The sequence below is a fragment of the Scomber japonicus genome, chromosome 2, assembly GCF_027409825.1.
Source record: "Scomber japonicus isolate fScoJap1 chromosome 2, fScoJap1.pri, whole genome shotgun sequence".
Taxonomy (NCBI): Eukaryota; Metazoa; Chordata; class Actinopteri; order Scombriformes; family Scombridae; genus Scomber; species Scomber japonicus.
In genome coordinates this window covers 1,482,394-1,626,572 of record NC_070579.1, presented here as the reverse complement: position 1 = coordinate 1,626,572, position 144,179 = coordinate 1,482,394, and the positions used below count along the sequence as shown (strand labels likewise).

The window sequence follows — 144,179 nt, the reverse complement described above, 5'->3', positions numbered from 1 at the left end:
CATACCATCACACCATCTCACCATCATACTATCTGACCATCATACCATCTGACCACCATACTATCTGACCATCATACCATCTGACCATCATACCATCATACTATCATACCATCATACCATCTGACCATCATACCATCGTACCATCATACCATCATACCATTTGACCATCATACCATCTGACCATCTTACTATCATACCATCTGACCATCATACCATCATACCACCATACCATCACACCATCATACCATCTGACCATCACACCATCATACCATCACACCATCTGACCATCATACTATCATACCATCTGACCATCACCCCATCTGACCATCATACCATCTGACCATCATACCATTATACCATCATACCATTTGACCATCATACCATCATACCACTGTCATTGCCAGAAACCTCAATCAGACCACATCGCAAGAACCTGTTATATTTGATCTAAACATCAACAAACAGGTAAGCTATATTGCCAGGTCCAACTTCTTCCAACTCAGAACCTCTGACCTAGAAAGACTCATCCATTAATTCACTGATATCATCCAGACTGGACTACTGGGACTCGCTCTACCTCGGCATTTCTCAATCTACCATTTCCTGTCTACAACTGATCCAGAACTCTGCTTCCCGGTTATTAATAAGGTCAAATAAATGAGACTACATCACTTCCATCCTCCTTACACTGGCTCCCCGTTCTGTCTGTCTATCTATCCATCCATCCATCCATCCATCCACCCACCCATCCACCCACCCACCTATCTACCTATCTATCTGACTGACTTTGTGAGGCACTTAGGCACAAAGTTTGTTTGCTAATTGAAGTGTTATATAAATAAAATAAACTTGAAAACTTGACTCCACACAAACAATCTTGTTTTTTGTGGTTATCGTTTCTCTGGTTTTGTTTTTAATGTTTTTAGATCTGTTTTGATTGTTACAGTTAAAAAGAAAAAGGTGAAGGACTAGAAAAGTTTACCTTCCACCCTTTTAGAACAATGAATGGTTATTTTATAGTTTGCTGTCATTTCTATTTTGTTTGTTTTGAGCTTATATGTTTATTCTGTTATTTTGACATGTTTGAAATAAACTGAAATAAACTGAACAGACTGTGGAGGTCAGACAGAAGCTACGCTCATCTTTAGTTTCTCCACAGTTTCACACTCGTGTTTTCAGCCTGAAGAACGTCGACCTTCATGTGTCCGCCGACATCAACACAAACACATCTGCTGTCACTGTCAGCGGACACGTGTGAACTCTGCTGCAGTAATGAAGGCGACATTTCATCTACAGCAGCAGATCACAAACAAGTTCCTTAAAGGGACCCTGTTTTACCACCGGGTAAACAGGCTGGTATTTTTAGGAGCTTGTAAAACAATTCTGTTTATTATTATTGTTAATTATTATAAGGGTCAATGAGGTTTTTTAGTTTAAATTTAAGGTTGAAATGTGAAAATAAACGTATGAATAACTTCACACATTCTTTTTTTGTGGACCCAGCATCAAATTTCTGCTTTTAATCCATTTAGAGAGAATATATTAGAGGATTATGGTAAAAATGTCTAAGTGGTGTAACCATAAAAACTTTGTACCAAATAATTCAACTTGCTTAAAAACAGTAAATAGTCAATAAAACACCATCCTTCCTTCCTTCCTTCCTTCCTTCCTTCCTAACACCATATCAACTAGTTAGGCATGATCTTACATTATAACTTTTATATTAAATAAAGCTAATGGAATACTATTGTTCTAAATATTACATTTCATCTGGTTACCATGGAGACCAGGAAACATTTACATGTTTTAAATGAAGTCATTATTAGTATAAGTCCACTTAAACACACTGTAGCTGATCACATATTTAATATCTATCATTCTTTTGTGGTTACACCATTTGACATGTTCAGGAGCATTCAGTCTTTTGGTATAAAATGGGTCAAATGTCATTTCAAATCTCTCTTATTGATCTTTTTTTAATATATTGATTATATTGAACTGGGCGTAACCTCCATGATGTCTTGCTGCGGAGTTCAGTCTGAATTTATCTAGAAAACCAACAAAAATACTAAATGTACATTTTAACAAACCTGATGCTGCCTGAACTGATTTATGAACTCACCTTAATCATTTACACCATACATGAAGCCCACACACTCCCAGCATCAGTTTGACAGTGGGAGTGAAGACTTTTAGTAGAATTTGGGGTTTTTCAGGAATATCAGGAGCCATTTTTATATGTTGGGGTGAGCGTGATGACAAACAGGACACACAACTAGTTAATTGTCTGTCAGACTGATTATAAAGAAAACTGATATTTACTGCTTTAGTTTCAGACTGTTGCCCTGCGATAGATTTAAAAATAGAAATCCATAATAATAAAAGTCCACCGACCTCGTCCACATTCTCGAAGGCGTTGATGACGTCGTAAGGCAGACAGGACAGCAGGTCGATGACGAACCAGGTCTTCACGTAGTTCATGCGGATGAGTTTGGGGTCGGAGATGACCTCGCCCGCCGGCCCGACGAAGGTGGTGTGGAAGTTGAGGACGATGTCGACGAGGAAGATGACGTCCACGATGCTGTCCACCACCAGCCAGGTGACGTTGTTCTGCTTGGTCTTGAAGGAGACGTTGTACGGCACCATGATGGCGGTGTAGAAGGTGAGGATGAGGATCACCCAGTCCCACGTCGTCTTGAAGAGGCAGTAGTGAAGGATGATGTGCGGAGGCGTTTTCGGAGTTTCCTGTTTGTACTGAGGCAGGATGTCCGAGCCCAGCTGGAGAACCTGAGACACGAAATAATATAAGAATATAAAGTCCACAATATAAACTTCTTACATGTTATATACTTCCTTTGGTAATTTTATCTACAGCATTTCTATTTATATTATACTGATGTCTACTATATTTATTATTACGTTCCCATAATTAAATTAAAAAATATGAATGATGGAAGCATCTAAAAAAAACTAACTGTTAACCCTCCTGTTGTGCTCCCGGGTCAAATTGACCCTATCTCTTTTGACTGTTCCTTCCTTCCTTCCTTCTCTCCTTCCTTCCTTCCTTCCACATTCCTTCTTTCCTCTCCTTACTTCCTTCCTCTTTTCCTCCTTCCTTCCTTCCTTCGTTACTTCCTTCCTCCCTCATTTCCTTCCTTCCTTCCTTCCTACCTTCCTCCCTCTTTTTCTCCCTTCCTTCCTTCCTTCTTTCCTCCTTTTCTCACTCCCTTCTTTCCTTCTTTCTTTCCTCCTTTCATCCCTCCCTTCCTTCCTTCTTTCCTCCTTTCCTCCCTTCCTTCGCTCCTTCCTCATTTTGTTTGTTTGTTCGTTTCTTCCTTCCTTCCTTCCTTCCACATTCCTTCTTTCTTCTCCTTACTTCCTTCATCTTTTCCGCCTTCCTTCCTTCGTTACTTCCTTCCTCTTTTCCTCCTTCCTTCTGTCCTTCGTTACTTCCTTCCTCCCTCATTTCCTTCCTTCCTACCTTCCTTCCTTCCTCCCTCTTTTTCTCCCTTCCTTCCTCCCTCCTTTTCTCCCTCCTTCCCTTCCTTCTTTCCTCCTTTCCTCCCTTCCTTCCTTCCTTCTTTCCTCCCTTTCCTCCCTTCCTTCGCTCCTTCCTCATTTTGTTCGTTCCTTCCTTCCTTCCTTCCTTCCTTCCTTCCTTCCTTCCTTCCTTGACCTGAGCACAACAGGAGGGTTAAATTAACGGACAGCTGATACACAAAGAAAATCACTTCCCCTTAAATTCAATCTCAGCTTTATAAATAACTCTGCATGGCGTTGGGTATAAAATCAGTAATATAATAATGTGACCAGAGAACATGAGACAACGTAACGCCCCCCCGTGATGTGACCGAATAATGGATTAACTAATTAGTGGCAGCAGTAATTATTTCTCTGCAGCTGAGGGAAAGATTTGTCACAGTTGCTTAAGAAGCAACGTGAAGCCTGCCGGATGATGTTTGAGGTAAACTCATAAATCACATTTATGAAAAACAGTGACAATCTTTCTATTTCAATCGAATCAACTTGCCTGTTTTAGTCTGACCAACAGTTAAACATTCAATGATCGTTTTATTCAATATTCAGTTTATTGGCATCAGAAAAAACACCAAATCATCACATTTTAAAAGCTGCTTGAAGAATTAACAATCAGTTATCAGAAAAGTTGATTAGTTTTCTGTTGGTTGAGTAATTGTTGCAGCTTTAGTTGAATCTGAGTTTTTAAAGTCTGAAAGCAGCCTGTCAGGAAACAACAACAACAACAACAGGAAGTCCGTCCATCTCTCTGAACACTGAGACAGCAGCTGTCAGACGGACTTCAGGCTGTCGGCTTCATTTCACATCCATTAATAGAAGTTCTAACAGAAGTTTTATCCTCATCTCACAACAGAAAGAAAAATATTATCTGCAGTTAATTCTTTATGATTACTGATTGGACCATTACTGCTGAACGTGAAGAGGAAGAGATTCATTTATTATACATCAGGCCTGAGAGAGTCTCCTGTTGTTGAGTCTGAAAGAAATGGAAAACTTTTCTGATGGCTGCCAAATGTTAATCATATATTTATATATCTGTATGATCACTGCAAGTAGAACTGCAAGTAGAGCATCGAGAGGGAACTTCACAGCAAATGTAATAAGTGAAATGATGCTAACTGATAACTGACGATGACTCGGCTGGTTTCCGCTTGCAGTGCTTGGTTGGGGGTTTGGAGTTTTGGGGGTTATACGGTTCTGTAGGGTAACTTAAGGTAAAGTGTTAAAAACAGGCTGGTTCATGTGAAGTCATTTTGTGTGAGGAAAGATGGTTGTCGTGGTCGTCTGATATGTGTATAAATATGAGATGTTACGATGGATTTGTTGCAATAAACTACTTTGGTGGCTGTGGCTCAGGAGGTAGAGCGGTCGTCCTCCAATTGGAAGATTGGCGGTACGATTCCCGGCTCCTCCAGTCCACATGTCGATGTGTCTTTGGGCAAGACACTTAAACCTGTTGCTGTGCCAACGGTGTATGAATGAGAATGAATGGTTAACTTCCACCTGAGGAGCAGGTTGGCTTTGCGAGTGGTCGCAAAGACTAGAAAGGTGCTATATAAGTACATTTACTTCAATGCTACAAGTTGCTGCGTGAGTTTGATTTTTAACCCTCTGAGATACGACGAGGTGCAATAACTGACACAGGTGAGTCTGAGCTGATGGACTCTCTTCACTCTGAGCATCATTGACTCTTTCTGTATCTCATTACAGACAAAGATCAGACTTAATCTCCACCAGGTGAGACAGGCGAGAGGAAGAAGACAGGACAACAATCATCACGGTAAGATTATCTGTTTGTGTAACAAGAACCAAACATTAAACACGGTAACGTACAAATGTCCTGTGTACAGAGTAGCTGAAGCTGATTAGATTCAATCAACACACAAATGAATCAATACACAGAATCAAGGTACTTGTATCATATGGTGCCTTCCAGTTATACTCAGAAGTCGGAAAGTTGGAAGAACTTAAACTAAAATCCAAGGTAGCTTCCCCACGTAGATGTAGTAATAGGAGGCTCTGATGAAACCAGCGGGTGATGTCACATCTCGCTACGTCCATCTAAACTCCGCTCAGTGACAGCAGACCTCTCTCTCCACCTTTGAGCGTGACAGAACAACTAGAAGCTCTTTAGTTTTCCGACCTGATCAGACATGTTGTACGAGTTACGATCGAAGGTAAACCGACCGTTAGGACAGCGCTGCTTTGAGCTAAAAGCTGCTGTGTGATGGTCAAGTATAAAGCCCAATTTCCACCGGGTCCGTCAGCGGTGCGTTACAGCTGCGCTGCGGTCACCAGAGCTGATAGGTACCACTATAACCAATGAGAGTGTTTCCACCGTTAGCGTCTCAGCAGCTATCAATAGCTGCTGAGACGCTAACGGTGGAAACATTTCTATTTTTGACGGAGTCGTTTCTAACTCACGACAAGCTCATCAGAGCAGATTGCACCAGACAGGAAGTCAGACACTGAATCGGCATAATAATAAAACTTCTGTCTTTCAAAATAAAACAACCCGTGTAGCCTCCTGATCGTATTTCAGCAACAAACAGGAATAAACCAGACAGATAAAGACTCCATCTAGCTACGTAGCTACTGACACATGACATCAGCACTAACATCAAAGAAAATTACCAATTGAGCCTTTTAGTTGTGCTGCTACTACAGTAATTACAGTAGACTAGCTACTACAGTAATTACGGTAGACTAGCTACTACAGTAATTACAGTAGACTAGCTACTAAAGTAATTATGGTAGACTAGCTATTACAGTAATTACAGTAGACTAGCTACTACAGTAATTACAGTAGACTAGCTACTACAGTAATTACGGTAGACTAGCTACTACAGTAATTACGGTAGACTAGCTACTACAGTAATTACAGTAGACTAGCTACTACAGTAATTACGGTAGACTAGCTACTACAGTAATTACGGTAGACTAGCTACTACAGTAATTACAGTAGACTAAAGGCTCTTGTTTGGATTTCATTGGGCTGCCGTAATTACTGTACTAACAGTGCAACTTCATTTTAAAAGGCAGCTTTCTCTCCCAGAGCATGCTCTGGTCCGCTGCTGTAACGCTCCCGGTGTGAGTTGACACCGAGCAGAGGACGGAGCTAAACCGTAGCGCAGCCGTTCCACGCCGCTGACGGACCCGGTGGAAATCCCCAGTAATACGGAGAAAGGACTTTACTTCCTGTACTGTTGGGTTTAAGGTGGACGGATCTTACCTCTGCCAGGCGCGAGTGCTTGTGGACGTTTTCTCCTTTTTGCACAGCTGGAGCGAGCTGCTGCAGAACTCCTCGACTGCTGGTTAACGCTCGAGTCAGGCGGGCAAATTTACCCCAACCTGGAAGTGAGACAGAACAACAGACAGAATCACATGACATGAAATCTGGGGAAGGAAGAGAGGAGGGAGGAAAGAAGGAAGGAAATCTGGCCAACAGTGTTTAATATTTATGGGTGTCGTATTATGAACAGAACTCTACTGAAGTTTTTAGTCATTTTAGATTCTTATTCATAATGAAACAGGGAGGGAGTAAGGAAGGAAGGAAGGAAAGCGAGAAGGAGGGAGGAAGGAAAGAAGGAAGGAAGGAAGGACAGACGGAAGGGAGGAAGGAAGGAAGGAGGGAGGGAGGGAGGGAGGACGGGAGGAAAGAGAGAAGGAAGGACAGACAGAAGGGAGGAAGGGAGGAAAGAGAGAAGGAAGGAGGAAGGAAAGAAGGAAGGAAGGAAAGCGAGAAGGAGGGAGGAAGGAAAGAAGGAAGGACGGAAGGAAGGACAGACGGAAGGGAGGAAGGAAGGAAGGAGGGAGGGAGGGAGGACGGGAAGGAGGAATGAAGGGAGGAAGAAGGAAGGAAAGGAGGGAGGGAGGGCTGGAGGAAGGAAGGAAAGGAGGGAGGAAGGACAGATGGAAGGGAGGAATGAAGGAAGGAGGGAGGGAGGGAGGACGGGAGGAAAGAGAGAAGGAAGGACAGACGGAAGGGAGGAAGGAAGGAAGGAGGGAGGGAGGGAGGGAGGGAGGAAAGAGAGAAGGAAATCTGGCCAACAGTGTTCATTATTTATGGGTGTCGTATTATAAACAGAAATCTGCAGAAGTTTTTAGTCACGTTAGATTCTTATTCATAATGAAACAGCATGGAGGAGTCCTGCAGCAGATGGTTCTGAGTCAGTCTGGGATTAACAGGAAGAGACAGAAGCAGCTGAAACACCCAAAACCCACAAGAGACCAACACCAACCGAGCCGCCGAGCACCTGAAGCACCGAGCGCAGGCGCCCCGAGGACACAAAGCTGCTCACTGATATACTGGTTTACTTTCTGCTGTTTAACCCTCCTGCTGTCCTCCAGTCAAGGAAGGAAGGGAGGAAGAGAGGGAGGTAGGAAGGGAGGAAGGGAGGAAAGAATTCTTTCCTTCCTCCCTCCCTCCTTCCTTCCTTCCTCCCTCCCTCCCCTCCCTCCCTCCTTCTTTCCTTGCGCCCTCCTTCCTTCCTTGCTTCCTTTCTTCTGTCCTTCCTCCCTTCCCTATTTCCTCCCTCCCTCTTCCCTTCCTCCCTCCTTTCTTCCCTCCCTTCCTTCTTTCCTCCCTCCTCTCCTTCTTCCCTCCTTCCCTTCCTTCCTCCCTCCTTCCTTCCTTCCTTCCTCCCTCCCTCCTTTCCTTCCTTCCTTTCCTTCCTCCCTCCTTCTTCCCTCCCTCCTTTCCTTCCTTCCTACCTGTCAGGCTTTCCAGGAGACATAAAGTAGAATCAGCTGATCGATGCCAAATAGGGCGATCTTACTTTCATAAATCATAAATGCATAAATGGGGTGGGGGGGTTGTCTCACCTTTTGAAGAGTCGTCCTCGATTGGCTGCTTGAAGGCGGTGATGTCACTGAAGGTGCAGAGAAACAGGACGACTTTGTCCTGCTCGTTCCTGATCGGAGCGATCTTCACGAAAAACCACACGGGCATCCCTGCAGTGAAACAGAGGGGGGGGGGGGGGGGGGGGCACAATAAAAATACAGACCATATATGATGATGATGAAATGATATCGATCATATTAGGAGGTAAAGTTAAATCAGAGCTCCTCGTTTGGTTGGTTAGAATAGGGAGGAAGGAAGGAAAGGAGGAAGGAAGGAGGGAAGTAAAGGAGGGAGGAAGGAAAGGAGGGAGGAAGGAAAGGAGGGAGGAAGGAAAGGAGGGAGGAAAGAAAGAGAGAAGGAGGGAAGGAAAGGAGGGAGGAAAGAAAGAGGGAGGGAAGGAAGGAAGGAAGGAGGGAAGGGTTAATAAAATAATTTGAATGTTTAAAGTTGATTTAATCAGGTAGAGTGGCATTGTGGGTAATGTAGGCAAGTCATCTGTCGTAAGCACCGGAGGTTTGGACACCCAGAACGTAACATGAAGCTTAACAACATGAAACTCAGCTGCTTCGTGAGGTTAAACGGGTCTAAATCTGAGTTTCAACCACAGAAACTTTCCCCAGAGACGTTTTGAGGAACCACCTGCGTTTCAACCTGAGGAACCAGGGTCTAAGTTTAGTTCCCCAAAAAGCCCCGACTGGTGGAGGAGTCTGCAAGGATGACTGGTCCTTACTCAGAGAGAGAGAGAGAGACAGAGAGACAAAGAGAGAGAGAGAGAGAGAGAGAGAGGAGAGAGAGATAGACAGAGAGAGAGAGGGAGAGAGAGAGAGAGAGAGAGAGAGAGAGCACACACAGAGAGAGAGAGAGAGAGAGAGACAGCGAGAGAGAGAGAGAGAGACAGAGAGAGAGAGAGAGAGAGACAGAGAGAGAGAGAGAGAGAGAGAGACATAGAGAGAGAGAGAGAGAGAGAGGACATAGAGAGAGACACAGAGGAGAGAGAGAGAGAGAGAGAGAGAGAGAGAGAGAGAGAGAGAGAGAGAGAGAGAGAGAGAGAGAGGAGAGAGAGAGACATGGAGAGGGAGAGACACAGAGAGAGAGAGACAGAGAGAGAGACAGAGAGAGAGAGAGAGAGAGAGAGAGAGAGAGAGACAGAGAGAGAGAGAGAGAGAGAGAGAGACAAAGAGAGAGAGAGAGACAGAGAGAGAGACAGAGAGAGAGAGAGAGAGAGAGAGAGAGAGAGACAGAGAGAGAGAGAGAGAGACAGAGAGACAAAGAGAGAGAGAGAGAGAGAGACAAAGAGAGAGAGAGACAGAGAGAGAGACACACAGAGACAGAGAGAGACAGAGACAGAGACAGAGAGAGAGAGAGAGAGAGAGAGAGAGAGAGAGAGACAGAGACAGAGACAGAGACAGAGAGACAGAGAGAGAGAGAGAGAGAGAGACAGAGACAGAGAGACAGAGAGACAAAGAGAGAGAGAGACAAAGAGAGAGAGAGACAGAGAGAGAGACACACAGAGACAGAGAGAGACAGAGACAGAGAGAGAGAGAGAGAGAGAGAGAGAGACAGAGACAGAGACAGAGACAGAGAGGCAGAGAGAGAGACAGAGAGAGAGATAAACAGTCGGATGTATTTCTGCTTTTCATTCATAGAAACAACCACAGCTCAGATCTGTGCTGCTACTTCCTGTTTCCAGAGTGAAACCAGAATGATGCTTTTGACTAGAGGATCAGACTGAGAGTTCACCACCATCGTCTCTCACTGCTCTCGTTACCTCTTTGTTATAAATAAATAAAGTTAATGTTGTCCTCGAGTCAAGGAAGGAAGGGAGGAAGGAAAGATGGAGGAAGGAAGGGAGGGAAGAAGGAAGGAAGGGAGGAAGCAAAGATGGAGGAAGGAAGAAGGAAGGAAAGGAGGGAGTAAGGAGGGAGGAAGGTAGGAAAGAAGGACAGAGGAAATAAAGAGAGGAGGATTGAGGGAGGAAAGAAGTAAGGGAGGAAGGAAGAAGGAAGGAAAGGAGGAAGGAAGGAGGGAGGGAAGGAAGGAAGGGAGGAAAGGAAAGAAGGACGAAAGAAGGAAAGGATGGGGGAAGGAGGGAAGGAAAGAAGGAGGGAAGGAAAGAAGGAACTCACGGTTGTTCTTGTACATCAGAATCTCAAACGAGTTCATCTCGTAGTTCTCGAAGGTCAGACGAACTTTCTCCGTCATCTCTTTGTCCGTCAGCTCTCCGTACATGAAGCTGTGGGAGGAAACAGGAAACAGGAAACAGCTGATCTATCATCGGCCTTCACAGCAGCAGCAGCAGTGTGATGATGATGATGATGATGATGATTAGGAAAGAAGGACAGAATGAAATAAAGAGAGGAGGAGGGAGGGAGGAAAGAAGGAAGGGAGGAAGGAAGAAGGAAGGAAAGGAAGGAATGAAGAAAATGAGGGAGGGGAGGAGGGAGGGAAGGAAAGGAGGGAGGAAAGGAAAGAAGGAAGAAAGGACAGAGGAAAGAAGGAAGGGAGGAAGGTAGAAAAGGAGGACAGAGGGAAAAAAGAGAGATTGAAGGAGTGAGGAAAGGAAAGAAGGAAGAAGGAAGGAAAGGAGGAAGGAAGGAGGGAGGGAAGGAAGGAGGGAGGAAAGGAAAGAAGAAAGGAAGGACAATGGAAAGAAGGAAGGAGGAAGGAGGAAACAGGAAACAGCATCTATTATCGGCCTTCACAGCAGCAGCAGCAGCAGTGTGATGATGATGATGATGATTAGGAAAGAAGGACAGAAGGAAATAAAGAGAGGAGGAGGGAGGGAGGAAAGGAGGGAATGAAGGAAAGGAGGGAGGGAGGAGGGAGGGAAGGAAGGAGGGAGGAAAGGAAAGAAGGAAGGAAGGACAGAGGAAAGAAGGAAGGGAGGAACGTAGGAAAGGAGGACAGAGGAAAAAAAGTGAGATTGAAGGAGGGAGGAAAGGAAGAAGAGAAGGAAGGAAGGGAGGAAAGGAAAGGAAAGAAGGAAGAAGGAAGGAAAAGAAGGAAGGAAGGAGGGAGGAAAGGAAAGAAGAAAGGAAGGACAGAGGAAAGAAGGAAGGGAGGAAGGAGGAAACAGGAAACAGCTGATCTATCATCGGCCTTCACAGCAGCAGCAGCAGTGTGACGATGATGATGATGATGATGATGATGATGATTAGGAAAGAAGGACAGAAGGAAATAAAGAGAGGAGGAGGGAGGGAGGAAAGGAGGGAATGAAGGAAAGGAGGGAGGGAGGAGGGAGGGAAGAAAATGAGGGAGGGGAGGAGGGAGGGAAGGAAAGGAGGGAGGAAAGGAAAGAAGGAAGGAAGGACAGAGGAAAGAAGGAAGGGAGGAAGGTAGGAAAGGAGGACAGAGGGAAAAAAAGAGAGATTGAAGGAGTGAGGAAAGGAAGAAGGAAGGAAGGGAGGAAAGGAAAGAAGGAAGAAGGAAGGAAAGGAGGATGGAGGGAGGGAGGGAAGAAAGGAAGGACAGAGGAAAGAAGGAAGGGAGGAACGTAGGAACGTAGGAAAGGAGGACAGAGGAAAAAAAGTGAGATTGAAGGAGGGAGGAAAGGAAGAAGGAAGGAAGGGAGGAAAGGAAAGAAGGAAGAAGGAAGGAAAGGAAGATGGAGGGAGGGAGGGAAGGAAGGAGGGGGAAGGAAGGAGGGAGGAAAGGAAAGAAGGAAGGAAGGACAGAGGAAAGAAGGAAGGGAGGAAGGTAGGAAAGGAGGACAGAGGAAAAAAAGAGAGATTGAAGGAGGGAGGAAAGGAAGAAGGAAGGAAGGGAGGAAAGGAAAGAAGGAAGAAGGAAGGAAAGGAGGAAGGAAGGAGGGAGGGAAGGAAGGAGGGAGGAAAGGAAAGAAGAAAGGAAGGACAGAGGAAAGAAGGAAGGGAGGAAGGAGGAAACAGGAAACAGCTGATCTATCATCGGGCCTTCACAGCAGCAGCAGCAGTGTGATGATGATGATGATGATGATGATGATGATGATGATGATGATGATGATGATGATGATGATGATGATGATGATGATGATGATTAGGCATGGGCCGGTTACCGTTTTCAAGGTTTACCACGGTATGGAAAAGTCACCGTTCCTGCGGTATAAGCGTTTTTTTTTATTGTGACGTCAGGTCGTGTGCAGCTGCAGCGTGAAGTACAACCCCTCCCGTATTCCGGTTGCTGATACAAGCAGGTAGCTCTGCAGGCTGTTGCAGCGTGAAGTACAACCCCTCCCGTACTCCGGTTGCTGTTACAAGCAGGTGGCTCTGCAGGCTGTATGATGGCTGAAGGAGGCGAGACCCCCGAACTCCTTTCCTTTCTCCCTTCCTTCTTTCCTTCCTCTTTTCCTCCCTCCCTCCTACCGTCCTCCATCCTTCCTTTGCTTCCTCCCTCCTTCTTTCCTTTCCTCCGTCCTTCCTTTCCTTTCTCCCTCCCTTCCTTCCTTCCTTCTTTCTCCCTCCCTTCCTCCTTCCTATCTTCCTTCCTTATTTCCTCCCTCCTTTCCTTCCTGCCATCCTTCCCTCCTTCCAGTCTTCTTTCCTCCCTTCCTTCTTTCCTTTCTGCCTCCTTTCCTTCCTTCCTTCCTTATTTCCTTTCACATTTTATAGCCGTAATCATAAAACCGTGAAACCGTGATATTTTTACCCAAGGTTATCATACCGTCAGAATCTTATACCGGCCCATGCCTAATGATGATGATGATGATAGTGATGATGGTGATGATGAAGGTGATGATGAAGGTGATGATGATGATGGTGAAGGTGATGAAGGAGTTACCTGCAGGTGCTGCTCTTCTGCATGACCTCGGCTCGATGGTAACCGGACAGTTTGCAGAAGCCGTCGTTGCTGTAGACGATGGGCCAGTCCACGATCTGAGCGTTCCCCAGCACGAAGTTCGTATCTGACCACAGGAAGTAGATCGTTACAACAGGAAGTAGATCGTTACTGTCCGCTCTGTGTCACAGTGTGTCACACTGTTTATACTGATTACAGCTGCAGGACTAACGCTTTAATAAACACAGTCACAGTTCTGACCCCTGATGAGCTGCAGCTGGGTAAGGGTTGCTACAGTTGGAGGTTTGATCTCCGTTTCCTCTCAGGTCAGTTTGATTTTAACCTCCTGCGACCTTTGACCTGTCGACCTCGTTCCTAAACCAAATTGAACCCGTCTGTTTCGACTGTTCTTTCTTTCCTCCCTTCTGTCCTTCCTTCCTTTCCTGCTTCCTTCCTCCCTCCCTTCTTTCCTCCTTTTCTTTCCTTCCTTCCTTCTTCCTCTCTACCTTCCTCCCTCCTTTCCTTCCTTCCTTCTTCCTCCCTTCCATCCTCCCTCCCTCCTTCCTTTCCTCTCTACCTTCCTCTTTTCCTCCCTTCCATCCTTCCTACTCCCTCCTTTCCTTCCTTCCTCCCTTCCCTCCTTCCTCCCTTCCTTGACTGGAGGACAATAGGAGGGTTAAATAACATAATAATATAAAGGAAGTTTGTGTCAGGAGGTTAAAGCTCATCAGCAGGAAAACTTTAAACTTCATCAGTTCAGCTTGAGGATGTTTATCTTCCATCACATAAAGCTTCAGAATAATAAAGTTCCTTCTTCCTTCCTTCCTTCCTTCTTTTCCTGCCTTCCTTCCACCTTTCCTTTCCTCCCTTCCTTCCTCCCTCCTTTCCTCCCTCCCTAATAAAGTTCTCTATGTGATTATTTATTTGTGTTTAAGCCGTAATCATGCAGCCGTAACACAGAAACAGGTCATGTGATCATCGTTCTTCTCTACCTGCAAACAACAAACAGCCAATCACAGACACGCCAGTTTATCACAGGGAGGGTGTGTGTGTGTGTGTGTGTGTGTGTGTGTGTGTGTGTGTGTGTGTGTGTGTGTGTGTGTGTGTGTTGGCTTATAACAGCTAAACTGATAATAGTGTTAAAAACTATAAAACTACTATAAACTTTTATTATTTCTCTGCTGATTTTTATTTATCATGTTTAAATTCTTCTAAAATAATAAATAAATAATTATAATAATATATAATATTATATTAAATCATTATATTAATATTATAATAATTAAATCATCAGCTGAACTTCAGGCTCCGATTTTAAAAGGATGAAAAGTTTTTAATATTAACCCTCCTGTTGTCCTCGAGTCAAGGAAGGAAGGGAGGAAGAAGGAAGGAAGGAAGGAAAGGAGGGAGGAAGGAAGGAAGGAAGGGAGGGAGGAAGGAAGGAGGGAGGGAGAAAGGAAAAAAGGAAGGTAATGGAGAGGAAAGAAAGAGAGAAGGAAGGAGGGAAGGAAAGGAGGGAGGAAGGAAGGAATGAGGGAGAGAGAAAGGAAGGAAGGAGGGAGGGAGAAAGGAAAAGAGGAAGGGAGGAAGGAAGGAAGGAAGGAAGGACCCTGGAGGACGACAGGAAGGTTAAAGTGTGTCGTCTTTTCGTTTCCTGACACGAGAGGAAAAGCAAAATGAATTTGTTCTCTGATTTATTTAATTCATGACTCATTTATAGTCTCTGAGCTCTGAGTTTAATCATCCACTTAATAATTCATGTTTCATTTCAATGTTTTGCCAGCTGGACGTTTGAACCGACTGATCCAGAGTCAGGAAGAGAGAGGAAGGGAGGAAGGAAAGAAGGAAGGAAGGAAGGAGGAAAGAAAGAAGGGAGAAAGGAAAGGTGGAAGGAAAGAGGGAGGGAGGAGGAGGGAGCAAAGAAAGAGGGAGGAAGGAAGGAAAGAAGAGATGGGGTCAATTTGACCCGGAAGGACAACACGAAGGTTAAATACACTGCTTTTAATCCATTTAGAGAGAATATATTAGAGGATTATGGTAAAAATGTCTAAGTGGTGTAACCATAAAAACTTTGGAAGGAAGAATGGAAGTGAGGCAAGAAAGAAGGGAGGAAGGTAGGAAGGAAGGGAGGGAGGGAGGGAGGAAGGTAGGAAGGAAGGAAGGAAGAAGGTAAGGAAGGAAGGAAGGAAGAAGGTAAGGAAGGAAGGAGGAAGAAGTTAAGGAAGGAAGGAAGGAAGGAAGTAAGTGAGTAAGTAAGTAAGTAAGTAAGTAAGTAAGTAAGTAAGGAAGGAAGGAAGGAAGGATCAATATCAGTATAAGTCCACTTAAATACACTGTAGCTGATACAATATGTAATATCTATCATTCTTTTGTGGTTACACCATTTGACATTTTGTGGTTACACCATTTGACATTTTGTGGTTACACCATTTGACATGTTCAGGAGCATTCAGTCTTTTGGTATAAAATGGGTCAAATGTCATTTCAAATCTCTCTTATTGATCTTTTTTTAATATATTGATTATATTGAACTGGGCGTAACCTCCATGATGTCTTGCTGCCGCTGAGTTCAGTCTGAATTTATCTAGAAAACCAACAAAAATACTAAATGTACATTTTAACAACCCTGATGCTGCTTTTAAATCTAGTTTAACTGATTTATGGATTCATCATTTTACCAACATTTATTATCTCTGAACCTTTAACCCTCGTGTTTGTTTTGACTGTACCTTCGTTCTTTCCTTTCTCCCTTCCTTCTGTCATTCTTTCCTCCCATCCAGCCTTCCTTATGTCCTTCCTTCATCCTTTCCTTTCTCCCTTCCTTGTGTCCTTCATTCCTTCCTCCTTCCTTCCATCCTTCCTTCCTTCCTTCCTCCTTTCCCTTCCTTCCTTCCTTCCTTCCTTCCTCCTTTTCTCCCTCCCTCCCTCCCTCCCTCCCTCCCTCCTTTCCCTCCTTCCTTCATCCTTTCCTTTCTCCCTTCCTTCTGTCCTTCATTCCTTCCTCCTTCCTTCCTTCCATCCTCCTTTCCACCCTCCCTTCCTCCCTCCCTCCTTCCCTCCAGGACAACAGGAGGGTCTTTATATCAGTGGTTATTTTAATGTCTCCTACATTTGAAGCTGCCAGAATGAATTTAAACCTGCAGACAGTCAAACATCAAATATCACCTTTGAACATTTCTCTGTATTTTAAACTGAATCCTGCGTCGAGTCCAAAATAAATAAATAATAAATAAATAAAACTACATAGCTGTGATGTAAAACAGATGTTATGTGATGGATGGATGATGTGAACACACTGTGTGTCTGTTAATATTTATCATTAAATCTGGATTTTCTGGTTATTATAGGTTTGAAATGTTCATTAGTTTTTATTAGGGCTGTCAAACGATTAATTTTTTTAATCGAGATTAATCGCATAATTTCCATAGTCAATCACGATTAATGGCGTTTTGAATTGCATGTTTAAAATCCTGTTATTTTACATTTCAAGGCAGTTTTAAGCCCATAATATAAAGCATAAACGTCACATTCAGCCCACTGGACCATTTTTATATATATAAAAATATATATATATATTCCAGGTTTAATATATAAACCTGGAATAATAGAAAAAAATATTTTTAAACTTCCTGTCGTCCTCCCGCGTCAAATTGACCAGTCTGTCCTCCCTTCCTTTCTCTCTCCTTTCCTTCCTTCCTTCTTCCTCCCTTCCTTCCTTCTTTCCTTTCCTCATATAAACTTTGTGTTGTTCTCCCGGGTCAAATTGACCCTGTCTGTTTTGACTGTTCCTTCCTTCCTTCCTTCCTGTCTTCCTTCTGTCCTTCCTCCCTCCTTCTCTCTTTCTTTCCTCTCGTGGCGCTGAGATTAAAAATGACAAACATGAGGAAGAGGAAGAGGAAGAGGAAGAGGAAGACGACTCCTCATCATTTCCTTCCCGTCGGGACAGACGATGACCTAATTGTGCGGTGCGATGCACTCTGCAGCCTCTAGGGGTCGCCGGCGGGTTTGCAGGATTTACGGTTGGATTCATTGTTTAATTAAATGAGTGAATGTGGTCCAGTCGGCTGAATGTGATGTTTATAAATTTATCATCCAGATTAAATCATCATTTCATATTTTATTTATTAGCACAGAACTCGTTAACTGCTGATGTGAAAATGATCTGGTCTGTTAAAACCAGGCGGGGAGTTCTGGTCCTCTGAAATGAGGCCAACCAGGAAGTAACTTAGAGCTGCATTCTATCAAAAGGCCACCAGGGGGCGACCGTCTCTATACAAGTCAATGGAGAAGTAACTTAGAGCTGCATTCTATCAAAAGGCCACCAGGGGGTGACCGTCTCTATACAAGTCAATGGAGAATTCACCAACTTCTCACTTGATTTCTAACCTCAGTAAACGTTTTCAAAATGTGTTTATGGTCTCAATTGCTAGTTTAAAGCCTTCTTCAATGCAGTATGATGTTCATTTGGGACATTTTGGCCTCCCTGATTTTATATGTGACGATAAAGCAGGGTATGCATTAGGGCGTGGCTACGTCCTGATTGACAGGTTGATTGACCAATGTCCTCGAGATCCAGCCCTCGTAACCATAGCAACCTCCCAGCCCCGCCCATGGCCCCGCCTCATGCCCATATAAGTAGAACCTGTGTTTTTATTTTTCCCAGCATGCACCTGAAATTTTCAAGATGGCGCTGCCCAGATCCGAAACTATTGGCTTCCGAGCAGACTTCAGACAATTTACTCTCTTGCTGTTATCTCTTTTATTTGTCTTTGTCCCTTCTCTCTCTCTTTTCTCTCACTGGTCTCTTTTCTTTCTCTACTTTCTCTTTCCTATCAGCCATGTCTTATCTCAGTTGTCTCTCTCTCTTCTCTCTGTCTTTTATCTTGCTGTTCTCTCTCTTTTGTTGTTTTCTCTCTTTTATTTCGCTTTCTCTGTTTTCTGTCTTTTCTCAGTCCCTTCTCTCTCTCTCTTTTATTTCGCTTTTCTCTCTCTTCTCGACCTTTTCTCTCACTGTTCTCTCTCTTCTCTCTGTTTTCTCTCTCTCTTCTCGACCTTTTCTCTCTCTTTTATTAGTTTTCTCTCTCTTTCCTCTCAGCTGTGTCATATCAACGTATGTGTAGACTGATACGTAATACAGAGTTTGACCACCAGAGAGCGCCGACAAATTAACTTTTATAGCGTCATACATCTTAAACGTCTCGTATCGTTGTCACAAGTGCTTAAAAATCACATTTAAATATCCACGTGTTATACATTTATTAAAATGTTTAGGTGTAAATAATAAATATCGGCTGATTTATCATTTTGGAGGTTTTTTTAACGCTTATTCTTCAACTTTATGGTCATTTTAAGGCGTTTGTAGAGTTGTTTAATGGTATTATCTTTGCAATAACACTTCTTTTTTGCAATATAAAAGGAAATTGTGCAATAATTTAGTTTTAGCACTAAATATTTATTTTTTATAGTTATGTTATCTTGTATAAGCACTATTTAAACATATAAGGATTGCTCTCAATTTCGTCGTACATGTAAAATGACAATAAAGACTTCTCTACTCTAGTTCAGAGATTCATGAAGCCCTACAGACGGCCAAAAGCCAGAAAATGTACCAATACATACAGAATTTAACAGGAAGTCGAGTCAGATCTGGTGTGTATGAGTGTATATATGTATTATAACACAGGTCAATGGATAAATGGGAGGGGTGGGATGGGGTATGGGGGTATGGAATGGGGGGGAGGGGGGTAAATACATGTACACAACATAATGTGGAAACACTGGTCTGTACCTGTCTGTCTATGTGATAATGTCCAAACTGAAAAAGTTGAAAAGAAAAGTGGTTAAAGGAGCAGAAACAGTTTGAAGCAGTGAGAAACAAGAGCTGAAGGAAATATGTGACGTTTCAGTCTCACAAACACACACACACACACACACACCCCTACCCTAACCCCACAGCTTATTATCGCATTTGTTTCATTGTTTTATAGTAAAGCACTTTGTAATTATTATTATTGTAAGTCTGACTCTGCTTGGTGTTTTACTTTTTACAGTAATATTTCCTTCTTTTATTTTTTACAGTGTAATATTTAAATGCACGTTGCAGGAAAAGGTTTATTTTTTACCTCTGACTGCTTCTGCTTCATTGTTTCACTTCCTTATTCCCCATTTATCTATAATACCACAAATGTACAGCTGTGATTAAGACTCATCTTTAGATTAAAACCCAGCAGACACTAAATGTTCCTTTAACGTTCCTTTAACGTTCCCTTAACGTTCCTCTGAGGTTCTTTTAACTCCTAGGACATTTTAGTTTTATTGGTTGGTTATAAGAATGTTTCCTTTGAGTCTAGTTGATGTAAATGTTTAATACTGAATTATGTTTAAAACACTAATACAGACAAGGAAGGTTTAAAGGGTTGCAGCAAACTTTACCTTCTTAACCTATTGATTAACCATTTCATTTTTAAAATAACAGAAAATACTTTAATTTTGTACAAAAATCCAACTTTTTTTTTTGCAGAGTCCAGGTGATGCTTTTAAACGTCTTAAAAACAAAACTGTATTAAAGTCTCATTTAAACAGAGCAGAGTAAAAGCAGCACACGCTCACACTGGACAATGAAACAGGTCCACTAAAACTCTATTTATTTATTTATGTGATAAATGACTTGAAGGATTATTGATGATTAACTTTCTCTATGTTGTTATTGATTTAAATTTACCCTCAGATGTAAGGAAGGGAATTCACAGCCTATAAAATGATGGAAATAATAGCTTTAATAAAATAATAATAATAAAGTAGAGCCACTTCTATCAGGATTAACAGTTAAATCTAATATGTGCTGGTTAACTTTCTGATGACCAATGATTTAAATCAAGTGAAACGTAGAGTGAGGATATTCATATCTTATAATCAGACAGAAATAGTGGTTAAATGAAAGTAGAGCTACTTTAAATCCTGAATATATTAACTTCTTTTTTAATTTGACTTTAAGAGCACAGCTTGATTAACTAACATTAGGAGGCTGAATAGTAAACAGGACGTTAAGGATCTCATCACTTTCTTTTCAATTAGAATATGTATTTTTTATATCTGAATGCAAACGTTGCCTGTACAGACTATAAGAAGCTGAATAGAGCAGAAGGGATTTAGCTTAAATTCATCTAAATATGCTCCACAGCTTTAAAATTAACATATTTTATGTTTATTGTAATGTTTCATTTGGAGGGGAACGTCCTGCTGTAAACACTGAGGTATGACCGTTACCGTTACCGAGACGCTCCTCACCAAACACACAGCCCCGTTAAATCCGTTAAACACCGTATTTTACATTCACGCGGACAAACCGAGCGGCACCGGACCGGATCCTACCGTTGGACCGGCGCACGATGTTCTCCAGGAACGTGTTCTGAGGGGCCACGAGACCCCGCCGTCCTCCCGCCATCCTGCCGTCCTCCTGCAGCGCGAGGCAGAGCCGCTCACATATCTGATGCTGCACGAGACCTGCGCTCGGTGGAGTAGGGGCTCTCGCTCTCTCTCTCCCTTTCTCTCTCTCCCACGCGCGCTCTCTCTCTCTCCCACGCGCTCTATCCCTTTCTCTCTCCACCTCTCTGTCTCTCGCTCTCTCCACGTCTCTCTGGCTCTCTCTCTTTCTCTCTCTCTCTCCCTCGCGCTCTCCACGTCTCTCTCTCTCTCTCTCTGGCTCTCTCTCTCTCTCTCTCTTTCTCTCACCCCCCTCCCTTCTTCTCTCTCAGCAGGCTCCTTATTGGCAGATGGTTGCAGCACGCGCTCCGGCAGCAGCTACGGTGAAGCTGAGAGGTAGCGCGAGCTCAGGTGAGAGAGGACGGGAGAGAGACACCTACAGACACCGCGTGAGATCATTACATCACTTATTATTGTAATTAAATGATTCAGTTCACACACACACACACACACACACACACACACACACACACACACACACACACACACACAGACACACACACACATTAAACAAGAGAAACTCGAAGTGGTTTACAGAACTGCAAGGATCAGCTGGTTAATCGATTAAATTAATCAGAAAATACTGTGATAATCAATTAAACTAACAGAGCAGGCTTTCATTTGTCTGTGCGAAAAGAAAAGAAAGAAATAAAAGAAAGAAAGAAAGAATGAACAAAATGATTAGAACAAAGAGAGGAAAAGGAGATAGATAGATTCAGACAGTGAGATAGAAAGAAAGAAAGAAAGAAAGAAAGAAAGAACAAAATGATTAGAACAAAGGGAGGAAAGGGTAATAGATAGATAGATAGATAGAAAGATAGGTTGATAGATACAGACAGCGAGAAAGAAAGAAAGAAAGATAGAAGAGGTATGGACTTCTTGACAGCCGCTCCGTTAATCCTCCTCTTGGCCTCCAGCAGAGTGATCTGTTAACCGGAGGTAAGTTTGTTCTGTTCCCTCCTGACACGGCCGGCTGTTCCAGGACCGATCTGTCACATTTCCAAAACTCTTCCAACACTCTTCCAACACTTCCAACAAGCTTCCAACACTCTTCCAACACTTCCAACACTTCCAACACTCTTCCAACACTTCCAACAAGCTTCCAACACTTCCAACAAGCTTCCAACACTCTTTCAACACGCATTCAATACTCTTCCAATATGCTTCCGACACTCTTCCAACAAGCTTCCAACACTCTTCCAACACGCTTCCAACACTTCCAACACGATTCCAACACTTCCAACAAGCTTCCAACACTCTTCCAACACTCTTCCAACACGCTTCCAACACTTCCAACATGCTTTCAACACTCTTCCAACACTCTTCCAACAAGCTTCCAACACTCTTCCAACACTCTTCCAACACGCTTCCAACACTCTTCCAACAAGCTTCCAACACTCTTCCAACACTCTTCCAACAAGCTTCCAACACTCTTCCAACACTCTTCCAACACTCTTCCAACACTCTTCCAACAAGCTTCCAACACTCTTCCAACAAGCTTCCAACACTCTTCCAACACTCTTCCAACAAGCTTCCAACACTTCCAACACGCTTCCAACACTTCCAACATGCTTTCAACACTCTTCCAACAAGCTTCCAACACTCTTCCCACACTCTTCCAACAAGCTTCCAACACTCTTCCAACACTCTTCCAACAAGCTTCCAACACTCTTCCAACAAGCTTCCAACACTTCCGACAAGCTTCCAACACACTTCCAACACTCTTCCAACACTTCCAACAAGCTTCCAACACTCTTCCAACAAGCTTCCAACACACTTCCAACACTCTTCCAACACTTCCGACAAGCTTCCAACACTCTTCCAACACTCTTCCAACAAGCCTCCAACACTCTTCCAACAAGCCTCCAAAACTCTTCCAACAAGCTTCCAACACTCTTCCAACACTTCCAACACACTTCCAACACTCTTCCAACACTTCCGACACTCTTCCAACAAGCTTCCAACACTCTTCCAACACTTCCATCACTCTTCCAACACTTCCAACACTTCCAACACTCTTCCAACACTCTTCCAACACTTCCAACAAGCTTCCAACACTCTTCCAACACGCTTCCAACACTTCCGACAAGCTTCCAAAACTTTTCCAACAAGCTTCCAACAAGCTTCCAACACTCTTCCAACAAGCTTCCAACACTCTTCCAACACTTCCATCACTCTTCCAACACTCTTCCAACACGCTTCCAACACTTCCGACAAGCTTCCAACACACTTCCAACAAGTTTCCAACACTCTTCCAACTGGCTTCCAACACTCTTCCAACACTTCCAACAAGCTTACAACACTTCCAACACGTTTACAACACTCTTCCGACACGCCTTCAACACGCTTCCAACACTTCCGACAAGCTTCCAACACTCTTCCAACACGCTTTCAACACGCGTTCAACACTCTTCCAACAAGCTTCCAACACTCTTCCAACAAGCTTCCAACACTTCCAACACTCTTCCAAAAAGTTTCCATCACTCTTCCAACACTCTTCCAAAACGCTTCCAACACTCTTCCAACAAGTTTCCAACACTCTTCCATCACGCTTTCATCACGCTTCCATCACTCTTCCAACACTCTTCCAACACTCTTTCAACACGCTTCCAACAAGCTTTCAACAAGCTTTCAACACTCTTCCAACCCACATAGGGAAAGCTGAAGGTGGTTAGTTAGCTCCTCCTTGTCTGTGGTCTTGGTTGCAGGTCTGGAGGTGACGTGTCTTCGGTTTAGATATAAAGGTTTTCTCTCAGACGCTGTATGACATCCTCAGGTGGGTCCAGGTGTGAGCTGAAGCTAAGAAGCAGCTTCACCATGTGCTTCACTTTGGGGGAGCACAAGAAGACCAGAACCAGCTGGAGCCTTCAGGCTGGAAGAGAATATTCAGAGATTTGTCGATAAGCAGGAACACTTCAGTGATTTATGAACTGCTGTAATATATTTCAGTGTTCAGTCTTTGTTTGGACTCTGGCAGCAGAGTTCTGGATCAACTGGATCCCTCCGACTATAGAAACCAGACTGAACTCTTTCATTTAATTTAAAGAGACCCAACTGGAGTAAAGCTTCACTAATTGTCCTCATTCACCTTCCACTGGGTGGCAGACCTGCTGAGAGGTTTTATCATCTTTAACTTACATTTGACCCTTTATACATTTAGTTTAATTTACCTTTTCTTGTCTCCGTTTTCTTTCAGACTTTGAGACCCCATGTGTCTCCAGTTACTGCTGCACCAACACAACCCTGATTATTGACATAAATCTTGAGTGAAGTGAAGTTTCATGGCTTTTCTTTTCCACACATCCTGACTGATGCCTGTGATTATGATTGACCTTTTCTGAACCTCCTACTGTACACCAACATTCACCCATGAGCAGCACTTAGCTAAAAAGCTCCACTTTAATGGGAAAAAACCTCAATGTGGGTGACCATCGGCCTTGACTGGTTGGGTTAAGAGAGAAAGAAGAGAGAGAGAGGGGGGGAGCACAATAATAACAACTATAATAATAATAGAAATATGACCAAAAATGTTCGTAGCAGTTGATCCGCAGCTGAAAGACGAATAAGCACAAAAACTCTGGAGAAAAATAAAGTTAAATGCATTAATGTGATATGAATGAGTTCAGATGGAGAGAGGGAACAGGAGGAGGAGGCGAGCTCAGTGCATCATGTAAAGTCCTCCGGCAGAAAAGTCCATCACAGCAGTTCAGAGACAAACGTATGAACCACTTTATGTCGTTTTTACATGAAATCTCTGATTCCTGTTGTTACTAACCTGGTTAGAAATATGGAGATATATTTTTATGTGTCACTGAAAATGTTCCATATTAGAGCTATAAGATACCCGAGGTTCATAAATCATAAACAAATAAGAAATAATATTAAAAAATGTGCAATAAAATAGAATAAAATATGAAATAAAAAAATAAAAATAGAATAAAATGAAATTTAATGTAAAATAGAAAAATAAAAAATAAATCAAATAAAAAAGTAAATAAAAAATAAAAGTAATCATGTTTTCCATACTTAAATTTTTATTATTTTTTTAAACCTGATCACAAAAACCTGACATGAGTGTTATGTGTGAAAGGTTGTATAATATCCGCTGAGTTGTAAGAAATGTTTGTTTTTTTATGGTGGAGAAAAAGAAAAGTTGATCTTTCTATAAATAATTTGCCTGTTGACTCATGATGACTCACACGCCTCCCTGTGTGCTGTTCATCTCTCAGGAGTGTTTTTCTACCACAGGTGGAAAAGGATTGTTCTCAGTGAACAGAGACGTTACTGTTTAATATTGTTTATGTAATTTTAAATATTTTGAACATGATTACTCTGATTCAGGGGTGAATATGATCTCAAGTGGGCCAGACCAGTAAAACCATTGCATAATAACCTATAAATAATGTATAATTTATATGATAACTTGATCATAATAAACCATCTCGAGGTACCTTGGTAAGAAATACTGATAAAATGTGAGAATAGCGACGTATTTTATTGAAAAACTCTAATTACTTTTCTTCAAATTTCATACATACTCATCCAGTGGACCGGATTGGACCTCTTGAGGGGCCAGTTCTGGTCCACGGGCCGTATGTTTGACAACTCTCCTATAATTGTATGTCAGTGACCCTAATCATACCTGCATGACTCGATACGACCCGAGATACTTTATAAGATCCTTTTAATCAGTGCGGTAATCTATCTCAGTACATTCAGTGAAGTACTTCTGTTCAGTTTTGAAGTACTTGTACTTAACTTGAGTATTTCCTCTTTAAAGTGCTTTATACTTCAGTCTTAGAGGGAAATGTTTATGTATCTTTATCGTCTGTCAGCTTTAGTCACAAGTTTTCAGATCAATATTTTATATTTAATAGCATCAGTTAATTACACTATTTTTAGCTCTAAACCTTCTATTCAACACCAAGTAATTAATATGTATTAATTTTCCAATAATAAATGTATAAAATATATAAGATAAGCATAACATTACTCTAAATGGGGATACATATCACTTTTGATGCATTTAGTACGATTTGCTGCAAATATTTGTAAATTTTTACTTTTCAAATGCAGGACTCTATCATTGTGGTAAAAGATCTCAGTTCTTGTTCCATTGCTGCAATAAATACTTTAGTTTTACCATCTGCTGTCAAATTTAATACAATAAATTCTCTGTTTTTCCATCATGTCTACTTTAATAACTTTGTCTTTATGTTAAACACAAGCAAGAGACGTTTACAGTTGAATTTGATCTGAATTAATTCATTAGAACAGAAACAGACAGACTCACATTTGGTTGTTTTTTCTCTCAGATTGTAAAACTGGATTTTCTGAGTGAAGTTTGTTTTACTGTCAGGAGTCAGATTGTTGGGCGGTGTCTCCCTCTGCTGGTCTTCAACAGTCAGCGCAGGAAGGGTGACGATAAACAGGAGAAAAACAAAATACTACACGACAGTTATTAACAATATTTAATCCATTTTAGTCCATATAATGTTATAATGTGCTCATATTTAACATTTAATAGCCCGTGACATGTATTTAATTGAAATTATGATGTTTAAAATGAGATTTATTTACGACATTTAACATTTTTATAACATTTTAGACTCAGTTTTGGTTTTATGTTTGTTTAATATTTGTTATTTTTGCTTTTAAAACTCAGTTTAATATTTATTTAAATGTTTATTTTTTATTATTTTTATTAGTTTCTGTCGGCGGAAGGATCTACTGCCACAGGCTCCGCAGCAGCAGGAGTCGCACTACTACCTGACGGTGCGTAAAAAGCCTTCCGCCACGTTGGGTAGACCCCACTCAGTCGGTGCTTACAAGCCACAAAAACTTCTTTAACAGGAAACATTTAACATATTATAAGAAAGTAAAATACAGAAGAGACTCAGAGGTTATTATGTGTGCTGTGTTTACGTCTGCAGGGAGCCGTGCACAGCGCCACGGTAGCAAAATGGCCAGAAAGGGAACTGCAGTAGAGAAACCTCCAGGCTCCTGCTGACATCTTCTATCCGACACAGAGGCTTCAAACGGCGGATCAGAGCGCGGAGATGCCGGGGATGATGGACAAAGGCTCGGAGTATTTAGGTAAAGGTCGATCAAACGGCACCAAGAGTCCGTCCAACGCTTCTAACGGACATTTCTCTGATGAGAGCGGCAGCGACGACGAGCACGGTGAGTATAGCCTCGAACAGCCTGTTATATCGCTCCGCCAGGACTGATTAACGTTAACGTGAAAATATTAAAAGCATCTCCTCGGTTTGTTTTACGTGTTTTCCAGATGTGGGGATGCGGGTTGGAGCGGATTACCAGGCCAACATTCCCGACTTCGAGCCCGGTGAGTTGATTTTACCGGTTTCGGTGGTTTATTACCGGACTGACGGACGGTGGTAGCCTCGAACACACACACAGACTCAGGCTCCATGTCTGAGACTCTTAACTGTCAGTCCAGAGTCAGAGCAGCGGTGTAAACACTTCACTCTGCTGGTAACAACTCAAATAACCAACATTTATAATAATATAAAGATTAAACCTGCAGGAAAAAACATGAACTCAACTTCTCACCTGAAACTGGTGACTTTAATTAGATTAAATTATAATTAATGAAGATAAATGGAGTCGTTTTGTTGTCACTGGTGTTCTTTATTTTACCTCCATAATAATTTGTAATAATCCCGGTGTTATAATGCAGGGAATCAGCTGCTGTGAGCAATAAATGTATAAAATAATAACTTTTCATGAGGTAATAACTAGTTTACAACACTTTAATACTCTTAAATGTTAATTATTTGTCCTGTTTTTGTTTTGCATGGAGAACACATAGTTTGATGGATTGTCTAAGTGTAACAGCAACACGTGAATACTTTAATACTTAAATAATTGTAGTTACATGAAATTATGAGATTCTTTGGTCACATTTAAGATTTTCTGATATTTTAGATTCAGTTTGGGTTTTATGTTTGTTTCATATTTGTTGTTTTTGCTGTTAAATATTAGTTTTCTTAATCTATTACTATTTTTAGTCTTTCAAACAATTACAAGCAGCATCTGTGATGTTTGGGACGTTTCACAGTATGTAAATAAACTCATCAGCGCCCTCTGCTGGACTGTGCAGCAGGGAGACACACCAGATACTAAGGTGACAAAACATTAATTGATTGATATAATTAAACTGAATCAAAGAAGTAACTTAGAGGATGAAGTTTGGCTGAGCATGTTTTAACCCTTAAAAAGGCAGGAGTGGAAATGGAGAATAAAATCCTAGTTATCTCATGTGCACTTAAACATTTAAATAAATACATTTTGGGTTTTTGTCAGTTGCATCTCCTCCAAGATACGTTGTCCCTATTAAAGGGATAAAAATGATCATAATGGTAAAAACAATTGAATGTTTTATTTGATAAAGAGAAGTGATACGTTCTTGCTTTCCCTGATCATTAATATCACACATACTAGTTTCTAAACTCATTTTTATCATTTCTATAAAAGTATAAATCTACCACAAGCTTCAGTTCTACCAATCTAGTTCAATTCAAGGCTCATACAACCAATCATGGTCCTAGCAGAGTGTTAATGAAACCCTGAAACTGTAAAACCTTTAAACAGTGAGTCCACATCTGTGCAGGTTAACGATCCTCCAAAATCCAACGAATGACTCCTCGATCTCTTCGTCACTGGCTACGCGGCAAGCGTCTCCATGGTGACACATCTGACTCACTGGATCCACTTCAGCTACATCCTGCATCGAGACCATAACAGAATAAAATTGGGCTCCTTTATGAGCTTCATTAGTTGTTTTATGGTTTAAAGAATTATCAGTGATAGTCCTGAGATCATTGGGTGTTTCCTGAATAGCCTCTACGCCTGACCTCAATGGGCTTTACCAGTTCTTGGTACTTGGGCCGCTTCCTTTGGGTTGCCTCTTCACTGCGGTCCTGCCAGGTGACAATCAGTGAAATGTCCTGGAAAATGGTGTCTCCTCCCTCTGCTTCTCTCGGCCTTTTGAGTGAATGCAAATGTTTTAGCAGCTTTGCACATGCTCAGTCTGATCTCACGCTGTATTCAATCTGCAACACTGAGGCACTGAGGCTTCTCTGACTCTAGGCAAGGCAGCGGCCGGTTCATTTCTAAGCACATACAAGATAATTTCATAGATAAGTTGTAGCCATATCCTGCACATCTATGGCTATAACATCAACAGGAACAAACAAAGAACCAATCTGGGTAAATGTACTTCATGTTTTAGTGTTTGGCGTGATAACTTGTCTGTCATACTGTAGCAGCTGAAAATGTCCTGGTAAAGTCTTAGAAGATGATTTCAATAAAAGAGAACCGTGTATTAGGAGTACCTGCTTAGAAGAGGCAGATGTTAGCATATCTGTCCTCCAGGAGGTTGCTGTGCTGTGGTCTGCCTGCCCAGAGCTACTCACAGCTCCAAGTCTGAGCAGGCAGCTGCTGATGAAGACTGTGACTTGGGAAAAATTGTGACATCATCCTTTAAACGGTTGAATCTGGACTGAAGTTGTGTTTTTTGTCCTGGTTCAGGTTCCACTAAGTACACCGATAAAGACAGCGGAGGGATGCTGGTTTGGTCTCCGTACCACAACATCGTCGACTCAAAACGTGAGTGAAATTCAGTCATCTGTAAGGCTGCAGTCCTCAATCAGGTCCTCAGATCAGGTCAGACTGACCGTGTGTTTCCCTCCACAGTGGACGAGTACATCGCCATCGCCAAAGAGAAGCACGGATACAACGTGGAGCAGGTGAGACTCTTTATATCTGCTGTTAATGATCGACTGGAGCGTCTGCAGGCTGTTAACACTGTGTCTGTGTGTCTGTGTGTGTGTGTGTGTCTGTGTGTGTGTGTGTGTGTGTGTGTGTGTGTGTGTATTCAGGCTCTCGGCATGCTCTTCTGGCACAAACACAACATCGAGAAGTCTCTGGCCGACCTGCCGAACTTCACCCCGTTTCCAGACGAGTGGACGGTGGAGGACAAGGTGCTGTTCGAGCAGGCCTTCAGCTTCCACGGGAAGAGCTTCCACCGCATCCAGCAGATGGTAAAACACACCGAGAGAGAGAGGAATGATGTCACTGAGTCATTCATCAGCTGATTTATTGATTAGTCGACTGAGAGAGAATTAAACCGTTTTGAAAATAGCAAATAGTAACTGGTTGCAGCTTCTCAAATGTGATGATTTCATGACAGTAAATCAAATATTTTCAACTACTCTTCACAACAAGCTTAAAAATTACAAATCATCATCTGTTACTTAAACCATTTTTACTCCATTAGCAGTTTTGTCTTATTAAGATTCACAAAATGTTAACCAAAGCTCTCCAGCAGCTGAATTATGTGTTTTTGTTTGTTTTAAACACTGAGAAAGATTTAAATCTGATCTACAACAAGTCCAAACTCATTGAGCGGTGAAAACACAAGAGAGGAGGAGCAGCTGTGACTTAAACCATAACACAGAACAGTCAGAGTAACTTTAGTACAGAGTTACTGTTGTTTGCCAAAAACTAGAATAGTGACTGACTCGCATTAATTTTATGTAATCTCATTAAAACATTGGTTCCTGTGTGTGTGTCAGTTTGATAAGACTTTCCTCCTGTTCAGTATCATATCCGTGTGTATTACAGCAGTGTTTGTGGCTGGTTTGACTTTTTATCAGTTATTTACTAAGTGTGTGTGTGTGTGTTTGATAAGGTGAAAATTGGCTTTCATCAACACACACACCAGTTGACTGGAGACAAAAACCACCGTCGCAAAAAAGATTTCATTTAATCATGTTCAATGTGATCCGAAATGATCCGAAAGTCTTAAAATATTCATAGTCCCCAAAAGTGACTTTGTTCATCTTCCACCCCCCCCTACCCTGTGTATAACTGTGTGTTGTGTGTGTGTGTGTGTGTGTGTGTGTGTGTGTGTGTGTGTGTGTGTGTGTGTGTGTGTGTGTGTGTGTGTGTGTGTGTGTGTGTTTTCAGTTACCAGATAAGTCCATCTCCAGTCTGGTGAAGTATTATTACTCATGGAAGAAAACTCGCTCCAGAACGAGTCTGATGGACCGACAGGCCCGAAAACTGGCCAACAGGAGTAACCAGGGCGACAGGTACGTCACCTGACACACACTCTGACCAATCAGGCGACAGGCACGTCACCTGACACACACTCTGACCAAATCAGTAGCTGGGTTCAAAGGTCACGACTGAATTTTGGCTTGTCGTTGCCGTAGTGACGAGGAGATGGAGGAGGCCAATCCGATCGAAGCCAACGACAGCGACTACGACCCCAACAAGGAAGCAAAGAAAGAGGTACGAGACCCCGTTACCATGACGACAACACACCCGAGGCCTCGTTAAGACGGTGAAACCTTAACGAGGCTTTGACAAGTTTTTACTTTAAAGGTTTTTCTCACTTTCTCCTCCATGTTCTCCATGTTCTCCTGTGTTCTCCTCTGTGTTCCTCTCTGTGTTCTCCTCTGTGTTCTCCTCCATGTTCTCCTCCGTGTTCTCCTCTGTGTTCTCCATCGTGTTCTCCTGTCTTCTCCTTCATATTCTCCATGTTCTCTGTGTTCTCCTCTGTTTTTCTCTTCCCTGTTTTCCTTCATGTTCTCCACCGTGTTCTCGTCTGTCTTCTCCTTCATGTATTCCTCCATGTTCTCTGTCTCCTCCTTCATGTTCTCCGTGTTCTCATATGTCTTCTCCTCCGTGTGCTCCTGCAGAACCAGGTGGAGCCGGTTCTCCCGGGTTCTAAGGTGGCTCTGGGTCGTAGGGAGCACCAGACTCTGCAGCACCGGCACCACCAGCGTTCCCGATGCCGGCCTCCTAAAGGAATGTATCTGACCCAGGAAGACGTGGTGGCCGTTTCCTGCAGCGCCTCCGCAGCCAACAGCCTCCTCCGCCAGCTCGACATGGAGCTGGTGTCCCTCAAGAGACAGGTAGGAGGCGCTGTGCTGCTCCTCTTCCTCGTGATCCTCCTTCTTTCTGCTTCTCCTCCTCCTCTTCTTCTTCTTCTTCATCCCACTCCTCTTCTTCTGAACCTGATTGCTTCTTCCTGTTTAAAGACTGTGGTACTCCTCTTCTTCTTCTTGCTTCTCCTCTTCCTCCCTCTGCTTCTCCTCCTCTTCTTCCTCTTGCTTCTTCTCTTCTTCCTGCCTCTCCTCCTCTTCTTTCCTCTGCTTCTCCCCCGTCCTCTTCCTCCTACTTCTCCTCCTCTTCTTCCTACTTCTCCTCTTCTTCTTCTTCCTCCTGCTTCTCCTCCTCTTCCCATAAAGATGAGAGTTAACTCAGAGATGAAATGAAGTCATATTTTATAGATTCTTTAAAGGAGGATATAACAGTGAAGATGAACTCATCTCAATAACTGATCTCGTCTTCAGGTCCAAAACGCCAAACAGATGAACAGCGGCCTGAAACACATGTTGGACGCTGGGATCGAAGATTTCAAGCTGCCGGAGGTAAAACACTGATCTAAACTCACCACTTAACACCTAGAAGATCATCAGTTTCCTTCAGCTTAAACTTTGAGAACAGAAGTTGACTAGTTTTCTACTCTGCAGTAGGACAGCAGCTACCAACCCTGCTCCTGTTCTCCTGCCCAGCATGTTTTAGGTATCTCTCCACTCTAACACATCAGGTGTGTAATGGGGCTTTTCCATTATACAGTTCTAGCAGTACTTGGCTCACCTCGACTCTACTCGGTTTTGGTACCAGGCAGGGTTATTATAGTTAACTAGAACTAAAACTAGCAATGAAAAAATAATTGAGTTAACTGAAATTAAAATAAAAACTACAATTAAAATGAAAACTAAATAAAAACTACAATGAACAATGTAAAACTATTTAAAACTAAACTGAATTGCAGATAAATTCAGCTTCGTTTTCTCCCTCGATTACTTCCTGTCCTGCAGCAGCCGCGGTTAAAGAATGAAATTAAAAAGGACTTGATGATAAAACAGCAGCTTCTACAAGTCAAGACTTCCTCTTAATACCTGAAAGACTAAAACTAAATAAACTGAAACTACTAAATCACTTGTTGAACTAACTAAAACTAAACTGAAATAAAAAAGCAAACTGAAAAACTAAAGAAAAATAAAAACTAAAGAAAATTTCAAAACTATAACAACCTTGGTACCAGGTGGTTTTTCCATTACTTCGTAGAACCTCCTCAACATGAGCGGAGCTGTGCGAAACTGCCTTGACTTCGTTTTATACGCGACTCAAACACATAACCAAGGAAGGCGATGGAGGTGATGGTGTACTTGTTGCTGTATGTGTCTTTCTGTCACAAACAAAGCAAGAGAAGAGAGTCAGAGGAGATTGCAGGCCGCAAGACGGTATTTAAAAATGCCGGGTTTGATTCGAGCTCATGACTCCAGCGACGACATTCTCTGACCAGTCAACGGCCGGCAGTCTGTTGATGTCATGTTTTATTATCGGCTCTGGTCGCTTTGAACCTCGTCAGAGCAGATACTAAACAAGCAGCAGGTACCAGGTGCTATCCCTGATGGGAAAAAAACAAACAGAGTAGAGTCGAGCTACAACTGTATAATGGAAACGTCCCATTAGAGTGGAGAGATGCCCTAAAACATGCAGGGCAGTAGCTCTCCAGGAGCAGGGTTGGTGATGAGCCACCACCAGAGGGCGACGCAGCATGTTATACAGACACAGACCGTCACTTTCTACCTGTCAGCAGTTTTATTTCTCCGTTTGTGTTTCAGAGCAACCAGAAGGTGAACGCTCGCTGGACCACAGACGAGCAGCTGCTGGCTGTTCAAGGTGAGTTGGCAGTGGTAACCATGGTAACCAGCTAATGTTAAAGTATGTACTGTATGTGTCTGTATTATGAAGAGCTTCAACACTGTAGATGGCTCAGAAGGGTCTGCAAGATGAGCAATTCAGAAATATGTTAAAATTGATTAATCCTAAATTGACGTGGAAGTTGTTCCTGTCTGTTGTCATGGAGATCGTCTCAAAGCGCGGACACGCTGCCTTCTTGGTGATCAGTTATTGATTAGACGCTGCAGCTGATCGGATTGATCTGATATATCATCACAACTTCACTGTAGTTTCATACCTGAGTGCAGACAGATGTGTATGAGTTTTACATTTTATCTGTTTTTTGATTCATAATCTAGTTAAACTGTAGATCTGATCCATAAAAGATCCATAAAGAAAGATTTTCTGTCACGCCCCCCCCTCCTTTAACTTTTATTACTGATTAAAATAAAGTCAGGGAAACGCTGAGTCTGACTTTGATACAACTTAAACATTTGACTAAATAACTAATTTCTAGTGTTTATAAGATGACCTCAACATAATCTGGTTATTAAGTCACAAAAGTACAACCAGAATATCAATAAATGCAGATATAAATATAAACTCATTCATGTCTGCAAGTCGCTGAAGCTGTTAATACTGAGCTCACTTCAGAGGAAAGGACGTCTAGTTTCTCTAAAAACATATTCCCCTGTTTTATTTGAGTTTTATTTGAGGTATTTGTGAGATCGTCACATCTCAAGTGAGGGAAACATGAACGAACCTGCAGGTTTAAACTTGAAGCTGCAGTTCCTTTAATTGGCCACCAGAGGCTGCTGCAACACAATTCACATTCAGAGAGAGAGTCAAATGTTCTGCATCATACTGGACTGTATGTCACTCAGGCACCAAAGAGTTTCTTTTGAGTTTGAAGGAGTCCAAATATATTCTATATAGTACATGTATATGTTTAAATACATCAATTCTTTTGTTGTGATATTGATTTGTGATATTTAACAAGAACAAAGTTAACTTGATGATCACTTTGAAGGTTGAGATGACCAAAGAGTCATGTTTAAAGGCAGGAAATCAGAATAGATGTAAGATTAATTAAACATAATATTTCTGTGTGTAGCTTTAGAGCTAAAATAATACATACATACAGTTAATAAAATGCATAACTTTAATAATAAAAGTAAAACGTGCAGGACTGTCTCTGCGATAGTGAAGTTTTTGAGGCTTTTCCTGGAGCATCAGTTCCTTTAATTGGCCACCAGAGGCTGCTGCAACACAATTCACATTCAGAGAGAGAGTCAAATGTTCTGCAACATACTCATGCTTATAGGCAGGAAATCAGAATAGATGTAAGATGAATTAAATGTAATATTGCTGTGTAGCTTTAGAGCCAAAATAACATAAATATATTACATACAGTAAATATAATTATGTAAAACATAAATAAAAGTAGTGCAGGACTCTGAGACTATTAAGTTTTTGAGGCTTTTTCTGGAGCAACATGTGAGAAATGTATTCATTAGTAAATATTTCAGAGATAAAGTTAAAATCCGCTCTGATAAGACGCTTTATTTCTTCTTCTGTGTGTATCAGAGCCACCTCCAGAAACACTGACCTCACTTTAAACCCTCTGCGATGTTCTGCAGGTGTCCGGAAATACGGGAAAGACTTCCAGGCCATCGCCGACGTCATCGGGAACAAGACGGTGGGCCAGGTGAAGAACTTCTTCGTGAACTACCGGCGGCGGTTCAACCTGGAGGAAGTGCTGCAGGAGTGGGAGGCCGAGCAGGGAACCCGAGCTCCCAGCGGAGACAGCGCCACCTCTGGAGAGGAGGGGAAGAACAGCTCCACCACTCCGTCAGGGAAGAGCACCGACGAAGAGGACGAAGAGGTGAGACGTTTAAGTGCTGCACATTTAAGCATGTATGTTTAATCTGTGGCTCAGTGATAAACAAGTGTTGGTAAGATGATGAATTCATAAATCAGTTAAACTAGATTTAAAAGCAGCATCCGGTTTGTTAAAATGTACATTTAGTATTTTTGTTGGTTTTCTAGATAAATTCAGACTGAACTCCGCAGCAAGACATCATGGAGGTTACGCCCAGTTCAATATAATCAATATATTAAAAAAAGATCAATAAGAGAGATTTGAAATGACATTTGACACATTTTATACCAAAAGACTGAATGCTCCTGAAAATGTCAAATGGTGTAACCACAAAAGAATGATAGATATTAAATATGTGATCAGCTACAGTGTGTTTAAGTGGACTTATACTAATAATGACTTCATTTAAAACATGTAAATGTTTCCTGGTCTCCATGGTAACCAGATGAAATGTAATATTTAGAACAATAGTATTCCATTAGCTTTATTTAATATAAAAGTTATAATGTAAGATCATGCCACACTAGTTGATATGGTGTTAGGTAGGAAGGAAGGAAGGAAGGAAGGAAGGAAGGAAGGAAGGAAGGATGTAAGATCATGCCACACTAGTTGATATGGTGTTAGGTAGGAAGGAAGGAAGGAAGGAAGGAAGGAAGGAAGGAAGGAAGGAAGGAAGGAAGGAAGGTGTTTTATTGACTATTTACTGTTTTTAAGCAACGTTCAATTATTTGGTACAAAGTTTTTATGGTTACACCACTTAGACATTTTTACCATAATCCTCTAATATATTCTCTCTAAATGGATTAAAAGCAGAAATTTGATGCTGGGTCTACAAAAAAAGAATGTGTGAAGTTATTCATACGTTTATGTTCATGCTTACTTCACAAATCATCAGTTTTAGATCGGTATCCTTCCAGGCAGCTGTTGGTTTGAGATCCAGAGAGATAATCCATCACAGTCAACATTTAGTTTACTTGGTTTGTTAAGATTTAGTGATAATGAACCAGCAGCTACACAGACATCATACGACAAATTATTACAAGTATGAACAATAAACTGCTTAAACTGATCAGACTCGAGTTTCATATGACGTCAACCAGAAACACAGACTGAGAGTTTAGGTGACGGAAAATGATGAAGATTGGTCAGAACTCCTTGAAGAAAGTCATAAAGTACATTTGTATTTGGAAGTTACAGATCTAAAACATTTTATATTCAACAGTTGGGTCATTTTAAGGCTGTGGTGGGCAAACGTTTTGGCATGTGACTCATTAAAGAGAACAATGTCTTCCAAGGTGAATCCTGAAGATGCTAACCTGAACTCAGAACTCAAAACCACAAAGTAAAGATCAGTTAAATGTTCCTATCTTGTTTGGAGTCACCGCTTTAAATGTTAGACAGACTGAGAGTTTTAGTATTTCTTACCGTCAGGCTGGTTTGAATATTAACTTTGGCCCCTCCCTCTCCTCTCTGCAGGGTCAGGTGATCTCCTCAGGTGCGTCTCCTGCTGCCTCCTCCTCCTCCACAGCTCAGACTCCGGTGACGTCCAGCACCGCCTCCTCCGCCTCCTCTTCCTCCCTCCACCAGCCCCCTCCCCTCCTGCGGCCCTCCCTTCCCGCCACGCCTTCCCTGCACCGCCAGCCGCCTCCCCTCCAACAGCAGGCTCGTTTCCTGCAGCCTCGCCCCACCTTGCAGCAGCCCCCACCTCTCATCCGCCCTTCCAACCCCCTGCCCCCGCGCCTCAACCCCCGCCCTCCTTCTGCCATGACCCTCGGAGGCAACCCCGGAGGTTCAGGCCCGAGCTCCTCCCAGCAACCGTCTGGCCTCGCCGTCCACCAACCAGAGGCGGCCTCGTCTTCCTCCCTCCACTAACGAACGTCACACTGAGCGTCCGCCGCGTTGTGTTCAGGTCCTGTGGGAAAATCTGAGTGACTTTACAGTTTGAAAAATAACCAGAACACACCAAACACTCGTTGTGATCTTCAACCATAAAGACAAACTTCATTTCAAGGTTTTATATTTGCATTTAAAGTACAGAAGATGAAACAGAAGAAGAAGTAAACAGTATTTAAGGTTGATGTTTTCATTTTCCTGCAAGACTCCAACTGCTGGTTGATGGACACCTGGTTTCAAAAGAAGATTTGACTTCAGTACGGTGCAGATCAGTAAAGAAAAGCATTTATCACCACCAGACTCGTGGCGTCCCTCAGAGTTCAGTCCTCGGTCCCTTTGTCTGTTATTGAGCTCAAAAAATGACCTTCCTGCCACGATGTAGTCACTCTTATAAGCTGTCATGTAGATACTAAAAGCTGGACCTTACAATGTTCTCTACAACTAATCTGAATCAGAATTAACGACAACTCTAAAGTATAAAACTACTTTAAATTATAATCAGTGTCATTTCTTAAATTAAGACTCTTATCCTTTTTTTTTTAATCCATTTCATTTAACTGTCCTCCTTCCAGTGTTTACATGTATTATGATCTTTACTCAAGTTTTTTTCCCACCTGATCTTTACCTGTTGATTTTGGCTGTACTGGTGTTTGGGATACACATTCATGTCACTCATCGTCACTTTTATGGTTCAAGCCCAAAATTACACACTTTTCTAAAAAAGAGCTTTATGGTCAGTAGCGCAAAAGACACCTGAACCCTTAAACAGGCAGGAGTGGAAAATAATTTGATGTTACTACTTATGTCATTTACACTTAAGTAATACATTTACATCAATATATTTTTTCAAAGATTTTATATATTTGGGATGTTAGGAGTTGTAGCTTCACCAGGTATAAAAATGGTCCTAATGGTAAAAACTATTGAATGTTTTATTTTGATAAAGAGAAGTGACGTGTTCTTGCTTTCCCTGCTCATTAATATCACACATACTAGTTTATAAACTGATTTTTATAGAAATATTCTATCAAAGTTTAGGCCTACCAACAAGCTTCAAATCTACCAATCCAGGTCTACCAATTGCGTTTTCCAACTAATTCGAAAAAGGACAACCGCATTAACCAATCATGGTCCTAACAGGGTGTTAAATAGTCTGTATCTCCTGGTGCATGTTGCCTGTTTAAGGGTTCAAGGTTAAGTCTGGTATTATTATTTATTTTCTCCTTACGAACTCCGTCTGTGAGTCTCAGCTGCAAACATGTTGGTCTCTACAGTAGTCTATGGCCGTCTAATCAGTGGGTGTAACGGACTAATAACTGAATATTCACTACATGCCGACATTCACAGGATCTAAATGGATAATGTGTCAAAACTATTTGGCCATAACAAACAACAAGTTTTAACTGCACATTCATTTAAAATTATAATCAGCCTTCATTTCTTTACACAAACACATTAATTAAGAGGAAAGATCTTACTGACCCCTAAAAATATAACTCACAGCAAAAAGTTAGTCCCCATGAAAGACTGTTGGGTTGTTTGGTTTTAGTGACACATCTTTTTACTCCCTACTCTCCACAAGACGTAAATCTATAAAAACATCTCAAGAATGTAGTTTCATATATTTAAAAAAGTCTGCTGCAGCTTTTAGAAAACAAACAGGAGGAAATAAAGCAGTGAATTGCTCGGGGACTACGTTCAGTGGCGGATGAATCCACACTGGGAAGTCTATAGCATCAGGCTTTAGACACACACACACACACACACACACACACACACACATACACTACACAATGTTAGCAGTTCATTATCGTTTCAACTGTAGAAGAAAAATCAGAATATCACCAAACTCATCGTTAAAGCTCGTTGGGACTATGATTGGTTTCGAGTCAACACGGCTGCGTATCCATGGTTACCAGCGGTAAATAAACTGTCGGATAGGCACAGTGTTTGTGTATCTGTGTGCAGTAACGTTAGACGTCAACATGTACAGTTTTTATCTACTTGAATGATTTGTAACCTGCTAAACCTTCGTCGTCCATCCAATCAGCCGCCAGTAACTGGTTAACTGTGACAAACACTAAGAGTTCACCCTGACGTCCCTCAGCTTTCATCCAACTCCAACATCATTATTCATTATTCATTTTACTGTTCTGCTGTTTCCTCAGAGTAGCTGTCGTTTTCTACATGTTGAAGATTAATTTTTTAATCTAAAAGCAGTTTGTGGTCATCTGGAGTGTTGAGTGTCAGCTGTGCTATGTGTCCCTTCGTTATTTATTCTTCTTCCTGGTGCTACCACTTCGGACTCGGTGTAAAAGATAAATCATTGTGAAAGTGCTCTTAATTAATGCTTTTTGGACAAACGTGTATCACGGCATTAAATGTGACTGGAATCATAGAGTCATACTTAGAATCCTTCGAGTTTCAGTAGAACTTGTTGAATATTGATGTTAAGATGAAGCTGCTGGCTGTTCTCATTAAAAACTACATTTGTACCGTCTGGCTCTTTTCATTCTTCAGTCGAGACAAACATCTCAAACCTCCTCCTCATCACATCAGACTGAAACACGACAACTAGAGTTTATTGTCTCTTCAGTGAGACTCTCTGAAGCCTGATGCTAACATGTCACTGAGTCTGTTATACAGCTTAATAGGTACACATTACATAACCGAGTACTCAAGACTATACTTAAATATAGTTTTGAGGTACTAGTACTTTACTGTAGTACAATTTGTGGTACTAGTACTTTACTGTAGTACAGTTAGAGGTACTAGTACTTTACTGTAGTACAGTTAGAGGTACTAGTACTTTACTGCAGTACAGTTAGAGGTACTTGTAGTTTACAGTTTAAGGTAGTTTTACTTTACTGTAGTACAGTTTGTGGTACTTGTACTTTACTGTAGTACAGTTTGAGGTACTAGTACTTTACTGTAGTACAGTTAGAGGTACTTGTACTTTACTGTAGTACAGTCTGAGGTACTTGTACTTTACTGCAGTACAGTTTCAGGTAGTTGTACTTTACTACAGTACATATTGAGGTACTTGTACTTTACTGTAGTACAGTCTGAGGTACTTGTACTTTACTACAGTACATATTGAGGTACTTGTACTTTACTGTAGTACAGTTAGAGGTACTAGTACTTTACTGTAGTCCAGTTAGAGGTACTAGTACTTTACTGTAGTCCAGTTAGAGGTACTAGTACTTAGTAGTTGTAGAGATTAAACGGATGAAAGATTCTTAACAAAAATGTGAAAGTTTGGCTGTAGCAAAATCAGAGATGTGAGCATTTTTAATTATTTATTATATAATGTAGTAAGACTATGTAAGATGCTTGGAATATTTTCTTTTCCTTGTTATCATTACTGGTTTTGTATATTGATATCTGACTTTTTAATGCCTAACTATAGTCAGGATATACGGACAGGAGATGGAGGAATAGCTATAATCTACATCAGTTACTGTAGCTCGTTTGTAACAAGCTGAAGTTGTATTATGTTTATTTGCATTGTCCCGAACAAATAAACTAAATAAACAAATACCATTATACCATAGTTCACAATCAATGATCATTATGAAACCCAAAACACTACAACACGTAGGCTACACGTAACACTTACATCCAGGTCAGTTTTCAATATGTTCCAGTTCAGTTTCAGTTCAAAGATATTCCTGATTCAGTTAAACATTAAATCAATAATCCTCCAACCACGGTGAGTTTATCACAGTGACCATGCAGCAGGTCAGTGCTGGGTCACTTTTTGGGGTTTGTCGCCATCTAGTGTCCGTATGAGTGTGTGTGTGTGTGTGTGTGTGCGCGCTGACTCATACATACAACTTCTAACAGGAACAACAACCTTACCTTTTACGACAGCTCATAAATAAATAAATAAATTCACTAAATCAAATCTATAAACTCTATTAAACACTATTCATCATAACGTTGCTGCTTCACAGTTCAAACAGGTTCAAAATGGCGGCTCCGCTTTTTAAACACAATCAAACTTCACTTTAAACATTTGTACGTTAGCTTCCGTGATAAAACTGCTAAGGTTAAGCAGTTTATGCGTAACGCTTTCTTAGTTAGATTATTAGCTTGTTAGCATTCAAAAGTAGCATATAAACGACACAAATAAATGTGCAATGAAATTGGTCAAAACTCACCAAAACCAGTGTAGCTTATGTAGTACATGCTTTTAATCAAATCCCGACCAGGCAGGTGATGTTTCTCAGCTTTCAGGTTATTAATTCTTATTAAGTGTGATCGATCTGTTCCTCCTGAGCTGCTGCAGAGTTTCTACTAAAGGAGAAACGTCACGACTTTTTACTGAAATTATAATCAAACCATGTTTTAAGTGACTGAATGAATTAAGTACATTTTAACTGCTCCTCTTCTTTTTTGATGTTAAACAGCAGCTTGCATCCAATGTTACACACTACTGCCATCTAGTGGAATTAATTTACTCCTACCACATCCCAGCTTTCAAAGCCTTCAGCCCATCAGTTCTTTAAATATAGCTGAATAAGCATTTTCTGCTCGTTCCACCGATTCCATACTCAACAGATCTTTTATACATGCACTCTTCTCTTAGCCCTGCTCTTTCCATTCCTTCCATCATGTCCTTTCTTTCTTTCTTTCTGCTGCATATTTCCTGCAATTGACAAGTGTGTGTTCAATGGTTTCTGATGCCTGGCAATACTCACAGAGTCCAGTTGGATGTTTCCCTCTAATATTTAACCTTCATTTAAATCTGGAGGGATCATTGAGGACAAGCCCTCGTTTTCAATGATGCAGAGAGCACAGAGGAACAAAGAGACAAACAACAAAACAAACATTGTTAAAAACTGTTTCATTCAAAAGCAGAGTAGCTGATAATCATAGTTTTAAATTGGTCCATGGTAAAGATTGTGTTGAGTTTAAATGTCTGTTGTAAAGTATTTCAGGATGATGCAGCACAGAAAATAAAAATAGTTTTACCAAATTCAGTGTTAAGACCCAGGACACGCTGGAGAGACTATGTCTGGGCTTCCCTGCTTAGGCTGCTGCCCCGGCGACCCGACCCCGCGGATAAGCAGAAGAAGATGGATGGATGGATGGACAGTGTTAATGTGGGGAACGTTGAGCAAGTTTTTGCTGCAGAACCATACACCACACATCCATAGTCCATAGTCCTACATCTAACTAGAGATACATATATTTCAATGTTGCTATATCTGCTCCCCAGTCCAACCCTACCAGACACCTCATTACATCTATGACAGCTTTACACTTCTCCACAATACTTGCAATGTGGCCTCTCCACATTAATCTGGAGTCCAAATTCATTCCCAGGAATCTACAAGATTCAACGGTTTCTAGATTTCCTTCATAACCGTCCCTGGTCGGCTCACATTTCAGATGTCTATGAGTTGTTAACAGCTCCACCAAATACTGATTCTTCCCTCTAAACTTCTCACATGCTTTCATTTCAATAAATGTTCAAATGATCCAATATTTCAGCCAAATATTGAATATGACTTTTCAAGTTTATGCTTAACTTGTCTAATTTATTTCTGTCCCCTAAAACTGGAGGACTGTATAAAAAGGGAAATTATTTAAATACGGTTCACCCAATATGTGTATGAACACACTGAACATCAACACTTTAACCTCGTCAGAAGGTTCATTTAAAATCTGATGTGACAGAGTTCAAAACATTTGACAAAAACAAACAAACACAAATAGAACTAATCAATTCAGGTTAATACAACACTTCACTGGTTTACTTCAAATTAAAACATCTTGTGGTGTACAGAAAAGATATGATAGAATAACAGAAATCACACAGAAACAGTTTTCTCACAGGCCCTTACATCATCAGAGTTAAAGATTTTTATAAAACCTGAGTCTAACATGTTATTCAACAAAGTGTCTAGATTTCTTTAAATCTCTCTTCCCTTATAGGTCAGATCTCCTCTGTCCTCCAGCTGTTTCTGAAGCTATTTACATAAAATCTGCATTATTAATGAGCAAGTACTCTGACTGGCTGGAGATGTGGCCCCCACCTTCACCCCCAGCTACTCAGAATACAACCTAAAGAGTAATGCTGCATGTTTACCTGCAGTAATGTGTGCAGCTGGAGACATAAGACTTGTATCATATAGTGTCTACGAATCGGAGTCTGATCCTGAATGAAGGGAAGACCTTTCAAAGGCTTTAGCACATTTCCAGAGTCCTACTCTGCTCGTCATCCAGCTGTGACACAAACTGTGACTGCAGATGTTATATACATGCTCAGCGTAGCCACGAGCCCTTATTTATAGAACATTTTCTGATTGCAAAGAAAAAAAGAAAACAAAAATCTTGAAAACATATTTGGTGTCTCGCAGCATTTACAGTCAGACACTCAGTTTCATCACAGATTTATACAAGATTTCCTGGTAAGTAGATTAGTATGTGTTTTAAGATGACTTGTCTTTAAAGTTCTTCATGTTCTTTACAGCAGCTTTAACAGTAAACTTCTCTACAGAGAACACAGAGACACTGATCCAGACCAGACTGCAAACCCAGCATACAGAGGTTCAGTGAATGTGGTGTTGAAGGTGTGGAGGTGGATCAGTGTGTCAGAGGAGACTCTGTAGAAGGACAGAGTGCCAGCAGGACAGTCCACATACACTGCTACTCTGTTAGAGACAAAGGAGGAGGAGGAGGAGGAAGATGAGGAGGAGGATGAGGAGGAGATGGGTTTTTCTCTGTTATCGTGGCAGACAGAGTAACAATCTTCACCAGAGCACCTCAGACTCCAGGACTGATCGTTCTCTCCAAACCAGCAGTCAGGTTTGTTTCCTTTCCTGCTGATTCTTCTGTAACTCACTGATATATAAACCAGTCCTTTCCACTCGACCTCCCAGTAACAGCGATCAGTCAGACCTTCTGTACACAGCAGCTGAGCCAAGTAGTCAAACCTCTCTGGATGATCAGGATATGGCTGCTTCTCTGTCACTTCTGTCACCTTCCTGTTGTTGTCAGACAGTTTGAGGTTTCTGTTGACTGTGTTTGTGTCCACTGTGAGTTCACAGAAATCTGATGAAGAGAACGAGACACAATACAGCAGCAGTTTATCATCAACACACCTGATGGATTATTTGTTGCTTTATTAACAGACTGTTAATGAGATGAAAACTTTATCATGACTAATCGTATTAGATCTTCTGTCAAACTGAGAATTGACAAACAAGCTTTTGATTTTGTAGTGTAAAATCTTGACTACAATGATTGATTATTGAATGATTTATTTGCTATTGGTGTATTTTATTAATGATTGCTATTTGCTAAGGATAATCAAGACTGAAGGAGTTAGGAGAAGTATGTGATTCTGCACTTCATGATGTTTTAAGCACTTTCTGATTATATGTGATTAAATGTATTGAACTTTCTATTATTACTATCTTTAAAAAGAAAGAGAATGCAGTAACAAGTGTTATAAAATAATAATTTGATTGTTACAAAGTCATAATTTGATTAAAATAAGATATAACCTATGACCTAGATTATCCTGACCTGATTTTGATTGGTCAAAATTTACATTTACAACCAGCTGCTCCTGGCTGTACCTCGGTCCAGACTCGCTACCCGAGGGGACAGAGCCTTCTCAGTGGCCCCCAAGCTGTGGACCAGCCTACCTTTCCACGTTAGAGCTGCACAGTCTGTAGAGCATTTTAAAACACTACTAAAAACGTATCTGTTTTCCTTGGCGTTCAGTCCCAGCTAGGTGAGAATCCTTGGCTTTTACTTTTATTTTATTTTTTTACTTTTTTTAATTTTTTTTAATTCTAATTTTAGTTTTTAAATTGAGTTCTTAATATTCCTTTATTGTTTTTATTTATTATTATATTGTGTGTGATTATATTGTATTTTAATAACTGTGCAGCACTTTGGCTCAACTGAGGTTGTTTTTAAATGTGCTCTATAAATAAACTCGACTTGACATAAGGTAGAGGGACATCTCACTTTCTCACGATGGGCAGTACCAGAATTATCAGTATAAAAGGAAATTTGTATCAAAAATCATGATGTCATGGTAGCAGAGACGCTGTCTGTGTTATTTTGGCTTTCTTTGTCGACAAATAAAACTTTGACGGCTTTCAGCTGGACGACTCTTGGTGATGTTTTTCCTGTTTTGAACCTTTTTGAAACTTTAACTTTGAAAATAAAGTATTGAGCTGCTATCTTCTGATACGACAATTTAAACTACTGTAACATGTACTGCCTTGTTTTCATGAATCTAAATGAACACTTACACTTCTTCACACCAGGTTTCAGCCTCTGTTCTCCACCATGATCCAGTCTGGAGGAAGAAACAAAGTCAGAGTGAACCTTCAGAAGTTTCCTCATCAATGATCTTCATCAACCTTCACTCAGATCCAACATTAAGACTAAACAGCTGGATTTATGAACATATGAAAGCAGCTTCATCATGTTTGGATTCTGTGAAGAATCATCAGAGCTGACCGACCTCATTTCTTAGAATGGCAGTGGAATATGCTCTGAGGGTCTATTCTACTCTGCCTCTGATTGGCTAACACTCATTGGGCCTGATTAACTAAAGGTCTGCGTGTGTAAAAACGTGCAAACTTGACACCACCCGCAAAAAATATGCAAGCTGATCTACTAACACAGCACACTGAGATAATACACGCTGTCCATTTAGTAGTTTACCATAATGAATGGGGCAGGTATTAACCTGCTGTTGCTATGGAGACGAGGAGACGGAGGCACAATGACATTGACTTTGTCACTAAGTCAATATATTAGTTAACCTCTTCCACTAGAACCTGATCACATTTATAATCAATATATTAGTTAACCTCTTCACTAGAACCTGATCACATTTATAATCAATATATTAGTTAACCTCTTCACTAGAACCTGATCACATTTATAATCAATATATTAGTTAACCTCTTCACTAGAACCTGATCACATTTATAATCAATATATTAGTTAACCTCTTCACTAGAACCTGATCACATTTATAATCAATATATTAGTTAACCTCTTCACTAGAACCTGATCACATTTATAATCAATATATTAGTTAACCTCTTCCACTAGAACCTGATCACATTTATAATCAATATATTAGTTAACCTCTTCACTAGAACCTGATCACATTTATAATCAATATATTAGTTAACCTCTTCACTAGAACCTGATCACATTTATAATCAATATATTAGTTAACCTCTTCACTAGAACCTGATCACATTTATAATCAATATATTAGTTAACCTCTAGAACCTGATCACATTTATAATCAATATATTAGTTAACCTCTTCACTAGAACCTGATCACATTTATAATCAATATATTAGTTAACCTCTTCCACTAGAACCTGATCACATTTATAATCAATATATTAGTTAACCTCTTCACTAGAACCTGATCACATTTATAATCAATATATTAGTTAACCTCTTCCACTAGAACCTGATCACATTTATAATCAATATATTAGTTAACCTCTTCCACTAGAACCTGATCACATTTATAATCAATATATTAGTTAACCTCTTCACTAGAACCTGATCACATTTCATTTTGTTCTTGCAGCTTTCTGCTCGTCCATTAAGACACAAAACCCTCATTTAAATACTGCTGTCTGCTTCTGCAGGAGCAACAGTTGCTCATGTTGTTCCTGCACTCCTATTGCACCGTGCACGCAATTTAGTACCTTTATTTGGGATCTTAGTAAATCAGGCCCATTGACTTTGTTGGTTATCAGGTGGCATGGAACATTGTTCATGCTAAAAAGCCTTACAGTGCCGACAAATTTATAGAGACATGCCTGAAAGATGTTTCTGCTGCCCTCACTCATTAAAATGACAAATGAAGTATTCTGTCAGACCAGCAGCCGTCACAGAATATCACATATTACCAACTTAACTAAAACACAGTTATGAACGCATCTTGAGAAATACCAGAATACAATGTCATACCCCCACCCCACAAAAATGTGAGTTTCCCCCATAAGACATGATATAGTTTGCACATTGCCACAACAAATGATGTTTTATTTGTTGGTTGTATGTGACAGGTACAATAAGACCACCAGTAAATTGTGTTCATACCTAAGAGAAAATCCTAAATACAAGAGAATTGGTGAATGAGGCAAGTTCTCATAGATCACTCTCATGAGTTCTTTATGAGAACTTCTGAGCGTACGAGTGCTTCTCATATGTGGCTCACTGTGAGCACTTGGTTTGATGTAACAGATCTCTGCTAATAGACATATCAGGATTATTGTTATGTAATGATAGGCTCATAGAATATGATAGAAGCATAAACTGAGATTATTAAGATCTAATTTGCAGTTAAATAACAATGGTGTGCTGCTACATGATCCCGGTCTGATATTAGTTCAGAGATCAGTCTCAGTGGGAACAGAGACTCTCAGCACATCAGTTACTGTCTTCACTGTTATCAGCAGAGCTGCTGGTACAGACTGTGAACCAACAGTCCTCAGCTTGTCAGTGTGGCAGAGAAACAGTGTGCGAGCTCTTGTTGTCTGTTCATACCTGAGAGTGTCCAGATCCTCCAGACCAGCAGAAAACAGCTTCACTCCTGAGTCTCCTGGATGATTGTAGCTCAGGTCCAGCTCTCTCAGATGGGAGGGGTTGGATCTCAGAGCTGAGGCCAGAGAAGCACAGCCTTCCTCTGTGATCATACAGCCTAACAGTCTGGAGACAGACACACAACTTAGTTTTCCCCAGTTAAGCACAGTACATATAGGTATCAAACATAGTTTAGTTGTTCCTTTTCAAAATTATTTATGAATACTTTAAAATACCAGAACAAAATGTATGTTTTGTGTTACATTTGCTTAGGAAACAAACTGCACTGGAAAGATCTTTGCACTGTAACTTTTTGCACTACCACCATCGTACACGTTCAATCCTACCATAGCATCCTACTACATAACTTTATATGTGTGTTTGTGTGTGTCATATAAGCTACTGGGTGCCTTAATTTCCTTCAGGATGAACCAAGTATCATGATTATCATCATCATCATCATCATCATCATCATCATCATCATTGTGGAGCTAGGATTAGCATAAACCCGCCCCTGCTGCTGTAGAGGTATAAATACTTTCAGCACACACTACTACTACTACAGTCTACAGTTAGCCGGTTAGCTGAGCTAGCCACCATGCTAGCAGCTGAGCTAGCAGCCGAGCTAGCAGCAGAAAGCTCTCAGACGTAGCGTCCATGTTACTGGTAGAGGCAGTGACTGATTGACAGGTGACACTTGGTAGGGGGCGGGGCTTCAGCAGACTCATTATTGTTATATGCCATATTCAAGGACTCAACGATCAGTGCCTAAACAAGAAAAATATACCAGCGGCCTTCATATGATGCATGTGCAGCATTTGGGACAGAAGGACTTTGAAGACATTAACAGAAATACAAACTCTTATCCAGCAGATTTCCAACCAAACTACATAATACATCACATATTGTACTTCAAACAGTTGAACACCTAAGTCTCTTTTTCTGCATGATTTAGCTCAGCAAAAACACCATCAGTGCCTACATTCATTTGAACCTGGCACTCATAAGTTAAATTAGCAGTAATACTACAGATTTTTTATGTCCTCACTAACATTCATCTGTCTGTAAACCAGCATTTAAATTGTCATCTACTGAACAAATAGTTACCCCTATACCCAAGAGTCTGCAGGACTCTTCAGTCCAGCAGAGATCAGCTTCACTCCTAAATCCTGCAGGTCATTGTCACTCAGGTCTAGCTCTTTCAGACTAGAGGACTGGGAGCTGAGGACTGGGAGCTGAGGACTGGAGACAGAGCTCCACAGCTTCTGTCTGACAGATTACAGCTGGAAAGTCTTAGAAAAAAAGTGTACAGAACATATGTGGAAACATTTCTCACTATATTTAATAATGCATGGTACTGATGTTCTGGCAGTCATTGTACCTGGAAAAAAAGAAGTCAATAAGTGATTATAAAACAGCAAAGTGACACTTCAGGTCACTCCTATGAATCCTGACCTGAGAGTCTTCAGTCCACAGTGTGGACTCCCCAGTCCAGCAGAAAGCTGCATCGCTCCTGAATCCTTCAGGTCGTTGTTACTCAGGTCCAGATGTCTCAGACTAGAGGACTGGGAGCTGAGGACTGAGGACAGAGCTGCACAGCTTCTCCCAGACAGATAACAGCAACACAGCCTTTAAAAGAAAGAACAGAACAACAACATGTGTGAAGACAATAGTTTATAGATATAAAGAGGCACTTCTTACATTCTTACTTTGTATGAAAATAGAAACGATACAATTTCTTGAGAAATGCTTCTAAATTAAAAAAAGACGACTGTGACTTCCGGTGGAGCGAGCACCCAAGATGACCGCGTAGAGAAATCCTCTCACCCTACCCCTCCTCAAAATAGTTAATACCATACCCTAAATATAAGAGAAAACGGTCGGAAAGCTGCATAATCGCGGTAATATGCAACAGGTCCAGAAAACCCTTACACAATATGGTTTGAGAAGTCTTAATCGACAGCATCAGGAAAACACGGAGAACTCGATGTGAGTGTGTGATTATCAGCTGTGACGTCATTGCTATGCGCCGGCGTCTTTGTGTACCCGCCAGAAAGTCCGTCTGAAAACCTACTTTCTAACTCGTTTTTATCCAGTCTAAGGCTATAGATCTTTTGGACACTGGTGTTTTAAAGCCATCTTTTCCTAGGCAAAGACTTCCCTGAATTGGATACACATCTGCTGTCGTGATCTGCCAAAACAACTCAGGAGGACAGTCGCACACCGCCTTACTTCATCGACAACTATTGGTATTTTATTATCTACCACACTAAGCATCGGTGAATAAAGCTGATTTCAACGTATTCCAAGTCTCTCAGATAGACCAACAGTTCGGCATAACACTCAGACTTTTTGGACTGGCTTAAGAGGCATACACACATACTGCTTTTTGCATTGCATTGACTACTGCTTGGTAGGTAGCTACACGGCTAAGCTAACCATAACAACTATGCCCGATATAGACAGTGAACTAATGCAGCAAGCAAACAAAAAGATCTCTGACCTCAAGGAAGACATCCGACGGCTCTCTGATGAACTCCAGAAGAAAGAGTCACTGCTGTCCAACTTCATGGAGGTAGCATCTGTACAATCCAAAGAGATCGCCTCACTCAGTACAATCCTCCGGGACACAGTCGCTTGGGACCCTGCCGGTCCACAACTCTCCTCCTGCTCAACACCCAAGCCGCCACGCTGAACCGAGGTTGTGGTTCGCGGTCGTAAGAAGGACTCAGGTGGGTCTGCTTCTCCGCCTTGCCTGAACCTCTCAAACCGCTATGCTGCCCTATCCGCTGACAACCTGGTTCACCTAGATGGTCCTCCTGCAGCTCCTCCTTGCCCGGTGACGACGCCTGCTGACTCCGCAGCACCATCCAAGCACCAGCTTACTCGCCCGGGCCCGAATCTACGACCCTCATCCCGGTCCAAGACCTCCTCCTCTCGTAAGAGAGGCTGTGATGCGCTGCTCTGGTGCTCTTCCTTGCCCCGAGCCAGTTAGTGATACCTCTCCTAGGTACGATGCTACTGCTGGTGCTCTTCCTCTCCCCGAACCGGCTATCGTTACTTCTCCTAGGCACGATGCTGCTGCTGGTGCTCTTCCTAACCCCGAGTCGGCTATCGATACCTCTCCTAGGTACGTAGCTGCTGCCCGGCCACAGCACTCCCCTGCGCAGGCACAGAGCACGGAAAAGCCCACAGTCATCGCCTCCTCCACCCCTCTTCGCTCCTACCACACTCATAGTAGGAGACTCAATTATCAGAAACACTCGCTTCTTCAACCACACACTGCTTCCCTGGAGCCACAGTGCCGGTTATCCTGGATAAGCTCCCCGACCTGCTGTGCTCTCTTCCATCATCCATCAACCGGGTCCTAGTTCATGTAGGAACCAATGACACGTCTCGCCAGCAGTCGGAGCTGACTAAAAAGGACTTCAATGCCCTTTTTAGCCTCTTAAACAGCTGTGAAAAGGATGTCTGGCTCAGCGGACCTCTACCAACTGATGGCCGCGGAGCTGGGCGCTTCTCAAGAATCCTCAGTCTTAACACATGGCTCCAGTCCGCCTGCAGAATCCACAATATTGGTTTCATCGACAACTTCAACCTATTCTGGAACCGTCCTTCCCTAATCCGGGCCGACGGACTCCACCCCAACAGTCTGGGTAGCAGAGTATTAGCAGCTAACATCCAGCATGCTGTACTGACCGCTGCCCCCCGTGATTGACTGGTCACTAGCCACGCCCCCCTCCCGGAGCCTTCCTCTTCTCCGCCTACTCTGGTAGTGGACAGTACGGCGTCACTCACAAGCTCCCCCTGGCGTTCAACCCAGGTACCAACACTTTCACTGGTTCATTACCCTTACCATGGTCCACTATCTCCTACTAACTGCCATAAAGCTACTTCTAATGCTGTGATTAACAGGTTGCCAATTCCTGTTGTTATTTCACATCGTAAATCAATACACAGGCACAGGTGCAGAGGAAGTGTGGATCACAGTGCCCTAATTAATCCAGCCAGGTCAGTTAACCCCAAACCTCACATCAGCAATTTAACCTTTGGGTTATTTAACATCCGTTCGCTGACTAACAAGGGACCTCTGCTATACGATCTCCTGAACGATCGTAAGTTTGATTTCTTTTGTTTGACCGAGACATGGCAGCAGCCTAATGACTTCTCACACCTTAATCAAACCGTTCCTCCTGGGTATGTCTACACGTCACAACCCCGTTTCTCTGGTAGAGGGGGCGGCCTGGCAATACTCTACAGTGAAAAGTGGAAAGTGTCCTCTATTACCGTACCTGTGTACCCTTCATTTGAGTCCATTGCTCTCCAAATCAAGGGCCCTACTCCTACCATCCTCGCCACTGTTTATCGTCCACCCAAGCCGAACAATGCCTTCCTGCAGGAATTCTCTGCCTTCTTAACAACCTTATGTTCTGTGTCCCCAAATCTACTATTGCTGGGTGATTTTAATATTCACTTGGATAACATCAACAATGCTTTTACAAGGGACTTTACTTCATGCCTTGACAGCTTTGGAATACAGCAATATATTGACTTTCCAACACACTCCAAGGGACACATTCTTGACCTAATCTGCTGCTCTGGAGTAATCCCTCATAACTGCTGTGCCTCAGATCTGCCTATCTCAGACCACAAGTTAATATCCTGCAACATCAACCTAAGACTATCCAAGACTATTATGCATCGCTCTATCACATTCCGAAACATTAAACATATTGACTTGTTGGCTCTCTCCAATGGTATTGATGACCTACCCAGCAGAGAAAATGTATCCACCACAGATGAACTGGTATCCCACTACAATGATGGACTTCATGGACTGCTCAATACTCTGGCACCTCTGAAAAATAGGTCTGTTTCTTTTACCCACTCTGCTCCTTGGTTTACACCAGCCCTACGCCAGCTCAAAACTAAAGGCCGTCGCTTGGAGCTCCTTTATATTAAAACCGGCCTTGCAGTTCACAAAGAAATGTACTATAACCACATACTCCAATACAAGGATGCTCTTTCCTCAGCCAAGACCACATACTACACAACCTTAATCAGGACAGCTGATGGGAACACTAGAGCCCTATTCTCAACTCTTAACAACATTCTGAAACCACCTGATGCTCTACCACCTCATCTGCTCACAGTTACACAGTGTGATACCTTCATGACCTTCTTCAATGCCAAAATTGAAAATATCCACCAGACACTGACTGCTACTAAAAACTCTGCATCCTCTCTGCACTCTTGGCCTACATCTTCCTTCAGCTCTCCGCTCAACAGCTTCATACTGCCGACTGTCTCTGAAATAAGTGGTCTCATTCATAAAGCCAAGTCATCTACCTGCCAGTTAGACCCACTACCTACCCACCTGGTCAAAAGCTGCCTACCTGCCCTGTCTGCGTTAATAACTGACATCATTCATTCCTCACTGACTTCTGGTGTTGTTCCACCATCACTAAAGACTGCTGCAATAACACCAACACTCAAGAAACCTGGCGCCAATCCAAATGACTTGAACAACTTCCGTCCCATCTCTAACTTGCCATTTCTCTCCAAAATACTTGAAAGAACCGTTGCAGCTCAGATCCACACCCATCTGTCTGACAACAACCTTTATGAACAATTTCAGTCAGGCTTCCGTCCCCTCCACAGCACCGAGACAGCCCTAGTGAAAATCACCAATGACCTCCTGATGGCATCTGACTCTGGACTTCTATCCATTCTGGTTCTCCTCGACCTGAGTGCACCCTTTGACACCGTCTCTCATGACATCCTCCTGGACAGATTAGCCTCCATTGGAATCACTGACATCCCTCTGGCTTGGTTCACATCATATCTCTCTGACCGCACACAGTTTGTTCAAATCAAAAACCTGAGATCCGGCTCCTCTCCAGTCTCTAGTGGTGTTCCCCAGGGCTCTGTCCTTGGCCCCCTCCTGTTCATTATTTATCTTCTGCCTCTTGGACACATTCTCAGGAAATTTGACATACAATTCCACTGTTACGCTGATGATACCCAACTCTATCTTTCCACTAAGCCTACTTCCACTCTGCCACCCACAGCTCTATCCGACTGCTTACTGGAAATTAAATCATGGCTCTCACTAAATTTTCTTAAACTTAACGGCGAAAAAACTGAGGTCCTCCTCATCGGTACCAGATCAACCTTAGCAACACTCAACACTTTCTCCATGTCCATCGACAATACCACTGTTCCTCCATCCCCTCAAGTAAAGAGCCTGGGTGTCATCCTGGACAGCACACTATCGTTTGAAGCCCACATCAATAGCGTTACTCGGTCTGCATTCTTCCATCTACGTAACATCAATCGTCTCCGTCCCTCACTTTCACCAACCTGCACCGCTATCCTGGTAAACACCCTGATCACATCTCGTCTGGACTACTGTAACTCTCTCCTCTTTGGTCTTCCGCGGAAATCTCTCCACAAGCTCCAACTTGTACAGAACGCAGCCGCTCGTATCATAACCAGAATTCCCTTTATTGAACACATCACTCCTGCTCTGCAGCAACTTCACTGGCTCCCTATCAAATCCCGCATTGACTTTAAGATTCTACTCCTCACATTCAAGATTCTTCACAACCTGGCACCATCATATCTCTCTGAACTTATCCACATCTACACACCTTCTCGAACTCTCCGATCCTCCTCTGCCAACCAGCTCTTCGCTCCATCTGCCAACTTAACCACCATGGGGTCAAGAGCTTTCAGCCGATCTGCCCCCCGCCTATGGAACTCTCTCCCGCCTGACATTCGCACTTCAGACTCTGTCTCTACTTTTAAATCCCGCCTGAAAACACACCTATTCAGAGTGGTCTCCCATTAACTATGCACTCTTCATTCTTGTTATTTATTATATTAATGCACTTTGAAGTCACGTTCATATTTATTTTTATTTTTATTTTTTCTTTCTTTATTTATTTTCTTTCTTTATTCTTTATCTTTGCACTAAATGTCACCTGATTTGTATTGTTTGATGTACTGTTTTTGTGTTATATGTGCCTTGTAAGGTGACCTTGAGTGCTTTGAAAGGCGCCTTTAAATAAAATTTATTAATATTATTATTATTATTATTATTAGAACAACATGGCGGCGACACAGGCCCCGTCTTCAGCAGAATCCACCGGAGAGCTAGTGGGTATCAAAACGCTGTTGGAAGGTATTGCAACAGACATGGCTGGACTAAAAACTGGCATGGACGCGGTCCAAACGGCAGTGGGGAAGTTGGGAACCCGACTGACTGAGGCCGAGACTCGTATCTCGGCCCTAGAAGATCAAGGCCAAAGCCGGGGGCCGCGGTGGAGAATGCGGTAAAAACTATTGCCCAGCTCCAAGAAAAAATAACCTACCTGGAGGATGCCGGCCGTCGTAATAATATCCGCATAGTGGGAATAGAGGAAGATGCTGAGGGACGTGATATGCAGAGATTTGTGCAGAAACTCCTCCCTGAAGCACTGGATATCCGCGGTGGCCCGGGTTTTGAAATTGAGCGCGCCCATAGAGCGGGTCGGCGGGGCAACAAGGACCGGCACGTCTTGGTCCGTTTCCTGTAGTGATGGGAACGGCAGTTCTTTTTACTGTACTGAATCTTTAGAATCCGTTCATTAAAATGATTCGTTCAAAAGATTCGTTCACCGAATCGTTCAGTGCTCTCCAACTCCCTGAACTGATAAACAGCCAAATAATCCGTCATTCAGTTCATGATTCAGCCCTGAGGTTCACGTTCACTTACTGAGGGACGGTGCGTTCAAGGACTATATTATACAATCATTCGCGGGAGACGCAGCGCTGCTTATACATGCACTAAAAATATTACACAGTGAAAGTGTCCTCTGTGCACAGTAAAATAACATAACATGATGATACACTGATGTTAGCAACACAGCGCTAATGTTAGCAGTACATGTACTGAACGTAAATCAACTCCTCAGCCCTCAGTGCCCTGAGTCAGTGAGTGACTGACACAGCGCCACTTTCAGCAGTTCGCGAACGTGATTCGTTCGCGAACGATTCATTGAACGACATGCTGAGGACGTGAATCTCGTTCACGTACTGTGCTGAAAGTGGCGCTGTGTCAGTCACTCACTGACTAAGGGACGTTCAGTACCTGTACCGCTAACATTAGCGCTGTGTTGCTAACATCAGTGTAGCATCATATTATTTTACTGTGCACAGAGGACACTTTCACCGTGTAATAATAATAATAATAATAATCACGTCCTCCTCACAGTTCTCTGTGTGCAGGCGAGTGAGTAACAGTCAGATTGTTGTCAAAGTGTTGTCGTTCACTGAGTGATTCGTTCGCAGTGAACGAGTGAGTGAGTCGCGGCAGTTCCACTCCCGACCGGCAGCCATGCTCGCGGCTGAGCTCAACTGAACTGAACTGAGAAAGGAACGAATCAGTTCATGAAGTGATTCAGTTCACTTCGTTCACTCAAAAGATTAGTTCGTTCGAACGACACGTTCGCGAACGACACAACACTAGTTTCCTGAGGTTCACGGCCAGAGAGGCAGTGCTGCGGGCAGCGTGGGAGAAGGAGCGGGTGGAGTGGCAAGGAAAGCGGATATCTTTCTTCCAGGATTTGTCACAGGATGTTATCCGGAGACGCAAAACTTTTGATGAGGTGAAAAAGCAGCTGCGGGAGAATGGACTGCGATACTCTATGGGTTACCCGGCCACGCTGAGAGTTATCGACAACAATATCCGACACACTTTTTCTTCACCAGATGAGGTCGGGGACTTCATCTCCAAGAGGGCATCATAAGACAGGTGCACGTCATGGAAGATATCACCGAGAGTAGTGACTGCAGTGAGCCCTTTTTTGGCTCCGTTTATGTGAACTAACACGAGTCACTCTCCATCACAGCTCGGTTAAAGTTTATACCGGGATATATGCAGAGGGACCTGTAATGTTTACGTTACATATACATGTTCAATATGTTTACAAGAGTATTTTTTGATGACAGACGTTTTATTCAATAAGGTGCCAATGGTAATAAGAGTTTGCTTATTCTGCCATGGTTTTTATTTTGACTTTGCCGGGATGCTTTTACAAACACTAATAGCAAAGATATGTGTGGTAATCTGTGAGAATAAGGGAGACATGAGGAGGAGGAGGAGGAGGGGTGGGGGTCGCGGTTCGGGACTTAAGAGTTTCACGGACGTATTATCCTGTGGTTTGAGTTTAGGGGTTATGAGAACCATTAACGTTATGTTTCTTGACGGTTCTCCTATGTGTCTATGTGTTTTTTTTGTTTGTTTTTCTCTATTCCCACTCATATGTACATGTTTCTTACACAGTCAAGACAAGATCAATGTTCATGGGGTGTCACTTTTGCTTGTATACTGTATATGACAAGATTAAATGGGTGATAAAATAGATGTTAATTTGAGATGGCAGACACGCTGAAGGTACTATCCTGGAATATTGAAGGGGCTAATATTGCTACTAAAAGGAAGAAACTTCTTCTGTATTTGAGACAAAAGAAAGTAGACATCTGCTTTTTGCAGGAGACTCATTTAGATAAAAGGGTGGAGTGCACTCTTCGGGTCGGGGATGAGATTCTGCCTCAAGTGGAGGAGTTCAAGTACCTCGGGGTCTTGTTCACAGTGAGGGAAGGATGGAGCGGGAGACCGACAGGCGGATCGGTGCGGCGTCTGCAGTAATGCGGACTCTGCACAGATCCGTCGTGGTGAAGAGAGAGCTGAGCCGAAAGGCGAAGCTCTCGATTTACCAGTCGATCTTCGTTCCTACCCTCACCTCTGGTCATGAGCTTTGGGTAGTGACCGAAAGAACAAGATCGCGGGTACAAGCGGCCGAAATGAGCTTCCTCCCTAGGGTGGCTGGGCTCTCCCTTAGAGATAGGGTGAGAAGCTCAGTTATCCGGAGGGAGCTCGGAGTAGACCCGCTGCTCCTCCGCGTCGAGAGGAACCAGATGAGGTGGTTCGGGCATCTAATCAGGATGCCTCCCGGACGCCTCCCTGGTGAGGTGTTCAGGGCACGTCCCACCGGTAGGAGACCCCGAGGAAGACCCAGGACACGCTGGACAGACTATGTATCTCGGCTGGCCTGGGAACGCCTCAGGATCCCCCGGGAAGAGCTGGACGAAGTGGCTGGGGAGAGGGAAGTCTGGGCTTCCCTGCTTAGGCTGCTGCCCCCGCGACCCGACCCCGGATAAGCGGAAGAAGATGGATGGATGGATGGATCATTTAGATAATGAGGAGTCAACAAAGTTACAAAGAGACTGGGTGGGTAAAATATTTTATAGTGCATACTAGGGTTGCAAAATTCCGGGAATTTTCAAACTTGGAAACTTTCCATGGGAATTAACGGGAATTAATGGGAATTAACGGGAATTAACGGGAATTAACGGGAATAAACTGGGAATTTACTAAACTGAAGGTATGTTCTTATTAGGGAACTTAAATATAGTTGTGTAAAATAATATTTTACCATAATCCTGACTAAAACAACCAGATATCATGCAGTACAGTTGAATATCTATGCTATCTGAGACCACACCCCCTACATGCACTGTGCATTCCTCCATCACATGCACAGATGATTTCTACTTTTGAGCCCAGAGCACACAACTTGAAGCCAGACTTTTGAGCCTGTAGTTATGATGACATTATATGGTAATATATTTAGGGATATTTTTATGTGTAAGTGCTATATTTAGCCTTATGGTGGAAAAAATAAAACTGGTCAAAACCAAATAAACCACAATTTATACAGAAAATATCACTTTAACAGACAGGAGTGGAACTTTGATGTTACTAGTTATATCATTTGCACCTAAGTAAATAACAATAACTAATAGTTTTAAAAACATCTTGTATATTTTGGATTTTATGAGTTGTATCTCCACCAGGATACATTGGACACATCCCCCTCAGGGATGTGTAGCTTCACAGACACATTGTTGTATTTTTTCAGAGTTGTGTGTGAAACCATTAAGAATAACATTTAGTTGTTTTTTTAATATTAAATTATAAATAATTTTATAATTTAATGTAACTTCAACAGCTCAGGGACATCAAGCGACATTGTGCACCTTTTTTCATCGTCAACTTAAAATAATGTTCTGTTTTTTAATGAAGGGATGGACTTTTTTTTATCCAATTAACCAATCAAATGATGATACCTTTCCACTAAATTACCCTCAGTTGCCATAAATTCCCATAAATTCCCATTTAATTCCCATTTAATTCCCATAAATTCCCATAATTCCCTTAATTCCCATGGAAAGTTTCCAATTTGGAATATTTCCAAAATTCCCCAGCTTAACTTCCCATGGAAATTTACCGGAAACTTTCCAGAAATTTACCGGAAATTTTCCACCCCTTTGCAAGCCTAGTGCATACTCATCTAAACAACGCGGTGTCTGTATTCTGATTCGTAAAAATCTAAACATTACTCTTCACAAATAGCTCTCGGACAGGGAAGGCAGGTGGGTTGCTATAAGTGCAGAAATGTATGGCGACAGATATTCTTTGGTTAATATTTATGCACCGAATATTGATTCTCCAGATTTTTTTGCTGTTATTTGTAATGTTGTGAAACAATTGGGGGATGCACATGTAATTATTGGGGGGGATTTCAATCAGGTCAGAGACCCGGCCCTTGACAAATCAAATTTCCCTAATGCAAGACCGATGAATAAATCCCAAGTAGCTATCGATGTCTTGGAGGAAGAGTTGGGTTTAGTTGACATTTGGAGGATCTTGCGTCCTCAGGATAGGGAGTACACCTTCTATTCGAACCCACATTCTTCCTATTCAAGGATAGATTATTTTTTGATATCTAAAAATTTAGTGAATACAACTGTTAACTCTGTGATTGGTAATATTGTACTGTCAGATCATGCCCCAGTTCAAGTAGTGTTAGGGTTTGGGGCTTTGACTGAAACTCCTAGAAGCCGCTGGAGGCAAAACAACAGTACAGTCGTACTTTGATAACTTCTGTGGAGAATGAAAGTGGGACGCTAGTGACAGATAGGAAGGAGATTAATGAGGCTTTTAGGAGATTTTATCAAAAATTATATACTTCAAAAGGTGCGACAGGCCAGGAGGATATAGACAACTTCCTGTCCCAGGTGCACCTGCCAACCCTGTCCGAGGAAACACAGAGAGAAATTGGGGGAGACATTACTGTAGAGGAGGTACGGCAAGCTATAAGAAATATGAGCTCTGGGAAGTCCCCCGGGGATGATGGACTGCCGACAGATTTTTATAAAAGATTTGTGGACCTAATAGCAACCAGATTAGTGGCAGTATTTCAAGATTCAGTTAAAAGAGGAACTATGCCAGAAAGCATGCAATCTGCAGTAATAACCCATATACATAAAAAAGGCAAGAATGCACAGCAATGTGGAAGCTACCGCCCTGTCTCTTTGATAAACGTAGATGCAAAAATATTGGCCAAGGTACTGGCTACAAGGCTAGAGACGTACCTGCCCAGCCTTATCCACTCAGATCAAGTGGGTTTTGTTGGAGGACGATCATCTGCTGATAATGTGCGTAGACTACTTCATTTAATCTGGCAGGAGAGAAACAGCCCTCACCCCACTGTCGCTTTCTCACTCGACGCTGAGAAAGTGTTTGATAGAGTTGAGTGGGGGTACCTGTTCAGGACGCTACACAGGTTTGGATTAGGCTCCTCATTTATTAAGTGGGTTAAACTTCTGTATTGTAATCCCAAGGCCTCAGTGTTAACAAATGGGAATGTGTCTCCTTGTTTCTCCCTTTACCGGGGTACAAGGCAGGGCTGCCCCCTGAGCCCTTTAATTTTTGCGCTGGCGTTAGAGCCCTTAGCAGCTGCCATCAGAAATGATGTGAATATCAAGGGTATATATGCTGGGAAAATAGAACACAAACTATTTTTGTACGCTGATGATGTCTTATTACTGACCACAAACCCAGAAATAGCTGTCCCTTCAATTTTATCTTTGATTAATTCTTTCTCTCAAATTTCAGGCTATAAAATTAACTGGGGAAAGTCAGAGGCGATGCCCTTGTCTAGGCTCTGCCCACCAAGTATTAGACAGAAATGGCAGTTCAAATGGCTCCCTACAGGTCTGGTGTATCTGGGGATAAAGCTTACACCAGGTTTGAAAGACATAATGACAGAAAACATCCTCCCACTTCTCCTGAAAATTGAAAGCACACTACATAACTGGGTCAAACTAGGGTTATCTCTGCTGGGTAAAATAAATATTCTTAAAATGATCATCCAGCAAATTAACTATATCACATATATGCTCCCAGTGAGATTCCCCCCTTCTCTGCTTAAAAGATTTAACAGGGCAGTGCGCACCTTCTTATGGGGGGGTAAAAGGCCACTGTTGAACAGAACCAAAATGTGTGCTGCAAATGAGGATGGGGGCCTCAACCTGCCTAGGGTGGATTGCGACCATTATGCATTTTCTCTTAGTCAATTGGCAAAAATGTATGTATTAGAAGAGCAGGCACCAGGCTGGGTCTCAATTGAGAAAGAACTTACTGATCCTATCCCACTACAAGCCTTTATATATCAAACAGGGGGTGAAATTCCATTTAAAAACCCATTATTAGTGTTTTCAAGGGAGACCTGGCAGACGTCACATCATCTGGCAAAGCTTAACCCTCTTTTTACTAGGAAATCACCTCTCTGGCATAACAAACTAGTTACAGTTGGTAAAAGAACTCTTTTTTTGGAAGTCGTGGGTGGAGGCAGGGATTATCTCTATTGGGGACGTTTTTGAAGGTGATAATTTCATATCTTTTGAACAACTGATGACCAAATACAAAAGGGCATTGAGTTAACTAGGGGCGGGGCATCTAAATGCTATAGCCTTTTGAGACAATCTCATCCACCAAAGCTCGAGGGTCTCAAGAGGGCATGGGAGGAAGACTTACAGATCAGGATACCTATGGAACAGTGGGAAGACATTATTGGATCCTGGTGTAAGATCTCAAGAGAAACTCAGACTCGCTTAATTACATATAAAATTATCCATAGGACATATCGGACCCCTTGTAAGATGGCCAGGTTGAAGCTTTGTGAATCAGATGTATGCTGGAGATGTGGGAGGAACCGGGGAACACTTTTACACATGCTATATGAGTGTGAAATGACACAGAACCTGTGGGAAAACATAATATGGCTAATTAACAGAGTACTCGGGACACATCTAGATCAGAGCCCTGCCCTCTGCGTTCTGGGCATAGTGACGGAGGTGAACCTATCCCCCCATCAGGGCCTGTGGTGTAGGGCGGCTCTGGTTACAGGCTGCAGAATTGTTCTTAGGCACTGGAAATCAAAGAATAGTATTCCTTTTAATGAATGGATGGGAGAAATGATCAAAATAGCCAGCTATGAACAGCTGATTTTCAGGCTGAATGACAAAAAAGAGGTGTTCCTTAAAATTTGGGGCCCCTACATGGACATGATAAGGAATAATTAATTTGGTTGTTTTGTTCCTGTGGTAAGCCATATTTTAAGTGTGACAAATAGTGACCGTAAAAGTGAAATGATCACCCTGTGTGGGAATACATGTATGTTTAAATTATTAAGCACTCTTTGTCTAGTTATTGAATTTCCTTTTTCTTTTTTTTTTTCTTTTTTTTTGCTTACATTGTATCTTGTGTTCTATATGACTTCTTATCTTTTGTGATTTGTATTAGAGCAGATTGATTTTTTGTCTTATTTATGTCATTCTTATTTGGGGGGTATTTTGTGTCAGACCTTTCAATGTTGCTTGGCCTGTTTGTGGCCTGTTCGTGGTCTACGTTGTTAAAGATCAATAAAAAAAGTTAATTACAAAAAACAAAACAAAAAAGATGACTGTATGACACTTTGTTTGATAAATTGGCATCAATTAAAATCTCTACAATATTGCCTGAATTAAGAATGCACATAAAACACAAAACCACTTCAAATTTAATTTATTATTGAATAAAAAGGCAGCAGTTAAAGAAAACTGGACCTGTTTTAAAATCAAAAGGACTTTTTAATTTGAGTTATAACATTAGGGCCTTAATGGACTCACTTGCAAATGGCTGAAAAATTCTATTACATATCAGAAACAATCTGTATATAGATGGATGAAAAGTTAAAGTAAAGAAAGAAGTCTATGACATTGTTGAGTACATTATTGTATTTCTAGTGAAACTGAATAAACACTACAGACAACATGTAATACTTAAATATAAAGTCAAAATGAATCATGCTGTGACAGGCTGCCACCTAAAAAGGCACAGAAGTTATTTACCTGGAAAAGAAAAATATCCAGGATATGGAAAGATGTTCTTACAGATGCCCAAATCAATGAGTTACTACTGAACAAGTCACTTGATACAAAACAATACAAGATCATGTCTTTCTATCTTTTGAGCTTTGAAAAGGGAAATATAATTTGCACAACTGGAATTACACTGTTTGAGTGCAAAGCTACGTTAAACAGAGATAATGCACCGTGTCCTCATGCTCAGAGCCATCAGTCATGGATATGATGTTTTTAAATATATCCTCCTTAAAGTGGGTAAGGTATGTTGCAGATGTAGAAAACTGCTAGATAGGAACATTTAAACACATTAAGCTGGAAGAATTAAGAATAAAGACATCAGTGGACTAAATGGAAGAAGATGTATTCCATGTGTGCCAGTCATGGCCTCTTACAGCTTAAGGTGTTACACAGATTGTACCGGTCCAAATAAAGCCTTAACAAAGTAGTCCCACCTACGATGAAGCATTGCAGGTTTGAGATGAAATCACTGACAAGACCCTTTAACAACAGCTTTTGGTGAAAATGAGACTAATATAATGACAACTAGACTACAGTGTTTGTCAGTTGAATACTCAGTGACCCTAAAAAGACAGAACAACCTGTTTATTACACAATTTAAATCAGTTGGTTTTTTATTCCATTTCATTTTTTCCTCTTTTCTCTGTTGGTATGTTTTAAAATCTTACACATATATAACTGTATTGCATCACATCCTACAGTTTAAGAATTGTGTAGACCTTATTTCTTGCATTATAGAGTAAATCACCACACGTACACACTGTATAGCACCTCAATATCTGTGTCTGGATGTGCAAAGGTCTTTTTACCTGAGTCTCTGGAGTTTGCAGTTGGGACTCTTGAGGCCAGCAGAGAGAAGATTTATTCCAGAGTCCGTTAGTTGATTCCTGCTCAGGTCTAACTCCTCCAGACCAGAAGACTTTGATCTGAGAGCTGATGAAAGACACTTGCAGCATCTATCAGTGAGGTTACAGTCATCCAGCCTGAAATAAAAAACAAAATGACTGTTAACATCTCAGAAACATTATCCTCTGAGTATTTCTGTGTCTTTAAGAGAGATACTTACAGAGCTGTCTTTGATGCTTTGAGCACTGGCAGCAGCCTCTCCAGAACTTCATCTGACTTGTAGTATTTCTTCAGGTCAAACACATCCAGGTCTTTGTTAGAAAGAAGCACTTCAAAGGCCAAAGCTGACCAATGTTCAGGTGAAATTTTACTAACATGTCCTGAGCTCTGATAGTTGAGGACTTGCTCTACTAGAGACTGGTCACCAAGTTCATTTAAACACTGGAAAAGATTGATACTCTTGTCGGTATTGGACAGATTCTTGATCTTCCTGTGAATGTACTTGATTGTCTCTTGGTTAGTTAATGGACTTCTTAGTTCAAATCCAAACACGTTCTGAAGAAGACTCTGATTCTTGTCCTGTGACAGACCAAGCAGGAAGCGCAGAAACAAGTCCCATTGTCCGTGATCGTTTTCTAAGGCCATATCCACTGCAGTTTTGTGGAGGAGGACGATAGGTCTTTGTCCACTCTGTGATCTGATTCTAATCTTTGACCGGCTGGGAAGCAGATTTTGTCCACTCTCTATGAAGGTCTCTAATACATACAGAGCTGCAAGAAACTCCTGCACACTTAAGTGTATAAAAGAGTAAACCTCCTGTCTGTGAAGACCTGATTCTCTCCTTATGATCTGTGTACAAACTCCTGAATAAACTGCAGCTTCTTTCAGGTCAATTTTGCACTTCTTCAGATCTTTTTCATAGAAGATTATGTTTCCCTTCTGTAGCTGTTCAAATGCCAACTTTCCATATTTCATGATCATCTCTTTATCTCTTTCTTTCTTTCTTTCTTTGTCTGTTTCAACTTCCTGATAATCCTTCTCATTTTTCCGTGTTGTCTGGAAGATCAGGAAGTGTGTGTACATTTCAGTCACAGTCTTGGGTAACTCACCTTCGTGAGTTCCTGTGAGGAGACTCTGAAGAGCCGTGGCTGTAATCCAACAGAACATTGGGATGTGGCACATGATGTACAGAGTTCTCAACGGCTTTGACTGAAGATGATTGCAGATCTTTTGAGCCACATCGCTGTCACTGATATTCTTTAGAAAGTACTCCTCCTTCTGCTCATCATTAAAGCCTTGTACCTCTGTCACTCTGTTGATGAACTCAGGAGGAATCTTACTGGCTGCAGCCGGTCTACTTGTGATCCAGACCGAGGCTTTGTGAAGCAGTTTCCCTGAGATTAAGTTGGTCAGTAAGGCGTCTACTGTTGTGGTCTTTGTAACGCTGCGGCACATCTCATTGTTCTCAAAGTTAAGCGGGAGTTTGCTTTCATCCAGGCCATCGAAGATGAACAAAGTGCTAGAACTGTTCAAGTCTGAAGGTTCCAAATCTTTCACTTCTTCAAAGTATTCAGCTATCAAACCCACAAGACTATAACGCTTATCTTTTATCAAATTCAGGTCTCTGAATGTGAATGGAAATATGAAGTGAATGCTTTGGTTTGCTTCTCTAACTGCCCAGTCATGAGTGAATTTCTGCACAGCAACAGATTTTCCAATGCCGGCAATTCCCTTTGTCAGAACTCTCTGTGGAGGCTTGTCTTCGTTTGGTAAAGCTTTCAAAATGTCATTGAGTTGGATTTTCTTCTCACTCGTACTCCTTCTACATTCTAACACAACCACTTCATGTTCACTATTAACCTCCCCACTGCCTCCCTCTGTGATGTATAACTTTGTATAGCTCTTGTTCATAGGAGTTGATGATCCATCTTTCTTTGTTCCTTGAAAAACACTATTTGTTGTATTTTCAAGGTAAGATTGTAGTTCTTCTTGGCACCTTTGGATGTTTTCTGAAAGATAATAAAAGTACAATTATATGAACAACATTTACTTGCTCATGATCTTCCAAGTTAGACTTCCAACAGTAGCAGACCCTGATATGGGCGGCATTTTGTCATGATTCATGGAGGGCCACAAAAAAAAATCCTTTACAACACGAAGCAGTTCCTATTATTTGCACGTCATGTCAGATCATGTGAGAGAAGGGGGGGGGGGGGGGGGTGGACAGTTCACCTCTGCGTCTCCCTACTGGAACAGGCAGGGGGGAATGTGGATCCACTTATAGAGCAATACTCTAATGGTATTAGTTGACTAAAGTCAGTCACACCTCGATATTCTTCCAAATAACGCACATTTCATTCATAATATTATTAATACAGGCCTATAGTTCATGCACATCTTTCTATCTAATTATTGCTACGGGTGCGCAGCACCGAGGCACCCTCCTCCAGCAGTAAAGCTGAGCTACTTTATTGTGATTGGCTAATTCTTTCTGCCTGTCTGTTTTGCCAGTTAACTGAGCTAATTCATTTGAATGGAGATTAATTCATGTTTACTGTGGACAAAATAAATAGTTTTATTGTTTTGTATTGTAGTTATATGATTTATAGTGTATGAAGATTCAACATTTATCAATAGAAGATGAACAAAATGTACATAATATAATTTCATACAACCAAGTAATTTAAAATAAAAAGTATAATAAAATCTACTCTCTAAATGATTTGAAGATTTACTTAATAATGTCATAACAGTGATGTTCCTGTCTGTGGAAAAAATGAAGTAGACTTTAATTAATAAGTTTAAATTATTATTATTTATGCTTGAATATGATAATAACATTTACTTAATATTTTCAGGGATGTTAAGTTGAGAATAAAGTACATTCATAAAGAAAAAATAAATCGTGTACTCGTTCCGGCAGCAGCCCAGTGGCACTCAAAATTTCCCTGGAATTTTCTAGTTTCTATTATATTGTTCTTTTTTTCCACAGATCTTGTTACATTTTTTATATTTAACACATATATATATATTTTAGATGTCCTTGTGGACATATAATAAATAATATATAATAAATATATTAAATAAAATTCCTGGGGAGGAGGCGCTCGAGGGCGTCATTCAAGCTAGAACCGCCACTGACCTCCAATATATATGTATCTGTGAATTAGTTTGGGTCCAGACTGATGTTCCATTATGTTCATGGGAATGGGTCACTGCAACAATTTCTTGTCACCATACTGACCCTGAACATGTCATAGGTGTCCTTCCATATTTCTCTGTACTATTATCTTGCTATTTGGGAATTTTCACCTAAATCTCAGACCTATGGACTCTCAGCAAATGGAGAATACTGACTATTAGAAATCAGCTCTTCCCCAGCTAGACCAGAGACCTGTTTTCACCAGGCTAATAGTAACAAGTTAACAACAACCCAGCTAGCTCAGTATCTAAACTACATATCATCAGCCAAAAACTGATACATGCTGATCCCACTATTCTCACAAATGTGCTATGGGGTACCATCAATTCAGACTGTAAATCATGCGAGCGTGGTATGGAACCAGAAAACAAAACCAAGGGACCTGAACAACTTGAACATTTACTGGCTGACTATAAGTTTGATTAACTGTGTCTAACTTGGTTAACCCCTACAACTCCTTCAGCGTTATTCAAAGTCTCAGGTTATAATATGTACAGAAGAGCTAGAAATAAAGGGAATCACATGGTTTTGATATGTTCAAAGCAAACACACTGACATTGATGAAAACACCCTGGAGTGAGTTGGGGGTCATCAATTCACTATCCCCTGAAATGTTATTTGTCTTATTTGTGACTATTTATTTAACAGATTTAATCACAAATAAAAACACGATGTGAAGTATACGATGTTTTGACAGTCATGGAAATGTTTTCTTTGGTCATAAAATAGGAGAAATCACCACATCTAATTATCTTTTACTAGCAGAAGTTGTTTGACTTTCTGTCCATTTGTTGTGGAATATCTGTTTAATATAAGTCATATGTGTCTTTAAACAGCACAGTACCTTTGGTGTTGGGAGGAGCAGTAGTCTCGTCTGTCCTGGCAGGAGCTTGAACTGAAACAGATACATACAGCATATCATGTCTAAAAGCATGACATTTAAAAGCATCATGGTGCATATATTTCAAACATGTATTTATTTGATCTATAAATTCAGGAGAAACATTTACCATATGTGTTGATAGTTATATCCCTTCCAACATTAACATCTTTCAGCTGAGGTTGGTTGAAGATAGATCCATCCTGGACGGTGATTGTTGTGCTTGCTGCTTCTATCTGAGTTGTAGCTGAATGAGAAAAGACAAAATGATCAGAAACCAGAACAAAAACCTTCCTTTTGTCAACCCTGAACTGAGTAGTACAGGTTCAGAGATTATGTTTTGTTAGAGCTCATCTAGGAAACACCTAAAAGATCAAGAGCAAGTAAAAAAGAGTCAGGAGGAGTCACTTAATGAATTTAAATGAATAAATTGTAGTTCATGAGCCTTATTTTAATGATTATAATGATCCATAGTACATGGTGTGAAGTGCATTTAGGGCGTGTCCAAATCCACTTTTGCTATTTAAAAAAAATTGAAAATGGTTGATGCGACAGGTGCATGGTTCAAAGGACCAAGCATCTGGAACAATGGAAGTTAAATATTAACAGACAGTATAAACCTTTATCAGTATGATCATAAAGTCTGATGTGTGCCCTTTGCTCTGAGCACTAGAGAGACACGGGTGAACGCTTCCTGTTTCCACCAAAGCAGTTCCAGTGCTGGTTGAGGGTCAGTGCTTAATTTGGAACCGGTTCTCCTGTTTCGACAGACAAAGAACTGGCTCTCGGCCAGAAAAACGGTATATGGTGATGTAATGACGTGGCTCCCTAACCACCTCGCACTAGAACTGCTTTGGTGGGAAGGGGGTTTAGTGCCAGTGCTGGTTACAGTTGGTTCAACCTGCAAACCAGCTGAGAACCAATTTGCTTTTCCACAGCTCAAGGTGGTTAGGGGGTCACGTCATTACGTCACCACATACGCCAGATACATTGCTGCTTTCCCATAATCACTGGCGCCATTCATTTACATTATTTGTTGTTTTATTTGGGGGGGGGGGGGTCCCTGTGTCCTTGTCTGTTTATTTACTGTAGTTCTTTTTCTTTTAGATGATTTTAAGAATTTTTTTTTTTTTTTACTTACTTTTTTTTAACCTGTATTTCTACAGGTTTTCAATAAAGACAAAACCAAAACAAAAAAAACACTGACGCCAACTTCGAAGCAACAATAACACAAAGAAGTAGAAGAAAAAGCAACAACAACAATGGCAGACTAAGGGTTTGTACAGCTGTTGCTCCTGGCTCTATGAGGCTTCATTGTAGGGCTGAACGATTTATCGTTTTCTGATCGATCGAAATCGTGATTTCAGACAACGCGATCATGTGATTGCCAAAGCTGCGGTTTTTGCAGCGCTCCTGAATGACCCAGGATCTGTTGTGTCAACTATTTCACACATACATGCCGTCCCCCTACCATCCTTCCAAGCTCACCAATCAGAAGCGGCATGCTAGGTTACGCTAACCAATCAGTATTAACCGGCTCCTTAATTATAATTATTCAGAAATAGCTTCAGCTAGACCAGAAGCGAAGTTAAGGGATTTAATCCCCAACAAAACCAGCACGTCGGTCATTTGGGAGTGTTTCGGGTTTACCCTAACCCTAACCCACCAGAAACAGGTACTGTGCAAAACCTGTGGCGCTAAAGTTGCAACATCCAGGGGAAACACAACCAATTTGTACCGGCACTTGAAAAATCAACACAAGCATTTGCATGACGAATGTATGACGAAAAAGTCCAGTTAAAATGATACTCAGGCCCACTGTAGCAAACAGACTACAATAACAGCATGTTTCGACAGTGTAACTCTGTATGATAAGAGCAGCGGAGACACCGGGAGATGTCACCGTGAGATTTAAAAACCTCCTCCGCACACTGGACAGAAGATATATGATTCCCTCCCACACCTACTTCAACCAGGTTGCCATCCCACAGCTGTACGCAGAGTGTAAATGCTGAGTGATGTAAAGATGTCAGGGAAGGGAGTATTATTGTTGATTAAGTACTTTTGGGATTTTATTTGTTCTGCACTTCACCCTGACTTGTGGTGTCAGCCTTTGTTTAAAAAAATATACGAGTTTTATTTTATTACCATTACTTGTCAAATTCACTTAAAAAGATCCAGTCCAGGTTTCTTAATATACAGTAGGGTTGAATAAAGTATGTTAACTGCTGCTATAGATGTTGATAAGCTAGCTCTCTTGAGCCATAAAAGACTGACCTTGACCTACCTACTTGACTGTTGGGCAAGATCCTTGTTGAATTTTGTGTTTCGTATTACTTATTTAACATTGTTTAGTTTTTTTTGGAATTGTTTTGTATTTTATTTAACTTTTTTTTTTAAATTAACACAATTAAGGATTTTTTGCCATACTTTTTTTAAGTACTCTTTTAGTTCTTCATTTGTAATAACTGCCATTGGTCTTTAGTTTTTATCCTTGCATTAGAGTAATAGCATTTAATGTTTTAATGTTACTGTACATTGTGAATATTGCACTGAAGCTTGATTTGAAGGAAATCGTGAATCAAATCGAAATCGCAATATCTGCCAGAAAAATCGCAATTAGATTTTTTCCTAAAATCGTTCAGCCCTACTTCATTGGCATCCAAACACCCTTCATCTTGTTTTTTGTGGTTGGTCTCAATAACCCCGCCCCCTGACAGTTGGTTCTTTATGAGGCATCGAACTGGACAAAAGCCAGTGAAAAATGCGAGAGGAAATGGTTCTACACAGGCGAGAGAGACTGAGACTGAGTTACTGCGTGAGAGAAGTTGAACTGCACCTCTGCATTTATGCTGTATGAGATATTTGATGTATTCAGTAAGAAATATCATGTTATAACTCTTATTTTACAACCCTTCTCTTTAGAACATGTCCTTGATAAATCATACAATCATCATTATTATTATCATCATTATTTTCATTATTATTATGAAAATTGTACATTCCCAACATCCCAGCATATCAAATGACACAATCTCTTCTTTACAGGAGATCAGAGTTTGTACAACATGCAATATGTTTTACAACAATGTATATCTCATTTGTAATTTTCTGTGAAAGGCTCTGGATCATATTCCTGAAGCAAATGCTAGCTTTGTGAATGATAAACACATTTTTTTCATTAATTATAAATTTTTTTGTGTTACAATAAGAGCAGAGCAGATGGTCAAATTTGACTGAATTTTTAACAAAGATGTCATTTCCTGTGTTCTGGTTCCTTTTAACAGCTGTTATGACACTTTGATCAGACTAAATGATGGGTACATTTTATAATTACATCCAGAGGAAGTGTTTAGTGCCACATCACACATTAGAAGTTATTAAAAAGCTAAAAGTATAGAAATTGACTATATCAGTATATTCATATTAAATTAACCCAATTTTGCTAACATGAATTATTATTAAAACAAAAGACAACAGAACAGGTGTGTAAAATAACTGTTCTACTCTTGATAAACAATTCAACAATTTAACGAACCCTTAACTTCCTCTATTTCACACACACATCTCTCGCGCGCATTTTCAGCATCTCTCGCGCATGCATGAATTTCCTCTGGCATTTTTCACCCGGCTTTTGTCCAGTTGTTCTAGTCCAGCAAACACCTGGTACCAGGCGCGCAGGGGTCGAGTGGAGTGCATGGCACGAACACAGCGGGGGGGCAGAACCCTGCCACTCTGGAACCGGTTTTTCTGGCCGAGAGCCAAAAACCACTGGTCCTGAACCAGCACTGGAGCTGCTTTAGCCTGTATTACGTCTATGCTGTCATTTATAGTAGCTGACTTATCAGTCCTCTCCTTTATTTGTTTGTTTTACTAAATACACATCGCGACTATCCCTCACGATAGTAGCACTTTTTTTTTTTTGGAAGTTTACACGAAAACCTTTAGTAAATCTGCACTTGGTGTTTCTGAAGCTACAGTTCCCAAAAAGAAGTCAGAGTGCCCAACAAGGAATATTAAAGTCTCTCTCTTACCACATTGTGATGTTGCTTCAACAGCAGCAGACGGAGAGTCTTCTTTCCGTTTCGACATTCTTTCACCCCACACTTGTGACTTCAGTAAAGAAGAAACGCTGCACACAAAACAAAAACACATTAAGATTCAGACTAATTCAACATTTATTGAATGTTACAAACTCTCTTCCTGGGTTTATATACTTACTGTTAGTGATCCTTGCAGCCCAGTTGATGAGGGGGGACAAGTACAGGTGAATGAAACCGAACTTACTTCCTCCTCTTTTCATATAATCAGTTTATCAATTATAGCAGGAAGTGACTCACCTTCAGGTTTACACCACCTGTGACACCACCCATTGTTCCTCTTCTTTTTTGATGTTTAACTAGCTTGCATCCATGTTGTTCTACTGCCATCTAGTGGAATTAATTTACTCCTACCACATCCCAGCTTTCAAAGCCTTCAGCCCATCAGTTCTTTAAAGATAGCTGAATAAGCATTTTCTGCTCGTTCCACTGCTTCCATACTCAACAGATCTTTTAAACATGCCCTCTTCTCTTAGCCCTGCTCTTTCCATTCCTTCCATCATGTCTTTTCTTTCTTTCTTTCTGCTGCATATTTCCTGCAATTGACAAGTGTGTGTTCAATGGTTTCTGATGTCTGGCAATACTCACAGAGTCCAGTTGGATGTTTCCCTCTAATATTTAATAATATAATATTTATTTAAATCTCGAGGGATCATTGAGGACAAGCCCTCATTTTCAATGATGTAAAGAGCACAGAGGAACAAAGAGACAAACAACAAAACAAACATTGTTAAAGTTTCTTGCTCTTGAAAATACCATGTATTTGGTCTTATCTGCGTTAAGGACTAACTTCAGGTTGAGAAGTGACTGTTGTGATGTGTCAAAGGAGCTGGAGTTGCTGGAGGATCTTATGAAGAGATACCAAGAGTCCCATTCTGGCTGCTGTGTCCTACTCTTAATCCCCCTCCTTTCTATTTCCTCCTCTGTTTCTCATATACCCGCTCTGTTTTGTATTGAATGTAGATGCCTTCCTCTTACTTCCTGATCCTAGTGCTGCTGCCACTCATCATTGACCTTCTTCCATGCAATACTCTTTCCTTCTGACTTTGACAGTTTAATTATAGCATCGAAGTTTCCCTTTTTTAACAGCTTGTTAGACTAGATGTTTCACTCTTTCATTGTCCATAATGCCAATGTGTGCAGGAATCCAAATCAATGTAACCAAAGTGCCTTTTTCTAATCAGTTGTGAATACTTTTCCATTATCCCGTTTATCAGGTCTGAACAATTATTGGCTATACTGAGTTTTAGGCTGTACATAGCAGATGCTGAATCACTGCAGATCAGAACTCTCTTTTGTTGTCCAAAGCCATCCAAACAGCAAACACCTCCACTGTGTTTTGACATGTGTTGACTTATTTCTAATTTGGCACAAGGGACTGAAACTGCTGAACCTGTTTTGTCTGAACCTCTTATTTGTCTGTCCCCTAAAACTGGAGGACTGTATAAAAAGGGAAATTATTCAAATACGGTTCACCCAATATGTGTATGAACACACTGAACATCAACACTTTAACCTCGTCAGAAGGTTCATTTAAAATCTGATGTGACAGAGTTCAAAGCATTTGACAAAAACAAACAAACAAACACAAATAGAACTAATCAATTCAGGTTAATACAATACTTCACTGGTTTACTTCAAATTAAAACATCTTGTGGTGTACAGAAAAGATATGATAGAATAACAGAAATCACACAGAAACAGTTTTCACACAGGCCCTTACATCATCAGAGTTAAAGATTTTTATAAAAACTGAGTCTAACATGTTATTCAACAAAGTGTCTAGATTTCTTTAAATCTCTCTTCCCTTATAGGTCAGATCTTCTCTGTCCTCCAGCTGTTTCTGAAGCTATTTACATAAAATCTGCATTATTAATGAGCAAATACTCTGACTGGCTGGAGATGTGGCCCCACCTTCACCCCCAGCTACTCAGAATACAACCTAAAGAATAATGCTGCATGTTTACCTGCAGTAATGTGTGCAGCTGGAGACATAAGACTTGTATCATATAGTGTCTACCAATCGGAGTCTGATCCTGAATGAAGGGAAGACCTTTCAAAGGCTTTAGCACATTTCCAGAGTCCTACTCTGCTCGTCATCCAGCTGTGACACAAACTGTGACTGCAGATGTTATATACATGCTCAGTGTAGCCACGAGCCCTTATTTATAGAACATTTTCTGATTGCAAAGAAAAAAAGAAAACAAAAATCTTGAAACCATATTTGGTGTCTCGCAGCATTTACAGTCAGACTCAGTTTCATCACAGATTTATACAAGATTTCCTGGTAAGTAGATTAGTATGTGTTTTAAGATGACTTGTCTTTAAAGCTCTTCATGTTCTTTACAGCAGCTTTAACAGTAAACTTCTCCTACAGAGAACACAGAGACACTGAGGAACCAGGACATAACCTAAACCCAGGGTAAAGCCGTTCAGTGAATGTGGTGTTGAAGGTGTGGAGGTGGATCAGTGTGTCAGAGGAGACTCTGTAGAAGGACAGAGTGCCAGCAGGACAGTCCACATACACTGCTACTCTGTTAGAGACAGAGGAGGAGGAGGAGGAGTATGAGGAGAATAAGGAGGAGATGGATGTTTCTCTGTTATTGTGAGAGACAGAGTAACGACCACCAGAGCAGAACAGACTCCAGGACTGATCATTGCATCCAAACCAGCAGTCAGGACTCTTTCCTTTCCTGTTGATTCTTCTGTAACTCACTGATATAAGAACCAGTCCTCTCCACTCGACCTCCCAGTAATAGCGATCAGTCAGACCTTCTGTACACAGCAGCTGTTCCCAGTAGTCAAACCTCTCTGGATGATCAGGATATGGCTGCTTCTCCATCACTGCCGTCACCTTCCTGTTGTTGTCAGACAGTTTGAGGTTTCTGTTGACTGTGTTTGTGTCCACTGTGAGTTCACAGAAATCTGATGAAGAGAACGAGACACAATACAGCAGCAGTTTATCATCAACACACCTGATGGATTATTTGTGCTTCATTAACAGACTGTTAATGAGATGAAAACTTTATCATGACTCATCGTATTAGATCTTCTGTCAAACTGAGAATTGACAAACAAGCTTTTGAATTTGTAGTGTAAAATCTTGACTGCAATGATTGATTATTGAATGATGATTTATTTGCCATTGGTGTATTTTTTATGCAGGAACAAGTATTATAAAATGATAATTTGATTGTTACAAAGTCATAATTTGATTAAAATAAGATATAACCTATGACCTAGATTATCCTGACCTGACTTTGATTGGTCAAAATTTACATAAGGTAGAGGGACATCTCACTTTCTCACGGTGGGCAGTATCAGAATTATGAGTATAAAAGGAAATTTGAATCAAAAATCATGGTGTCATGGTAGCAGAGACGCTGTCTGTGTTATTTTGGCTTTCTTTGTCGACAAATAAAACTTTGACTGCTTTCAGCTGGACGACTCTTGGTGATGTTTTTCCTGTTTTGAACCTTTTTGAAACTTTAACTTTTAAAATAAAGTATTGAGCTGCTATCTTCTGATACAACAATTTAAACTACTGTAACATGTGCTGCCTTGTTTTCATGAATCTAAATGAACACTTACACTTCCTCAGACCAGGTTTCAGCCTCTGTTCTCCACCATGATCCAGTCTGGAGGAAGAAACAAAGTCAGAATGAACCTTCAGAAGTTTCCTCATCAATGATCTTCATCAACCTTCACTCAGATCAAACATTAAGACTAAACAGCTGGATTTATGAACACATGAAAGCAGCCTCAGCATGTTTGGATTCTGTGAAGAATCATCAGAGCTGACCGACCTCATTTCTTAGAATAGCAGTGGAATATGCTATGAGGGTCTATTCTACTCTGCCTCTGATTGGCTAATACTCATTGGGTCTGATTTACTAAAGGTCTGTGTTTATAAAAACGTGCAAACTTGACACCACCCAAAAAAAATATGCAAGCTGATCAACTAACACAGCACACTGAGATAATACACGCTGTCCATTTAGTAGTTTACCATAATGACTGTAATATTAGTAGTTTACCGCAATGAATGTAATATTAGTAGTTTACCGTAATGAATGTAATATTAGTAGTTTACCGTAATGAACGTAATATTAGTAGTTTACCGTAATGAACATAATATTAGCAGTTTACCGTAATGAATGTAATATTAGCAGTTTACCGTAATGAATGTAATATTAGCAGTTTACCGTAATGAATGTAATATTAGCAGTTTTCCGTAATGAATGTAATATTAGCAGTTTACTTAATGAATGTAATATTAGTAGTTTACCGTAATGAATGTAATATTAGTAGTTTACCATAATGAATGTAATATTAGCAGTTTACCGTAATGAATGTAATATTAGTAGTTTACCGTAATGAATGTAATATTAGCAGTTTACCATAATGAATGTAATATTAGCAGTTTACCGTAATGATTGTAATATGAGCAGTTTACCTTAATGAATGTAATATTAGTAGTTTACCGTAATGAATGTAATATTAGTAGTTTACCGTAATGAATGTAATATTAGTAGTTTACCATAATGAACGTAATATTAGTAGTTTACCATAATGAATGTAATATTAGTAGTTTACCGTAATGAATGTAATATTAGTAGTTTACCGTAATGAATGTAATATTAGTAGTTTACCGTAATGAATGTAATATCAGTAGTTTACCGTAATGAATGTAATATTAGTAGTTTACCATAATGAATGTAATATTAGTAGTTTACCATAATGAATGTAATATTAGTAGTTTACCATAATGGATTTAATATGAGGCGTTTTAACCCCAGTGTGTAAAATACAGGGAGGGTAATTTTTCTGACGTTAACTGATGACTTCTGTTACTATGGAGACGAGGAGACGGAGGCACAATGACAGAACATGCACAGGACGGATTTTTTCCATAAGTGTTATAATTTTGGAGTGGAATATTTTTGGGTTTACTAACAGCATTGACTTTGTCACTAATAATCTCCCATATGTGTGTTTTTCTGGTAATATTAGTTTTAGTTATAACTAGGACTGTCAGCGTTAAAACGTTAATTGCGATTAGATTAATGCAATCCATAACGCGTTAATTTTTTTTTAATGGCATTTTAATGTTGCAAGCCTTTTTGTCCCTTCTACTCACCCGTAGATGGCTCGCAGTAGAGCCGTGATTGATTCCCAGTTAAGACACTCTGGTAAGAAATGCTTTACATTATGGGCTTAAAACTGCCTTCAAATGGAAAATAACAGGATTTTAAACATGCAATTCAAAACGCCATTAATCGCGATTAACTATAGAAATTCTGCGATTAATCTTGATTTCAAAAATTAATCGTTTGCCTGTTGAACAGAGAATATCACATATTACCAACTTAACTAAGACACAGTTATGAACGCATCTTGAGAAATACCAGAATACGATGTCATACCCCCACCCCCCAAAAATGTGAGTTTCCCCCATAAGACATGATATAGTTTGCACACTGCCACAACAAAGGATGTTTTATTTGTTGGTTATATGTGACAGGTACAATAAGACTGCACCATCAGTAAATTGTGTTCATACCTAAGAGAAAATCCTAAATACAAGAGAATTGGTGAATGAGGCAAGTTCTCATAGATCACTCTCATGAGTTCTTTATGAGAACTTCTGTGTGTACGAGTGTTTCTCATATGTGGCTCACTGTGAGCACTTGGTTTGATGTAACAGATCTCTGCTAATAGACATACATCAGGATTATTGTTATGTAACGATCGGCTCATGGACAGAATATGATAGAAGCATAAACTGAGGTTATTAAGATCTAATTTGCAGTAAAATAACAATGGTGTGCTGCTACATGATCCTGGCCTGATATTAGGTCAGAGGGAACAGAGACTCTCAGCACATCAGTTACTGCCTTCACTGTTATCAGCAGAGTTGCTGGTGTGTGAGCTCTTCATGTCTGTTCATACCTGAGAGTGTCCAGTCTCCAGCTCGGATCCTCCAGACCAACAGAAAGCAGCTTTACCCCTGAGTCTCCTGGATGATTGTAGCTCAGGTCCAGCTCTCTCAGATGGGAGGGGTTGGATCTCAGAGCTGAGGCCAGAGAAGCACAGCCTTCCTCTGAGATCATACAGAATGACAGTCTGGAGACAGACACACAGTGCATATAGGTATCAAATATATATATTCATATTTATGAATACTGTAAAATACCAGTACAAAATGTCTGTTTTGTGTTACATTTGCTTAGGAAACAGAAATTACACTGGAAAGATCTTTGCACTGTAACTTTTTGCATTACCACCATCGTACACGTTCTATCCTACCATAGCATCCTACTAAATAACTTTGTATGTGTGTGTATGTGTGTGTCATATAAGCTACTGGGTGCCTTAATTTCCTTCAGGATAAACCAAGTATCATTATTATTATCATCATCATCATCATCATCATCATCATCATATGCCATATTCAAGGACCATATTCAATACATCACATATTGTACTTCAAACAGTTGAACACCTAAGTCTCTTTTTGCTGCATGATTTAGCAAAAACACCATCAGTGCCTACATTCATTTAAACCTGGCACTCATAAGTTAAATTAGCAGTAATACTACAGATTTTTGTCCTTTTGTCCTCACTGACATTCATCTGTCTGTAAACCAGCATTTAAATTGTCATCTACTGAACAAATAGTTACCCCTATACCCAAGAGTCTGCAGGACTCTTCAGTCCAGCAGAGAACAGCTTCACTCCTAAATCCAGCAGGTCATTGTCACTCAGGTCTAGCTCTTTCAGACTAGAGGACTGGGAGCTGAGGACTGGAGACAGAGCTCCACAGCTTCTGTCTGACAGATTACAGCTGGAAAGTCTTAGAAAAAAAGTGTACAGAACATATGTGGAAACATTTCTCACTATATTAAATAATGCATGGTACTGATGTTCTGGCAGTCATTGTACCTGGAAAAAAAGAAGTCAATAAGTGATTATAAAACAGCAAAGTGACACTTCAGGTCACTCCTATGAATCCTTACCTGAGAGTCTTCAGTCCACAGTGTGGACTCTCCAGTCCAGCAGAAAGCTGCTTCACTCCTGAATCCTGTAGGTCGTTGTTACTCAGGTCCAGATCTGTCAGACTTGAGGACTGGGAGCTGAGGACTGAGGACAGAGCTTCACAGCTTGTCTCAGACAGATTACAGCAACACAGCCTTTAAAAGAAAGAACAGAACATGTGTGAAGACAATAGTTTATAGATATAAGGAGGCACTTCTTACATTCTTACTTTGTATGAAAATAGAAACGATACAATTAGTTGAGAAATGCTTCTAAATTAAAAAAAGATGACTGTATGACACTTTGTTTGATAAATTGGCATCAATTAAAATCTCTACAATATTGCCTGAATTAAGAATGCACATAAAACACAAAACCACTTCAAATTTAATTTATTATTGAATAAAAAGGCAGCAGTTAAAGAAAACTGGACCTGTTTTAAAATCAAAAGGACTTTTTAATTTGAGTTATAACATTAGGGCCTTAATGGACTCACTTGCAAATGGTTGAAACATTCTGTTACATATCAGAAACAATCTGTATAAGATGGACTTTTGATATTAACAAGCTATGAAAAATATAAGGACCGTGTAAAGTGAATTCAGACATTTTCTTCTAAACACATTAAATAGGTCATAAATGTATTTCTAAAACAAAGTGTAAAAAGCATTTCAACCATTTAGATTTGAATTGTGGAGCTAGGATTAGCATAAACCCGCCCCTGCTGCTGTAGAGGTATAAATACATTCAGCACACACTACTACTACTACAGTCTACTGTTAGCCAGTTAGCTGAGCTAGCTGCCGAGCTAGCAGCCGAGTTAGCAGCAGAAAGCTCTCAGACGTAGCGTCCATGTTTCTGGTAGAGGCAGTGACTGATTGACAGGTGACACTTGGTAGGGGGCGGGGCTTCAGCTGACTCATTATTGTTATATGCCATATTCAAGGACTCAACGATCAGTGCCTAAACAAGAAAAATATACCAGCGGCCTTCATATGATGCATGTGCAGCATTTGGGACAGAAGGACTTTGAAGACATTAACAGAAATACAAACTCTTATCCAGCAGATTTCCGACCAAACTACATAATACATCACATATGGTACTTCAAACAGTTGAACACCTAAGTCTCTTTTTGCTGCAGGATTTAGCTCAGCAAAAAACACCATCAGTGCCTACATTCATTTAAACCTGGCACTCATAAGTTAAATTAGCAGTAATACTACAGATTTTTAATGTCCTCACTGAGATTCATCTGTCTGTAAACCAGCATTTAAATTGTCATCTACTGAACAAATAGTTACCCCTACACCCAAGAGTCTGCAGGACTCTTCAGTCCAGCAGAGATCAGCCTCACTCCTAAATCCTACAGGTCATTGTCACTCAGATCTAGCTCTTTCAGACTAGAGGACTGGGAGCTGAGGACTGGAGACAGAGCTCCACAGCTTCTGTCTGACAGATTACAGCTGGAAAGTCTTAGAAAAAAAGTGTACAGAACATATGTGGAAACATTTCTCACTATATTTAATAATGCATGGTACTGATGTTCTGGCAGTCATTGTACCTGGAAAAAAAGAAGTCAATAAGTGATTATAAAACAGCAAAGTGACACTTCAGGTCACTCCTATGAATCCTGACCTGAGAGTCTTCAGTCCACAGTGTGGACTCTCCAGTCCAGCAGAAAGCTGCTTCACTCCTGAATCCTTCAGGTCGTTGTTACTCAGGTCCAGATCTCTCAGACTAGAGGACTGGGAGCTGAGGACTGAGGACAGAGCTTCACAGCTCATCCAAGACAGATAACAGCAACACAGCCTTTAAAAGAAAGAACAGAACATGTGTGAAGACAATAGTTTATAGATATAAGGAGGCACTTCTTACATTCTTACTTTGTATGAAAATAGAAACGATACAATTACTTGAGAAATGCTTCTAAATTAAAAAAGATGACTGTATGACACTTTGTTTGATAAATTGGTATCAATTAAAATCTCTACAATATTGCCTGAATTAAGAATGCACATAAAACACAAAACCACTTCAAATTTAATTTATTATTGAATAAAAAGGCAGCAGTTAAAGAAAACTGGACCTGTTTTAAAATCAAAAGGACTTTTTAATTTGAGTTATAACATTAGGGCCTTAATGGACTCACTTGCAAATGGCTGAAACATTCTGTTACATATCAGAAACAATCTGTATACAGATGGATTAAAAGTTAAAGTAAAGAAAGAAGTCTATAATGTTGTTGAGTACATTATTGTATTTCTAGTGAAACTGAATAAACAATACAGACAATATGTAATACTTAAATATAAAGTCAAAATGAATCATGCTGTGACAGGCTGCCACCTAAAAAGGCACAGAAGTTCTTTACCTGGAAAAGAAAAATATCCAGGATATGGAAAGATGTTCTTACAGATGCCCAACTCAATGAGTTACTACTGAACAAGTCACTTGATACAAAACAATACAAGATCATGTCTTTCTATCTTTTGAGCTTTGAAAAAGGAAATATAATTTGCACAACTGGAATTACACTGTTTGAGTGCAAAGCTACGTTAAACAGAGATAATGCACCGTGTCCTCATGCTCAGAGCCATCAGTCATGGATATGATGTTTTTAAATATATCCTCCTTAAAGTGGGTAAGGTATGTTGCAGAGATGGAAAACTGCTAGAAAGGAACATTTAAACACATTAAGCTGGAAGAATTAAGAATAAAGACATCAGTGGACTAAATGGAAGAAGATATATTCCATGTGTGCCAGTCATGGCCTCTTACAGCTTAAGGTGTTACACAGATTGTACCGGTCCAAATAAAGCCTTAACAAAGTAGTCCCACCTACGATGAAGCATTGCCGGATTGAGATGAAATCACTGACAAGACCCTTTAACAACAGCTTTTGGTGAAAATGAGATTAATATAATGACAACTAGACTACAGTATTTGTCATATTACACAATTTATTGAAATCCACTTAAAAATATTTTCATTAAATCAGTTTTTTATTTATTTTTTATTTTATTTTTTCCTCTTTTCTCTGTTGGTATGTTTTAAAATCTTACACAGATATAACTGTATTGCATCACATTCTACACTTTAAGAATTGTGTAGAACTTATTTCTTGCATTACACAGTAAATCACCACACGTACACACTGTATAGCACCTCGACATCTGTGTCTGGATGTGCAAAGGTCTTTTTACCTGAGTCTCTGGAGTTTGCAGTTGGGACTTTTGAGGCCAGCAGAGAGAAGATTTATTCCGACGTCCGTTAGTTTATTCCTGCTCAGGTCTAACTCCTCCAGACCAGAAGACTTTGATCTGAGAGCTGATGAAAGATACTTGCAGCATCTATCAGTGAGGTTACAGTCACTTAGCCTGAAATAACAAACAAAATGACTGTTAACATCTCAGAGACATTATCCTCTGAGTATTTGGGTACGTTGAAGCCAAATACTTACAGAGCTCTCTTTGATGCTTTGAGCACTGGCAGCAGCCTCTCCAGAACTTCATCTGACTTGTAGTATTTCTTCAGATCAAACACATCCAGGTTTTCGTTAGAAAGAAGCACTACAAAGGCCAAAGCTGACCAATGTTCAGGTGAAATTTTACTAACATCTCCTGAGCTCTGATACTTGAGGACTTTCTCTACTAGAGACTGGTCACCAAGTTCATTTAAACACTGGAAAAGATTGATACTCTTGTCGGTATTGGACAGATTCTTGATCTTCCTGTGAATGTAGCTGATTGTCTCTTGGTTATTCACTGGACTTCTTAGTTCAAATCCAAACACGTTCTGAAGAAGACTCTGATTCTTGTCCTGTGACAGACCAAGCAGGAAGCGCAGAAACAAGTCCCATTGTCCGTGATCGTTGGCTAAGGCCATATCCACTGCAGTCTTGTGGAGGGTGAAGATAGGTCTTTGTCTAATCAGTGATCTGATTCTATCTAACCAGTTGTGAAGCAGATTTTGTCCACTCTCTATGAAGGTCTCTAATACATACAGAGCTGCAAGAAACTCCTGCACACTTAAATGTATAAAAGAGTAAACCTCCTCTCTGTGAAGACCTGATTCTCTCCTTATGATCTGTGTACAAACTCCTGAATAAACTGCAGCTTCTTTCAGGTCAATTTTGCACTCCTTCAGATCTTTTTCAGAGAAGATTATGTTTCCCTTCTGTAGCTGTTCAAATGCCAGCTTTCCATATTTCATGATCATCTCTTTATCTCTTTCTTTCTTCCTATCTTTGTCTGTTTCAACTTCTTGATAATCCTTCTCATTTTTCCGTGTTGTCTGGAAGATCAGGAAGTGCGTGTACATTTCAGTCACAGTCTTGGGTAACTCACCTTCGTGAGTTCCTGTGAGGAGACTCTGAAGAGCCGTGGCTGTAATCCAACAGAACATTGGGATGTGGCACATGACGTACAGAGTTCTCAACGGCTTTGACTGAAGATGATTGCAGATCTTTTGAGCCACATTGTTGTCACTGATTCTCTTTAGAAAGTACTCCTCCTTCTGCTCATCATTAAAGCCTCGTACCTCGGTCACTCTGTTGATGAACTCAGGAGGAATCTTACTGGAATTGTCCTTATTTTCTACCTCCAATTTGAGTGATTCCATATTTTTTTCCTCAGAATTGAGTGATTCCATATTTTTTTCCCTGTGCTTGGTCAATAAAAGTAACATTTACTGACTTCCACAATGTTTTTCTTCATTTCTTTGAGTGTTTCTGAAAGCCAACAAGTTGCACTTTGGAATGACCTTATTATTGTATCATGTTTTTGATCTGAGTTTGTTCTACAGAATAAAATGTCTGAATGAGTGCTCTTTCAAGACTGGTGATTCCATACTTTTTGCCAGGGGTTGTAGAACATTTTCTGATTGCAAAGAAAAAAAGAAACCAAAAATCTTGAAAACATATTTGGTGTCTCGCAGCATTTACAGTCAGACACTCAGTTTCATCACAGATTTATACAAGATTTCCTGGTAAGTAGATTAGTATGTGTTTTAAGATGACTTGTCTTTAAAGTTCTTCATGGTCTTTACAGCAGCTTTAACAGTAAACTTCTCCTACAGAGAACACAGAGACACTGAACCAGACCAGACTGCAAACCCAGTATACAGAGGTTCAGTGAATGTGGTGTTGAAGGTGTGGAGGTGGATCAGTGTGTCAGAGGAGACTCTGTAGAAGGACAGAGTGCCAGCAGGACAGTCCACATACACTGCTACTCTGTTAGAGACAGAGGAGGAGGAGGAGGAGATGGATGTTTCTCTCTTATCGTGCCAGACAGAGTAACCACCATCATCAGAGCACCTCAGACTCCAGGACTGATCGTTCTCTCCAAACCTGCAGTCAGGTTTGTTTCCTTTCCTGTTGATTCTTCTGTAACTCACTGATATAAGAACCAGTCCTCTCCACTCGACCTCCCAGTAACAGCGACCAGTCAGACCATTTCTACACAGCAGCTGTTCCCAGTAGTCAAACCTCTCTGGATGATCAGGATAAGGTTGCTTCTCTGTCACTGCCGTCACCTTCCTGTTGTTGTCAGACAGTTTGAGGTTTCTGTGCATTGAGTTTGGATCCAGTTCCAGTTCACAGCAATCTGATGAAGAGAACGAGACACAATACAGCAGCAGTTTATCATCAACACACCTGATGGATTATTTGTTGCTTTATTAACAGACTGTTAATGAGATGAAAACTTTATCATGACTCATCGTATTAGATCTTCTGTCAAACTGAGAATTGACAAACAAGCTTTTGATTTTGTAGTGTAAAATCTTGACTGCAATGATTGATTATTGAATGATGATTTATTTGCTATTGGTGTATTTTATTAATGATTACTATTTGCTAAGGATAATCAAGACTGAAGGAGTTAGGAGAAGGATGTGATTCTGCACTTTATGATGTTTTAAGCACTTTCTGATTATATGTGATTAAATGTATTGCACTTTCTATTATTACTATCTTTAAAAAGAAAGAGAATGCAGTAACAATTGTTATAAAATGATAATTTGATTGTTACAAAGTCATAATTTGATTAAAATAAGATATAACCTATGACCTAGATTATCCTGGCCTGATTTTGATTGGTCAACATTTACATAAGGTAGAGGGACATCTCACTTTCTCACGATGGGCAGTATCAGAATTATCAGTATAAAAGGAAATTTGTATCAAAAATCATGATGTCATGGTAGCAGAGACGCTGTCTGTGTTATTTTGGCTTTCTTTGTCGACAAATAAAACTTTGACTGCTTTCAGCTGGCTTCACGACTCTTGGTGATTTTTTTGAAACTTTAACTTTGAAAATAAAGTATTGAGCTGCTATCTTCTGAAATAATTAATAAGAACATCAACAACACTCGTACTCTGTTTGCTACAGTTGATAAGCTTACAAACCCCCCTAAACAGATCGCTCCAGAACTCCTTTCCACAGAAAAATGCAATGAATTTGCTTTTTCAGTGAAAAAAATCCAATCCATAAAGGTTAAATATCAACACAAATCAATAAAACAATAACATGATGCAATCCCTAAGACCTCCCAGGAATAACTCAACTGCAATGTCAGAATTTAAAACAGTTGACCAAAAAAACATAGAGGAAACAGTGCAGCATCTAAAACCATCAACATGCTGTCTTGACACAATGCCATCAGATTTCTTTAAAACTATTGTGAACTCTGTCCAAACAGATTTGAGACAAGTAATAAATAGCTCACTTAAATCAGGTGTGTTTCCTAAACTCCTAAAAGTAGCTGCCATTAAGCCACTCTTAAAAAAGAGAACGCTGGATGCTTCCATGTTAACCAACTACAGACCTATCTCAAATCTTCCTTTTATAGCCAAGATCGTTGAGAAAGTGGTTTTTAATCAACTCAGTAATTTCTTGAACTCCAGTGGCCTTTTTGACAAATTTCAATCAGGCTTCCGACCTAACCACAGTACAGAAACAGCTCTTATTAGAGTGTTAAATGACATAAGGTTGAACACTGACTCAGGCAAGGTGTCAGTTATGGTCCTGTTGGATCTCAGTGCTGCATTTGACACTGTGGATCACAGTATACTGTTGAACAGGTTAGAAACTTGGGCAGGACTCAGCGGAACAGTCCTAGACTGGTTCAGGTCCTACTTGGAAGAGCGGAGTTATTTTGTGACCATTGGAAGTTATGAATCTGATCGAGTGGCTCTGACATGTGGAGTTCCTCAGGGGTCAGTTCTTGGACCCCTACTGTTCAGTCTATATATGCTGCCCTTGGGTCAAATTCTGCAGAACTCTAATGTAGACTATCACAGTTATGCAGATGACACACAGATATACCTGGCACTGTCCCCAGATGACTACAGTCCAATACAGTCATTGTGTCACTGTTTAGAGCAAGTCACTAATTGGATGAACCAAAATTTCCTTCAATTAAATCAGGACAAAACTGAGGTCATTGTTTTTGGCAATAAAGAGAAGAGGATTGCTGTCAGTAAACATCTCGAGTCACTCTCTCTGAAAACTACGGACCAAGTCCGAAACCTTGGCGTGCTGATAGACTCAGATCTGACTTTCAGCAGTCACATCAAATCAATCACCAAAACAGCCTTCTATCAGCTTAAGAACATATCCAGAGTGAAGGGTTTTATGTCTCAAACAGACCAGGAGAAGTTGATTCATGCTTTCATCTCAGCTGCAGCTCCAGTTTTAACCAGAACAAAGAGATCAGAGCACATTACTCCAGTTCTAAAGTCTTTACACTGGCTCCCAGTCAGTTCTAAAGTCTTTACACTGGCTCCCAGTCAGTTCTAAAGTCTTTACACTGGCTCCCAGTCAGCTCTAAAGTCTTTACACTGGCTCCCAGTCAGTTCTAAAGTCTTTACACTGGCTCCCAGTCAGCTATAGAATAGATTTTAAAGTTCTACTACTGGTCTACAAATCAGTGAATGGTTTAGGTCCAGAATACATGAATGACATGTTAGTAGAATATAAACCCAGTAGAGCTCTGAGATCTACCGACTCAGGTCAGAATCAGATAGTTGAGCCCAGAGTTCAAACTAAACATGGTGAAGCAGCTTTTAGCTGTTATGCTGCACACAACTGGAACAAACTACCAGCAGAACTGAAATCAGCCCCAACAGTGAACACTTTTAAATCCAGGTTAAAAACATTTCTCTTCTCCTGTGCTTACGATTGAGCTCTTTTAAAGCACTTTACATTTTAATCTTTCATTTGCACTCTATGTCCTTTTAATGATTTTAAAGCTAATTTATTATTTTATGCTGCAATCATTTTATTTATGTCTTTCTATTTTTCTGTACTTTGTTTTTATTGTGGGGGGGGGGGGTTAATTGTATGTTTTAAGTTTCTCAAATTACATGTTTTTCTGTTTTATGTAAAGCACATTGAATTGCCATTGTGTATGAAATGCGCTATATAAATAAAACTGCCTTACCTGTTTTCCTTGGCGTTCAGTCCCAGCTAGGCGAGAATCCTTGGCTTTTACTTTTATTTTTATTTTTTACTTTTTTATTTGTTTTAATTCTAATTTTAGTTTTTAAATTGAGTTCTTACTATTCCTTTATTGTTTTTATTTATTATTATATAGTGTGTGATTATATTGTATTTTAATAACTGTACAGCACTTTGGCTCAACTGAGGTTGTTTTTAAATGTGCTTTATAAATAAACTTGACTTGACATAAGGTAGAGGGACATCTCACTTTCTCACGATGGGCAGTATCAGAATTATCAGTATAAAAGGAAATTTGTATCAAAAATCATGGTGTCATGGTAACAGAGACGCTGTCTGTGTTATTTTGGCTTTCTTTGTCGACAAATAAAACTTTGACTGCTTTCAGCTGGCTTCACGACTCTTGGTGATGTTTTTCCTGTTTTGAACCTTTTTGAAACTTTAACTTTTAAAATAAAGTATTGAGCTGCTATCTTCTGATACAACAATTTAAACTACTGTAACATGTGCTGTCTTGTTTTCATGAATCAAAATGAACACTTACACTTCTTCACACCAGGTGTCAGCCTCTGTTCTCCACCATGATCCAGTCTGGAGGAAGAAACAAAGTCAGAATGAACCTTCAGAAGTTTCCTCATCAATGATCTTCATCAACCTTCACTCAGATCCAACATTAAGACTAAACAGCTGGATTTATAAACACATGAAAGCAGCTTCAGTATATTTGGATTCTGTGAAGAATCATCAGAGCTGACCGACCTCATTTCTTAGAATAGCAGTGGAATATGCTCTGAGGGTCTATTCTACTCTGCCTCTGATTGGCTAACACTCATTGGGCCTGATTAACTAAAGCTGTCCATTTAGTAGTTTACCATAATGAATGTAATATTAGCAGTTTACCGTAATGAATGTAATATTAGTAGTTTACCGTAATGAATATAATATTAGTAGTTTACCGTAATGAATGTAATATTAGTAGTTTACCGTAATGAATGTAATATTAGCAGTGTACCGTAATGAATATAATATTAGCAGTTTACCATAATGAATATAATATTAGTAGTTTACCATAATGAATGTAATATGAGGCGTTTTAACCCCAGTGTGTAAAATACAAGGAGGAGAAAATGCTAATATGTTATTTAGCACACGTATTGTGATTTACCAAATTTACCAAACCTGAAGGTCATTTTTCTGACGCTAACTGCAGGTATTAACCGGCTGCGCACTGATTTCAGATGACTTCTGTTGCTATGGAGACGAGGAGACGGAGGCACAATGACAGAACACACACAGGACAGATTTTTTCCATAAGTGTTAAAATTTTTGGTTTTACTAACAGCATTGACTTTGTCAATAATAATCTCCCATATGTGTGTTTTTCTGGTAATATTAGTTTTTGTTCTAACTCAATATATTAGTTAACCTCTTCCACTAGAACCTGATCACATTTATAATCAATATATTAGTTAACCTCTTCACTAGAACCTGATCACATTTATAATCAATATATTAGTTAACCTCTTCCACTAGAACCTGATCCCATTTATAATCAATATATTAGTTAACCTCTTCACTAGAAGAGCTTGCAGCATGGAAGAGGTGGGTTTGGACTTGGGACAAGCCGACCCACATGGCACAAGGCAACTTCAAACCAGAGGAGAAAGCTTAACTAAAACAGTTATAAACACATGTCGTACCCCCACCCCCCAAAAATGTGAGTTTCCCCCATAAGACATGATATAGTTTGCACACTGCCACAACAAATGATGTTTTATTTGTTGGTTGTATGTGACAGGTACAATAAGACTGCACCACTAGTAAATTGTGTTCATACCTAAGAGAAAATCCTAAATACAAGAGAATTGGTGAATGAGGCAAGTTCTCATAGATCACTCTCATGAGTTCTTTATGAGAACTTCTGTGCGTACGAGTGTTTCTCATATGTGGCTCACTGTGAGCACTTGGTTTGATGTAACGGATCTCTGCTAATAGACATACATCAGGATTATTGTTATGTAACAACTCACAGAATATGATAGAAGCATAAACTGAGATTATTAAGATCTAATTTGCAGTTAAATAACAATGGTGTGCTGCTACATGATCCTGGTCTGATATTAGTGCAGAGATCAGTCTCAGTGGGAACAGAGACTCTCAGCACATCAGTTACTGTCTTCACTGTTATCAGCAGAGCTGCTGGTACAGACTGTGAACCAACAGTCCTCAGGTTGTCAGTGTGGCAGAGAAACAGTGTGGGAGCTCTTCATGTCTGTTCATACCTGAGAGTGTCCAGTCTCCAGTGTGGATCCTCCAGTCCAGCAGACAGGATCTTCTGTCCTGAGTCTCCTGGATGATTGTAGCTCAGGTCCAGCTCTCTCAGATGGGAGGGGTTGGATCTCAGAGCTGAGGCCAGAGAAACACAGCCTTCCTCTGCGATCATACAGCCTAACAGTCTGGAGACAGACACACAACTTAGTTTTCCCCAGTTAAGCACAGTGTGTATAGGTATCAAACATAGTTTAGTTGTTCCTTTTCAAAATTATTTATGAATACTGTAAAATACCAGAACAAAATGTATGTTTTGTGTTACATTTGCTTAGGAAACAAACTGCACTGGAAAGATCTTTGCACTGTAACTTTATGCATTACCACCATCGTACACGTTCTATCCTACCATAGCATCCTACTACATAACTTTGTATGTGTGTGTGTGTGTGTGTGTGTCATATACGCTACTGGGTGCCTTAATTTCCTTCAGGATGAACCAAGTATCATTATTATAATCATCATCATCATCATCATCATCATCATCATCATCATCATTATTGTTATATGCCATATTCAAGGACTCAATGATCACACGAAAAATACACCAGCAGCCTTCATATGATGCATGTGCAGCATTTGGGACAGAAGGACTTTGAAGACATTAACAGAAATACAAACTCTTATCCAGCAGATTTCCAACCAAACTACATAATACATCACATATTGTACTTCAAACAGTTGAACACCTAAGTCTCTTTTTGCTGCATGATTTAGCTCAGCAAAAACACCATCAGTGCCTACATTCATTTAAACCTGGCACTCATAAGTTAAATTAGCAGTAGTACTACAGATTTTTAATGTCCTCACTGACATTCATCTGTCTGTAAACCAGCATTTAAATTGTTATCTACTGAACAAATAGTTACCCCTATACCCAAGAGTCTGCAGGACTCTTCAGTCCAGCAAACAGCAAAGTGACACTTCAGGTCACTCCTATGAATCCTGACCTGAGAGTCTTCAGTCCGCAGTGTGGACTCCCCAGTCCAACAGAAAGCTGCATCGCTCCTGAATCCTCCAGTTCGTTGTCACTCAGGTCCAGATGTCTCAGACTAGAGGACTGGGAGCTGAGGACTGAGGACAGAGCTTCACAGCTTGTCTCAGACAGATTACAGCAACACAGCCTTTAAAAGAAAGAACAGAACATGTGTGAAGACAATAGTTTATAGATATAAGAAGGCACTTCTTACATTCTTACTTTGTATGAAAATTGAAACAATACAATTACTTGAGAAATGTTTCTAAATTAAAAAAAGATGGCTGTATGACACTTTGTTTGATAAATTGGCATCAATTAAAATCTCTACAATATTGTCTGAATTAAGAATGCACATAAAACACAAAACCACTTCAAATGTAATTTATTATTGAATAAAAAGGCAGCAGTTAAAGAAAACTGGACCTGTTTTAAAATCAAAAGGACTTTTTAATTTGAGTTATAACATTAGGGCCTTAATGGACTCACTTGCAAATGGATGAAAAATTCTATTACGTATCAGAAACAATCTGTATATAGATGTACTTTTGATATTAACAAACTATGAAAAATATAAGGATCGTGTAAAGTGAATTCAGACATTTTCTTCTAAACACATTAAATAGGTCATAAATGTATTTCTAAAAAAAGGTGTAAAAAGCATTTCAACCATTTAGATTTGAATTGTGGAGCTAGGATTAGCATAAACCCGTCCCTGCTGCTGTAGAGGTATAAATACATTCAGCACACACTACTACTACTGCAGTCTACAGTTAGCCAGTTAGCTGAGCTAGCTGCCAAGTTAGCCGCTGTGCTAGCAGCTGAGTTAGCAGCAGAAAGCTCTCAGACGTAGCGTCCATGTTTCTGGTAGAGGTGGTGACTGATTGACAGGTGACACTTGGTAGGGGGCGGGGCTTCAGCTGACTCATTATTGTTATATGCCATATTCAAGGACTCAACGATCAGTGCCTAAACAAGAAAAATATACCAGCGGCCTTCATATGATGCATGTGCAGCATTTGGGACAGAAGGACTTTGAAGACATTAACAGAAATACAAACTCTTATCCAGCAGATTTCCAACCAAACTACATAATACATCACATATGGTACTTCAAACAGTTGAACACCTAAGTCTCTTTTTGCTGCATGATTTAGCAAAAACTACGGAAGCCCTAAAGGGACGGGTCCGTAAAAAAAAATTTATGACCGTTTTCATAAAATTTTTTACGGACCCGTCCCTTTAGGGCTTCCGTAAAAAACACCATCAGTGCCTACATTCATTTAAACCTGGCACTCATAAGTTAAATTAGCAGTAATACTACAGATTTTTAATGTCCTCACTGACATTCATCTACTGAACAAATAGTTAGCCCTATACCCAAGAGTCTGCAGGACTCTTCAGTCCAGCAGAGATCAGCTTCACTCCTAAATCCTGCAGGTCATTGTCACTCAGGTCTAGCTCTTTCAGACTAGAGGACTGGGAGCTGAGGACTGGAGACAGAGCTCCACAGCTTCTGTCTGACAGATTACAGCTGGAAAGTCTTAGAAAAAAAGTGTACAGAACATATGTGGAAACATTTCTCACTATATTTAATAATGCATGGTACTGATGTTCTGGCAGTCATTGTACCTGGAAAAAAAGAAGTCTATAAGTGATTATAAAACAGCAAAGGGACACTTCAGGTCACTCCTATGAATCCTGACCTGAGAGTCTTCAGTCCGCAGTGTGGACTCTCCAGTCCAGCAGAAAGCTGCATCGCTCCTGAATCCTTCAGGTTGTTGTTACTCAGGTCCAGATCTGTCAGACTTGAGGACTGGGAGCGGAGGACTGAGGACAGAGCTGCACAGCTTGTCTCAGACAGATTACAGCAACACAGCCTTTAAAAGAAAGAACAGAACATGTGTGAAGACAATAGTTTATAGATATAAGAAGGCACTTCTTTCATTCTTACTTTGTATGAAAATAGAAACGATACAATTACTTGAGAAATGCTTCTAAATTAAAAAAAGATGACTGTATGACACTTTGTTTGATAAATTGGCATCAATTAAAATCTCTACAATATTGTCTGAATTAAGAATGCACATAAAACACAAAACCACTTCAAATTTAATTTATTATTTAATAAAAAGGCAGCAGTTAAAGAAAACTGGACCTGTTTTAAAATCAAAAGGACTTTTTAATTTGAGTTATAACATTAGGGCCTTAATGGACTCACTTGCAAATGGCTGAAAAATTCTATTACGTATCAGAAATAATCTGTATATAGATGGACTTTTGATATTAACAAACTATGAAAAATATAAAGACCGTGTAAAGTGAATTCAGACATTTACTTCTAAACACATTAAATAGGTCATAAATATATTTCTAAAAAAAGTGTAAAAAGCATTTCAACCATTTAGATTTGAATTGTGGAGCTAGGATTAGCATAAACCCGTCCCTGCTGCTGTAGAGGTATAAATACAGTCAGCACACACTACTACTACTACAGTCTACAGTTAGCTGGTTAGCTGAGCTAGCATACGAGCTAGCAGCCGAGTTAGCAGTAGAAAGCTCTCAGACGTAGCGTCCATGTTTCTGGTAGAGGTGGTGGCTGATTGACAGGTGACAGTTGGTAGGGGGCGGGGCTTCAGCTGACTCATTATTGTTATATGCCATATTCAAGGACTCAACGATCAGTGCCTAAACAAGAAATATATACCAGCAGCCTTCATATGATGCATGTGCAGCATTTGGGACAGAAGGACTTTGAAGACATTAACAGAAATACAAACTCTTATCAAGCAGATTTCCAACCAAACTACATAATACATCACATATGGTACTTCAAACAGTTGAACACCTAAGTCTCTTTTTGCTGCATGATTTAGCAAAAACACCATCAGTGCCTACATTCATTTGAACCTGGTACTCATAAGTTAAATTAACAGTAATACTACAGATTTTTAATGTCCTCACTAACATTCATCTGTCTGTAAACCAGCATTTAAATTGTTATCTACTGAACAAATAGTTACCCCTATACCCAAGAGTCTGCAGGACTCTTCAGTCCAGCAGAGAACAGCTTCACTCCTAAATCCTGCAGGTCATTGTCACTCAGGTCTAGCTCTTTCAGATTAGAGGACTGGGAGCTGAGGACTGGAGACAGAGCTCCACAGCTTCTGTCTGACAGATTACAGCTGGAAAGTCTTAGAAAAAAAGTGTACAGAACATATGTGGAAACATTTCTCACTATATTTAATAATGCATGGTACTGATGTTCTGGCAGTCATTGTACCTGGAAAAAAAGAAGTCTATAAGTGATTATAAAACAGCAAAGGGACACTTCAGGTCACTCCTATGAATCCTGACCTGAGAGTCTTCAGTCCGCAGTGTGGACTCTCCAGTCCAGCAGAAAGCTGCTTCACTCCTGAATCCTCCAGTTCGTTGTTACTCAGGTCCAGATGTCTCAGACTAGAGGACTGGGAGCTGAGGACTGAGGACAGAGCTTCACAGCTTGTCTCAGACAGATAGCAGAAACACAGCCTTTAAAAGAAAGAACAGAACATGTGTGAAGACAATAGTTTATAGATATAAGGAGGCACTTCTTACATTCTTACTTTGTATGAAAATTGAAACAATACAATTACTTGAGAAATGCTTCTAAATTAAAAAAAGATGACTGTATGACACTTTGTTTGATAAATTGGCATCAATTAAAATCTCTACAATATTGCCTGAATTAAGAATGCACATGAAACACAAAACCACTTCAAATGTAATTTATTATTGAATAAAAAGGCAGCAGTTAAAGAAAACTGGACCTGTTTTAAAATCAAAAGGACTTTTTAATTTGAGTTATAACATTAGGGCCTTAATGGACTCACTTGCAAATGGCTGAAAAATTCTATTACGTATCAGAAATAATCTGTATATAGATGGACTTTTGATATTAACAAGATATGAAAAATATAAAGACCGTGTAAAGTGAATTCAGACATTTTCTTCTAAACACATTAAATAGGTCATAAATGTATTCCTAAAAAAGGTGTAAAAAGCATTTCAACCATTTAGATTTGAATAGTGGAGCTAGGATTAGCATAAACCCGTCCCTGCTGCTGTAGAGGTATAAATACATTCAGCACACACTACTACTACTACAGTCTACAGTTAGCCAGCTAGCTGAGCTAGCCACCGAGCTAGCTGCCATGCTAGCAGCTGAGTTAGCAGCCGAGTTAACTGCTGAGTTAGCAGCAGAAAGCTCTCAGACGTAGCGTCCATGTTTCTGGTAGAGGCAGTGACTGATTGACAGGTGACACTTGGTAGGGGACGGGGCTTCAGCTGACTCATTATTGTTATATGCCATATTCAAGGACTCAACGATCAGTACCTAAACAAGAAAAATATACCAGCGGCCTTCATATGATGCATGTGCAGCATTTGGGACAGAAGGACTTTGAAGACATTAACAGAAATACAAACTCTTATCCAGCAGATTTCTACGGAAGCGCATTGCATTCACTGGATAAAAAAAAAATTAGACAGCTTATCTCGTAATTACGACATCCTGATCTCATAATTACGACATCCTGATCTCGTAATTATGAGATCTTTTCTCGTAATTATGAGATCTTTTCTCGTAATTACGACATCCTGATCCGAGATCAGGAAAGGTGCCATACTGGCCACTGCTTCACCCAGAATCAGTAACTGCACTTCGGATGCATTTCAAACAGTGGCGGCTGCTGGTGTTTTAAACAGGGGAAGCTCACTTTACATCTTCATCATAAAACGTGTCATATTGAAGAGAGGCAGTTACAATAAAAGGAGTGTTTAATTGAGGCTGTTGTATGCTTCATCTATGCCATAGAACCACATCAACACACAAACACTTACCTGAATTATTCAACATAAACGTGTTAATTCATATTTAATATATAAGACCTAATCTAATCTAATTAATTAGACCAATAATATTGTTTTCTGTACCATTTTGCAATGTAACTCTCCTCTCTGCTCGGACTGCAACTGGGACTGCTGTACGAGGCTGCTGTGAACCTGACCGTCTGTGAGTGCTTTGGGACGGGGGCAGGGCTCGCAGCAGCACCCGCTGAGCGTCTTATCCTGGCTTGTCCCGCCCTAGCCAAAACAGCTGTTGGGAGAAGCTTCATTGACCACCAGAGACGCTCAGCGTCCGCAGCGGACTGCAAGTGTGTTATAGGGAAATCACGTCGGAAAATAACAGTGTTGGCAATAAACAGCTGGTTACAGGATGTCATAGTTGTAAAATTGAACGCATTCAAGTGCAGATTTGATGTAAATATAATTTTAGTATGAATTTAATATGACAGTTGTGACAATTTATTTGATGAAATTTTAGGGGAAGCTGAGCTTCCCTTGTTGTCTCAGAGCAATCGCCCCTGATTTCAAATGCATTAATTTGTATCCATGAAGCATCCCGTGTTCGTTCAACTGCTCCTGCAGGAACAGAGCGACATCCAGCACGTCAGACTGGGCTTGGCTTTCCGCCTGAACAATCCTAACGCCTTGAGATGCCTGCACAGTGTTGACAAACTAATTTTAATACCATCCTCATTTTTCAGAAACATCAGTATTTCCCAGTGTCTCAAACCGAGAAGGTGATAATAGCAGATTAACTGCGATAGCGCCATCATTGCCACTGAGAGAGGATTTACAGACGTTTCCTTTTTCTTTATCTTTTCTCGTAATTACGAGATCAGGATGTCGTAATTATGAGATCAAGATGTCGTAATTAGGAGATCAGGATGTCGTAATTACGAGAAAAGATCTCGTAATTACGAGATAAACTGTCTAATTTTTTTTTATCCAGTGAATGCAATGCGCTTCCGTAGATTTCCAACCAAATTACATAATACATCACATATTGTACTTCAAACAGTTGAACACCTAAGTCTCTTTTTGCTGCATGATTTAGTTCAGCAAAAACACCATCAGTGCCTACATTCATTTAAACCTGGCACTCATAAGTTAAATTAACAGTAATACTACAGATGTTTAATGTCCTCACTAACATTCATCTGTCTGTAAACCAGCATTTAAATTGTCATCTACTGAACAAATAGTTACCCCTATACCCAAGAGTCTGCAGGACTCTTCAGTCCAGCAGAGATCAGCTTCACTCCTAAATCCTGCAGGTCATTGTCACTCAGGTCTAGCTCTTTCAGACTAGAGGACTGGGAGCTGAGGACTGGAGACAGAGCTCCACAGCTTCTGTCTGACAGATTACAGCTGGAAAGTCTTAGAAAAAAAGTGTACAGAACATATGTGGAAACATTTCTCACTATATTTAATAATGCATGGTACTGATGTTCTGGCAGTCATTGTACCTGGAAAAAAAGAAGTCAATAAGTGATTATAAAACAGCAAAGTGACACTTCAGGTCACTCCTATGAATCCTGACCTGAGAGTCTTCAGTCCACAGTGTGGACTCTCCAGTCCAGCAGAAAGCTGCTTCACTCCTGAATCCTCCAGTTCGTTGTTACTCAGGTCCAGATCTGTCAGACTAGAGGACTGGGAGCTGAGGACTGAGGACAGAGCTGCACAGCTTGCCTCAGACAGATTACAGCAACACAGCCTTTAAAAGAAAGAACAGAACATGTGTGAAGACAATAGTTTATAGATATAAGGAGGCACTTCTTACATTCTTACTTTGTATGAAAATAGAAATGATACAATTACTTGAGAAATGCTTCTAAATTAAAAAAAGATGACTGTATGACACTTTGTTTGATAAATTGGCATCAATTAAAATCTCTACAATATTGCCTGAATTAAGAATGCACATAAAACACAAAACCACTTCAAATTTAATTTATTATTTAATAAAAAGGCAGCAGTTAAAGAAAACTGGACCTGTTTTAAAATCAAAAGGACTTTTTAATTTGAGTTATAACATTAGGGCCTTAATGGACTCACTTGCAAATGGATGAAAAATTCTATTACGTATCAGAAATAATCTGTATATAGATGGACTTTTGATATTAACAAGCTATAAAAAATATAAAGACTGTGTAACGTGAATTCAGACATTTTCTTCTAAACACATTAAATAGGTCATAAATGTATTTCTAAAAAAAGTGTAAAAAGCATTTCAACCATTTAGATTTGAATTGTGGAGCTAGGATTAGCATAAACCCGTCCCTGCTGCTTTAGAGGTATAAATACATTCAGCACACACTACTACTACTACAGTCTACAGTTAGCTGGTTAGCTGAGCTAGCATACGAGCTAGCAGCCGAGTTAGCAGTAGAAAGCTCTCAGACGTAGCGTCCATGTTTCTGGTAGAGGTGGTGGCTGATTGACAGGTGACAGTTGGTAGGGGGCGGGGCTTCAGCTGACTCATTATTGTTATATGCCATATTCAAGGACTCAACGATCAGTGCCTAAACAAGAAAACTATACCAGCGGCCTTCATATGATGCATGTGCAGCATTTGGGACAGAAGGACTTTGAAGACATTAACAGAAATACAAACTCTTATCCAGCAGATTTCCAACCAAACTACATAATACATCACATATTGTACTTCAAACAGTTGAACACCTAAGTCTCTTTTTGCTGCATGATTTAGCTCAGCAAAAACACCATCAGTGCCTACATTCATTTGAACCTGGTACTCATAAGTTAAATTAGCAGTAATACTACAGATTTTTAATGTCCTCACTGACATTCATCTGTCTGTAAACCAGCATTTAAATTGTTATCTACTGAACAAATAGTTACCCCTATACCCAAGAGTCTGCAGGACTCTTCAGTCCAGCAGAGAACAGCTTCACTCCTAAATCCTGCAGGTCATTGTCACTCAGGTCTAGCTCTTTCAGATTAGAGGACTGGGAGCTGAGGACTGGAGACAGAGCTCCACAGCTTCTGTCTGACAGATTACAGCTGGAAAGTCTTAGAAAAAAAGTGTACAGAACATATGTGGAAACATTTCTCACTATATTAAATAATGCATGGTACTGATGTTCTGGCAGTCATTGTACCTGGAAAAAAAGAAGTCTATAAGTGATTATAAAACAGCAAGGGGCACTTCAGGTCACTCCTATGAATCCTGACCTGAGAGTCTTCAGTCCGCAGTGTGGACTCTCCAGTGCAGCAGAAAGCTGCTTCACTCCTGAATCCTGCAGGTTGTTGTTACTCAGGTCCAGATGTCTCAGACTAGAGGACTGGGAGCTGAGGACTGAGGACAGAGCTTCACAGCTTCTCCTAGACAGATTACAGCAACACAGCCTTTAAAAGAAAGAACAGAACATGTGTGAAGACAATAGTTTATAGATATAAGGAGGCACTTCTTACATTCTTACTTTGTATGAAAATAGAAACGATACAATTAGTTGAGAAATGCTTCTAAATTAAAAAAAGATGACTGTATGACACTTTGTTTGATAAATTGGCATCAATTAAAATCTCTACAATATTGCCTGAATTAAGAATGCACATAAAACACAAAACCACTTCAAATTTAATTTATTATTGAATAAAAAGGCAGCAGTTAAAGAAAACTGGACCTGTTTTAAAATCAAAAGGACTTTTTAATTTGAGTTATAACATTAGGGCCTTAATGGACTCACTTGCAAATGGCTGAAACATTCTGTTACATATCAGAAACAATCTGTATATAGATGGATGAAGAGTTAAAGTAAAGAAAGAAGTCTATAATGTTGTTGAGTACATTATTGTATTTCTAGTGAAACTGAATAAACAATACAGACAATATGTAATACTTAAATATGAAGTCAAAATGAATCATGCTGTGACAGGCTGCCACCTAAAAAGGCACGGAAGTTCTTTACCTGGAAAAGAAAAATATCCAGGATATGGAAAGATATACTTACAGATGCCCAAATCAATGAGTTACTACTGAACAAGTCACTTGATGCAAAACAATACAAGATCATGTCTTTCTATCTTTTGAGCTTTGAAAAAGGAAATATAATTTGCACAACTGGAATTACACTGTTTGAGTGCAAAGCTACGTTAAACAGAGATAATGCACCGTGTCCTCATGCTCAGAGCAATCAGTCATGGATATGATGTTTTTAAATATATCCTCCTTAAAGTGGGTAAGGTATGTTGCAGAGATGGAAAACTGCTAGAAAGGAACATTTAAACACATTAAGCTGGAAGAATTAAGAATAAAGACATCAGTGGACTAAATGGAAGAAGATATATTCCATGTGTGCCAGTCATGGCCTCTTACAGCTTAAGGTGTTACACAGATTGTACCGGTCCAAATAAAGCCTTAACAAAGTAGTCCCACCTACGATGAAGCATTGCCGGTTTGAGATGAAATCACTGACAAGACCCTTTAACAACAGCTTTTGGTGAAAATGAGACTAATATAATGACAACTAGTCTACAGTATTTGTCATATTACACAATTTATTGAAATCCACTTAAAAATGTTTTCATTAAGATCAGTTTTTTATTCATTTTTTATTTTATTTCTTCCTCTTTACTCTGTTGGTATGTTTTAAAATCTTACACAGATATAACTGTATTTATTCTGCCTGCAGTAATTACATTAGAGTGCAGTTCTCAGTGCCCCCTAGTGGTGGAGATGGTTAAAACCACTTCAAGATTTAGCACGGCAGCCATTTTGAAGTTTAGCAGTGGAGAGGTGTAATCACATCTACGTCCACCCTCTTTCTTTTGACACGATCAGGCACAATCTGTAAGTACATTTACACAGTTATGCATGTTACTTTGTTGTGTAGATTATTCATAGGTAATTTTTCACCAGCTAACTCTCTTTGAATACTTACCATGGAGTTGTTGAATATTCTTAGATGAAGACTATTACATGTGTGTGTAATCTCATCTGTATAATTTGATACTGTACATTGATTCTGTGTTTCTGTTTGTATGCAGTTTTACAAAAAGACTTCCATAAAAATACCTTACGCTGGATTTCCATCTTCATGTTTTTACTGGAAAATTGTTAAGCTCACTGTCTACACCATGCTCTCACTCTAACACATGGTTAGGGCAGAAGAGTAAAAAGATTACCGTATACGTCAGAAGCGTAAGGGTGAATTGGATACACATTATATCTATATCTATAAGAGCAAAATGTCAGATAGCAAAGAAGTGTCCAACCTGGAGGTCAGGTCAGAGTGCGGAGCTTCAAATGCTAGCCAGTCAACATCTTCAAAACGCTCTTCCAAGTCAAATTCGAGCCAGCTCGCAGCAGCGGCACGGGCAAAGGCGGAAGCCGCAGTCAAAAGAGCTGAATATGCAAAACTTAAAATTGATATGGAAGTTGAACGAACCCGTATTGATGCAACATTGAATGCTCTTAAAGAAGAGAGTGAAGCTGAAGCTGCACTGGCTGCAGCAAAGGTTCTCGAAGCTGCTGCAGAAAGTGAAAGTGGTAAAGCTGACTTGGCCATTGGCCCCCCTTTATCGCCGACTGTATCAAAACAACAAATTAATGACTACATTGATGCACACTTCAGCCCTCCAAAAGATGATAAAGGTGATAACAAAGGGAAGTCAATATACATTCCACAGCCCCAATATAAAGCCACTTCACACAATAGCCACAGCATGTTGCTGCCTGTAGCATCTCATACAACCCATTGTTTTGAGCAACCCCAGACCACACAGCGGCCAGTTTTCCCTCATGCCAGCGTCGATGCCTTCAGTCCCCACGCACAACAGGGCAACAACGCAGCAAGTTCTCCACATAAAGTCAGTGACAGGCTTACACCCAGGTCCACAGATGTCTCTGACCTTGCTACCTTTCTCGCTCGTCGTGACCTTCTCACAGTACGGTTCAAGGTGTTTGACAATCGGCCTGAGAACTACATGTCGTGGAGATCCACTTTCTGTCACGCCATAGATGGCTTGGATCTCAAACCTAGTGAGGAGCTAGACTTACTTACCAGGTGGCTTGGTGGGGAGTCACTTCAGCATGCCCTGCGGATCAGAGCAGTCCATGTCAACGATCCAGCATCGGGACTTGACAGGCTATGGCAACGGCTGGAAAAGACCTACGGTTCTCCAGTGGTTATTGAGGCTTCACTATTCAAACGTCTTGAGAATGTAACTAAAATCTCTCCCAAAGACAACCAACGTCTCCAAGAGCTTGCAGACCTTCTTCTGGAGGTACAAGGTGCAAAGAACGAAGGTTACCTGCCTGGCCTCAGTTTCCTCGACTCACCTAGAGGCATAAATTCGATTGTAGAGAAGCTTCCATACAACCTCCAGGGCGCATGGGTTACTCAAGGGACCAGATATAAGAGAGAGAACTTTGTTCATTATCCACCCTTCTCCTTTTTCGTTGACTTTGTGAACAGTCACGCAGAAATGAAGATGGATCCCAGTTTTGCCCTTCAAGGCTCCAGCACAGCACCCTACAAAGATGAAAAACCTCCCACCAGGCAGTGGAAGGCCAGGACTCCCATCTCTGCTAATAAAACTGAGGTTAAAGCCTCCAACTCTTCAGACAGTGACAAGCCTCCCATAGATCCAGAGAGACATTGTCCCATTCATAAGAAACCACACTCTCTCAGGAAGTGTAGGGGTTTTCAGAATGAAGAGTTTAGAAGAGAGGAAGAATTTCCTAAAAGAGCATTACATTTGCTTCAAATGCTGTATGTCAACAAACCATAGAGCCAAAGACTGTAAGACTGTAATTCGCTGTTCAGAGTGTGACAGCGATCGTCACATCTCCGCTCTTCATGATGGACCACCTCCCTGGATGGCAAGAGAGCCTGTGTCTTCACCAGAGGGAGATGGCGGGGAGCAAGCTGAGGAGAACTCCCCTGTAACTACATCCAGCTGCACAGAAGTTTGTGGGAAGGGCTTGCATGGAAAGTCGTGTTCCAAAATATGTCTGGTCACTGTATATCCCAAGGGGCATCCTGAACAGAAGAAGAGAATGTATGTAATGCTGGATGACCAGAGGAATTTGTCACTCGCCAAGTCCGCCTTCTTCGACATGTTTAACATATAGATGGCGGAGTATCCATGGCACTGCCAACACTCATTGAGTGCAATCTGATGCCTAACAACCGAGAGGAAATTCCTACTCCAGAAGCTGCTACTCATCATCATCATCTCGTAACCATCGCCACCAAGATACCACCTCTTGACCCCTCTGCTGAAATCCTTCTGTTGCTGGGAAGAGATATCATCCGGGTTCACAAGGTTCGCAGTCAGTGTAATGGGCCACACAATGCGCCATATGCCCAACGCCTCGATTTGGGATGGGTAATTATAGGAGACGTGTGCCTCAGGGGAGCCCACAAACCCACTGTGAACACTTTCAGGACGAGTATCCTGGAGAATGGTCGAGCTAGTTTCTTAAGACCCTGCGAGAGCAGCATCTGTGTTAAAGAGAGGTTTACGGGAGAGCACCCTAAACAACCTCCTCTGAAGCCAGTGCAAGATGGTCTTGGCAAGCAGATCTTCAGTCACACTGTTGAGGACGATAAATTGGCACTGTCGGTTGAAGACGAGATCTTCCTCCAAATCATGAACGAGGAGTTCTCAAAGGACGACTCCAACAGTTGGGTGGCCCCCCTCCCATTCCGGTTTCCAAGGCAGCGCTTGCCGAACAACAGGGAGCAAGCCCTCAACCGTCTCCTGTCTCTTCAGCGTACTTTGAAGAAGAAGCTGGAGATGAAAGATCACTATGTAGAGTTCATGGAAAAGATCTTCTGTTGTGGACACGCAGAACCAGCTCCTCCTCTGAAACATGATGAAGAGTGCTGGTATCTGCCAAGCTTTGGCGTCTATCATCCGCAGAAGCTTGGCAGATCAGGGTCGTATTTGACTCAAGTGCCCAGTACAACAATGTATCTCTTAACGAGGTGTTACTCAGGGGCCCAGATCTAAATAACAGCCTGATCGGTGTGCTTGTCCGCTTTAGGTCCGAACCTTTTGCAGTAATGGCTGATGTTCAACAGATGTTCAACAGCTTCTTGGTCAAGGATGAGCATCGTAACTACTTGCGCTTTCTGTGGTTTCAAGACCACCAGCTTGATGGGGACATCGGGGAATTTCGTATGAAGGTGCATGTGTTTGGGAATTGCCCGTCCCCAGCCATGGCCATCTATGGCATTAAGAGGACAGCCATGGAAGGAGAAGAGGAGTACGGAACTGATGTAAGACTCTTTGTTGACCGCCATTTTTATGTTGATGATGGACTGAAGTCATTCTCCAGCGTGGAGGAAGCCGTTGATGTGCTGAAGAGAGCTCAACACATGCTTGCACAGTCCAATCTTTGATTGCACAAAATTGCCCAGACGTCATGAGAGCCTTTCCAGGTGAAGACCTTGGGAAAGAATTGCAAGGCCTTGAGTTTGGGCAGGATTTTACACCCATGCAGTGCAGTCTAGGACTTGGGTGGGACCTGTCCACAGACACATTCCACTTTCGAGTGACTATCAATGAGAAACCCTTCACAAAACGTGGTGTGCTGTCCACTATCAATAGTTTGTACGACCCTCTTGGATTTGCTGCACCCTTCAGCATCCAGGGTCGTTCAATACTAAGAGACATTACCTCTGATGCCAGTGACTGGGATGCACCACTCCTAAATGAGAGTCATGAGAAGTGGCAAAGATGGAGAGATTCCTTGCAGGACCGACAAGAGTTGAAAATTCCAAGGATGTATACATCACTCCCATTGTCTGCAGCTCAGAGAAGAGAAATGTGCATTTTTTGTGACGCATCCATCAAAGCAGTAAGCGCCGTTGCTTACCTTAAGGTGACAGATGACAGAGGTCACAGCGAAGTTGGGTTCATCTTCGGCAAAGCAAAACTTGCCCCAAAACCAGAGATCACGGTTCCACGACTTGAGCTCTGCGCCGCTGTGTTGGCTGTGGAGATAGCCGAACTGCTCCAAGAAGAGTTGGACATGACGCTGGATGATGTCAAGTTCTTTACTGATAGCAAGGTGGTGCTTGGCTACATCTTCAATGAGTCAAGGCGGTTTTATGTTTATGTCCACAATCGCGTGCAGCGCATCAGGCGGTTCACAAAGGCAAGTCAGTGGAACTATGTGTCCACCGATCACAACCCAGCTGATCATGCTACCCGGTCGCTACCAGCTGACCAGCTGGTCTTCTCTTCGTGGCTAACAGGACCTGCTTTCCTCACCGATGAAAGTCAGGTTCAATCATCTGACAAGGATTTCAGGCTTGTTAATCCTGAGTCAGATACAGAGTTACGGTCAGATGTTACTACTTGTGTCACTAGTCAGTCACACAGCAAGCTTGGCAGTGCACGCTTTGGACGGTTCTCTTCCTGGAGTCCTCTCTTGAAGGCTGTTGCCCGGCTTGGACACATTGTCAAGTCCTTTATCAAGAGGTCCAAGGATAACATTTGTCACGGCTGGCATAAGTGCAACAACCATCTTAATGAAGAGCAGCTCAATCAGGCCAAAGCTACCATCATTCACACTGTCCAGAGAGAAGTGTATGCTGAGGACATCAAATGTCTCCAAGAGGGGCGGCCCGTCCCCAAGTCAAGCCCACTCAGCAAGCTTTGTCCCTTCATCGACTCAGATCGTATTCTCAGAGTCGGAGGTCGGTTAGCGAGAGCCCAGCTTACATCAGATGAGTTGCATCCCATACTCATACCAGGCAAACATCACGTCACTCTACTACACATCAGGCACTTCCATGAGAAAGTTTGTCACCAAGGCAGACATTTTACGGAAGGAGCTGTGAGGGCAGCCGGTTACTGGATCGTTGGGGGAAAGAGATCGATCAGTAGCATCATCTTCAACTGCGTCATTTGTCGCAAGTTGCGAGGCAAACAGGAAGAGCAGATCATGGCTGACTTACCTGCCGACCGATTACACACAGACCCTCCTTTTACATATGTAGGACTGGATGTGTTTGGTCCCTGGTTCGTCATGTCACAGAGAAGTCGAGGTGGTCAAGCCAATGCGAAGAGATGGGCAGTCATCTTTACTTGCATGAGTATGCGGGCGATCCACATTGAGGTGCTGGAATCCATGGATACATCATGCTTCATCAATTCTCTCAGGCGCTTCTTTGCCATCAGAGGCCCTGTGAAACAGTTCAGATCTGATTGTGGTACCAATTTTGTGAGTGCTTGTAGGGAGCTACAGATCGACAAGAAGGGTTGCCACAACACGAAAATCGACAGTTACCTCACAGACCAGGGGTGCCAGTGGAAGTTCAATCCCCCACATGGTTCACATATGGGTGGGATCTGGGAAAGAATGATTGGCGTCGCACGCCGCATCCTCGATGCCATGCTCCTGGAACATGGCCATGCCAGGCTTAAACACGAAGTTCTGGTAACTTTCATGGCTGAAGTCACTGCAATTGTGAATGCGAGGCCACTCACTTCAGTCTCCACAGATCCAGATCAACCTGTCATACTCACCCCAGCCATGCTTCTCACCCAGAAGGTTGGCACTCCGCCTGTACCACGCGGCCAATTTGACAGTAGTGATCTGATGAGAAGTCAGTGGCGGCGGGTCCAGAGCCTAGCTAACATATTCTGGGATCGGTGGAAAAAAGAGTACATAAGTGGGCTTCAAGGACGCCGTATATGGAGAACCAAGAGGCCAAACCTACAAGAAGGTGATGTTGTTCTTTTGAAAGATGCCCAAGTAAAGAGGAACGACTGGCCAGTTGGGCTGGTTACTAAGGCCTTTGCCAGTGAAGACGGGTTCGTCAGAAAGATTGAGGTGAAGATCATCCGGAAAGGTGAACAGAGGCTATTTCTGAGACCAGTGTCAGAGGTCATTCTCCTGGTTTCCAAGGACACTACATAGAGGATAAGACACTGATACCTACCCTTTGATGATGTTTGTTGTTATCCTTGTTGGTTTGTTAGGTTGCCATCTCATAGATGCCAGGTGGGGAGTATTCTGCCTGCAGTAATTACATTAGAGTGCAGTTTGAATACTTACCATGGAGTTGTTGAATATTCTTAGATGAAGACTATTACATGTGTGTGTAATCTCATCTGTATAATTTGATACTGTACATTGATTCTGTGTTTCTGTTTGTATGCAGTTTTACAAAAAGACTTCCATAAAAATACCTTACGCTGGATTTCCATCTTCATGTTTTTACTGGAAAATTGTTAAGCTCACTGTCTACACCATGCTCTCACTCTAACACATGGTTAGGGCAGAAGAGTATTGCATCACATCCTACAGTTTAAGAATTGTGTAGACCTTATTTCTTGTATTATACCGTAAATCACCACACGTACACACTGTATAGCACCTCAATATCTGTGTCTGGATGTGCAAAGGTCTTTTTACCTGAGTCTCTGGAGTTTGCAGTTGGGACTCTTGAGGCCAGCAGAGAGAAGATTTATTCCAGAGTCCTGCAGTTTATTTTTACTCAGGTCTAACTCCTCCAGACCAGAAGATTTTGATCTGAGAGCTGATGAAAGATACTTGCAGCATCTATCAGTGAGGTTACAGTCATTCAGCCTGAAGTAAAAAACAAAATGACTGTTAACATCTTATAAAACATTATCCTCTGAGTATTTCTGTGTCTTTAAGAGAGATACTTACAGAGCTGTCTTTGATTCTTTGAGCACTGGCAGCAGCCTCTCCAGAACTTCATCTGATCTGTAAAATTTCTTAAGCTCAAAGGTATCCAGGTCTTTGTTAGAAAGAAGCACTTCAAAGGCCAAAGCTGACCAATGTTCAGGTGAAATTTTACTAACATCTCCTGAGCTCTGATACTTGAGGACTTTCTCTACTAGAGACTGGTCACCAAGTTCATTTAAACACTGGAAAAGATTGATACTCTTGTCGGTATTGGACAGATTCTGGATCTTCCTGTGAATGTAGGTGATTGTTCCCTGGTTATTCACTGGACATCTTAGTTCAAATCCAAACACGTTCTGAAGAAGACTCTGACTCTTGTCCTGTGACAGACCAAGCAGGAAGCGCAGAAACAAGTCCCATTGTCCGTGATTGTTGGCTAAGGCCATATCCACTGCAGTCTTGTGGAGGATGACGATAAGACTTTTTCCACTCTGTGATCTCACTATAACCTTTGACTGGCTCTGAAGCAGATTTTGTCCACTCTCTATGAAGGTCTCTAATACATACAGAGCTGCAAAAAACTCCTGCACACTTAAATGTATAAAAGAGTAAACCTCCTCTCTGTGAAGACCTGATTCTTTCCTTATGATCTGTGTACAAACTCCTGAATAAACTGCAGCTTCTTTCAGGTCAATTTTGCACTCCTTCAGATCTTTTTCATAGAAGATTATGTTTCCCTTCTGTAGCTGTTCAAATGCCAGCTTTCCTAATTTCATGATCATCTCTTTATCTCTTTCTTTCTTCCTATCTTTGTCTGTTTCAACCTCCTGATAATCTTTCTCATTTTTCCGTGTTGTCTGGAAGATCAGGAAGTGCGTGTACATTTCAGTCACAGTCTTTGGTAACTCACCTTCGTGAGTTCCTGTGAGGAGACTCTGAAGAGCCGTGGCTGTAATCCAACAGAACATTGGGATGTGGCACATGATGTACAGAGTTCTCAACGGCTTTGACTGAAGATGATCGCAGATCTTTTGAGCCACATTGCTGTCACTGATATTCTTTAGAAAGTACTCCTCCTTCTGCTCATCATTAAAGCCTCGTACCTCGGTCACTCTGTTGATGAACTCAGGAGGAATCTTACTGGCTGCAGCCGGTCTACTTGTGATCCAGACCGAGGCTTTGTGAAGCAGTTTCCCTGAGATTAAGTTGGTCAGTAAGGCGTCTACTGTTGTGGTCTTTGTAACGCTGCGGCACATCTCATTTTTCTCAAAGTTAAGCGGGAGTTTGCTTTCATCCAGGCCATCGAAGATGAACAGAACACTAGAACTTTTGTAGTCTGAAGTTTCCAAATCTTCCACTTCTTCAAAGTATTCAGCTATTAAACCCACAAGACTATAAGGCTTATCTTTTATCAAATTCAGGTCTCTGAATGTGAATGGAAATATGAAGTGAATGCTTTGGTTTGCTTCTCCAACTGCCCAGTCATGAGTGAATTTCTGCACAGCAACAGATTTTCCAATGCCGGCAATTCCCTTTGTCAGAACTCTCTGTGGAGGCTTGTCTTCGTCTAAAGCTTTCAAAATGTCATTGAGTTGGATTTTATTCTCACTCGTACTCCTTCTACATTCTAATACAACCACTTCATGTTCACTATTAACCTCCCCACTGCCTCCCTCTGTGATGTATAACTTTGTATAGATCTTGTTGATAGGAGTTGATGATCCATCTTTCTTTGTTCCTTGAAACAGATTATTTGTTGTATTTTCAAGGTAAGATTTTAGTTCTTTTCGGCACCTTTGGATGTTTTCTGAAAGATAATAAAAGTACAATTATATGAACATTTATTTGCTCATGATCTTCCAGGTTATACTTCCAACAGTAGCAGACCCTGATATGGGCGGGATTTTGTCATGATTCATGGGGGGGGCGGCACAAGCTCTTCATGAAAAAAAAATCCTTTACAACACAAAGCAGTTCCTATTATTTGCACGTCAAGTCAATCTATCACTCTGTTGTGCACGCGCCCCTGCTTGCTCAGATGGTGCACTGAAGCTGTGAGGGAAGGGGGGGGGACTACAGGGGTAGACAATAAGGAAAATTTGCCACTGGCCCTCTGGGCTAACACAGGAGATGTTACATTCTCTGCCTTCTTCTTTTTAAAGCAGTTTTGGTGTGCGATGCTCTTTTCATGAGGGTCAAAGCCAGTAGCCCGCTCTGCTACATGGCCCTTGTAGAGTGGAGAACTCCTCAAATAAACAAGCAAGAAATAAAAAAATATTTTTTACTGCTCATCCTTTGTAAATATATAAAACTAGCCACTCTACATTTCTATAAAGCAAGTGTCTATCGTTAATTGCCTGTTAAAATAATTGCATCACAATAATCCATGATACAAAAATAGAATTTTTATTTGAAACACTGATGTAAACAAATGGGACACGTGTGCTTGCACGTCTGCGTTTTCAAGCAAGTCCGTCGTTATGAGGCCGTTATTTTCTCCGTACTTACACAGCAATGCAGTGTTTCCCACACATAGACTAATTCGTGGCGGTGCGCCACAGATTCAACACCGGCTGCCACATATTGCGTTTCGTTATTAATTATTTTTTTAACGCTAATTAAAAAATACGCATCGTATTCGTTAAGCTATATTTCCTTTCTCTGCTCACCCTGCGTCTCTCTGTCACTCACGCGTCTCTCACATAGCTCACACACAGTCCCTCTCCTCCGTGTCTCCATCAGCGAGATCACTCCCCCCCCCCCCCCCCCCCCCCCCCGGTATTAGCGGTATAGTTACCGAGACGATTTAACAGAAATCATCGCAAAACATTGGAACCACGGGGAATTAATGTGAAGTTAGATTTTTTTTACTTGTTTTTCTTTTGTTTGTTTTTTTTAATCAAGGGCATTATTTTTACTGGCCCCATCGGGCCAGTGGTTGGAGCGTTCTGGTGGCCCTGACGGTTTTAAAAGTACACCGGGCCATTTATATTGTCGACCCCTGGACTATAATAAATAATATATAATAAATGTATTAAATAAAATTCCTGGGGAGGAGGCGCTCGAGGGCATCATTCAAGCTAGAACCGCCACGGACCTCCAATATATATGTATCTGAGAATTAGTTTGCTGTTTTTCAGACCAACTCAAAACAGAAACCCAAGAACCACATCGGGTCCAGACAGAGTGCCTTGGCTTTGATTCTTGTTAAAGGATGTGTTAAGGGTTTTTCAAGTCTATTAATATAATACTGATGTTCCATTATGTTCATGGGAATGGGTCAAGCTCGCTGCAACAAATTCTTGTCACCATACTGACCCTGAACATATCATAGGTGTCCTTCCATATTTCTCTGTACTATTCTCTTGCTATTTGGGATTTGGAATATTTGCGATTAGATTAATGCAATCCATAACACGTTCATTTCTAAAAATCTCATTTTAATGTGTCAAGCCTTTTTGTCCCTTCTACTCCCCCGTAGACGGCTCCTCTAGCTGTAGCGCTATGCTTTGAAGTGGCCTCCTGCAGTAAACCTACCGCGCTGATGGAAAGTAAGAGAGCTACTGGACTTTTGAACGGCTTGTTTAACTTTAAAACACTTCCAGACGCTTCAGTTGACAAGTCAAAAGTAAAATGCAACCTGTGTCAAACGGAGTTTAACTACCACCGGAGTACGTGGAGTTTGAGTTAGCACCTCCACGCTAAACACCCAGGTGCAGCCAAGCCAGCCTCAGCTCCACCAAAGGACCATTTTGGAGTGTGGGAGTCGCAGCAGAGCCGTGATTGATTCCCAGTTAAGACACTCTGGTAAGAAATGCTTTACATTATGGGCTTAAAACTGCCTTCAAATGGAAAATAACAGGATTTTAAACATGACATTCAAAACGCCATTAATCGTGATTAACTATGGAAATTCTGCGATTAATCTCAATTAAAAAAATTAATCGTTTGACAGCCCTAGTTCAAAGCAAACACACTGACATTGATGAAAACAGCCTGGAGTGAGTTGGGGGTCATCAATTCACTATCCCCTGAAATGCTATTTGTCGTATTTGTGACTATTTATTTAGCAGATTTAATCACAAATAAAAACACAATGTGAAGTATACGATGTTTTGACAGTCATGGAAATGTTTTCTTTGGTCATAAAATAGGAGAAATCACCACATCTAATTATCTTTTACTAGCAGAAGTTGTTTGACTTTCTGTCCATTTGTTGTGGAATATCTGTTTAATATAAGTCATATGTGTCTTTAAACAGCACAGTACCTTTGGTTTTGGGAGGAGCAGTAGTCTCGTCTGTCCTGGCAGGAGCTTGAACTGAAACAGAAACATACAGCATATCATGTCTTAAAGCATGACATTTAAAAGCATCATGGTGGATATATTTCAAACATGTATTTATTTGATCTATAAAATCAGGAGAAACATTTACCATATGTGTTGAAAGTAATATCCCTTCCAACATTAACATCTTTCAGCTGAGGTTGGTTGAATATAGATCCATCCTGGACGGTGATTGTTGTGCTTGCTGCTCCTTTCTGAGTTGTAGCTGAATGAGAAAAGACAAAATGATCAGAAACCAGAACAAAAACGTTCCTTTTGTTAATCCTGAACTGAGTAGTACAGGTTCAGAGATTATAGACTTGAATCGTAATGGCATGTTCCACGTTCAAAAGATCGTAATGAAAATAGACAATTTAAAGAGGAATGGACTTAACATTTATTTATTTTACACTTGAGTCACTTTTGATGCACAGCAGTAAGAACAGCACTACAGTTCTTTCCTCCTTTCTTGTGAATCGTTAGAGCTCACCTAGGAAACACCTAAAAGATCAAGAGCAAGTAAATCTAAGTTTTAAAAAAATTCAGCATTGTTTTAGACTTTGGTTTTTAGATGTGTTAAAAGAAGTTCATCCTAATGGTGGCAAAAAAGATGATAACTGTGTCCGACCGTTGATCAATGGAAAGAACAACTTCTCAGGGTATCAACCTTGACATGGCCTTATTCTAGAGGAGGTGGAACCCACTAATTATTTACTTTGGACTTATATTACCGGACACCTAGACGATTCAGCATCATATAGACACCGACAGGCCTGGACCCTCAAAAGTGATTGTGTTATGATTTCATTTCCAGAGGCGGACAGAGTACACAGCTTCCTTACTTGAGTAAAAGTACAGATACCCCTTGCTAAATTTTACTCGTATAAGTACAAGTACTACGGTCAGATGGCTACTTAAGTAAAAGTACTGAAGTACTTGTTTTTAAAAGTACTTGAGTATCAAGAGTACATTTTCTAAATATTGCATTACTACTGCCACAGTGCTTACATTTATGTATAGAAATGTCCTAGATGGAGTTATGACAAATGTTAATGTAAAAGGAATTGAAAGTAAAATCAAGTCTCTCTCTCTCTCTCTCTCTCTCTCTCTCTCTCTCTCTCTCTCTCTCTCTCTCTCTCTCTCTCTCTCTCTCTCTCTCTCTCTCTCTCTCTCTCTCTCTCTCTCTCTCTCTCTCTCTCTCTCTCTCTCTCTCTCTCTCTCTCTCTCTCTCTCTCTCTCTCTCTCTCTCTCTCTCTCTCTCTCTCTCTCTCTCTGATACTCGAGTAAAGTACAGATCCCTTAAGTACTGTACTCAAGTAAATGTACTCCGTTACTGTCCGACTCTGTTCATTTCATAAGTATCAATCACCATGGAAATTCTACTCAATTTGATTTTTATATAATTATCAATATTTTTATTATTTATTCAATCATTTATTTTAACTTTCAGACTTCTGATACTGTCATAAGAATATGGAACCACCTTTCTAATAGGTTCTCTGTTTACGCTGTTCCTATTTTTTACCTTTTCTACTTTTTTACTCAGATATGGAACAAAAAGAATTTAAAACTTTTAACAAGAAAAAATTCTGTAAGTGTGTTTAAGTATGTAAAGTTTGAAATATCAATAAACACATTTGTTCAAAGAAGAAAAAAGAAAAAAGAAGTTTATCCCTGTCTCTTTTTTTTACTTCTACATTCTGTACTTAAGTAGAAGTTCAGGTACTTGTGATTCAATTATTTTACTCAAGTAAAAGTAAAAAAGTTCAGGCTCTGAAATAATGAATACACCGTTACGTTAATACACAATACGATACCTCGATAACTCGGCAAAAAGAAAAAACTTCTCTCCACACAAAATAAGAAAAACATCAGTGGACACAGTCTAGTTCTGCTGCAAGACAAATCTCAGACAGAATATATTAATTATAAATATTAGGGCTGTCAGCGTTAAGTTAAGTTAAGTTAACCACGATATGATTAAGATCCCAGCATAACGTTTTAACTCTTTACCACAGACTGACAGACTGCTGTTCTAATGGAGCTGTGTAAAGTGTGTTCATATGATAAGAGTCTTCCTGCTGCTGTCATATCTGTCTGCACATTGTTGGACTTTTGGGGGAGGCGGGAGGGGCGGGAGGGTGCAGATGTTTGTGTTCTCATGTGGGAAAAGTAAAAAGTCATCAGGAAGATAAATACTAAAGTAAAGTACAGATAAACCTGAAATATCTACTTGAGTAACCAAATACTTCCAGATACCTCTGTACCTCATTCATCACAGTAACACTCATACAGCTGTTACAGTTTGTACAGTAGGGAGTTTCCTCAACTGCCCAAAACCGGTTTAGCCCCGTCCCCCGTCCCCTGTCTGTGTCTGTGTGTGTTTTAAAGCTACAGTCCACAAAAAGAAATCAGAGTTCTTAACAAGGAATGATAAAAAACCTTTCTCTTACCACACGGTGATGTTTCTGGAAGCACAGCAGACAGAGAGGAGTCTGCTTCACCATGTGACATTCTTCCACCCGAAGAAACGCTGCTCCCAAAACTACACACACATTAAGATTATAACTAACTGCACTCCAAACTACACACTCATATTAAAAAGTCACTTCATGTTACAAAGTCTCTTCCTGGATTTACATCCTCTCAGTCATCCTTTGAGCCCAGTTATGTAAAAGTAAAGCTGAACGAACCCAAACTTACTTCCTCTCAACAGCTGCCAAGTTTTTTGTGTGATCACATGAGAGGAGAGGAAGTGACTCAGCTTCATGTTCACACCCACTAATACTCACCAGCCCCCTCTAAATGTGACATAGCCCTGTATGTAGAGGCCTCAGCAGCTAAACTACTACACAGATCTACATGGAGTTAACTGCACTCCAGGAACTACTCATCGAATTTAAGTAGTAAACTCATTTATTTATAACTGTTTCACTTCTTTCTAAATAAGTCTAGAAGCCAGTCAGAGTGACCAAAGGCAGGCAGAACTTGGCTTGAATGTGCTCAGGGCCCATAATGACCATTTCCCTTTTTAACTGCAGCTGATGTGGAAACAGATGCTTCAAGTATGCCGTTTCAAACTCTGTCAAAACAGAACAAGCAATCAATCAATCTACTCTCAGCCTGAACCAATCAGAACACATGCCTCTATGTGAAGGAGTAAGAAGGAAGGGAGGAAGGAAAAGATGGTAGGAGGGAAGGAAGGAGGACAGAAGGAAGGTAGGAGGGAGGGAGGGAGAAAGGAAGGACGGAGGAAAGAAGGAAGGGAGGAAAGAAAGAGAAGGAGGCAGGGAGGAAGGACAGACGGAAGGAAGGAAGGAAGGAAGGAAGGAAGGAAGGAAGGAAGGTAGGAAGGAAGGAAGGAAGGAAGGAAGGAGGACAGAAGGAAGGTAGGAAGGAGGGAGGGAGAAAGGAAGGAAGGAAGGACGGAGGAAAGAAGGAAGGTAGGAGAGAGGGAGGGAGGGAGAAAGGAAGGAAGGAAGGAAGGAAAGGAAGGAAGGAAGGAGGGAAGGAAAGAAGGAAGGGAGGAAAGAAGGAACAGTCAAAATAGACGGGGTCAATTTGACCCGGGAGGACGACACGAAGGTTAAGAAAATATTCCAAACCATAAAAATACATATGTGTTACATATCAAATCTTTATTTTAGTAAAATGATGCATTTTGTTACAATTAAATGATTTTATTCTCATTCAAGTTAGCAAGGCTCTACAATAAATCACTTCATGTATGTAGCACCTTTCATTAGGAGGTATTTCACAGTCAGAACAACCGTAAAAACAAAGAAAATAACAGTTTGAGATCAATGCAAGAAATAAAAATGACTTAAAACTGATTTACAAGCTGTAGTATCAAAAATAGAATGTAATTAAAACTAAATTAAAATGAAATAGAAAGACAAAAGAAAAAGAAAAATGATGACAATGAAATACAGTAAAATAAATAAAAAGCTGTAAAACTAGACTAACAACATAATAAAGTAGATTAAAAATACAAAAGACAAACCAAATCAGTAGGAGGGATAAGAAACATATAATATTAATTATAACAAACTAATCGATGAAATAGAAGTAGAAATATTATAAGTGACATCAGCTGTAAACATAATTTGTATTTGTGTGCTGACTCTGATGACGTCGAGATATCTGATGGAGAGAACCGGACAATGAGATATCAATAAAAATATATATATGAGATATTAATAGATACAACTTTCATCTTTTCATCTTTTTCTTCTTACCAGATGTCGGCCTCTGCTCTCCACTATGATCCCGATCAGCCTCGTCTGTCCTGGCAGGAGGTTGGACTGAAACAGAAACATCAACATCTCTGAGAGAGCAGAATCATTAAAGACATTAAGGTGGATATGTTTAAAGTCAGTGTAAAGTAAGAATAAATATGTGTTCTGAGTTTGACATATCACAGAAAAGTGTGCTGTTAACCACCCTGCCAAATTTGAATGATTAAAAAAAAATCGCTAAATATATGAAATTAGGCTTCAAAGCAAAGCTGCTGCCAAACACTGTGGGCGTGGCCTCAGAGTCCGCTGAAGCCCCGCCCCCTACCAAGCGTTATCTGTCAATCAAAGTCACCACCTCTACCAGAAACATGGACGCTACGTCTGAGAGCTTTCTGCTGCTAACTCAGCTGCTAGTGAAATCAGCTGTAACTTAAATCTCACTTGTTTACTGGTGCAACGTGAAAAGGCTCATAATGTTAAACACATCTACATTAGAAAGTTTAGCCCAACAGAGTTTCTTAATGCAAGGTAGTATTACCTGTCAGAGTTCTCACCTGTCACGTCCAGAGCGGCTCAGAGAGACTTTCTACCTTCGTCTGCAGACCCACCGACGCTGCTGATCTTCTGATGCAGACGTCACATCCTCATCACACACACTATGACATGAGAGCAGAGACCCGGTCTGAGCTGCAGTGCTGCCGCTCAGCAGCAGGTGTCAGTGTTACTGCAGGTCTGACATACAGCACTGATGAGACTTTTCAAAGCAACTTGAGACACTGACTGAGATCCACCTGCAGTGACGTACAGCTGTGTGGGTGCTGACCAGATGTTGCTCATCCTTCTTCTGTGTCCCCTGTAGCAGACACATGAACCCATCCTGGAGGTTTCTGCCTCTGGTACTGGATGCATCACATCTGTATCAAACATGAATGAAAGAAATAGAATTGAACTGTTTACCCACAGATGCCTTTTTCCTGTAACAGCTTCATTTGGCAAAGATTATATAAACAATCTCTCCACATATTCCACTCAATAGCTGTTTTGGTATTTGAACATGATTCATAACTTCATATAGTTACAGTGACAGCTAACATTTAAACACTGACCTTAACAAGAAGTGATGTAAAAGAAAGAAGCATCTTAGCTTAACATGTTAATATATGTATGTAAGTATGAAGGGGTCAGATGGTCACCAGGTTTCTGGCTTTTGTCCAGATAAGGTAAAGACCAGAGGACACGGTGACGTGCCAGCACATGTTTAATGACAACTTTTTACTTTTCCTCTCTACATTTGAACACAAATATTTGTACTTTCTACTCCTTACATCGTCTCCACCAGCATCATTGACACTCCTCTTGGCTCTGATTGGTTGTTCTGATCAAGGAGCGTTGGATTCTTGCAAACCACATTACGACCACTAGATGGACCCAGAGACAGAGAGATGTCTGTATCAGATCTTAATGACAATTTTAGCAAACACAAAAATACTTTCTGCAGCTTTAACACTGACAGTGCTCATATTTATATTATATATTTATATTATATATTTATATTATATATTTATATATATTCTGTATGAAATTGGGCTTGAACCAAAACCAGATTGTGTCCAGTGATTGCTTTCTGTGCAGGTTCACAAAGAGAAAAACTAAACTATTTTGTGGAGAGAACTTTTTTTGGTTTTGCTGAGTTATCAGGAGAGGTATTGTTTATCATTGATGGCAAAAATGGATTTTTACTTTGGTACATTTCAGAGCCTGAACTTTCTTACTTTTACTTGAGTAAAGGAGTTAAATCAGTACTTCTACTTTTACCAGAGTCTTTTTTTTACACACGTATCTGTTCTTCTACTAAAGTACAGAATGAGAATACTTTACTTTACTACAAGTGCAGAGTCATGTGCAATCTACTTAAAACACAAGCCTGAGACACACACACAAGCCTGAGACACACACACACACACACACACACACACACACACACACACACACACACACACACACACACACACACACACACACACACACACACACAACACACACACACACACACACACACACTGGTGCCTCTTGTCTATGAAATCATATTCATTTGGAAATCAGTAGGAAAGTATGAAACTTACATTGAGTTGAGCGAGTCCGTATTTGACTGAACTAAGGCACGGTGGTGGACGATGGTTAATGAACCGTAAAGCTACAGCAGCATTATTTATAGGAAAGTGACCCAGATTTAAAGAGGAACCGATTGTTCCTGTTTTAAATGGCTTGTTTGTCTACTTGTTGTACCAGGGACTCTGTTGTGTTCTGGACTGAGACTCAATAACAACAACTTAACTCACTTTACAGCAAATGATTAACCTGTGTTAGTCGGTAGGGCCCATACATGCAGGCCTGTTGTCTTTCCTCCTTGTAGCCCTCACATGTTGCCTCCTCAGACATTTGAACATTACTGAACATAAAGAAATGTGAAGGTTGCCTAAAAAGCCACCGCAGACGGGTTGTAGCTGCTGGGGCAGTGGGCCAATCACAGCAAAGTATGCTTGTGTTGATTGGCTGTGAGCAAGTCCATACAAATACTCATATTTTCAGCTCTGAGTGCAAAAAGGAAGGATTGCAGGTATCGTTTGATGGAGACGTTTTCATACTACTTGGTATCTATTTATTATGGTCGATACGTTAAAGGAATAGAGTACTGATACTCAGCTCTACTGGACATCATCTGTTTAAGCTCCTCCATCAAGATTCAAGATTCAAGACAACTTTATTAATCCCATAAAGGGCAATTCATTGGACAGCTCGCACCACGACATCCTCATACACTTAAATAACAAGATAACAACACAGCAGAAAGAAGAAGAGTTGGCAGCTGTGTGCAAAAGTGCAAAAATGCGAAAGTGCAAAATTAGTGTGCAAAGTCAGCAGGCCCCATAGTTCAATGAATTCATAGTTCAATTCAGTTCATTAAGAGGAATCCTAGACAAGCTCTACAGTATCCAGCTGCACACTGCAATAACAAACAGTCACAACTGGACCTCATATAGATTAGTTCAGCAGTCGGACAGCAGAGGGGATAAAGGACTTGTTACTCTTACATGCAGGTTGGCATAGCGACGCCCTGAAGGCAATAATGAAAATTCATTTCTTAAGATTTGCCTGGAAGTACTCAGAATATTGTGTGACTTCCTCATGACCTGTAGCTCCCATAAGGACCCTACTGTAGGTCTCTCTGCTTAAATCTGATGATCTTGGAGCAGGTTGAGACTGTTTCTGTTGTTGAGTGACAGATTATTGAACCAACAGATAGAAGAGTAAAAGTTAAAAGGCTTTCAATGAATGACTGATAGAGAATCACTGGACTGACAGAAAAGGAGATGAATCCTCTGCTGTCCACGTTTGACCAACACTTCGGTGTTTGCAGATACAACGAGACAGAAAAACAGGTTCATCTCAACAGCTGTGGCACTACTGAACTCTGACATCTACTGAACTCTGACATCTACTGAACTCTGACATCTACTGAACTCTGACATCTATGAACTCTGACGTCTATGAACTCTGACGTCTATGAACTCTGACATCTATGAACTCTGACATCTACTGAACTCTGACATCTACTGAACTCTGACATCTATGAACTCTGACATCTACTGAACTCTGACATCTACTGAACTCTGACATCTACTGAACTCTGACGTCTATGAACTCTGACATCTACTGAACTCTGACATCTATGAACTCTGACATCTACTGAACTCTGACATCTATGAACTCTGACATCTACTGAACTCTGACATCTACTCAGTCTGAACAAGACTAACATGCCTTATAAACCTTCACCCTGAACCTGAACACCACACCTTTACTTTAGCTGCTGATGGTTTTGCACCTTGTTAGTTGTGTTTAATGATAATCACATTTTATATTTTATATTGCCCTTGTTTTGCTTGGATCCTGTGCTCTTTGTCATCACTGATATTTGTATTATTTTATTTTATTATACATTTGTCACATGTATAGACTACTTTGTAAATATGTGTTAAATCTTGAACTATTATGAGGTTTATCCAATTTCATTTCATTGTGCTTGCGTAATGACAATAAAGTTCTTGAATCTTGAAAAAAGAAAAAAAAAAAAGATGCTGCAGTACAGTGTTGGGCCTGCATCACATCCTGAGAGCCAGCCAGCACTCATTTATCTAAACACACTAACTCCAGACGCTGTGTATTTAAATCTGCACTACATGGAAAGATGTATAACTTATTAAAATGGAAGTATGTGTGTTGGTGCTTCTGCTCCTGGTGTTTGCAGTAAGAGGAGAATATCTGCTTCTCTCCAGGACACAGCTCTGCTTTTATCCTCCCATGAACATCTGATGAGATAAGCAACAGACACCTGAACCAGCCTGTCTCAGCTTGTCAGAGTCAATACATCACACTGAGCTTATGAAGGCTGCTGGTACACAAACAGTCCATTCCTGTTTCTCTCACACATGGAAACAGAAAACAGCAGGAACACTTTTATCACTGGTGCAAAATCAGTCTGTCATGTCCACACTAAAGATCACCTGGTTAAGTTTGACCCAGTTATAATATGATAAAACATAAAACTTCAGAATTCACGCACCTGTTCACTGACTTTCCCAGCGGTGGTCACAGCTGTTTTAAAATGATATGATATGATATGATATATTACATGATATCATATTAAGCAGTGGCACATCCGCGGCAGCAGCAGGTTGTTGATGTTAAGTCACTTCCTGTCGTTTCCTCGTCAGCTGCGGCTGCTCTATCATCGACCATTAATAACCAATACCGGATGATGATCGATCAGCTGTGACTGACAGCCGGCAGTGAGGAGCTGATTTCGAGGATTTCAGTGACTCGGTAAGAAAATCCAGTAAAACGTGTCTTTGTGTGTGAATTGTTATTGTGAGAGGAAACTGAAAGTAAAAAGCTTCTGTTCTTAGCGGGAACATCCCGACTCTAAGTCTTTACACAGAGGCTGAAATTCTACAAGTCTGAAGTATACCAGCTGTAGTTGTAGTGATGAAATCAATAAGAACAGATGATTCCAGATGTTAGGTTGCGTTAGGATGATAAAGCACCAGCACCAGCAGCAGCAGCATCAGCCCAGCAGCAGCGGGGATTCCCCTCACACCCAAACCTCTCAACTATCACACTTTAAAGTGTTTAATGTGTTTATTAGCTCTGTTGATGGAGGTCATTTTCATTACAATCACATATTAACATGTGTGCACGTGCGTGTTTGCGTGTGCGTGTGAGCACGTGGTAATGACATTTGGATTAACAACATGTGATCGCGAGCGATAACGAGCTCATTTCAGCTCTTTTTTCATCAGTTAAATATTATTTTCTTTTTTGTTTCATTCTAGATTCCAGCTTTGCTTTCAGGAGACAAATGAAGTCCAAGTCTCTTTTTGAAAAATGAATTACAACTACAGGAAACGTTATTTACAAAAAGTATACATGCAGGAAATGTTATTTCCTGCATCTATAGACTTTGTTCTTTTTGTACATCCATACATGGAGAAGAGCTCATTACAGGTCTGTCACGAGACTTGATATTAAACTAAACAGGTGTATCATACAGTACAGACCAAAAGTTTGGACACACCTTCTCATTCAATGAATTTCCTTTCTTTTCATGACTATTGAAATTGTAGATTCACACTGAAGGCATCAAAACTATGAATTAACACATGTGGAAATATGTACTTAACAAAAAAGTGTGAAACAACTGAAAATATGTCTTATATTCTAGTTTCTTCAAAGTAGCCACCTTTTGCTCTGATTACTGCTTTGCACACACTCTGCATTCTCTTGATGAGCTTCAAGAGGTAGTCACCTGAAATGGTTTTCACTTCACATGTGTGCCATGTCAGGTTTAATAAGTGGGATTTCTTGCCTTATAAATGGGTTTGGGACCATCAGTTGTGTTGTGCAGAAGTCAGGTGGATACACAGCTGATAGTCCTACTGAATAGACTGTTAGAATTTGTATTATGGCAAGAAAAAAGCAGCTAAGTAAAGAAAAACGAGTGGCCATCATTACTTTAAGAAATGAAGGTCAGTCAGTCCGAAAAATTGGGAAAACTTTGAAAGTGTCCCCAAGTGCAGTCGCAAAAACCATCAAGCGCTACAAAGAAACTGGCTCACATGAGGACCGCCCCAGGAAAGGAAGACCAAGAGTCACCTCTGCTGCGGAGGATAAGTTCATCCAAGTCACCAGCCTCAGAAATCGCAGGTTAACAGCAGCTCAGATTAGAGACCAGGTCAATGTCACACAGAGTTCTAGCAGCAGACACATCTCTAGAACAACTGTTAAGAGGAGACTTAGAATCAGGCCTTCATGGTAGAATAGCTGCTAGGAAACCACTGCTAAGGACAGGCAACAAGCAGAAGAGACTTGTTTGGGCTAAAGAACACAAGGAATGGACATTAGACCAGTGGAAATCTGTGCTTTGGTCTGATGAGTCCAAATTTGAGATCTTTGGTTCCAACCACCGTGTCTTTGTGCGACACAGAAAAGGTGAACGGATGGACTCTACATGCTTGGTTCCCACCGTGAAACATGGAGGAGGTGGTGTGATGGTGTGGGGGTGCTATGCTGGTGACGCTGTTGGGTTGGGGATTTATTCAAAATTGAAGGCATTCTGAACCAGCATGGCTACCACAGCATCTTGCAGCGGCATGCTATTCCATCCGGTTTGCGTTTAGTTGGACTGTCATTTATTTTTCAACAGGACAATGACCCCAAACACACCTCCAGGCTGTGTAAGGGCTATTTGACCAAGAAGGAGAGTGATGGGGTGCTGTGCCTGATTACCTGGCCTCCACAGTCACCGGACCTGAACCCAATTGAGATGGTTTGGGGTGAGCTGGACCGCAGAGTGAAGGCAAAAGGGCCAACAAGTGTTAAGCATCTCTGGGAACTCCTTCAAGACTGTTGGAAGACCATTTCAGGTGACTACCTCTTGAAGCTCATCAAGAGAATGCCAAGAGTGTGCGAAGCAGTAATCAAAGCAAAAGGTGGCTACTTTGAAGAACCTAGAATATAAGACATATTTTCAGTTGTTTCACACTTTTTTGTTAAGTATATAATTCCACATGTGTTAATTCATAGTTTTGATGCCTTCAGTGTGAATCTACAATTTTCATAGTCATGAAAATAAAGAAAACTCTTTGAATGAGAAGGTGTGTCCAAACTTTTGGTCTGTACTGTATGTTCTAACACTATAAAAAGACATTTACTTAGTTCATGATAGAAAACTTTACTATTTCATCTTCATTACAAGCAGCTGATCTGTGACTGATGATCAGCTTCTAGCAGAATATCCACCAAACTGTTCATCAAATACATATTCAACACGATTCACTTTAAAAACAGGAAGTTGTAATATAATTAACCCTCAGTAATGTCTGCAGGTCATTCTATAAAACACAGGTACGACCTCCACCAATCAGAGTGAAGGACAATAGACTGTAGCCTGAGAGATGAAATTCGGGGCAAAATAACTCATGATACTGACTGACACTGACACGTTTTCATATTGACCATCAGTGTCGTTGTATTTTTTGTGAAATGACAAAGAAGTGTACTATCTATCTATCCATCCATCCATCCATCCATCTATCCATCTATCCATCTATCTATCTATCTATCTATAATATTTGACTGTAATCAGGAGAGGAGCTTTAATTACTTTCATATCAACCACGCATCCAAATAATGAACATTAAAGTGTGTAATAAAGTCTTTAAATCACCTGTGATGTGTTTGCTGGGTCTCCTCCTGCAGGCTCATGGCCACAGCAGACCCAGACCCGGGAGGATCCGCGGAGTCCAGTCTGCAGTCTGAGGAGTCCCTGAGAAGGTCTGAGGAGCTGAGGATGAGGCCGCCGGGCTCAGTGAGCTCCTGGGAGGCGGAGCTCACCTCCACCAAACACTCCCTGAAGTTCGTGGTGAAGCTGAAGGAGGAGTTCATCTGTCCCGTCTGTAAGGGAGTCGTCCTCAACCCTCAACAGAACTCCTGCGGACACATCTACTGCTTCCACTGCCTCCAGGGACTGCTGTAAGGGCCAGTCCACCTTAAAACACCATCACGGTCACTCAGACTACCTTAACCCTTAAACAGACAACGTGCACCAGGAGATACACACTCTTTAACCTTCCTGTTGTCCTCCCGGGTCCTTCCTCTGTCCTTCCTTCCTTCCTTCATCTGTCCTTCCTTCCTTCCTTCCTTCCTTCCTTCATCTGTCCTTCCTTCCTTCCTTCCTTCCTTCCTTCCTTCCTTCATCTGTCCTTCCTTCCTTCCTCAGATCTAAGTTCAGCTGTTAGGGTAAATGTTCCCTCCTTCTGTCCTTTCTTCCTTCCTTCATCTGTCCTTCCTTCATCTGTCCTTCCTTTCTTCCTTCCTTCCTTCCTTCCTTCCTCCCTCCCTTCCTCCCTCCCTCCCTCCTTTCCATCCTTCTTCCTCCCTCCTTCCTTTCCTTCCTTCTTCCTCCCTTCCTTCCTTCTCTTCTTCCTACCTTCCTTCCTCCCTTCCTCCTTCCTTCCCTTCCTCCTTTCCTTTCCTTCCTTCCTCCTTTCCTTCCTTCCTCCCTCCTTTCCTTTCCTTCCTTCCTCCTTTCCTTCCTTCCTCCCTCCTTTCCTTCCTTCCTTCCTTCCTTCCTTCCTTCCTTCCTTCAGGTGCAAATGACATAACTAGTAAGGCCTGTTTAAGGGTTAAATACACGTTATAACCTCACAGACCTCATTAAAACACGATCAGTGACTCAGGCTTTAAATCGGACTTCATAGTGATTAATAAAACACCTTTCTGTCCTCTCTCTGACACACTCTCATACTACGCCTCATTATATTGTTCTCTCATATTTGTTCTTGCACAAAGCAGTAAGTCTTGAATCACTCTGTTCAGTCTGATGAATTTAACCTGTTCATGACTGAGGAGGTTCACGCCCCTAAAACTACCAGATCAAGCTCCGTGAGCGAGTTTCATTCATTAAAACCCAAATAGTAAAACACGCCCAAAACCAAAACGCATCCCTTTCAGAAATCAGAAGACAAATACAGAATAAATGTAGTCATGACATCAGGACACACCGAAGAATTAAATCTATGAGTTCAGCAAACATTCATCAGAGCAGCTAAAAAACGTCTTTCTAAAGCAAATGATCACGTGAACATCAGAGAGATACTGAACCAACATATGTTTAAAAAAAAACTACAACTTTTAACCCTCCTGTTGTGTTCGAGTCAAGGGAGGAAGGGAGTAAAGGAAAGAAGGCAGGGAGGGAGGGAGGAAGGAAGGAAGGAAGGAAGGAAGGAGAGAGAAAGGAAAGAACAACAGAAGGAAGAAAGGGGGATGGAGGACAGAAGGAAGGGAGGAAAGGAAATAAGGAAGGGAGGAAGGAAGGATGGAGGAAAGAAGTTAATAAGGAAGGAAGGGAGGAAGGAAGGATGGAGGAAAGAAGTAAATAAGGAAGGAAGGAAGGAAGGAGAGAGAAAGGAAAGAACAACAGAAGGAAGAAAGGGGGATGGAAGACAGAAGGAAGGGAGGAAAGGAAATAAGGAAGGGAGGAAGGAAGGATGGAGGAAAGAAGTAAATAAGGAAGGAAGGGAGGAAGGAAGGATGGAGGAAAGAAGTAAATAAGGAAGGAAGGAAGGAAGGAGAGAGAAAGGAAAGAACAACAGAAGGAAGAAAGGGGGATGGAGGACAGAAGGAAGGGAGGAAAGGAAGAAGTAAATAAGGAAGGAAGGAAGGAAGGAGAGAGAAAGGAAAGAACAACAGAAGGAAGAAAGGGGGATGGAAGACAGAAGGAAGGGAGGAAAGGAAATAAGGAAGGGAGGAAGGAAGGATGGAGGAAAGAAGTAAATAAGGAAGGGAGGGAGGGAGGAAAGAAGGTAGGAGGGAGGGAGGAAGGAAGGAAAGAAGGACAGAGGAAAGAAGGAAGGAAGGACGCAGGAAAGAAGCTAGGAGGGAGGGAGGGAGGGAGGAAGGAAGGAAAGAAGGACAGAGGAAAGAAGGAAAAAAGGAAGGACGGAGGAAAGAAGTAAGGAAGGAAAGAAGGAAGGAAGAAAGGGAGATGGAGGAAGGGAAGAAAGAGAGAAGAAGGAAAGAAAGAAAGAAGGAGAGAGGAAGCACAGATGGAAGGAAGGAAGGAAGGAAGGAAGGAAGAATAGAGGGAACAGTCAAAACAGAGGGAGGAGGACAGGAAGTTTAAATGAGCTGGCAGCCATGATGATGAGATGTAGCCTATTGTTTTGGTTTCATATTAAAACTCTAAATGAATTCAGATTAGGACTTTATATAACAGAGTCAGTGTTTCTCCATGTGAGGAAAACCAGAGATGATCTATTCATCTTAAATTACTCTTATGTTTATTTTAGAAACACATGTAGGCTATCCATATGAGTACCACCTTAAAACGCCCTCACAATGACTCATACTACCTTAAAATACAATTCATAGTGAAACAGACCACCATTAAACATATTTGAGTTATTATGATGACCTTTAAACTTAAACTTTAAATAAATCACTATGGCTTCGTTCACACCGCAGTTAAAAGTGACCTGAATCTGATGTGTTCGCTCTAATGTGACTCATATCTGATTAGTTTCTGACAATGTGAATCTGACATTTACAAATCTGATTCAGGCCACTTTCAGATGTTTTACTGGATCAGATACATATCAGATTTATTTGAATGCGACCTCAATCTGAACAGTCAGGTCACATTTAATGTTATTCTGGAGCAACACACATCACAGCTCCTCATAAAGACTTCATTAATCATTAAAGTATTCATTTTCTTTCTCCTCTTCCTCCTCTTTAACATCAGCTGCTCACAAACACACTGTTTTTAACATTAGACCATAAATGAGACGACCAGTAACTTCACCAGCTGCAGCAACAAACACATCAGATTGAGCATTAAGGCAATGATACACTCACACATACCACCTTAAAACACTCACGCTGACTCAGTCCACCTTAAAACACTCACGCTGACTCGGTCCACCTTAAAAACACATCTCACGAGGACAGTCCACCTTAAAATGTACCTGTTTTCAGACCTGATGGTCCGGAGGTCTCCATGTCAAACTTTTGTCTTTGGTGTAAAATCCGTGTCAGTGGATGATGATTGAACTTTGCCATGTTACCATAGCAACCACACCAATTATAACCGATCAGCTGTTCATTTCAGTGGCGTCTGCTTTGTGTCTGCTTTGTGTTTCAGGGAGAGTTCGTCACCGTCCAGCCCGCTGTGTCCGGTGGATGGTCACGTGATCACACCTGCTGAGGTCAGAAAACATAGAAATACTGTTTCATTACCTACAGACCTCACTGTGTGCTCTCTGCTTCCTCCATCACCTTTATCATCAACTACTAGTTATGTGGACTGTAACATAAAGAATTAATCATGTGGATAAAATGTTGAATATCTCACAAATAATTAGTTTATTTCTATATTTTACACAATTAATGTACATTATGTTATTTGAGGTGAACTCTTAAGATTTGAATGTTGTTGTTTTGACCACGAGACAAATGTCTATTAAGTGAAATTCAACTTCCTGTTTCCAAGAACGAAGCTTTTCCTCTTTTCTGTGAGGAAGTTTCTGCTCTGCTGACTCAGCAGCTTTTATTATTATTCAGTGTTTATAAAAGTCATGTTGGTGGTGATGAGTTCAGAAGTGCTGCATATGTGATTATAATACAGTGGTTCATACTGTTACACTGCTGCCATGTTGATGTGATATTATTAGTTATATTTTAGTTCAGTTGTTTTTGGATTGTTTAGTTTTTATGTTGAATGTTTGGTGTTTCTTTCTGTTTCTATGTGTCATACTAACACATACTTATCCTGCAGGTTTTTCAGGACAACTGCTGCAAAAGAGAAATCTCCAGTTTAGAGGTTTACTGCAGCAACTCCCCATCCTGCAGCTCAGTGCTCACCTTAAACCACCTGCAGGTACAGTTTATACTCTGTGCTCACCTTAAACCACCTGCAGGTACAGTTTATACTCTGCTCACCTTAAACCACCTGCAGGTACCGTTTATACTCTGCTCACCTTAAACCACCTGCAGGTACAGTCTATACTCTGTGTTCACCTTAAACCACCTGCAGGTACAGTTCATACTCTGTGTTCACCTTAAACCACCTGCAGGTACAGTTTATACTCTGTTCACCTTAAACCACCTGCAGGTACAGTTTATACTCTGTGCTCACCTTAAACCACCTGCAGGTACAGTTTATACTCTGTGCTCACCTTAAACCACCTGCAGGTACAGTTTATACTCTGCTCACCTTAAACCACCTGCAGGTACAGTTTATACTCTGCTCACCTTAAACCACCTGCAGGTACAGTCTATACTCTGTGTTCACCTTAAACCACCTGCAGGTACAGTTCATACTCTGTGTTCACCTTAAACCACCTGCAGGTACAGTTTATACTCTGTTCACCTTAAACCACCTGCAGGTACCGTTTATACTCTGTGCTCACCTTAAACCACCTGCAGGTACAGTTTATACTCTGTGCTCACCTTAAACCACCTGCAGGTACAGTTTATACTCTGCTCACCTTAAACCACCTGCAGGTACAGTTTATACTCTGTGCTCACCTTAAACCACCTGCAGGTACAGTTTATACTCTGTGCTCACCTTAAACCACCTGCAGGTACCGTTTATACTCTGTGCTCACCTTAAACCACCTGCAGGTACAGTTTATACTCTGTGCTCACCTTAAACCACCTGCAGGTACAGTTTATACTCTGTGCTCACCTTAAACCACCTGCAGGTACAGTTTATACTCTGCTCACCTTAAACCACCTGCAGGTACAGTCTATACTCTGTGCTCACCTTAAACCACCTGCAGGTACCGTTTATACTCTGTGCTCACCTTAAACCACCTGCAGGTACAGTCTATACTCTGTGCTCACCTTAAACCACCTGCAGGTACCGTTTATACTCTGTGCTCACCTTAAACCACCTGCAGGTACAGTCTATACTCTGTGCTCACCTTAAAACTTAGTTTATATAAATGTTGAAGAAGCAGAGTTTGAGGTTTACACAAGAAACCAGATTCACATGTTCCCAGCAGACATTACAGACTATTTAGTAGCTCAGTTAATGCTGATTCTGCACACTGATCAGGATATAATGTGTGTGTACAATAAAACAAAGACTAAAAAAGGAATAAACCGTCATTTTAACTGTGAACAGTAGACACACTGCTGCTGAGCTTCTGTAATGAAGCCCACAAAACATTACCAAAAGAGCTCACTAGATGGCGCCTGTGCTACATGAATGAATGTTCTCAGCTTCACTTCTCAGTGTCAGGTGTTCATATGAACAGTAAGGAGGTTGTCCTCTCTGTAATCATTCCTCCTCTTCATACTGAATATTAAAACATCTCCTTCTAATGTGCTTTCAATGGAAGTGATGGAAAAAATAGAGACTTTGGCACTAAAAACACTGTAATGTTGAAACATGGAAGACTTGATTTGACTCACTTTCCTTCCTTCCTTCCTTCCCTCCCTCTTTTTAATGGTATGGCCCACATGAGAATAAACTGGGCTGTGTGTGGCCCTTGAATGCATAGACATATATACGTAGATGCCGCATTGACTGTGGAGAGGTGTGCCTAAAACGCTGCCATCTTGGTACAGGGCTAGCTAGCAGGGTTAGCAGGGCTAGCAGAGACAGTAGTGCATGTATATCTACGGAGGTAAGAGCTACTGCACAGTTTCAAAGTAGAATTATTCACTGAAATCTCAACTGATCTCCAAACGGTTTGACTTGTTAAAAACGTGTCTATCTATCTATCTATCTGTCTATCTGTCTGACATTTGTAACAAACAACCCGTGTGTATATATGTTGACAATTGAGCAATTTTATTTATTTATTTATTTTTATTATAATTGAGCGATGTATGATCACTTTTAATAGTGCAAACACGTCATTCCTCTATACACATAATGTGCTGCAGGAGCGAGTGGCCCTGTACCAAGATGGCCGCCGTGTAGGCACGTCACTCCAATCGGCAGCAGCAGTCAATGCGGCGTCTATGTATATATGTCTACGCTTGAATGAAAATGAGTTTGACCCCCCCCCCCCCCCCCCCCCGTTCTAATAGATGGATCAGTCTAAACCCTGTGCTGAATGTTGTAACGTCATATAAAATTCTGACTTTATAAACTAAACTAACTGTTGGTATTAAACTTGACTCTCCTGCAGAAGCACCTGCTGTCGTGTCAGTTTGAGCAGCTGCAGTGCTCCAATCCAGGCTGCAGCGCCATGCTGGAGCGGCGCCACCTGCAGGAACACCTGAGCAACAGCTGTCCTCACCGCATCGAGCCGTGCACACACTGCAGGCAGCCGCTGCAGCTCAGCCTCCTCCAGGTAACGACTCAGAGTCCAGTCTAACACATGGAGGCTTTGATAGTAAAAGTTAGAAAGGTTTCAAACATGGTCCAGCCTTCTCATTGGCTGCTGCTCTTAGTCTCATCTACCTGCTGACATCGTGAGCTGAGATTTGGAGCAGAGATGCAACAATTCATTGATTATTAAATTAATCACCACCTGCTTTGATAACTGGTTAACCCTTTTGAGTCATTATTTAAGAAAAGAAAAGTCCAAATTCTCTGATTCGAACTTCCTAAATGTGAATATTTCTGTTTCTGTTCATTTTGGACTCCATCAAACACTGATCCATCCTTTCACTGTTTTCTGATATTTTATTGTATTAACAACTTCTTGACTAATGGAGATTATGATATTGTGTCCTGACTGTTTTGTAGGATCATGTGCGCAGCTCGTGTCCAGAGGTGGAGGTGAATTGTCCCAACAGCTGCTCTCAGAAAGTCCGCAGACACATGGTGAGTTTATGTGATTATAAACCAGACATCAGACACTCAGAGGGGAACATGTGAGCCGGCTCTACTTTAAATGTCCAACACATGAGATTGTAAGTTTGGGCTGAACATCGTCTATTGTTAGTAAAAGCTCTTAACTTCATGTTGATGTTGTGTTTGTGTTCCAGGTGACAGAGCACAGAGAGTCGTGTCCTGAAGTTCTCATCGACTGCTCTTATAAGAAGTTTGGCTGTTGTGTGCAGGTCTGTTGGTTTAGAGTAAAACACCACAGAGCTGTGTGTGTGTGTGTGGCTGTAAACAGTCTTACCTGACCTCAGGTGTGGTTGTCCTGCAGGAGAAGAGAGGAAGAATGAAGCTTCATGAAGACGCTGCGGTCAGTCATCACATGCTGCTGGTCCTGAGGAGCAACACCAACCTGGAACATCAGGTCCGTTTCATCTTCAAACAACTTCAAACAGGAGTCTGAATGAGTGCAAATCATTACTGAGCCATCGTTAGGCGATGTGTTTAATTACAGTACAGTAATACATCTGTTAGAAATCTCCATATTCACATACTTACATAGAGGATTTAACATGTCTCTGTTAGTCATGACCAGATGAAGCTCCTGATGGAAAGTTAGAAAGAATTGTACCTCTGACATACTGCAAAGAAGTCTCCAAATGTGTACCCAGCTAAGAGGAACCCTGTCATGTAACCAGACTTCTTCCAACTAAACAAAGTGGACGATGTCTCTCATCGTACTGTGATATCTTGTGATACATTTCTTCTCTCTCTCTGTGTAAAGAAACAAGTTTTATTTCATGATTGAGATGAAACAAGTCAAAGTGTCATCTGTCCTTCATTTATACCTGTTCACTGTGAGCAGGCTCAGTTTCAGCCGACATATAAAGTATTACATGGGAATTGAACACATTATTGTAATTCCTTCATGGACACTTAATTTGCTAATATTCACAGATATTTCTTATAAACTGTTTTCTCCTGGCTCAGATGGGGGTTCTCCAGGAGGAGGCGCTGCTGAGGCAGCAGGACGTCCAGACCAACACCATACTGCTCGCTGGTCTGCAGAACAAAATCAGACCGCTGCTTCAACAGAGCATCAACCATGAACACATCGTCTCCACAGCTCAGGTCAGAACACGTTTCATCCTTACTGTCTCTGATCAGCTGTTTATTTATACAATCATAAAACAAAAGATTGATTCAGGATCTGCAGACCTCAGCGCTATTAAACATGTCTCCTCTGTGTCTGTCTGTGTGATCAGAGGACTCTGAGCAGGCAGGAGAACACCCTGTCCACTGTCCAGCTGGACATCCGCCAGGAATCTGGAGGACCTGGTTCTGGTCTGGAGGAGCTTGAGCAGCTCAGAAGCTCTTTGGATGCTGTGATGCAGCAAGTGTCTTCAGCTGAGGCCCTCAGAGAGCACCTGGGTAATGAAACCTGAATCTTTACATCTATAAACCGGCTTCAGACCTGCAGTCATTCAGCTGCAGGACTGAAGTTGACAACATGAGCAGTAAATACACTTAAACACTGATGTTTCCTTCATCCAGGAACTTTGGAGGAGAACCTGAAGCGTCACTCGGGTCTCCTAGATTTCCACGCCACTCAGCTCAACCATAACATGCAGCACCTGCAGGAGCTCAAGACGATGTCCTACGATGGCAAGCTGATCTGGAAGATCCAGGACTTCAGTAAAAAGCAGGCAGCTGAGGCCAAAGGTCAGCCGCCGTGCCTGACCAGTGTGCCGTTCCACACCGGGCGCTGTGGATATAAAATGGCCATCAAAGCGTATCTGAACGGAGACGGCGAGGGCAGAGGGAATCACCTGTCTCTTTACGTGGTCCTGATGCCAGGAGACTTCGACGCTCTGCTGCTGTGGCCTTTCAGGCAATCCGTGTGTCTGTCTATTCTGGATCAAAGTGGTGCTGGAAACCACCGCAGTCTCAGCTTCAGACCCGACCCGATGTCCAAAAGCTTCCAGCGACCCGCCGCCGACACCGTCAGCAACGTCGCTGTCGGGTTTTCATGCTTCATCCAACTCAACAAGCTAGAAACTCCTCAAAATGCTGCTTACATCATCGACGACACGCTGTTCGTCAAAGTGAAGGTGGACATGTCCGGTTTAGAGCAACTGTAGCTTTCTCCCATCACTTTTAGTATTTTTAATTTAACTTTGGTGCTAAACAAACTGCTCCAGTTTTCAGCAAAATGTACCATCAGAATAATGTGAACCAAGTTTTAAAACATTGAGGCTTTTAGCTTCAGGATCAACTCAGGGATTATTTGTTTGTTACTTTGGTACGTGGCTATGATGTTAAGAACTAAACTGTTCTCCTTCCTCTCTGGTATCATACACACTGTATACTGTTGTTGCAGCTCTGCACTGAAGCTATTTGAAGATTTTAAAATGAAAGAAATGTTTAATGTTTGCTGCGTCATTTTAGACTCCTTCACCCAAAATTCATCCTGACAGATTTGATATGTTTGGAAACTTTGAGATATCTGCTAGACTGTAAGAAAACATTTGAATGAACAGCAGTCTGTAGCAGTGAAACTGACATGGAGGGATTTCTTTCACCACATGCTGCAGTTAACCTCCTGCTGTCTGTTTGTGTTATTGTTGCTTTGAATCAAATAAAACTGAAGTGTCACATCGTCTCAAACAAAGAGAGGGAGGAACTCCATCTGTCTGTAAAAGAGATGACTGGGTTTTATCAGACAACTGAGCAGAAAGACAGAAATCATTCATTTGATAACATAAATCGTGGTGAATGTGATTTCTTTCTCTAACGTCTCTCTGACTTAACATGGTAAAATCATTCTTGTCTTTTATCTTCACTCCTAGATCCAAAAATCAACCATAAGCTACATTCTGTTCATCTATTTGATAAGTCCCATAATAATAGGAACAGAAATGTACTCAAGCCTCATGACAGGATACATTACAGCATTTAGCAGCTAAAGAACTAGATATTTCCCTCAGGAGTTGGTAGAGAGCAAAAACAGAGCTAAAAGAGAGTGAATATTGGACTTGGACAGAAATGTAGCAAGTCCTGGCTAGGTCTCCGCTAACAGATATATAGATAATCCTCAGATGGAGTTTTCCTGGAAATATTGAAAATATAATAAAGAAATCAGCGACACAGGACAACAGTTGCTCCTTCTCCATTCATTTGGATTATATTTATTTTCATCTTCAACTTAACTTTGTAACTGCAATTATGAATCATTTTCTGTTATTTTGTCTGCTTTGCATTGAAGCATAGGTTATATCCACATTTGGATAACATGAAGCCATATATTCTTCAAAGGTCTGTCTTCACATAAATGCCTCTCACATATTTTCAAAAAATTAACTTATCAAAGTTTGTATGAAACCAAAACATTTCCCCTTCATCAATCATGTATGCACTTCTCCCTTTCAACACCTGTCATCTTTGTCCTCTCATCAAAAGAGTATTTTTGTAATAACTGTACATTTGTGTTCACGTTATACAACAGAATACATCTCATTTGCAGTTAAACTGTATTACATTAACACTATATGAACACAAACTAAAATAGTAAACATGACTCATAACTTGCCGCCAAATCCCATGAAGTGAAACCGTATCATTGTCTAATATTAACGTGTGCGCCCTTAAACAAGACTGCAGCCGTAGCTGGTCTTAATCTGTACATTAGCATTAGCTTACTATATTTCAAACATTGTACTACACACACAACTGCTTTCCACACACAAAGAAATAACCCACAAATGTCCAGGAGCTGCAAGAAACACACAAAAGAAAACCATTGATGCGGACGTCGGCCGCCATTTTCTCAACTACGTACTGTCAGACTTGAATGTTTACAAACTTAACGTACTTTTAGCTTCCAGACCACACATCACCGGACTCATATTAACCTATTAAAATCTGCGGTCACATAAAAGGTGAGAAACTAACCTGGAAATATTGAAAATATAATAAACAAATCAGCGACACAGGACAACGGTTGCCCCTTCTCCATTCATTTGGATCATGAGCTGAACTTCCCCTGCGCACTGCTAAGAGTCCCAGAGTGACCCTACTGGTGGGTGCTGCCACCAAGTGTCCATTTTATGCAACAGCATGACATTGTGTGTTTCTCTGTAATCTCTCATTACAGATTCTATTATAAAATAAAATGTTTGCAATACAACAAAAAGTGAAAAATAATCTTAACAAAAACATATTTTGTGAGTATCACAGAAACATGACTCCAAATGAATGATAATATTTGTCAGTTAACAAGTGTGATCAGTTTAATGCTGATGATGTGTCAGTGGACAAAACATCAGTTAATGCAGGTTTTAAAAAGAATCTGGATGCATCCAATAATTTACTGATAAACTTTAGCTTTAAAAATAGAAAACATCTGTGAGGTTTAGGGATGACGGGCATGAGCCCATGTTTTTCATAGTCCACTAAACGGTAGGTATCTACAACAAACTGCATATTCACTGCATGCTAATATTTACAAGTAGATAATGTGTCAAAGACTAATTTTCAATATTCATAACAAACAACAAGCTTTAACTGCACAAACTAGTATTAATTTAAATGATAATCAGCCTTCATTTCTTTACACAAACACATTAATTAAAAGAATAAATCTTACATGTAACTGCCGACATGTCAGTTCATTTAATTCTCATTTATTTATTTATTTCTTAGTTCCTACCTGCGTTTCAGTTGAGGCGGATGCATTGTTTTGTATTTGTTTCTACACGGTACTAATTTAGTGACACACCACCTGGCAGGGCATGGCAGGGAAACCACACGGTTGGTTGTCTCCACACTCGGTAAAGTTGATATGAGTTGAGTTACGACATTAAAGGTAAATAAAGAAGACAAAGACAGAAGAAAAGACAAGATTCAGCCCCTTTGGTAGTGTGCAGCCTACGAGGTGTGTTTTATTGGTGTATATGTGTAATATTATTAAGCTGCAAGCTCTGAATTAGCGCATGTATTTACCAGATTGTTTGTTTACTTTCATCTTCTTTAGTTCTCACGGGTTGGTCGGTGAATAAATTAAACCCTGTTTTGAAACGAGCTCGGGTCTCATGCTTTACTACCGAGAGGAGCTACAGTGAGAACTCGACTGCTTCGCGTGAGTAGCCGAGGAAAACGCCGCTGGAGCACGGTGATCCACGGGCGGGATGAAGCCTATCCACGTTGCGGGTGCGCCGTTTATTGCCGTCCTCACAGCAAACAAGGAAGCAGCCAGGAGGCTTAAGGTGTTATCGTGTGGATTTGTGTGAATAAGAGACTTTGAGTGCTTTGCACAAGAGACTGAAACATTTTTGCATTTTCAAGTTGTACTTACCTTTCACAGCTGAAGTCTGTTGACATTCATTGATGCAAATAATGAGATTGTGTTTATCGATAGTTACACTGTAAAAAATGTGTCAAAACAAGTAATGTTAATATTAAGATAACAGCGCCACAGTAATTTAAAGGCGCATTGCAAGTGTTTATTACATTTCTAACTTACCTGTGCTAGAGTTAACACTCACTGGTGGTAACAAGAGTATAAGTGAATAAGCCAAACTATTGAACAAAAAGGCATAACTATTGCTACATGTTAAAACTGAGTTTGATTCAGCTACGCTAAGGTTATTTCAGTCATTCTGTAAGTAACTACAAGGCTAAGAGTAGTATCACATTTAAATCTAACTGAAGTAATCAAAGTAAAATGTCACACATACAATCTTTCTCTGAGAGTGAGAGAAATGGTGGTGGTGAAGACATACAGCAGCATGGAACAGACACACAACCACAAGCATCTGAAGGCATCGAAGCTGCTAACCAGGCTTCTTCGTCAGAGCCACAAAGAAGTCAAAGAGCTCGCAAGTTAACGGAAAAGGGCCAAGAATTGCACAAGGAGCAACTTAAAAGGGTTGAACACCGTTTCATCAAGAGCTATGACAAGTGGAAAGCAGTCATTAAGGTTGCTAAAGGAGTGCTGAGTGAAGAGTGCCCAAACAGCCTGCTGCATGAACACATTACTAAGGTGAATGATGCTGCAAATGACCTGAACGATGTCTATGAAGAGTTGAGACACATTGACATTCCAGACCCTGACACACGTCGCAGAATAGACACCTGTGAAGCAGTAACAAAGACAATAATCAAAACTGCTAAAGGTTATCTACACACAGAAACTGATGAAGATCAAGGGATTGAAAAACAAGACAGCAAAGAGAGAGATGGAGAATCTGTGTTTAGGTCTGCAGCATCAGATAGAACAAGCATCTCTCACCATACCAAATCCATGTCCGCCAGGTCTTCAGTTCATTCTCGAAGTAACTCAAAGGTCACATCCAGACGCTCAAGCCAGTATTCTGCTCACAGACGGGAGGCTGCTGCTGAAGTCGCCGCCAATGAAGCTGCTTTGCAGGTACTGTTAGAGAAAGAACGTCATATCAAAGAACTCGAACAACTTGAGGCAGAAAATGCAGAGAGGCAAAGGGCACTAGAGGCCAAGCGACGAGAAGTGGAACGATTGGAGACAGTGAAGAAGTTAAAGGTTGCCAAGGCACGTCAGAAAGTGTATGACGAAAATGAATGTTCAGATGATGAAATAGATCAACTGCTCCATCAACATGTCTCCCTAAAAGAGAAGGAAGAAATTAAAGATGAAAGTAACCTGTCTCAAAGTCAGCCTCCACCACAAGCGGTGACACTGCTAGGGAGAGAAGACAGCACAGCAGCTCTTGTGAGAGTGTTTGCAGAGTCCATCAGTGCAAGTCGTCTTCCTATACCTGAACCAACAATATTCAGCGGTGATCCACTCAGATTCAATGACTGGAAAGTTTCATTCCAGACACTCATTGACAGAAAAACCATACCAGGTGAAGAAAAGATATATTACCTGCGAAAGTATGTGAGTGGCACAGCCAAAAAAGCCATAGAGAGCTACTTCCTGCTAGGCACAGAGTCAGCCTATCGTGCAGCATGGACTATCCTAGAAGAGAGATATGGCAATCCATTCCTCATCGCCAAAGCTTTCAGGGACAAGCTTGATTCATGGCCCAAGATAAACTCCAAGAGCAGTGTGGAACTTCAAGAACTTGCTGACTTCCTCCGCAGCTGTGAGGCAGCCATGTTTCAAATCAAGGGCCTTGAAGTACTCAATGACTGTAATGAGAATCAGAAGATACTCGCTAAACTTCCAGATTGGCTGACCTCTAGATGGAATAGGAAGGTCATGGAAGTACAAGAGCAAAGTCACAAGTTTCCAAGCTTCAGCAACTTTGTTCAGTTCCTCACACGTGAAGCCAGAATCGCTTGCAACCCAATAACATCTCTCCATGCTCTCAAGCCAAGTGAAAGTGAGAAGAACAAGGTTTCAAGGAACAGAGCCCCTGGAGCAAAGGTGCTGGCAACAAATTCAGGTGAAAAAACTGTTGTTGCCAGTTGTGCTTTCTGTGAGAAGGCAGGGCACAGTTTACTCAAGTGTTACAAGTTCATGGATGAAACAGTCTCTTCACGAGTTAAGTTTGTTCAGGAGAACAAGTTGTGTTTCGGTTGTCTACAATCTGGCCATCGCTCAAAGGAATGTGAAAGGAGACAGACCTGCAACATATGTGAAAAAGGACATCCAACTTGCCTCCATGACAATCGCACTAAAGAAAGAAAGATGCTAACAAGGGCTAATGGAGCAGGTAACCATGACAAGTGGAAGGACGGAAGCATTGAACGACGACCAGACAAAGCAGTGAGATCCTCATTTGAGGCAATGTCAAACAGAGTCATACAGAACATAAAAGACACTCATACATCCACTATCATTCCGGTGTGGGTGTCAGCCACAAGTGAGCCTGATTGTGAAATTCTTGTGTACGCACTTCTAGATACACAGAGTGACACAACCTTCCTCCTTGAAGAAACTGCAAAGGCTCTGCGCACAAAGAATGAACCAGTTCAGTTAAAGCTGTCCACCATGGCTTCAAGAAACACCATCGTGCCATGTGAAAGAATTACTGGCCTGCAAGTAAGAGGATTTTACTCAAACAAGGTAATTCCTCTGCCAGTTACCTATACAAGAGACTTCATACCTGCAAATAGAGAACATATTCCCACACCAGAGACAGCTAAAGTTTGGCCTCACCTTGAACACATTGCAGCTGAGATAGCTCCTCTTCAAAGTTGTGATGTTGGCTTGTTAATTGGCTACAACTGTCCTCAAGCTCTCGTTCCAAGACAGGTACTGCCTGGCGAAGGAAATCAGCCGTTCGGACTGAAAACAGACTTGGGCTGGAGCATTGTAGGCTATGGCAACTTCTGTCTTGATTATGGAGATGCAATAGGAGTAAGTCACCAAGTTGTTGTGAAGCAAGTCATTCCAGATTGTCAGTTGGCTTCAGACGTGACAAGTGAAGTGCATTATGTCTGCAGAACACAGATCAAGGAAGTAGTCTCACCTGTAGATGTCATTAAGGTCCTCGAGTCTGACTTCGTTGAAAGAGCTTCAGATGACACAAACATCTCACAAGAAGACCTTCGATTCCTGTCGCAGATGCAAGGGAGCATCCGGCTCAACGATGATGGTCACTACGAGATGCCGCTACCTTTCAAGAAGGAGAGACCTAACTTGCCAAACAACAAGGTATGCGCCATCCATCGTCTCAGATGCTTAGAAAGGAAACTGAAAAGAAATGAACAGTACTACAAGGACTACAAAACCTTCATGGATGACATCATAGCTCGCGGAGATGCAGAAAGGGTTCCTGAAGAAGACATCAACAAGACTCCAGCGTGGTATATTCCCCATCACGGGGTGTATCATCCGCAGAAGCCCGGAAAGATCCGCGTCGTCTTTGACTGTTCTGCAAGGTTTCAAGAGACTTCCTTAAACGACCATCTACTAACTGGCCCGGAGTTGACAAACAACTTAGTCGGAGTCCTTTGTCGTTTTCGTAGAGGTCCTGTGGCGATAATGTGCGACATCGAGCGCATGTTTCATCAGTTCTGTGTGAAGGCAGAAGACCAAGATTACTTGCGTTTCCTTTGGTGGGAGGAAGGAAATCTGGAAGCTCAACCATCTATCTACCGGATGAAAGTCCACTTGTTTGGAGCAGCTTCTTCCCCAGGCTGCGCCAACTTTGGACTAAGACATCTTGCTGATGAAGGACGGGGAAGATTCAGTCAAGACACAGTTCAGTTCATCAAAAGAAATTTCTACGTTGATGATGGGCTGGCAAGTGTCACATCTCAAAGGCAAGCCATCCAACTAGTGAAGGAAGCTAGAGAACTCTGCAGCACAGGCAAACTCCGGCTGCATAAGTTCATCTCAACTAGTGAGGAAGTCATGGCCACAATTCCTAAGGAGGAATGTGTTGAGGCTGCCAAGGATCTGGACATGGCGTTGGGTGAATATCATATGGAAAGAGCTCTTGGCATTCAGTGGTGTGTGACCTCAGATGAGTTCCAGTTCCGAGTAGTTGTCAAACAGAATCCACTCACCCGAAGAGGAGTCTTGTCCACAGTCGCCTCAATATTTGACCCACTGGGATTTGTAGCACCGTTCATCCTGGTAGGGAAAAGGATTGTCCAGCAGATGTGTCGCGACAAGCTCAGTTGGGATGACACCTTACCTGACGACCTTCGACCTCTGTGGGAATCCTGGCTCCTAGACCTGAAAAACCTGGCTGGTGTGAAGATCCAGAGGTGCTACGTTCCACCAAACTTCGAAGTTCTACACTATGAGTTGCATCATTTCTCCGATGCCAGTGTGTCAGGATATGGAGAGTGTTCATATCTCAGAGTGATCAGTACATCGGGTGAAGTGCACTGTACTCTAGTCATGGGAAGGTCAAGAGTCGCTCCTACTAAGGTGACCACCATACCAAGACTAGAGCTGTCAGCGGCAGTAGTTGCAGTCAGAGTCAGCGACATGCTCAAAAGAGAGCTTGAAGTGGATTGTGTGCAAGAAGTCTTCTGGACAGATTCAAAGATTGTTCTGGGCTATATCAGTAACGAAGCCAGAAGATTTCATGTGTTCGTAGCTAATCGTGTAGAACGTATCAAACAAAGTACAGAATCTGCACAATGGAGGTACGTTACTTCGGAAGAAAACCCGGCAGATCATGCCTCAAGAGGTCTCTCAGCTGACCAGCTGTTAACATCTAACTGGTTCACAGGCCCAGACCTGCTTTGGCAGAAAGAGTTACCAACTGGAGATGTCAAGGTGGGAGAGATCCCAAGTAGTGACCCAGAGCTCAAGAAGGCCCAAGTTTATGACGTGCAGGCAAAGGAGGTGAGGTCACTGTTGGATCGTCTACACAAATTCTCAGATTGGTCAAGGTTGGTGAAGGCCATTGCTAGATTAAAGCGCCTTGCTAGAGAAGTCAAAGGTCTGAAGTCACGATCCTGTGAAGCCACAAGCCTAGAGGAAAGGAGGGAAGCACAGTTAACCATAATAAAAATGGTTCAAGAAACAAACCTCTCTCAAGAGATCCAGTATCTCCAGCATCATAAGGAGACACCACCGAAGTCTAAGCTGCACAGACTGAGTCCATTCCTGGATGATCAGAGTATCATCAGAGTTGGAGGCCGCTTGACTCATGCTCCCTTACATCCACATGTAAAGCATCCGGCGGTTCTTCCAAGAGACAGTCACATCTCATCATTGCTGGTCAAGCACTATCATGAAAGAGTGCACCATCAAGGTCGGGGAATGACCACAAATGAGCTCCGTTCTAATGGCATATGGATCCTCGGATGCAGCCACCTGGTCTCATCCCATATCTACAAGTGCACCAAGTGCAGGAAATTCAGAAGAGGTTTGGAACAACAAAGGATGTCAGATCTTCCTGTAGACCGAACAGAAGCAACACCACCATTCACTTTCTGTGGCATGGATTGTTTCGGTCCGTTTTACATCAAGGAAGGGAGAAAAGAGTTAAAGAAGTACGGACTGTTACTCACCTGTATGTGCTCCAGAGCAATTCACATTGAAATGCTCGATGACTTGACCTCGGATGCCTTCATTAACGCTCTGCGTTCATTCATCGCCATTCGGGGAGCAGTGCGGCAGATCAGGTGTGATCAGGGGACAAACTTCGTTGGTGCGAGGCGAGAGTTTGTTGAAGCATTGAGAGAGATGGATGAAGAGGAACTCAAGGAGAGGGGATGCGAGTTCATCTTTAATACCCCAGCCTCAAGCCACATGGGCGGAGTCTGGGAAAGACAGATCCGCACCATCAGAAGTGTTTTGATGTCTATCCTAGAAGAGTCTGCCAAACAACTTGACTCCTCCTCTCTACGAACATTCCTATATGAGGTCATGGCAGTAGTGAATAGCAGGCCACTGACTACAGATAACCTGAATGATTCATCCAGTCCAGAGCCATTGACACCAAACCACATTCTGACCATGAAGTCCACAATCATATCACCTCCCCCTGGGAAGTTCATCAGGGAAGACCTTTACCTGCGGAAGAGATGGCGTCGAGTTCAACTCCTGGCCAACAACTTCTGGTCACGTTGGAAGAAGGAGTATCTTTTACATCTCCAAAACAGACAAAGGTGGACTAAGGATCGCAGAAATGCACAGGTCAACGACATTGTTCTTCTGAAGGATGATGGGATACCACGAAACAGATGGAAGTTAGCCAAGGTCATGCAAGTTCATCCTGGGAAGGATGGGAGAGTGAGGACGCTCACGTTGTTACTCAGTGATCCAACACTGGATACAATGGGAAGACGCACTTCCAAACCAGTCTACCTGGAGAGGCCTATTCAGAAGACATTTACACTGTTGGAAGCAGACTAAAGACCACAGTGTACCATTCTCGCACTCTCAGTGTTATTAGCTGGCCTTATTGATTGTTATTGACTTGTTACATGATAGTATTTGAAGTAATGTTCATATACAGTATATATGTCTCTCATAAGTCGTTCTAAGAAAATCACTCGTGATTTGGTGGGAGTGTAACTGCCGACATGTCAGTTCATTTAATTCTCATTTATTTATTTATTTCTTAGTTCCTACCTGCGTTTCAGTTGAGGCGGATGCATTGTTTTGTATTTGTTTCTACACGGTACTAATTTAGTGACACACCACCTGGCAGGGCATGGCAGGGAAACCACACGGTTGGTTGTCTCCACACTCGGTAAAGTTGATATGAGTTGAGTTACGACATTAAAGGTAAATAAAGAAGACAAAGACAGAAGAAAAGACAAGATTCAGCCCCTTTGGTAGTGTGCAGCCTACGAGGTGTGTTTTATTGGTGTATATGTGTAATATTATTAAGCTGCAAGCTCTGAATTAGCGCATGTATTTACCAGATTGTTTGTTTACTTTCATCTTCTTTAGTTCTCACGGGTTGGTCGGTGAATAAATTAAACCCTGTTTTGAAACGAGCTCGGGTCTCATGCTTTACTACCGAGAGGAGCTACATTACAGGTTTACAGACCGCTAAAAATATAACAGGTGGATTATTTTCTCCCCGTCATAAACTACGCTGAGTATTTCCTTTACCATCATGTTAGCAATGAGAGACGTAACGTTAGCTTGCTCTCTGTTGACGTACTAGTTTGGTGATTAGCGTCAGGTCCGTCTCCCTTAGCAACCGCCACAGCAGCTTTTTGACCATGTGAAGCCACCATAGCTCAACTCTGCTCCACATATTTCACACCTGACAACATTATCCTTTACTTTCTGGAAGCTTTTAAACCACGCTGGACTTTAGTGTGTCTTCGTCTGCATCATGTTCCCTCCAGTCAGCTAGCTAGCAGGCTAACTTACTAGCTAGCAGGCTACTACCGAGTCAAAGTAGCCGAGGAGTAAACATTCACTGATAGAGCTCCTCCTAGTGGCCGAAAGTGAGAATTACACCAGCAGCTGTTAATGAAGCCTTCATACTGGACTCCTCAGCTCAACTCTTTTTCAATTAATAACAAAACAAATGACCACAGCACAAAGGTCGAATTTAGTCTCTGCGAATGATTGTTAGATTATTCGGTTTTAATGACACAACATCCTTAGTGAGGTTCTCACAGCAGCGTATTTAATGTCCAGTTCAGTCTCTCAGTGTGGCTCGCGTGGTGTTTTCTGTTCATGATGTTTGTACCGTCAGTGTCTGCAGTTTGTACTCTGGGTCGTTCTGTAGCTCAGACAGCAGCCTCCGACCTGATTCTCCTGGATGACTCTTCATCAGCTCCAGCTCTCTGACCTGAGAAGTGTTCGACCTCAGAGCCGAAGCCAGAGACACACAGCTGCTCTCTGTGCACTCTG

At 41.1% G+C, this 144,179-nt stretch overlaps 5 protein-coding genes and 1 long non-coding RNA gene across 7 annotated transcripts in view; 2 read left to right on the top strand and 4 right to left on the bottom strand.

Moving 5' to 3' along the window:
- The window catches only part of kcnh1b (potassium voltage-gated channel, subfamily H (eag-related), member 1b), a 115,052-nt gene extending 94,476 nt beyond the window's left edge, over nucleotides 1-20,576 (bottom strand). The window contains 6 exon segments of the mRNA XM_053337629.1: nucleotides 2,395-2,787; nucleotides 6,770-6,888; nucleotides 8,362-8,490; nucleotides 10,507-10,613; nucleotides 13,136-13,259; nucleotides 20,504-20,576. Coding sequence (XP_053193604.1) covers nucleotides 2,395-2,787; nucleotides 6,770-6,888; nucleotides 8,362-8,490; nucleotides 10,507-10,613; nucleotides 13,136-13,259; nucleotides 20,504-20,576 — 945 coding nt within the window.
- A 6,064-nt stretch (nucleotides 20,577-26,640) lies between these two features.
- rcor3 (REST corepressor 3) lies at nucleotides 26,641-37,464 on the top strand. Its single transcript, XM_053337664.1, has 12 exons — nucleotides 26,641-26,797; nucleotides 26,904-26,960; nucleotides 29,168-29,245; nucleotides 29,333-29,385; nucleotides 29,518-29,679; nucleotides 30,608-30,732; nucleotides 30,856-30,934; nucleotides 31,345-31,560; nucleotides 32,002-32,079; nucleotides 33,343-33,400; nucleotides 35,041-35,285; nucleotides 36,759-37,464. The coding sequence occupies exons 1-12, from the start codon at nucleotides 26,674-26,676 to the stop codon at nucleotides 37,152-37,154; spliced, it is 1,671 nt and encodes a 556-aa protein (XP_053193639.1). The 5' UTR covers nucleotides 26,641-26,673; the 3' UTR covers nucleotides 37,155-37,464.
- Nucleotides 37,465-43,220: 5,756 nt separating this feature from the next.
- Nucleotides 43,221-114,280, bottom strand: LOC128377056 (NACHT, LRR and PYD domains-containing protein 14-like). Its single transcript, XM_053336945.1, has 15 exons — nucleotides 114,220-114,280; nucleotides 111,876-111,992; nucleotides 111,710-111,760; nucleotides 107,462-109,247; nucleotides 107,204-107,377; nucleotides 97,343-97,516; nucleotides 94,273-94,446; nucleotides 89,894-90,067; nucleotides 82,356-82,529; nucleotides 79,131-79,304; nucleotides 78,064-78,237; nucleotides 49,224-49,397; nucleotides 47,733-47,894; nucleotides 45,455-45,501; nucleotides 43,221-44,237 (listed from the first exon to the last, which is right to left on the bottom strand). Exons 1-15 carry the CDS (start codon nucleotides 114,278-114,280, stop codon nucleotides 43,678-43,680), a joined length of 4,176 nt encoding a protein of 1,391 aa, XP_053192920.1. The 3' UTR covers nucleotides 43,221-43,677.
- Nucleotides 68,156-72,314, bottom strand: LOC128378401 (uncharacterized). Its single transcript, XR_008323358.1, has 3 exons — nucleotides 72,233-72,314; nucleotides 72,046-72,143; nucleotides 68,156-68,258 (listed from the first exon to the last, which is right to left on the bottom strand). It is a non-coding gene; the product is annotated as an uncharacterized LOC128378401 (long non-coding RNA).
- Nucleotides 114,281-120,878: 6,598 nt separating the features above from the next.
- On the top strand, nucleotides 120,879-133,509 carry traf5 (Tnf receptor-associated factor 5). Its single transcript, XM_053337674.1, has 11 exons — nucleotides 120,879-120,888; nucleotides 123,823-124,095; nucleotides 127,268-127,331; nucleotides 127,901-128,002; nucleotides 130,269-130,433; nucleotides 130,832-130,909; nucleotides 131,074-131,148; nucleotides 131,241-131,333; nucleotides 131,900-132,040; nucleotides 132,175-132,340; nucleotides 132,464-133,509. The coding sequence occupies exons 2-11, from the start codon at nucleotides 123,827-123,829 to the stop codon at nucleotides 133,048-133,050; spliced, it is 1,740 nt and encodes a 579-aa protein (XP_053193649.1). The 5' UTR covers nucleotides 120,879-120,888; nucleotides 123,823-123,826; the 3' UTR covers nucleotides 133,051-133,509.
- A 9,901-nt stretch (nucleotides 133,510-143,410) lies between these two features.
- Nucleotides 143,411-144,179, bottom strand: part of LOC128377844 (NACHT, LRR and PYD domains-containing protein 12-like) — a 13,364-nt gene continuing 12,595 nt past the window's right edge. For both annotated transcript variants that reach the window (XM_053337598.1, XM_053337600.1), the window contains one exon: nucleotides 143,411-144,179. This exon is cut by the window's right edge and continues 5 nt beyond it. In XM_053337598.1, the coding sequence (XP_053193573.1) occupies nucleotides 144,001-144,179 (179 nt within the window). In that variant the 3' untranslated portion in view covers nucleotides 143,411-144,000.

Coding starts and splice junctions, on each gene's coding strand:
- LOC128377056 (XM_053336945.1), bottom strand. CDS start 114,280: ATGTCACATGGTGAAGCAGACTCCTCTCTGTCTGCTGTGCTTCCAGAA. Junction 90,068..94,272: donor TGCGGACTGAAGACTCTCAG/GTCAGGATTCAT, acceptor GTCTGTCTCCAG/ACTGTTAGGCTGTATGATCG. Junction 78,238..79,130: donor TGTGGACTGAAGACTCTCAG/GTAAGGATTCAT, acceptor GTCTGTCTCCAG/ACTGTCATTCTGTATGATCT.
- rcor3 (XM_053337664.1), top strand. CDS start 26,674: ATGCCGGGGATGATGGACAAAGGCTCGGAGTATTTAGGTAAAGGTCGA. Junction 29,386..29,517: donor ACGGATACAACGTGGAGCAG/GTGAGACTCTTT, acceptor GTGTGTATTCAG/GCTCTCGGCATGCTCTTCTG. Junction 29,680..30,607: donor TCCACCGCATCCAGCAGATG/GTAAAACACACC, acceptor GTGTGTTTTCAG/TTACCAGATAAGTCCATCTC.
- traf5 (XM_053337674.1), top strand. CDS start 123,827: ATGGCCACAGCAGACCCAGACCCGGGAGGATCCGCGGAGTCCAGTCTG. Junction 128,003..130,268: donor TCACCTTAAACCACCTGCAG/GTACAGTTTATA, acceptor ACTCTCCTGCAG/AAGCACCTGCTGTCGTGTCA. Junction 130,434..130,831: donor TGCAGCTCAGCCTCCTCCAG/GTAACGACTCAG, acceptor ACTGTTTTGTAG/GATCATGTGCGCAGCTCGTG.